This window comes from Narcine bancroftii, chromosome 11 (genome assembly GCF_036971445.1).
Source record: "Narcine bancroftii isolate sNarBan1 chromosome 11, sNarBan1.hap1, whole genome shotgun sequence".
NCBI lineage: Eukaryota > Metazoa > Chordata > Chondrichthyes > Torpediniformes > Narcinidae > Narcine > Narcine bancroftii.
Genome location: NC_091479.1, coordinates 52993874 through 53138052, shown reverse-complemented (window position 1 = coordinate 53138052; position 144179 = coordinate 52993874). Strand labels below are relative to the sequence as shown.

Sequence of the window (144179 nt, the reverse complement as noted above, 5' to 3'; positions counted from 1 at the left end):
GGTTAGTGTATGAGGAACAATTGTCGACTCTTCGACTGTACTAGTTGGAGTACAGAAGGATAAGAGGGACCTCAGCGGCATTTCAAATGCTGGAAGGCCTCGACATAGTACATATGGCAAAGATATTTCCCATGGTAGGAGATTCTAGAACAAGGGACATAATTTCAGGATAAAAGGGTGTCAATTTAAAACAGATGTGGAAACATTTATTTTGTCAGTGGGTCGTGAATCTGTGGAACTGAGGTCATTGGGTGTATTTCAGGCAGAGATTGACAGGTATTTGATTAGTCAAGGAATCAAGGGTTAAGGGGAGAGAGCTGGGCAGTGCGGGCTGAGTGGAAGAATGGTTGAACAGACTCAATGGGCCTACCTGCCCTTGTATCTTGTGATCTATATCCTGCGGAAGACCAAGACAACCCTCCTCTTGTATTCCATTATCAGAAAACAGTCTGCATCATGAGCTTATGTCATGTGAACCCATTTATTATTGAATCCCATGATACAAGTGACCCAATGCAAATTCTGCATTGAGAGGACTACAGCTTCCTCATTTTAAAAATTGTTTTCAAGTAGCACAAATGAGATTTCTAGCTTCTTTTTTTGAAAGGGAAAAATTGCCATCAAATAAAATAGGAGAGAGAAAGCAGATGAATTTCTATACGTGGGATTCAAAATTAAAGGTTGGTGATAAAAATACACTATTGTTGAAACATATGATTAATATATGGAATAAAATAAATGATGAAATTGGTGTAAGTGGATGTACATCACCCAGAATGGCTTTGATTCAAAATCCTCCTATCTTTTTCCAAGGATCATCAATTTCTGGACAGCTGGTTTCGAAAGGGAATTATAAATGTTGAAGATTGTTATGAAAGGGGTCAATTAATGTCATTTGAACAACTGAGAAATAAATATCGTATAACTCATCGCAATCTTTTTTGCTATTTCCAACTAAGAGCATATTTGAAGGATAAGATAGGATCAACCATGTGGTACTGAAATAGAAATTCCTTATAAAGGAATTTACTTCGATGATGTCCTCTTTATTACAAGTAGGAACTTTTAAACGAGGAGTTCATAAGTCGAGACAAAGGTGGGAAGTGGATCTGAATATTTTAATTGATTGGCAAATAAGGGCAGGTCCATATCAGGATCTCAATGTAAGATATAAATTAGTTCAGTATAATTCTTTTTACACCCGTAACGTAGCATATGTCAGAAAGGATTTTATCTGAAAGCTGCACCTGGAGTCAGGTGACTCAGGCAGTTGGATTTAAAAAGCTCAACAGGAAGCTGATTTGGGAATAGAGATCACGTGATCCAGGGGTGTTGTATTAATTCACTTCAACTCAGCATTTTGGATCGATTGACCAGAGTTCCACACTGCAGCAGCAGTGAGGAAGGAATTCACAACTAGTTTTTCTTCTGCAGTTAATTCTTACACCAGAGAAATTGAATAGAAAAAAAAATGAAATCAGAATTATCAGATCAATGTTTGAGGTGTGGTGAAGATGTAGCAACTTTCTTGCATACAACTTAGCTTTGTCTTAATGCAAGATCTTTTTGGGGAGAATTACAAATTTTTTGGAACAAGTTATAGGAGCTGTTTTTCCACAAAATCCAACCTTATTTTTATTAGGAAATATTGAAGGAACAAGGCCCAAATTAAAACTATTAAAGTATCAATTGAAATTTGTTTAATTAATGTTAGCGGTGATGAGGAAATGTATTGCATTTATTGGATATCAGATATAATTTTAGGGATGCCAAGATGACATGCAAAAATTCAAAGTTGTATTCCTTTAGAAAAAATTACTTAAAGCTTGAGAAATATATACTCTATGCTTTTGCAAATTTGGCACCTGAATATTCAAATATTAGGCTTCAATTTGTAAAAATGCCCTTTCAATCCCTCTAGACATGCGAGATTCTCCTCTAAGTTGTAAATTTTTTATTTAGATGTGTTAGATTTCCTCGCCACCACGAACTCTGGTGAAGCGGAGGACCAACACAGGGGACCAGAAAACAGGAAGACCACACACCATCAACATCTGAGAAGCAGAGGATTCATTCCACGGGGCAGTGACCATGGAAGCAGAACAGTGAGGGGTCCTGCATCTGTAGGACCAACATATCTGTCAGGCTGTTGGTAATTTGAGGAGAGAAACCCACGCAGGCTATGGGCTTCTGGAGAAAGCAGTCAAGGAACTCACACTAGGCTGTGGATTGCTAGAGACGGTTTCAAAACCAGCTAAAAGGGTATCAGGTATCAGACTTGGGATACGAGTTGGTGCTAAATGGTTCCTAATTGTGTCAGAGGTTCAAAACTGGAGCTCGCATTGCCAATGACTTGGATGGTCTGTGACCATTGAAAGAGAATCCACAGACCCTCAGTGACTTGGCCCAGGGCTTGGGATAGTGGGGTGGGGGGGGGGGGGTGGGGAGAGAGAGAGCACGACTATCTTTTGCTTCTTTCTCTCACTGCAAAAGGCATGTCAGGCAATTTCTACCAATGGTGAATGTCTGCCTTAAAGCAGGAAAAAAACAATTTTGTGTGATATGACACTTTTAAATTACATGACAGTAAATTGTCTCCTGAAATAGAGATAGAGGTTCAAGTTTCAAACTATTACAAACTCCACTCACCAGAGCTACCTGGATTATACCTCTTCCCATTTTTTTTTTGCAAGGACACCATTGATTTTATCACAACTCTTCTGCTGCATCTGTCCTGTGACAGATTATATATTTTACATTGTATATAGATATGTTTTTGAAAGAGATGGATTGGAGGAGTCGTGGAGATTACAAACAAACACAAACACTTCACAAAACAGCTTATATAAATTGCAAGAGCTTTGCTGAGAGTGAGTCATGAGGGCGCCGAGAGCCTTTGCAAAGGCAAAACAAGGAGACTGCTTTGCTATAATTTCAAAATTAGGTATAAATGGATTATTGTTTTTAAAGCAACAGATGAATGGACTCAGAAGTTTGGGTCAGGTGCAGTCATCCGGCTGGTTCCAGTTTGCTGCTCTAAGGTCATGTGTTTTTGCAAGCAGAGAGGAGAGGCCAAATAGGCTTTTTTTCTAAAAGAGAGAGAGAGATGGCAAGCTGACATCTTGTTGAAACCCCATTTTGAAGACGGGTTGTGAGGTCTCAGTTCAGCCTGTTGAAAAACCTTGTTGTCCATACAAGAGGAAATGGCTGGCTAGAAATGGTGTTTCACCTGAAATAAGGGAGAAAAAGGAACTCAATGGTGACCTGCAGAAGAGATTATCATTTGGAAAACTCTGATGGGGCTAGTTTCTTTGGCAAGACCCCAAAGTGAATGATCACAGGGAATCAGATTTTGTGTGTCCAATGAGCAAGAAATCCCTCTCTGAAACCAATAGGCGCCTTCCTGGAGCGTAAACGTTTACTTTTAAGCACCAGAGCTTGGTGAAAATTCATAAATGTTGAATCTGTGCACAGTATAAGAATTGATAGACACCGGTGAACTTGGAGTTGTGTCAAAGAACTTTATACATATTAAATACACCTGCACTTAGAATTGGAAGGGAGCAATGTAAGGCTGTTAAGTTAATAGTGATAAGTTAAAGTTTGAATCTGTTTTTTTGTTTAAAGAAATTTAAAAATGTTTGTTTAAATAACCATTTGTCTTGATGATTTACTATTGCTGCTATGTTTTGGGGTCCTCTGGGCCGGTAACAGTCCCAGGATGAGGTCTTCTACTCCAGGACACCCAAAATGTCTTATTTCTTCAATAAATGCAGATTCCCCCATACTGTCTTTGATAAAGCCTAAACCCTTATCTGCAATTCTTTTTCTGCCCTTCCCCCACCTGTTCTCTGGCAGAACAAGGACAGAATCCCTCAGGTTTCTCACTTACCACCCATCAGCTGCCACATCTGACACGTTATCCTTGAATACTTCCAACTTCAGCACCATCCTCTAACCTGTTACATCTAACCCGCTCCACTCATATCCTCTTTTCACAGGGGCACGTCTTTCTGTGACTCCCTTGATGGCACTTCCCTCTCCACCCATCACCACCTCATGTAGTCCCCATTGGAACTGCAGAAATTGCCAAACTTGTCCCTACATCTCCTCTCACCTCCATCCAAGTCCACAATCAGACCTTCGAGGTGAGGCAGTGTTTCACATGCATCCCATCCTACCTAATCTACTATATTTGGTAGACTCAGTTGACCTCGATATCAACAAGACCAAATACAGACTGGGTGGCCATTTTGCTAAACACCTGTGCTCTGTGGATCGAAACTTGAGCTTCCTGTGGCCTAACATATCAATTCTCGAACCCTTCCAGCAACATGTCTGTTGGCCCCATCCTTCGCCAGGGTGAGGGCAAACAAACTTATAGAAAACACATTATATTCCTCCTGGGCAGCGTTAAACTCTATAGGATGAACACGAATGTTTCTAATTTTAAGCAACCACTCACCTCTGTCTGATTTCACTGTTTCCATCTCTTGATCTACTGCCCATTTGAATATATTTACTCCTTTAAGGTAGAAGAGTTGACAGTGGTGTTTTCCCCATAGAGCTTAACTTTGAACAAGTGGCAAAATTAAGTGGCAGTTGTTGCAAAATGAATGGGGTTATTGTTCAAAATCTGCCTGTGGTCAAAAGTATTCTTGGACTGAATAGACATCTGGGCCAAATGGCTATTTAAGGACAATCTGTACATGATTGTACATCCTAAAGTACAATGACTACTTCTATCCACTAAAGATTGTTAAAGAGCAAGAATAGACAATACAATCACATAAAATTCCCATCCATAGAGCACACCTCCTTATTGGTCAGGAAGTGCCTACACTTCCAAAGGAGACTGAGGAGGTCAAGGCCAACAGCTCTATTCCTGAGATTTTACAGGAGTGCAGTTGAGACTCCTGTCTGGCTGCATCATTCGATGGTCTAGTAGCTGGCAAGCATCAGACAGGAATGATGCAAAGAGTTGTGAGTATCACTGGGGTCTCCCTTTCTCCTGTAGGTGACATTTACTGGGAGTCTTGTTCAAATAGGGCTCAAGGAATTGTAAAAAGACCATTTCCATCCAATGCACAGCATATTTAACCAGGTCCTTCATCAAAATCAGGACTGCCAGGCTGGGTAATAGTTTCTTCCCACAGGCAGTGAGATGGATGAAAAGTATCCTGTAAGTACAATAATCATCCAAAATATTTATATACGTAGCAGCTACTTCGATAGAGCTACTAAAGCAATACACACACACACACACCAGGTTAGTCAACACAAGATTGCTTTATTCAGACTTTACAGGCTTATTTTATTTACAGCGTGTCCCGGGCTCCATGGGACATCATTATGTATTTGCTGCCGATCCACGGGACCGCAGGTTTATATTAAGCCCTGTGAGTGTCCCGCACCTTCTGTCAGGAGAATCCACAGATCAACGTGTCGTTCCTCGGCATGCAGCACCACGCGAGGATGGTCAATTAAATGGATGCCTGTTTGTCTTATGATTTCACATGCCCGCCAAAGAACCGTGCCCACTCAGCCCATTACACAGCTGCTACCCGCCCCCCAAGAACCATTACCAGAAACTAAAGCACCTGCTGCATGCACCTTAGGTGGACGCCCTCGCCGTCTGTGCAGGGGACACTGAATGGGTGAAGTGGGATCTACATGGGCAGGGTTGAGTCTGTCCACATGAAACAGCTACAATGTCCCCCAATGTCCATAGTATACACAACCCCATCCTTCTTCACCACACGACAATGGCCCTCATATGGTCGTAACGGCATTCGTGGGACCAGTCTGCACACAAAAACAAAATCAGTGTCCAGGAGTGATGGGGGTACATTCTGTTTAGAGGTTCCATGCCAGTGGGTAGGAAAAGGTGATCACAACACCACGTCGAAGCTGCTGAAGAACGTTCAGATCAGAGTTCGTTGTGAAATGAATGTCCCAAGAAACTGTAAGGACCGTACCATAAACCAACTCTTCGGACAATGCAGACATGTCTTCCTTTGGAGCCGGGCGCACTCCAATAGAACCCATGGCAACTCATTGACCTAATTTAGACCGGTGAATCGGGCCTTCAGTTGCCGGTGGAAACGTTCCACAAGACCGTTGGACTGTGGGTGAATTGTGTTCTGCGGACTGAAGTAATTGTGGGTCGGGAAACCAAATCTAGCCATCCAATTGATGATGAATGTTCTGGCCCTTGTCTCAGTGTCACTGGATGGCAATGGGATGGCCTCTGGCCAGCGCGTGAAACTTTCTATGACTGTTAGAATCTATCTCATGTTTTGAGATACTGGCAATGGTCCGAGCAGGTTCACTTGCACGTGTTACAACAACCTGTGTACCGCCAGGAAAGGTTGAAGAGGTGCCTTAGTGTGGCACTGAATTTTGACAGTCTGGCAGGAGGTACATGTGCAGACACATTGCGCAATGCCTTTTTTCAGACCATGCCATAAATATTTATTTGACATGAGCTTGACAGATGTTCTGATGGACGGATGAGACAAGCTGTGTATCTGGTCAAAAAGGCATTGCCTCCAAGATGGCGGAATCACTGGTCTAGTGTAGCCCAAAGACATGTCACAAAGTAAGGTTGGCAGCCCAGTTGTGCTGCCACCTGCTGTATGTCCAGGTTAGTCATGGCCGTACTGTATGCCTGAACATCGGGGTCCATTGCCTGGACACTGGCTAATTCCGGAATATCAATGTCACCCTGAATATGATATACAGTCAGTCTGATCAGCATATTCGTGACGCCATTGTTTTTACCAGAAATATAGTGCACATCCATGGTAAATTCTGAATTGTATGACAGTGACCCTGCTGTCTTTCCGACCATGGATCCGTTATTTTGATGAAGGCAAAAACGAGTGGCTGGTGGTCTGTGAACACAGTGAAATACTGACCCTCCAAAACAAATCGGAAGTGCCGTGTCGCTTGATACAATGCACTGTATTTCATCTCCAATGGCTATAGATGTCGGCTAAAGAAAGCGAGGGGTTGGCAATGGCCATCGACATACTGCTCAACAGCCACACCCAGGGCCGTACTTGAGGCATCAGAACTAAATGTCAAGGAAGTGTCGGGGTTAGGATGGGGGAGCGTTGCTGCATTGGCTAAAGCGTCTTGAGCATCACAAATTCAACCTCTGTTGTCCAGGGAACGTCCCTGTGCTTTGTGGTGAGGATCAGAAACCGTGGACAAAGAATGTCAGCAGCTGCTGGAATGAACCAGTGATGGAAGTTTCTCCTGCCCAAGAATTTCTGCAGGCCCTGATCCATGGTAGGTGTTGGAAAAGCAGGGACTGCCTTTACCTTGCTGGATAAGGGAAAGACACCGTTGGCTGTGATCTTGTGTCCCAGGAAGCTGATGGTGGATTTGCCAAATTGACATTTGCTAGGGTTGATGGGAAGACCAAATTCCCCCAGCCCTTGGAACAGGCGGAGTAAATGCAGTTGGTGATATCCTGACTGGCTATGAGGACATTATCCAAGTAGATGTCAGGGAACTCTAAATCTCTGCCCAAAGTGCCTATCAGCTGCTGGCAGGTTTGAACGGCATTCTTCAACCCAAGTGGCATCCTATGAAATTCAAAAAGCCTGCGCAGTTTATCAGGTGGAAGAGGACCGAGTCCTGGTGTAATTCGGCAGGCCTGAAGTGTCTCTGTAATGGGACACACCCTGGGCCATTTAGGAGGGATTGAAATTTGGGGAGAGAGTACAGGGAAATTCATTGAGGAGAGCAGCATGTGCATCTTTGTGCAGGGTCTGGACCCCGAGATGGGAAACACTCCCTTTGCTGCAGACCAGTGGGTATGTTTGAAAAGTGGTAACATGAACCAATTTCCTCCACCTCACGTCTACTAGAAAGTCACGGGACCTTAAAAAATCTGCACCCATAATGGGCCGTGTAATGGAAGCCAATACACAATTCCAATGGAATGTCACACCTCCTATCCAAATCGTGACTCGTCGTGTGCCAAAGCAGGGAATTTTCATCCCATTTGCTGTTTGAAGAGCCAGGTGTTGTTATTTATGTGGTTTTTTATTTCAAAATAGGTTGGGTGGGAGCAAACGGACCTCAGCACTCGTGTCTACACGAAACTTGTGCTTACCAGTGTCGTCTTGAAGACACAATGGGCCCGTACTTGTGCCAGATGCCGAGGCCATTAATGGGAGCCGGGTTTTTCATTTCCTACCTTTTTTCTGTAATAGGTACATGCAGGACACATTTATGGGCTTTTATCCCCATTGGCGATGGTAAAAACAGCATTCTCGCCGCCCGTCAGTGTGTTCATCCTTCTTTGACTGAACTGTAGATACAGGAGGCTCATAGGAAATGGGATTTAGATCTGCTGCAAAAACAGTCTGTACGTGAGCAGACTCTTGCATTGGAGTATGATGGAGCCTATCAGCCTCCCGCGCTACATGGAAATCCATGTTAATGATTGGTATTGCGACACGACCTGGGAGTTTGGACAGGAATAGAGTCTCAAAAAGTATACAATGAGAATGACCATCTGCTAATGCAACCATCTCATTCATTAGATCGGATAGATTCCTCTCACCCGAGCCCTCCATATTTAAAAGACGCAAGCTGCGCTCATGTCTAATCAATTCCAGTGTGTCCAGGAGAAATTGGCTAAACCTGGTGTACTGGTTTTCCACCAGGGGATTGGCAACAAATTCTCTTACTTGAGATGCTGTAGCAGCGTCCAATGCACCTACTATGTACCAGAATGTCATGTCCTCTGCCATTATGCCACAACACAAAACTAGGTTTCAGCCTGATTAAGTCATACGCAAGGTTGATGGGTCCAGAAAGGAGGCAAGTGAAGTCCTAACATCGATTGGGAAACAGAGTCAGTGAGAGGTCAGGATGGCTTAGAGTTTAGATAACGTGTTCAGGACTACTTTTTGCAGCAGTATGTGGAGATGCCCACGAGATGGGGTCAGTGTTCGATCTGTGGGAAGGGAATGAAATGGGGCAGGTGGCGGAGGTGAGCGTTAGGGAGAACTTCAGATCCAGTGATCATGGGTCCTTTAGATTTAGCTTAATTATGGAAGGGGATAGGTCGGGTTGAAAGTTGAAGATCTTCGAGTGGGGGTAGGCCAGATTTGAAGAAATGAGAAGAGATTTGCAGAGAGTTGTGTGGGCTGATCTTTTAGTCGAAAATGATCTAGAAGAAAATTGGAGGGTATTTAAAAGTGAGATTTTGAGAGTAAGGGATCTTCATGTTCCAGATCGGCCGAAAGGCAAGACTCCAAGGAAGCCGTAGTTTTCTAGAAAAATTAGGAACGGTTCAGGATAAGAGGGAGGCCCATGCTAAATGTAAGAAACAAAAGATTGATCCTTACTTAGATTGCAGAAAGAACCTCAAAAGGGAAATTAGAAAGGCAAAAAGATGGTATGAGGTGTCAATAGCTAATAAGGTGAACGTGAATCCTGAGGGTTTTTACAGATACATGAACAGTAAAAGGAGGTTGAAGGATAGAGTAGGTCCACTGGAAAATGGTAACAGTGGACGATGTGTATGTGAGGAGCTGTATGAGATGGGGGAGATATTGAACAATTTTTTTTCTCTTCTACATTCAAGAAGGAAAGGGACACTGGACTATGTGAGATAAATGAGATGAATGCTTTAGTTATGGAAAGTTTAAGGATTATTAAAGAGAAGGTTTTGGATCTTCTAGGGTCAATGGAGGTGGATAAGTCTCCTGGTCCTGATGGTACTTTTCTCAGGATGTTAAGGGAGGTCAGGGAGCAAATAGCCGGGGCTCTGATGGTGATTTTACAAAGATCACTAGAGGAGGGTGTGGTGTCGCGGGATTGGAGGGTTGCAAGTGTCAATCTCAGGAGAAAATTAAGTTATGGCTCATTTAAATTTTGTGATCTTTAATGTTAAACGACTTAATAATCCGATTGAAAGGAAGGAAATATTAAAGAAAATGAAGGTTGATCTTGCTTTTTTGCAACAAACTCATATGGCTGAGAAAGAACATATGAAATTGAAAAGAGATTGGGTCGGACATGTTTTTCATCTCCATTTAATTCGAAAGCTCGAGGTGTTGCTACTTTGGTTCATAAGAAGATACCGTTTCAGTTAGAATCATTCTCTGCCACATCATTTTCTCGAAGACAATCAAGATAACTAACCTGTTCATGGAGCACAGTGCCTGGACTCAGATTCACAAACTCATCTGGCAAGGTCAACAAACAGCCATAGACAAGCTCTACCACTCAACATCCAAGATCTGCCCTAACAGCAGTAGGCATGCAAAGGAGAACCATGGCCAAACGTTCGCTCCATGGAGATGCATCACCACCTGCTTTCGATTGTCAATGGAAAAGCTCAAAGAAGCTGTTCGCCTGAAATGCTCAGCGATAATTCAGGTCGTGCCAAGAGGATCAGTGAGAACTCAGACCAATACTGACTCCAACTGAGACCCTCGATCTGTTGTAATAGTGCCTAGAACATCAAAAGATGGAATCCACAAAAGCACAGGCATTTGTCTCTGCAGAGATGCCAATGTTAGGAATTTCATCCTGCCACCTGGTAGTCCAGTCCTCACACGTGAGCAGATTTGTACATTGCCGAGATGGCGGAAGTGGACCTTGCAAGCCACAAGGTGCACGTGCTGGAAATGGGAATCCAAAACAACAAAATCCCCCAGCTTGAATTTCATGTGCCTAGTGACTTTAGGGTGTTGACCCAGCAAGCGAGTCCTTGCCGATAATCCAACATTCTGTTTAACATAAAGCCAGGTAAAATGTTCCTTAACCAGTTTGATTGATGCTCTTCTACCAAGAAGAGATAGATTGTGAAGAGAAAATCTCCTGCCTCATAGCCACCACACAAACGGCCGAGTCCTTCCTGTTGGGGGAAAAACATCACAGACCAACTTTTCACCCGATTCATCCAGTGTCACATCTTGAAGATGGAGACCAGAGTTGATCTGGTTTCACCGGATGAAATCGGGATCAGTGTGCCGTGCATGAGTCATGGCACTGAAATCGATGGTAGTAGTTGTACTACCTGGATAGGGCACCAAACACAGCATTCACTTTTCCTCAGATGTGCTGTGTGTCTGATGAAAATTGTAGGATGAAGTCCAAGTGCTGAATCTCTCTGAGCAAGTAGAGATGTGTGCTTCTACTTGCAGTATGCAGAAGAGGCTGGTGGTCTGTACAAATGGTCAAAGAATGACCTTTCAATAAAAAGCTGAAATATCGAATTGGAAATTGGGATTCATGAGAGAATTGCAAAGAAATTTATTTCAAAATTGTATCTTCTATTTCAAGAGGAATCTCCAAACCCAGACTTGAATTAATCAAAAGAAAGATGGGAATTGGATTTGGGAACTGAAATTGACCCTTTTTGCTTGTCTGACATTTGTTGGGACAGTAATTAATGTTTTCGATAGATTAGTTAATTACAAATTTATTCATCAATTATATTTAATGCTATATCAATTAATTTATTCCTAATTTTTCAAATTCATGTTTTAGATGTGGCACAGAAATTGGTACATTTATACATTGTCTCTGGAGATGTCTCAAGGTGACATCATTTTGGAAAGATGTGGCCAAGTTTTTGGAACAAATTATAATAATGTTTATCATTAACACCTGAGCTTTTAATTTTGGGAAATGTATATGATTTGGAAGCCGAATTTAAGTTCTTAAAAAAAAACATTAATTATTTTTATAAGTTGCATTGGAAATGCCCTGGAGATGTATAGCAATTCCATGGAAATCTGAATCCCATCTTAAAATTGATCGTGGGGAAATGCAAAATTGTATTCCCTTAGCAAAGGTGACTAATAATATTAGAACTGGGTATGTTACATAATTCAAAATATGGAAACCATATTTTAAAATGGGTTTTTTATATCTAATGTATTCACCTCTCCACCCCACCAGCACTTTTCATTAATCTTAATGGTTGAACCTTATCATGTTGGTTTAATTCTAATATTTTATTAATATCCTGCCTTTCCTTTTGGGAGGGAATAGTTATCACAGTAGCTTTGAACCTATATCTGTGTTTTCTTTCATTATACTTTTTTTTCTCTTCTCACTTTTATGCACAGTACAACCAATTATTTTTTTTATTCTATTTTGATCAATGTAAGTATCATTTGGATACTATTATATTGAACTGTATACAAAACTATAAATATATTTTTTTTTAAACTGAAATGTTTCACTGCGAGATAGATAGCTAAGAGTTCTTGCCCAATTGTACGATACTTTGCCTGAGCCGGTGACCGCTTGGCTGAAAAAATAAATGCCAGACGTTCTAATTGCCCACAGACTCGTTGTGCGAACACTGCTCCCCACATCACTGACAGATGCATCTGTGGTAAGAGAGCAAGGCCTTGGGCATTTGATGTACAAGCTTAGTAGCATTTGTAAGAACAGTGTTCACATCATGGAAAGCATACACAGCATCGTCTCCCAAAGTTAATGTCTTTTTGAAGCAGACATCATATCCTTTGAGTCGTTCAGCAAGAGGTAATAGAGATGTTGCGGTATTCACCAGGGAACAACAATAAAATTCCTCGTACCTAAAAACCATCACAACTGGCCAAACGTTCCTAACGGGGGGAGGAAATTTTCAAATTCCATGCACTTTCTATTCATCAGGCAAAATACCATGTTGCATAACTCTTGGTCCCAAAAATACAAGATCAGAAGCACCAGAAACACTTTCCAGGGACTGATCACGATGCCACATTCCTCAAGCCTCGGAAACAATGAGATAAGGTGGCTCTTGTGCTCCTCTTCATCCACACTTACAACCAGAATCTCCTGGATGAACTTAAGTACTAAAAAACCAAGGCCAGTGAGTTCGTAGTCGATTAACCGCTGGAATGTGTGAGCTACATTCCATAGACCGAATGGTATTCTCAGAAACTCAAACATGCCGAACGGGACCATCACTGCTGTCTTTGTGACATCCAAAGACTCAAATGGAATCTAATAGTAAGCATGTACTAGATCTATTTTGACAAATGCATATTTGCCGTGGAGGTTGGCTGAGAAGTCTTGGTAAATTTGAAATATTGTATCAGTCAGGCACAGTGGAGTTGTTCAGGGCACAATTATCACTGCAAGGCTGCCAATCCCTAGTTTTGTTCAGAACCATATACAACCTTGAAGCCCAGCAGCTATCAGATCTGTGGGCTACGCCCAATTCTTGCCATTCCAATTTTGCGATTTTAAGATAATCCGGGGGTTTTACAAGCCTGCGTCTTATGGACCCTGCCTTTCAATGGTGGCTTATTGCATGTCTGCACACCATTATGATGGGGTCACGAGATGAGGAAAACCCTTGAGCAAGGCTTGGAAAGGGCAGGAGCCAGGTTGAAGGCTTATCAGGCAGCAGATGGCATTGGAAGGACAACAAATACAGCTCACTTGCATTCAAGAGCTGTAGTCCACACAACAGCATTTTTTTCCAAATACATCACTGAAAAATGTGACAAGAAATCCACTCCCAAAAAGGAATTTGCCACATTTACAACTGAAAACCCACCCAAAACGATTGTGAAGCTGAAATGAAATGTGAGTGACCTCTGGCCATGTTTGAATAAGAGAATCATTTGTCACTGAAAGAACACATGACATATTAGAAAGTCTATGTTCCTCATGGGTTGGAGGGATAGGCACCACTCCAAAGTGACAGATAGTTTTGGAGTTTTACATAGAGATGTCAAACTAATAACCTACTCTAACAACTGCCAAGAATTTTTCCATTTTTTTCAGTTGCCTTCAATAAACTCTCTCAAATGAGAACAAGATCTCAAGACAAAGGACAGAACCAGGCCACAAGTCCCGTCGAGTCTGCTCCATAAACCGACATGAAACCACTCTGCACTCCTTCCAATTTCCGGACTTTTCCCATATCCCTTAATGCCCTTACTAATGAGATACTTGTCTATTTCTTGTTTGAATACTCCCAGTGATCTGGCTTCCACTGCTGTATGCGGCAGCGGGTCCACAGATCCACAACCCTCTGGCTAAAGAAGTTCTTCCTAATCTCTGTTTTATATGGATAATCTCTAATTTTCTTGTCCTCGATTCACCCACCAAGGGAACCATCTTACCCGCATCCACCCTATCTAAACCTTTCAATATACAAAATGACTCCATGAGAAAACTTCTTTAATTTCCTGTACTCCAATGAATTCTTCACTACCAATTTCACCTGGTCATTAACTTTTATGTTTCCTTGCACAAAGACACCCAAGTCCCTTTTCACATCCAAGGTCTGAATTTTCATCCAATCCAAATTGTATGCTTCCTGTTTATTTCCACTGCCAAAATGTACAACTGTACATTTCTCGGTGTTAAATCTCATCTGCCATCATTTTGCCCAGTTTCCTAATCTGTCTACATCCTTCTGCAACTTTACGGTTTCTACACTTCCTACTCTGTCCCCTATCTTGGTGACCTCCGCAAATTTCACCACAAAACCATTTAAACCACAATCCAAATCATTAATTTCTTTTTCTTTGGAATATATCTATCCTGCATTCCTTTTATTACGGCCACATGCCATTCTAGAATTGATCATTACTGAACCTGAACATGTTTATTGTGGAAAACATCTTCAAATAAATGTTCTGGATTTAATTTTTAAAAGTCTTGTTGTGGCTCCTCTTCATCCCTTCTTTGCAAGTTGAATTCACAAAATTTTCCAAATATTTTTTCAGCAATAATTCTGTGCTACAGAAGATTACTAATCTTTCCTAGAGGTTAAAAGTTGCATTTTGATGTTCTTGTCTCAACTGAACATTGTACAAGGTGAAGGCTGATTAAAATGGATTCAGTAATGATGGCCTTCAAATGTTGCATTATTGCTGTGGCTACGCAGCTTGAATGATAAACTGGTGTTTCTACCGGGAATTAACTCATGGAAATGTTCTAAATACATTCATTGGAGATAGACCTTTGTGAAAAGTTTACTGCCCATCGGCAACAATCCTTGAAAAGAGATGAATCATCACCCAACAAAGCAGCCCAGGAATAGGCAATTTGGTGAACAATGTCTGTGGTGACCATGATATTCATTTAAATTAATCCCATCTGTCAGCACATGGACCATACACATCACCCATTCCCTCTTGTTCATGTACCCAACCAAATGCCTCTTAAATCGTGGTGATTTCACCACTATCCTGGTAGCGTGGGCCAGACGCCCACTGCACTGTGCAAAAACCTTCCTCACTTCTCTCCTTTTCCCCTCTCATGTTCAATATAGACATCATAGTATTTTTACATTTCCTACAGGGGTGGGGAAGAAGACATCGACCTTCTCCAGGACTACAATAATTGGATAAATTTCAACCAGGTCATCTCTCAGCCTCCAAATCTCCAGAGAAAACTATCCACATTGCCACTTTCAAGGAGCTCGCACTTGCACCCCAAGATCCCTCATTGCAACACTACTACAAGTCCTCTCAAAGTGCAAGACACTTGTCCAGATTAAACTCCATCTGCCATTTCTCTGCCCACATTAATAAGTCATCTGGTTTGGAAGGGAAAATATGAGGGGAACTGGGTGGATCAACAGGACAGAGAGAAAAACATGGGGGGGGTGGGCAGGTTACATGAACTTGGAAAATTTCATATTCATACCATCGATTCACAAATTCAATAAGAGATGGTTCCTTTGTATTTGACCTCACCCAGACAATGGAGGAGGCAGAAGACAAAGGTCAGTGTGGGAATGGAATGGAACTTAAAACAGCTTGTGACCATGAGCCAAGTTGGCCATTGTGATCAAAGTGGAGGTGCTCAGCCAATCTGTCATTTACTCTGCATTGGGTTTCCTGCCACAGAGGGCACGGACATGGATGGAGTAGGTGATTTGAAACTTTACCCTGCATGAGAATCCCTGGATGGTGTTAACTGATGTAGATTTGTAGATTGCAGGAGTAAATGCCCGAGGATGGGGAAGATTTAGGAGTCTGTAATTATTTGAAAGATCTTACTGCAAGATTCATCACCAACGAGTTGGAAAGCCGCTTCACACTATTCTCCCTTTCAGAAAGATTTAGTTAATAAACAAAACAATCTTTCAGTACAGCCAGAGGCAAAAGGGCTCTTAATTTAGTCTTACAATCAACAGACTTTGAAGTTACCCACCGTAAATGACTCAAAATTCAATTCGAGATTCACTTCTGGTGGAAGTATAAGAGCCAGTGGCTTGCTAAATCAGATGAGCCTTATTCTGAGTTTCCATTTTGACTTTCACACCATCAAATGCAAGCCCCAGTTTTTTATCCCCAAGTATTTTCTATCCTTACCCACTTTGCAACCACACCTACCTGAAATTGGAACAAACAACAGCTAATTTTTCCATGTATAAATCATATACAAAATAATTTACCCACATTTTCACATCACTGAAGCCACTGAGTGATAACTTGTGCCCATCAGAAAATTGCACCAGCCACTACAGGGTGCTATTTACCTTGGTGTTACTGGTTCTTTTCCAGTGTTACTTGCAGACATAATGACATATTCAACATGTACAATATTTCTTTTCTTACTGACCAGAACTATAAAGCATTGTGTAAAATAGAGGAAAGCTCAAGTCAACTCCTGACTGCAATGTTGCTGTGCACATTTGCTACATTATTGAAGTCTCACAGAGCTTACAAGAGATATTCAAAGTCAAGTAATAACAGAAATAACAGAATATTACAGCACGGTACAAGCCCTTTGGCCCACAATGTGTTGATCTAGATATTTCTAAAAAAAAAAATACGCTGTAGCGGCTACTGCAGAAGATGCTACTAAATAAAGGCAAACAGATACAAAGGTAGTCAACTCAAGACTGGTTTATTGCAGACATACACAGACCTTTTATTCCCTGCCTGTCAATGAGAATATTAGTGAAAACTTTCTGGTCCACAGGACCAGCTGGTTAAAGCTACGAGCCAATAGCGCCCTGTGCCTTTCAGCAGGGGCTTCATCTGATCCACTCACTGTACTTTGGTGCCCAGCACTGTTAGCCCGCGACGTGTCAGGTAAGTCTGTGAACTGATGGTGGTGGTTCGTAATACGCCCGCTACAACCCTGTTTTTCTTTCACACATGTATGCCTGTCTAAGAGTCTCTTAAGTGCTCCATACGTGATATTGTAATGGATAAATATATTTGGAGAATTTGGTAATATTTGGGATTTTGGTAAGATTTAGAGTAGGTTGCATACATACACACATACACATTTTAAAACAGATCTTATTTGAAAGACTAAAGAAATATTGAAGATCTCTGGAGAATGTTATTCACATTCACAAGTAGGTGTTAATCAAACTGATGTCATAAAATGAATGACCATTGTTTGTAAATGGAGCCAGGATGATGACAAGTACCTTTCTGCAGGGTGCTTACAGGAAAGTTATTCCTAGGTTTTGTTTATCTAACAATAGCTGGAGCAGAAGAAAGAACTCCTGTTGTTTCGAATAAGAGGAATAGAACTCTGTAGTAGCTTTGAGATAGAAGTTACCATCTGGAAAACCCTAACGGGGCAAGGTTCATCAGTGAGACATTGAGGTGACTAATGGTGGTTCTTCAGTTGTGGAAATCCTGGAACAACAAATCTCTCTCTAAAAACCCTACAAGAACAATCTTGAGCAGTAAACATTTACCTTTCAAGCACCAAAGCCTTGTGAAATTTATACACGTTCAATTCTGTGCACAGCAGAAGAATTACCTGCACCAGAAAACTTGGAAGGAGAAGTGAGATTGAACTGTGAACCAAAGAACTTTTCTTAAATTTATACACATTACAAACATGTTCACTGAGAATTAGAAGGGGGATAATTTGGGTTAGTTAAGTATAGAGTTAAGTTAAAGTTTAATTCTATTTTCATGATTAAATTTGATTAAAAATAACTTCTGTTTTAAAAACCAATTGTATTGGTGAATGACTATTGTTTCTAGGTTTTGGGATCCTTTGGGCTCATAACAATATCTTCTTGGATAATGACATTGGGCCTGTTTAAAGTAGGAAATGGCTTCTACCAGCAGGAGTTTCTATTTGAGGAAAATATTGATAGGTGGATGGCCACATACGTTTCCTAAAAATTAATACCCTCTCCCTTCCTAAACCACATTCAGCCCCGTGACATCTTTCTGCATTGTCTTACTGGGACCACCAAGGACCTGATCCATTTCCCATCTCTCCTTGCAATGCCAATATGGCAGTTGGCATTAAGAACTGACAAATCACATTTTAATTAAGCAACTAAGATGAAAATCATCCTGACATTCCGCTTAAAAAAAAGAGTCAACAAACCTTCCTAATTACATCACTTCATTTTTATTTTGATTCCCATTGGGCATTAGTAAAAAATGTCCCATCCATTTGCTCACCAAATTATGAGTAAAATCATGATCCCTGTTCATGAAAACCCATAACATTGAATGTTACACAGATAATCTAGGAAGAATTCTGTAATAAAGGTGAATGAAACATAGAAAGAATTTCCCCCTTTAAAACATTGAGATTGTAGCATGCCAAGTGACCGGGTGAGGAAAAAAAGCCAAATCACTGCAACACTTGGACAGTCCCAGATGGCACGGACTCCCCTTCACTACCGAGAAGGAGCACGCGCTTAGCACCATGTATGGGCTTAGGAGCCCTACACTTCTGCGTAGCTGCCAGCCAGCCAGAGAGTGATGCAACAACGTCACTACTGGAAGTCAGGGGTATGTCACCAGAAGTGGCCGGGCCAGCGAGCAGACGTGGGGAATTTAAAACAGTAAAGCCAGTCTTTGTTTTACACTCACCTTGTGTGGACGTCTCTTTATTTGGTAGCGCTGCCGCAGCAGACGCTACAAATCGATAACTTCTTACTTGCTGCAACCAAACAGGCCTGCAAGATACACCAACCTAAATAGAAAACATGACCAGAAATCCCAGAGATCATAAATTCAAAAGGATTGGTGAAATCTTGACTCTGTATTGTTAACACCAAAGTCCCTATATTTTTAAGGCATTCGGACAAGTAACTGAGAAACATTATATTTAAACACATGGTACGTCAGGATCAGAAGGATTGGAGCATTATTGTTCAAGAGACACAACTTTAAAAAGATCACATCTAACTTGACGGAGAATGTGATGCTACAACAGGAACAACGGATGGAATCAGACACATTCTATGAGCATTGGGAAGCAAAGAAAAATGGATTTGTCTTCCATCTCTTCCGAAGCGACCCAATGACCCCGACAGGTCCTCCCCGACCTGCGACCGTAGTGGAGTCCAAAGGATCAATCAGATTCCACAATGGTCGCAAGTCGGGGTTTTTACCCAGTGCGAGGAGCCCTGAAGTCTTAGAGCCTATTTTTAAAATCAAATGATTTGACAAACGAGAACAGAGACACAGGACACGAAAGACCCAAAATGTGCGGATTGACTCAGCGCTTCGGGGTCCATCGGCTGGGGGCAGCCATCTTAATTTCTGTGCGCATGCGCTTGCGCAAAGGGTTCGCTTCGTGGCCCTGTCGGCACATCCAAATCAGCCGCACATGCGCGAACTCACCACGCATGCGCCAACCAGACTTGCCAAGCTCCTGCCCCCGCCCCCTCCCTCCCCAAGTTACCTCGCGGCCTCCCGCCTCGCCCTGTCGGCGCCATCAGGCCTCGCACCGACGCCTCGGCTCCACTCAAACACCTCGCCGGTACCGGCCACTCCTGGGTGGGGCCCAGCGGGCTGCTGGTCGCCCGTTTTCCCTGGACCGCGCGGCTGAGGATGATCCCGGCGCCGTCGCCAACTTCTTCTCTTTAGCGCCCGCGGCGACGCGATGGATCCCGAGCAGACGACGACGACGCCGCCAACGTCCCGCCTCCCCACTGCACGAGCCAATCAGCCCCCGAACCTGCCCATCCATCCAACCCGACTTCAGCGTCCAATCAAATAGCAGCCTCACCGAATCATCCCATTGGCTGGCGCAACTGAAGGAACCAATCAGTGAGCGAGCGAACACACAGGTGCACCCAATCAGCTTCGCAAGACTGAAGACAGGCAGTCGAAGGAGCAGGAGCCCCTTCGGCCCTTCCATTCTCAACTACCCCAACAACAATCAAATCCTTAGATTTCATAAGATCACTTTGTCCTGGCTCCAGGATTCCTGAAGAAATACAAGGGAGACTATTTATTCTCAATCTTTCCTTCAAATTTATTACCGCTTCCAATTTAATGTCTGTTACATTTTTCAAAGTATCTGCATCTCAGTTCGATGGATCTGATCCCTCTATGAATGTGTATAACAGTAAACTCATCACATGTCCATGGATCCCAATTTTAAATGAACCTTCAACAGGGTAGAGAATTCCAAATTCCATTTTCATTGAAGACATTTCTTAAACTCCAAGCAGCTGATCGGTTATTGGGAAATTGTGACACTTAGTGTTCAGCTCCTTTACATTATCCTCTCTTGATCCGTGCTGCTGTGTCGCCTCATAATGTTGTAAGGCCATCTTCCTTTTTTCCAATGAGAAAGAGATCCATATTCAAACTTTCCTTCTATCACCCGGTTAAAACATCCCAGAAACAAATCTGATAATATTTGTGCACTTCTCATTCTTCAGATAAGGAAACTGGACACATGACTCCCGATGTAAGACCATTCGATGTGAAATTGGAGTGTGCGTGCTAATGTGAAGGGTAGAAAGAAGGACACACACTAAAGAAATCAAAATTAAAGACTTCTTTATTACACTGGCAGCTCTACTTCTATTCTCTCCCCGCTGCTGTCGACTGGAGTTGTGTCATATCAGCGCCGGCCTCCAACTAGTCAGTATTCCTGTCTTGTTGATTACTGTTGTGCGGGTTGTCCCCTGGGTCGAAAGTTGTTGGTCCCTGTTGACTCTGCGTGGTCATCAGGTTCGTCAGTCATCTTGTGTACAGGGGGAATCCCAGTTAGCATGATCCCCCACCTCCCCAGAACCAGTGATTGGAGCGCTGTTCGCTGCTTTCGGTCGCCTATATCTGCGTTATGGGGGCTGAGTGGAGACCAATTTGCTAAGGTCCAGATGTGCTGGCTTGAGGTGGTCGATGGTGAAAGTCCCTTCCTCCGCACCAAGATGCAGCAGACTTACCGTAAAGTGTGGAATGAACGATGCACACCCAAGCAGTCAAAGTCGAAGACTGGTTTGTTGAACTGGCAGCTCTGCTTATATACTCTCCCGCTGTTGAGGACAGGTCTTACGAGATGACAGCACCAGGCCTTGGAGTAGTGGGTGTTCCCACCAATGCTCATTGCTTCCCGCCGTGCAGGATGTCACCTGGGACAAAGGTTGTTGGTTCTCGCGGGATCTGCTCAGTCACCACGTTGGTCAGCCATCTTTTGTACTCGTTTGCATCCTGGTTAGTGGGCCGCAACAACCATATATTGTGGAAGAATATGGAGCCCATATTTACAAAGGGTGGGTGTGAATATTTAAATGAAACTCTGACATTCCCTTTCTCCTTAAGGCCTCAGTTTATGAAAAAGAACTTTAAAGTAATCAGCGCTCCTGTTTGGGGGGTCCCTTGTCCTCATTTTTCTTCTTTTTTCTTTTAGCACGGGGATAGAAGGGGGTTGGGGTGGTTTATGGGGGGGGATTTCTTTATTCTTTCTTTTAACTATGACACCTGTATTTATATTTGATTTGTATTATTATTCAGATCCTTTGTGTGAATTTTTTGTGGATTTATAAATATATTTTTTTAAATGATCAGAGGTCATTCCACGGGACCTAAAGTGGCCTAGAGCAACACTGGGGACACCCTCCTGCCCCCCACCACCCCAAATATCAATGTGATCCACTACGATCATTGACAAAATCATCGAGGACCCCTTCATCCGGCCAACAGCATCATCCAGCTATTCCCCTCGGGAAAGAGATCCAGGACTTTCAGAGCCGGTACCACTAGGCCCAGGAACAGCCTCTTCCTCCAGGCAGTGAGAATGTGGAACGATTGATGAGCTGCTCATACAAATACTCCTCCACTCTGCTATTTATTCAACAATATGGAGTTATTTTTCTGGACGTGCTCCACATGTATCATTTGTCTGTTGTGTGAGGGCTTGGTTGTGTGTTTACATGTGTTTACCCCAAGAACGCTGTTTCATCAGGTCGCTCTTGTGCTATCCAAGGGTAATAAATTTGAGCTTGTACTTTGGAGTGGGTGCAGAAGAGATTTCCTGGATCGGAGAAAGTATCTCATGAAGTAAAGTTGACTGAGTAGGGCTTTTCTCATCCCACTACTACCACCCACCCCGCACCACTCAGCAAAATTGACTTTATTCACAAATTATTTCCAAAGAGGAAGGCTGTTCCAAGTCTTTTCTCCTCCTCCTGTTGTATCCAGATATTCCCTTCACTGCACATTGCTGCATACGTCTTTGTTTACCTTCATTGCCACCACTTTGATACCCTGTGGTTACTGCCCCCCTCAGCTGTTGGAGGAGTTCCCCTTGGTCTCAGCCTCTCAATGCCCGGTAATGAGAGAGTTATGATCCATCCCCATAGTGCCTTCGTTTTGGCTGTTCCAAGCCTCCATCCATCCCTCAGCCTGTACTTCTGCAGCCTGGAATGTGCCAGTCGGCAGCGTTCCCTCCCCAACATCTCCGCTTGCTGAAAGACCGACAGGTTTAACATAGAACACGAGAGTACAGTACAAGCACTTCGGCCCTCGATATTATGCCAACCGATGTATTCCAACCAAAATAAAAATAACTAACCCCTTCCTCACTCATAACCCTCCATTCTTCTTTCATCCATGTGACTCAGAGACTCTTAAATGCCCCAAAGGTTTCAGCCTTCACCACCACCCCAGTTCTTGGGCTCGTCCTATGTCCCTGACCTGGTAAGCATACACTGAATCCCCTCCCCTTGTCACCCTCCTGCTGCCCCCACCCCGAGCCAGAGGTGAAGGTGGTTTCTCAGCCAGGGAGCAGATCCGGGAGATGAACCTCATCTGCATCAAATTCAGTTTCCCGCAAATCAAAGCAGGTCCGTGGGCCAACGTGAGTGACCCGATGGTGAACTGGAGCTCCAGGGGTGGACTCCGTCCTCTGGGTCCATCCCCAATACTGTCCCCTGTCACCCACCAGGCGCATCCCCAAATCACCCATCTCCTTCCAGGCCCGTCCCCAAACCCCACCCTCTGCTGAGATCGTCCCCAAACCCCTCCCCCTGCTGATATCGTCCCCAAAACCATGTTAACCACCGGGCCTGTCAATAAAGTCCCTATCCCCCACCAGTCCCGTTCCCAAAGCCTCTGTCCCCCACTGGGCCCGTCCCCAATGCTCCGCCCATTGCTTGGACTGTCCCCAGAGCTTCTGTCTCCCACCAGGGCCTTAAACAAGCCACTGACCCCCAACATGCCCAGCCCGTCCCCGCACCCCCACCCCAATTGGCCTGCAACCAAAGGCCCATCCCCCATCAGGTCTGTCCTCCCACCAGACCCGTTCCCTCACTGGGACCCTCTCCAATCGATCACCCATCACAACTACCCCACCCCAGTTCTTGAACCTCCCCCTTCCCCACCGACAGGCCTTGGAATCTGAGCTGCTCCTGGGACACCCAGACAGTGGAGATGTGGGGAGGGCAGTGGTCTATCTCCTTCCTGGTGGCAGCATTCCATACCTTCACCAAGTTGGGGAATCCCCTGACCCTTGGCACTGGGTCAATTGACCCATCTGAGCCAGTCCTCTCTCTCCCCCCACACTGGAGAATGTGGCCCAGTTCAATTGGCTGCTACAGTACACACTGCCCTTCAGCTCTTGTCCCAGGACGCCTACTCCCACTTGTCCTTCAATGAGCTGTGTGACCACAGACAGGAGCTGCCCCCTCCTCATTACCCTTGGCCCTGTGCGTGAGTGGGTGGGACATGACGAGGGGGTTGTAGGTCATGGAATTGGGGTAAGAAAGTTTGGGTGAAACCTGGGAAAGAGAGCGGTGATCAGCCGGCTGTGATCATCCGGTAAAGATTGTGTCAGGCATTGAAGACGGAATCAATGCAGTCCCCTGCCGGGTCCATCCCCCACCGGATCCATCTCCAAAACTTTCCTCCACCAGGTCGATCCTGAATATTATCCCTCGCCGGGACCATCCCCAATCATATCTGCACTGGGTCCAACCCCAATACCGTCCACCCCCGGATCAGTCCCCAATACCATCCCCCATTGGATCCATTCCCAATTGCATCACCACCGGATCCATACAAAATCCAATCTCCCTCCGAGTCCATCCACCATACCATTCCCAACTCGGTCTGTCACTAATTCATTTGTTCAACAGGTCCTCCCACAAACGCTATTCCCCACTTGTCCCTCCCCAAAGCCCCTGACCCCTGCCAGGTCCATTCCCAAAGCCATTGTCCCTCACTGGCTGGTCCCCAAAGCCCCCGCCTCCCCACAAGACTCGTCCTGAAGCCCAGCCCTCCCCTGGGCCTGTCCCAAAGGCCCATTCCCCATCATGTCTGTCCTCCCACTGCACCGATACTCTCAATTGGCCCATCTCAAATCGATCACGCATCAGAACTGCCTCACCCGTTCCTGAACCTCCCCCTTCCCCCACCGACAGGCCTTGGAACCTCCTAGGACCCCAAGATGGTGGAGATGTGGAGAGGGCAGTGGTCCAATCTCCTTGCCCGTGGCAGCATCCCAGACCTTCACTGAGCTGCTGAGTTCCCTGGCCCTTTGCACCGGGACATCTGTCCCATCTGAGCCAGTCCTCTCTCTCTCCCCACACCCTGGAGACTGTGCCCCTCTACAGCTGGCTGCTACAGTACACACTGCTCTTCACTTCTTGCCTCAGGACTCCTGCTCTCACTTGTCCTTCGACAAGCTATGTGACTACAGCCTGGACCTACCCCCACCTTGTTACACTGGGTCCTGTGGGTAAGTGGGTGGAACATGACAAGGGAGTTGTAGGTGGTGGAATTGGGGTGAGAAAGTTTGGGTGAGAGCCAGGAAAGAGAGTGATGATCATCCAGCCAGTGAGAGGCATTGGGGAGGGGTCAGAACCTCAGGGAAACAAGGGCACTGGATTTGGAAGCAATCACAGCTCATGGAAAGTAGGAGGAAGAACCCTGGGAATCATTGAGAGTGGCAAGGTTAGCGTCGCGGTTAGAACAACGCTGTTAAGGGGCCAGTGAGCCGGGTTCAAATTTGACACTGTCTCTGGGGAGTTGTACATACTTCCTGTGTCTGCGTGCATTTCCACCAGTTGCTCCTGGTCCTTCCACCATTTAAAACGTACCGGGGGTTGTAGGTCATTGGTTTAATTGAGTGGTTGTGGCTCATAGGCTGAAAGGGCCTGTTCCCGGGCTGCATGTGTCAATCTAAAATCTCCATCTAAAATGATAGTCCAGCCTGTCATGAATTTTTTAAAGATTCAATTCAAAAGACTGGTCCAGATAGACAACTCCGAAACAGTCCTTTCAGCCTGTCTTCTCTGATGGCCAAGCTGCTTGCAAACAGTCCATATCCCTCTCAACCTTTTCATTCCACAGACCCATTCAACTCACATTACATTGTCAATCTCACGGCCTGTGGGAAGAAGTTATTTCCCTATCTGACAGCCTGATTTTGTTCCTCCATATCTCCTTCCTGATGGTAGTGGGTCAAAGATGCTGTGTGCTGGATGTCTGCGGGTCTATTTACAGGCCCCATCCCTGGACAATCAGAGGCTCCTTGTCTCGAAGTCCCATCCATGTGACCTCTCACTCAGCTATCCTTCGTCGGTACACAACTACCCCCTCCTTACCTACCTCTACCAGCCCTTAGTATCCCCATGACAGTTCCAGGCACCTGTTATGTCGACCCTTGATGACCTGCGCCAGCTCTAATTTGGACACTGCCTCACCTAAAATATTGGAATAACCAGCGCCTTCTATCCTCGAGAGCCCGAGGGAATCCGCACCCTCAGCAGTGTCCTGTTGGTGCACCATCGAACGCCCTTCATCCCCTTCCACGGGTTCCCTTCTGTTATCAGGCTCCTGTATGGACCCCACCCTGGCAAAACTACCCATATTTTCACTGATCCCTCTGTACTTCAACATTCCGTCCACGGGTCAGCATTGTATTGTGGGACTGGTGGAGAACAAAGCACCAATATCAGGAGACAGGGAGCAGTGTAGAGACCCCCAGATCTGCAAGATGGGGACAGTGCAGAGTGCCCCAGCTCCAGGAGACAGGGAGCAGCACAGAGACCCCCCAGTTCTGGGAGACCGGCTGAGTTGTACACAAGTCTGTAAGTGGCTGGACCAGGAAGTATACAAATCTATGTTCCAGGGTAAACTGGAACAAAAGCGAGGAATGCACTTTGGTAAATCACTCCGCTGTCCTCTTCACAGTCAGATCTGACTACCTGAAGTTGTCGGGGAACTGGCTTGGAGGGGCCAAGGCATGCAACAAGAATTGGTCAGAGCCGATTGTAAAAGTCCACCAGAAACTGGGTCTGTGGGAATGACATTCCCTCTCAGTGATGGGGAAGAACCTGGTCATCAGGTGCAAGGTGCTCTCGGTACTGCTGCGTGTGATGCAGGCGTGGCCCATCCCACACACCTCTGCCCTGGCTATTACCAGAGCAGTTTCCCTCTTCATGTGGGGATCCAAAATGGATGGAGTGGGAAGGAGGTCCATGTATGTCACCAGACTATGGTGTTATGAGCCCAAAGGATCCCAAAACCCAGCAGCAATAAACATTCACCAAGACAAGTCGTTATTTAAAAATAAGTTGTTTTATTTATCTTTTAATATGAAAACAGAATCAAACTTTAACTTATCTCTATTAACTTAACTAACCTTAATCCCCTTCTAATTTAAGCACATGTGTATGATGTGTGTGTAAATTTAAGAAAAATTATTTGGTTCACAGTTCAATCTTACTTCTCATTCTTCCAAGTTCATTAGTTGTAGGCAATTCTGAGACTGTGGACAGAATTGAACATGTATAAAGTTCATCAGGCTTTGCCACTCAAGAAAGTTCCGTAGGGTTTGCAGAGAGAGATTTGTTGTTCCAGGATTTCCACAACTAAGCTACCACCATTAGTCACCACAATGTCTTGCTGATAAAACTTGGCCCATCAGGGTTTTCCAAATGATAACCTCTTTCTTTCAGGCTACCACAGTGTTCCTTCCTGTTGCACTTATTCCGAGAGAAACATCATACAGATAGCACTTCCAGCCATCCGCCACTCTTGAGATTTCTGTTTCCTACAATCTTCTCCTGGCTTGCACTGTTCAACTGCTTTCAGTGCCATGCACACTCTGGCTGAGAGAGCTTGTTTCACCCCTTTCTCTCTCTCTCACTCCAACTGAAACTGCATGTGAATCTCTCACTTGCAAACCACCCCTCCCCCCCCATCCACCTCTTCAGCAAACAACAGAAGTTATCCTTCTTGGTCAAGCTGTTGTCTTAGCTAAACAAAACCCAGGGGTGACTTTTCTGTCAGCACTTTGTAGATATTCAACCTGCCAGCCTGTCTCCAAACCAAAACAATGGTCTATTTATTTCATGACCTCATTTCAATTAGCAGCTACTTGTGAAATGTGCATAGCATTCTCCATAGTTTCTGTGATGTAACTGAATATGAATTCTTCAGTATTTCAAATCAGATATGTTTTAAAATGTGTGTATGTATTTAACCTACTCTAATATTACCAGATTCTCCCAAATATATATTCCATGACAATGGGGTTAAGGGCGTAACCAATGTGGCCTTCATCGTATGAGGTTGCATCAAACTGAGCATGGAAACTAAGTACAAGGGCATCGAGTGCCGCTATGAACCAAGGATCTACCTGTCTCAGGTGTTCTGAAAGATTGGTGCAATGTTCCACTCAGCTGGACTTTGCCACATCACCTTTGTGGAAAAGTTTTCATAGACAAACATTTTTGACCACAAAGCCATCAGGTAGTGGTCAGCACGGTATTCCTGCTGACACAGAGAGACCAGGACTTGATGGATAATGCGGGGTGGTCCTCTGAGCAGAGAATCCAGAGACAGACAACCAGACCTCCCTCTGGTTAAGGAGAGTGAGGCCATCACGGACAAGGAGTGTGGCCTGAAGGACCAGGTCAAGAAATATGAGCTGCAGCTCGATGACCTTACTCTGGTTAGGGAGAATGAGGCTACAGGCAGGTGGTCGCACAGGGGCTCACGGGATGAGGGGCAGTGGGTTACCGTTAGGAGGAGGAAAGGAAGGGGGAAAATTCATGTGCAAGCACCCGAGTCTGTAATCTTCAGAAATCAGTACTCCACCTTGAATACTGAGGAGGGGGATAGTCAGACCATGGTGGGCAGAGGTGTGGTGTCAACCTCTGTAGAGATAAAAGACAAAGGGCAAGAGTTATAGGGTGAGGGTTAGTAGGATAAGGAAAGGGACAAGTTTAAATAATTTGAGGGAGGAAAAGCAGGAAGTCGTAAACAGATGTTGCAGTGAAAATTGTGAGAATAGTAGAAAGGAGGATATTCAGAAGGTAGGATGTAGGAAATCCCTGAGTTGTATTTATTTTAATGTGAGGAGCGTAGTAAGGAAGCTGGATGAGCTAAAGGTGTGGATTGACATGTGGCATTATGATGTTGTGGCCATTAGCGAGACGTGGTTGAAAGAAGGTTGTGACTGGCAGTTGAATGTTCCAGGATTTCACTGCTTGAGATGTGACAGAGTTGGTGGATTAAGAGGGGGAAGTGTGGCATTAAATGTCAGGGAGGACATTACAGCAATGCTGAGGCAAGGTGGACTGGAGGGCTCGTCAAGAGAGGCAGTGTGGGTAGAGCTGAAAAATAAGAAGGGTGAAGTTACTATTATGGGGGTATATTATAAGCCTCCAAATGGAGAAAGGGAGCTAGGAGAGCAAATGTGCAAATAGGTGAGATATGCAAGTGAAATAGGATGGTGTTGGTTGGGGATTTCAATTTTCCAAACATCAATTGGGAAACGCAGTCAGTAAAAGGGCAGGATGGCTCAGCATTGTGTTCAGGATTGCTTTCTGCAGCAATATGTTGAGACGCCAATTAGAGTGGGAGCAGTGTTCGATCTGTTGTTTAGGAATGCAATGAGGCAGGTGATGCAGGTGAGCGTTAGGGAGAATTGCGGATCCAGTGATCATGGGTCCATTAGCTTTAGCTTAATGATGGAAAGGGATAGGTCGGGTCCGAGGTTGAAGGTCTTCAAGTGGGGGAAGGCCAGATTTGGAGAAATGTGGAGGGATTTCCAGAGAGTTGTGTGGGCTGAACTTTTTCCTGGAAAGGATGTAGAGAAAATTTGTGGGGTATTTAGTGGTGAGATTTTGAGAGAACAGGATCTTTATGTTCCAGTCAGGCCAAAGGGGAAGACTAAAGGTTCGAGGGAGCCATAGTCTTCTGGTGAAATTAAGAAGTTGGTACGGGACAAGAGGGAGACCTACACCAAATATAAAAAACATGGGATTGAGGAGATAGGTTAAAAGGGATGTGTCTATAGCTAATAAAGCGAAGGGAATCCTCAGGGTTTTTTCAGATATGTGAACAGTAAAAGGAGGGTTAAACATAGAATAGGTCGACTGGATGATGGGACCAGTGAACTATGTCAGGAACCGTATGAGATGGAGAAATATTGAACAAATTTTTCTCATCTGTATTCACGAGGGAAGCAGACATTGGGCTATACAAGATAAGTTATGAAAAGGATAGGGATTAGTAAAGCAAGAGTTTTGGAGCTTCTGGGGTCAATTAAGGTGGATAAGTCTCCTGGTGCTGATGGGATTTTTCGCCGGAATTTAAGGGAGGTCAGGGAACAAATAGCGGGAGCACTGACAGCGATTTTTCAAAGATCACGGGAGGAGGGTGTGGTGGCGCGGGATTGGTGGGTTGCAAATGTAGTTCTGTTGGTCAAAAAAGACAGTAGGTGTAGGCCAAGTCATTATCGGCCAGTAAGTTTGACTTAGATGATGGGGATGGTTATGGAGGGTATTCTTCGAGATAGTATGTACAAATATCTTGATAGGCAGTGATTGATCAGGGGCACCCAGCACGGGTTAGTGAAGGGAAAATCATGTTTGATGAATCTTGTTGAGTTTTTTGAATAGGTGACAAGAAAACTGGATGAAGGTAGGACGGTTGACGAGATCTATTTAAATTTTAGTAAAGCTTTTGATAACGTACTGCGTGTAAGGTTAGTTAGGAAGGTTCATCACTAGGGATTAATAGATAGTGAGATGAGTTCAGAGTTGGCTGGGAGATAGACAGCAGGGAGTCATGGTGGACAACTATATGTCAGGATGGAAGCCTGTGACTAGCGGTGTGCCTCAGGGATCAGTGTTGGGTCCCCTGTTGTTTAACATTTATATTCATGATTTGGATGATGGTGTGGTTAACTGGGAAAGCAAATATGCAGACGATACGAAAATAGGGGGAGTGGTGGATGGTGAGGAAGATTTTCTTGGATTACAGGATTTGGTTTGTTTTGAAAAGTGAACTGAAAGATGGCAGATGGAATTTAATGTTGACAAGTTAGAGGTGCTACATTCCGGAAAAAATAACCAAAATAGGACCTATGCAGTTCAGGGGAGGGGGTCGAGGAATGCAGAAACAGGGATCTTGGAGTTATGGTACAGAGTTCACTGAAGGTGGATTCCCAGGTAGACAGGGTGGTTAAGAAGACATATGGTCTGCTGGCCTTCATAAATCATAGTGTAGAGTGCAGGAGCTGGGAGGTGATGCTGCAGCTGTTAAAGGCATTGGTAAGGCCAGGTTTGGAGTACTGTAAGCTCACACCAAGACACAAGAGCAACTTGTCCGTGAACAACTCTTTGCAGACGATGCCGCTTTAGTTGCCTATTCAGAGCCAGCTCTTCAGCGCTTGACGTCCTGTTTTGCGGAAACTGCCAAAATGTTTGGCCTGGAAGTCAGCCTGAACAAAACTGATGTCCTCCATCAGCCAACTCCCCACCATGACTACCAGCCACCCCCCCCCCCCACATCTCCATCGGCTACACAAAACTAAAAATGGTCAACTAGTTTACCTATCTCGGCTACACCATTTCATCGGATGCAAGGATAGACAATGAGATAGACAACAGACTCACCAAGGCAAATAGCGCCTTTGGAAGACTACACAAAAGAGTCTGGAAAAACAACCAACTGAAAAACCTCACAAAGATTAGCGTTTACAGAGCTGTTTTCATACCCACACTCCTGTTCGGCTCCGAATCATGGGTCCTCTACCGACATCACTTATGGCTCCTAGAACGCTTCCACCAGCGTTGTCTCTGCTCCATCCTCAACATTCATTGGAGCAACTTCATCTCCAACATCAAAGTACTCGAGATGGCAGAGGCCGGCAGCATCGAATCCACGCTGTTGAAGATCCAATTGTGCTGGGTAGGTCACGTCTCCAGAAAGGAGGACCATTGCCTCCCCAAGATCGTGTTATATGGCGAGCTCTCCACTGGCCACCGAGACAGAGGTGCACCAAAGAAGAGGTACAAGGACGGCCTAAAGAAATCTCTTGGTGCCTGCCACATTAACCACCGCCAGTATGCTGATATCGCCTCAAATCGTGCATCTTTGCGCCTCACAGTTTGGCGGGCAGCATCCTCCTTTGAAGAAGTCCGCAGAGCCCACCTCACTGACAAAAGACAAAGGAGGAAAAACCTAACACCCAACCACAACCAACCAATTTTCACTTGCAACTGCTGCAACCATGTCTGCCTGTCCCACATCGGACTTGTCAGCCGCAAACGAGCCTGCAGCTGACGTGGATATTACCCCTCCATAAATCTTCATCCGTGAAGCCAAGCCAAAGAAAGAGTGCAGGAGCTGGGAGGTGATGCTGCAGCTGTTAAAGGCATTGGTGAGGTCAGGTTTGGAGTACTGTGCTCAGTTCTAGTCTCCGAACTATAGGAAGGATATAGATAAGGTGGAGAGGGTGCAGAGAAAATTTACAAGGATGTTGCCTGGTTTACAGCATCTGGATTACAGGGAGTGATAAAGGAGACTGGGACTTTTTTCATTGGAATGTCGACGACTGAGAGGGGACTTGATGGAGATATTTAAAATTATGAAAGGAATAGATAGACTAGACATAAGCAGACTCATTCCCCTGAGGATAGGGAAGGTTGGAACAAGAGGCCATGAGTTAAGGGTAAGAGGGCAAAACTTTAGGAGAAATATTAGAGGATGCTTCTTCACTCAGAGACTGGTGGCAGAATGGAATGTTCTTCCGAATGAGATAGTTGCAGCAGGGTCCTTTCTGTCATTTAAGAGAAGGTTGGATGTGTACATGGAGGTGAGGGGGTTGGTGGGATTTTGGCGGAGAATGGGAGGATTGAGCTAGTGGAGTTGTTCTAGTGAACCAGTGTGAACTCGAAAGGCTGACATGGCCTGTTTCTGCTCTGTAAATGGTTATATGGTTACATGGTGGCACAGTTTTGCATTTCAATGTCCCATCCCTCGCTACAAAACTCTCTGCTCTCCACGTTAGTGCTGCACATTTTTTCACTGCTGCTATTACTGGACTCAGAAAGTTTGTTTGATATTTATCCAACTTCTGTTTTGTATCTGCTTCATAAAGTTGACCAAGCACAAATATTCTCACGTCATTTTTGGTTTTTTATCTTCATAATTTGTCCTAATAATATACTGAAATCCTTCCAAAATTTTTCCACTTTTACACAGGTCCAAACCAAATGGAAAAAAAAAAGTCTCGATCACCTGATTACATTGAAAACATTTCTCGGAATAATTGGAGATAAGTCCATTTAATTTATATGGAGTAGAGCAGAATTGATGTAGACAATTGTACTTTTATAACTGACATAAATCATATTTGTAACACACTTGAAACAATCTTGACCCTATTTCTTCGTGAATTTGTATATTTCAATCTTCTTTCCAACTTTGTTTCGATTTATATAAATCTTTTTCCACATATTATATTTGATGTCTATAAAATCTCCTTCCCACAAATTTAATATTCTATTTCCTCTGTTCATAGGTAATAACACATTTTTACACACTGGTGCTTTTCTTGAGATCCCTACCTTTTTTCCCTAAACATACATTAATTTCTTGCCACATTCTGATCAGATCTATCTGTCATTTTTTCTAGTGATTTGACTCTCCATTTATTGATAAAATACTTTGCTTCCCCTCCTCCATTGTTGTCGGGTTCGTGTGGGTCCCAAAGGTTAAGTATCAGACCAAAGCGGAGGTACAAAGCACACTTTTATTTCGGGGATGGAAACATGACAACAGGGTCGATATGTTAGGCAAACCTCTATACACAGAGTATGCAGGGAGTAAATATACACTTCTAATTAGGAGGGAGAAACCGAAAGAGCTTGGGGGAAATTATATAAACTTACACATTCAACATTCAGGATCAAGGTGATACTGTGAGCTCCCACCCCTTGACCGATATGGACACGGCTCTTCCTAGCTTTTTTTTAATTTTTTTTATTTTTCACACTATAGATCACATTATTCAAGATATACACATTTCTCCTTTCAAATATATACAGTGTCGTTTTCTCCCCCCCTCCTCCCCTCCCCCCCCACCTCCCCCTCCATCCATTCAAATATCTGAGTCCAAGATACATCAAACCCATCAAACAATGTTGTCACTCAACATTAATGAACAAAAACTTTCACTGAGTCAATTCTTTCCATTCTCTTTTCTTTTTGTCACTTTAGGTGATAGATGTCCCAGTAGGTTTTCTCTATTATATTCCATGTTCGGCTCCCATATTTGTTCAAATAATGTTATATTATTTCTTAAACTATATGTTATTTTTTCTAATGGAATACATTTATTCATTTCTATATACCATTGCTGTATTTTCAAATTATCTTCTAATTTGCAGTTTGACATAATATATTTTTTTGCTACAGCTAGGGCTATCTTAACAAATCATTTTTGTACACCCTCCAAATCAAGTCCAAATTCTTTATTTTTTATGTTACTTAGGAGGAAGATCTCTGGGTTTTTTGGTATATTCCTTTCTGTAATTTTATTTAATATCTGGTTTAGATCTTCCCAAAATTTTTTCACCTTTTCACATGTCCAGATTGGATGAATTGTTGTTCCTATTTCTTTTTTACAATGAAAACATCTGTCAGATACTGTTGGATCCCATTTATTTAACTTTTGAGGAATGATATATAACCTATGTATCCAATTATATTGTATCATACGTAATCTCGTATTTATTGTTTTTCTCATAGTTCCTAAACATAACCTCTCCCATGTTTCCTTTTTTATCTTTATGTTTAGATCTTGTTCCCACTTTTGTTTAGTTTTATCATTTATTTCCTCATTCTCCTTTTCTTGTAATTTGATAAACATGTTTGTTATAAATTTTTAAATTATCATTGTGTCTGTAATCAGATATTCAAAATTGCTTCCTTCTGGTAACTTCAGACTACTTCCCAATTTATCCTTTAAATAGGATTTCAATTAGTAAAATGCCAGCACTGTATGTTGAGTTATATTATATTTATCCTTCATTTGTTCAAAGGATAATAATTTATTCCCCGAAAAACAATTTTCTATTCTTTTAATCCCTTTTTTCTCCCATTCTCTAAAAGACAGGTTATCTACCATAAAAGGGATTAGCTGATTTTGCGTCAGTATTAGTTTTGATAATTGGTAGTTTGTTTTATTTCTTTCTACATGAATCTTCTTCCAAATATTAAGCAAATGGTGCAATACTGGGGAATTCCTATGTTTTACCAATTTTTCATCCCATTTATATAATATATGTTCAGGTATCTTCTCCCCTATTTTGTCTAGCTCTAATCTAGTGCAATCTGGCTTTTCTTTTGTTTGGTAAAAATCTGATAGATATCTTAATTGTGCAGCTCTATAATAATTTTTAAAATTTGGCAGTTGTAAGCCTCCTTGTCTATACCATTCTGTTAATTTATCTAGTGCTATCCTCGGTTTCCCCCCTTTCCATAAAAATTTCCTTATTATTTTCTTTAACTCCTTAAAGAATTTTTCTGTCAAGTGTATTGGCTGTGCCTGAAATAGGTATTGTATCCTTGGGAAAATGTTCATTTTAATACAGTTTATCCTTCCTATTAGTGTTAATGGTAAGTCTTTCCAATGCTCTAAATCTTCCTGTAATTTTTTCATTAGTGGATAATAATTGAGTTTATAAAGATGGCCGAGGTTTTTACTTATTTGTATACCTAGGTATCGTATTGTTTGCATTTGCCATCTAAACGGTGATTCTTTCTTGAATTTTGAGAAATCCGCATTTTCATTGGCATTGCTTCACTTTTATTTGCATTAATCTTGTATCCCGACACTTCTCCATACTCCTTCAATTTCTTATGTAATTCTTTTATTGATGTTTCTGGTTCCGTTGGGTATACTATAACATCATCTGCAAATAAACTGATTTTATATTCCTTGCCTTTTATTTTTATCCCTTTTATTTTATTTTCTGTTCTTATCAGTTCTGCAAGTGGTTCTATAGCTAACGCAAACAATAAGGGCGATAGTGGGCATCCCTGCCTTGTTGATCTGCTTAAGTTAAAATGTTTTGATACATATCCATTTGCTGTCACTCTTGCCAATGGCCCCTTATATAATGCTTTAATCCAATTAATATATTTCTCTGGTAAACTAAAGTTTTGTAGTACCTTGAATAAATAATTCCATTCTACTCTGTCGAAGGCCTTCTCTGCATCTAAAGCAACCGCTACTGTTGGAGTTTTATTTCCTTCTACTGCATGAATTAAGTTAATAAACTTACAAATATTATCTGTTGTTCGTCTTTTTTTTATGAATCCAGTTTGGTCTAAACTTACTATTTTTGGTACATAATCAGCTAATCTGTTTGCTAATAATTTAGTTATTATCTTGTAATCTGTGTTAAGTAGAGATATTGGTCGATATGATGCTGGTGTGAGTGGATCTTTCCCTGTCTTTGGTATTACTGTAATTATTGCTGTTTTGCACGAATCTGGTAAGCTTTGTGTTTTATCAATCTGGTTGATTACTTCCAGGAGGGGAGGAATTAATAAATCTTTAAATGTTTTATAGAATTCTATTGGGAATCCATCCTCTCCTGGTGTCTTATTATTCGGCAGATTTTTTATTGTCTCTTGTATTTCTACTATTTCAAATGGTTCTATTAATTTATTTTGTTCCTCTGTTTGTAATTTCGGTAGTTCACTTTTAGTTAAGAATTCATCTATTTTGCCTTCTTTCCCTTTGTTTTCAGTTTGGTATAATTGTTCGTAGAATTCTCTGAACTTTTCATTAATTTCCGTTGGATTATATGTGATCTGTTTGTCTTATTTCCTTGATGCCAATACCATTCTTTTAGTTTGTTCTGTGTTAAGATGCCACGCTAGAATTTTGTGTGTTTTTTCTCCTAGTTCGTAATATTTCTGCTTTGTCTTCATTATATTTTTCTCCACCTTATATGTTTGAAATGTTTCATATTTTATTTTTTTTATCTTTCAATTCCCTTCTTTTAGTTGTGGTCTTCCTTCATTGCTAATTCTTTCTCTATATCTGTTATTTCCTTTTCCAACTGTTCTGTTTCCTGATTGTAATCCTTCTTCATCTTAGTTACGTAACTTATTATTTGCCCTCTGATGAACGCTTTCATTGCGTCCCATAGTATAAACTTATCCTTCACTGATTCCATATTTATTTCAAAATACATTTTAATTTGTCTTTCTATGAATTCTCTAAACTCCTGTCTTTTAAGTAGCATGGGGTTTAATCTCCATCTATACATTTTTGGAGGGATGTCCTCTAACTCTATTGTCAATATCAAGGGTGAATGGTCCGATAATATTCTAGCTTTATATTCTGTTTTCCTAACTCTATCTTGTATACAAGCTGATAACAGGAATAAATCTATTCTTGAATATGTTTTATGTCTATCCGAATAATATGAATGTTCCTTTTCCTTTGGGTGTTGTTTCCTCCATATATCCAAAAGTTGCATTTCTTGCATCGATTTAATTATAAATTTGGTTACTTTATTCTTTCTGTTAATTTTTTTCCCGGTTTTATCTATGTTTGAATCCAAATTGAGATTGAAATCCCCTTGCGTATCTGCTATCTCAAAAAAATATCCTGCATAAATTTTTGATCTTCTTCATTAGGCAAATATATATTAAGTAAATTCAAAAACTCCGAATATATCTGACATTTTATCATTACATATCTTCCTGCTGGATCTATTATTTCCTCTTCTATTTTAATTGGTACATTTTTACTGATTAATATAGCCACTCCTCTAGCTTTTGAGTTACATGACGCTGCCGTTACATGTCCTATCCAATCTCTCTTTAATTTCTTGTGCTCCACTTCAGTTAAGTGTGTTTCTTGCACAAATGCAATATCAATTTTTTTCTTTTTTCAGTAAATTTAGCAGTTTCTACCTTTTGATTTGGTTATGTATTCCATTAATATTTATAGTCATATAGTTTAATGTAGCCATTTTATACTTTGTTTATCTTTCCTCACCTTTCCTTCTCATCCATTTCTGCTTTCTTTCTTTGAACAGTTTATAAGACAACATTTTTAACACATCAAACATTCCCCTTATTCTCCTACCTAATATTTCTTTAACCCCATTGTCCCCTTCCCTTCCTGAGTTGCCCATTATCCCTTGTCGGGCACCACATCTCCCCTCTCCATTTGGATTTGCAAATTCACTCGCAAGCGTCAACTGATTTTGCAGTGACCGTAATTTCTCCCTACCCAGCCCCCCCCCCCAGAAAAGATTTCAATTTTTATATACAACAAAGGTCACTCTCTAAATTTCCTCTTTACTCCTCTCTTCCCCTTTTTTTCCCTCATTAATTCTTCTCTATACACTATATATTTTATTTTAAATGCAGATACACTTATGTAATATATGTATTATATATGTATAATATAATGCGCTGGATGGGTCACGTCTCCAGAATGGAGGACCATCGCCTTCCCAAGATCGTATTATATGGCGAGCTCTCCACTGGCCACCGTGACAGAGGTGCACCAAAGAAAAGGTACAAGGACTGCCTAAAGAAATCTCTTGGTGCCTGCCACATTGACCACCGCCAGTGGGCTGATAACGCCTCAAACCGTGCATCTTGGCGCCTCACAGTTTGGCGGGCAGCAGCCTCCTTTGAAGAAGACCGCAGAGCCCACCTCACTGACAAAAGGCAAAGGAGGAAAAACCCAACACCCAACCCCAACCAACCAATTTTCCCTTGCAACCGCTGCAATCGTGTCTGCCTGTCCCGCATCGGACTGGTCAGCCACAAACGAGCCTGCAGCTGACGTGGACTTTTTACCCCCTCCATAAATCTTCGTCCGCGAAGCCAAGCCAAAGATTATATATGTATATAGTCCTATACACACGTCTTTTTAGTTCGCAGTCTTTTGTACTCTCGTTACACGTCATCATCTCTCAGTCTATTTTGTAATTGTTCTGCAAATTTTTGTGCTTCCTCTGGATCCGAGAATAGTCTGTTTTGCTGTCCTGGAATAAATATTTTCAATACTGCTGGATGCTTTAGTATAAATTTATACCCTTTCTTCCATAAAATCGCCTTTGCTGTATTGAACTCCTTTCTCTTCTTCAGGAGTTCAAAACTTATATCTGGATAAATAAATTTTTTTTGCCCTTTGTACTCCAGTGGCTTGTTGTCCTCTCTTACTTTCTCCATTGTTTTCTCCAGTACCTTTTCTCTTGCAGTATATCTTAGGAATTTTACTAAAATGGATCTTGGCTTTTGTTGTGGTTGTGGTTTAAAGGCTAATGCTCTATGTGCCCTTTCTATTTCCATTTCTTGGGGTAGTTCTGGACATCCTAAGATCCTGGGGATCCAATCTTTTATAAACTCTCTCATATTCTTGCCTTCTTCATCTTCCTTAAGGCCCACTATCTTTATATTATTTCTTCTGTTATAATTTTCCATTATATCTATTTTCTGAGCTAACAGCTCTTGTGTCTCTTTAACTTTTTTATTAGATTCTTCTAATTTCTTTTTTAAGTCCTCTACCTCCATTTCTACTGCTGCTTCTCGTTCTTCCATCTTGTCCATTCTTTTTCCTATTTCTGATATGGTCATATCTATTTTATTCACTTTCTCTTCTGTACTGTTTATTCTTCTTCTTAAATTACTAAATTCTTGTGCTTGCCATTCTTTAAATGAATCCATGTATTCTTTAATAAGAGAAAATATATCCATTGTCATTGCCTTTCCCTTCTTCTTCCATTTCACTGTGCTCTTCCTCTTCTTCTTCCTCTGGGTTGGCCATCTGTTGTTTCTTTGTTTTCTTTTTCTTCTCTTCTTTCTTGTTTTCGTTGTCTTCTATGTTCTCCTCTTGCTGCTGCTGTTCTGTAGCTGTCATTGCCGGCTGTGGAGAACGACTCCCCTTTCCTGCCATTCTTCTCTAATAGATAAATGGCGGGACACATTTATGGGCTTTTTGCCCCATTGGTGATGGTAAAAACACTATTCTCACTGCCTGTCCGTGCATTCATCCTTCTTTAACTGAACTGCAGATATAGGAGGCTTGTAGGACACAGGAGATGGATCTACTGATCAAAGCAGCTGTTTGTGAGCAGGCACTTGCGTTGGAGAATGATCGAGCCTGTCAGCCTCCCACGCTACATCATGGAGATGGCAGAAATCCATGTTAACGATTGGTATTGCGACACGACCCGGGAGTTTGGACAGGAATAGAGTCTCAAAAAGTAAACAATGAGAATGGCCATCTGCTAATACGAGCATCTCATTCATTAGATCAGATGGATCCCTGTCACTCAGGCCCTCCATATTTAAAAGCTCATGTCTAGTCAATTCCAGGAGAAATAGGCAGAACCTGGTTTAACTGCAGCCGTGGTGGCAGCAGCTGCAGTCGTTGTGTCCATGATCACTGGAGATTCAAGCTTCGGCTGAATCTTGCATTCGGGGCTCACCATTTCTGGTGGCAACTTCAGTACAGCTACTAAAGTCATATACATACCCACGTTAGTCAACACAAGACTGCTTTATTCAAACTTTACAGACTTCTCTTATATTCCACATTACTTGTCAGGGAAGATATTACAGCGGTGCTCAGGCAAGAGACTGGAGGTCTCATCGAGGGAGGCAGTGTGGGCAAAACTAAAAAATAAGAAGGGTTAAGTTACTATTATAGGGGTACATTATAGTCTGGCAAATGGGAAGGGAGAACTAGAAGAGCAAATGTGCAAGGAATTAGCTGACATCTGCAGTAGGAATAGGGTGGTGTTGGTTGGGGATTTCAATTTTCCTAACATTGATTGGGAAACACAGTCAGTGAGAGGGCAGGATGGCTTAGAGTTTGTACAATGTGTTCAGGACTGCTTTTTGCAGCAGTATGTGGAGATGCCCACGACGGGGGGGCAATGTTCGATCTGTGGTTGGGGAATGAAATGGGATGGTTAACTGGGTAAGCAAATATGCAGATGATATGAAAATAGGGGGAGTGGTGGATGGTGAGGAAGGTTTTCTTTGATTACAGGATTTGGTTTGTTTGCAAAAGTGGACTGAAAGATGGCAGAAGGAATTTAATGTCGACAAGTGTGAGGTGCTGCATTCCAGAAAAAATAACCAAAATAAGACATATGCAGTTAAGGGGAGGGCATCGAGGAACGCAGAGGAACAGAGGGATCTTGGAGTTACGGTACAGAGTTCCTTGAAGGTGGATTGCCAGATAGACAGGGTGGTTATGGCAAACTGGCCTTCATATATCATAGCATAAAGTACAGCTGGAAAATGATGCTGCGACTGTTGAAGGCATTGGTGAGGTCAGATTTGGAATATTGTGTTCAGTTCTGGTCTCCAAGTTATAGGAAGGATATAGATAGGTGGAGAGAGTGCAGAGAAGATTTACAAAAATGTTTCTTGGCTTCCAGCATCTAGAATCCAGAGAAAGATAAAGGAGGGCTCATCAAGGGAAGCAGTGTGGTTAAAATGAAAACATAAGGATGAGGGTACTATTATTGGGGTATATGAAAGGCTGCCAAATGAGACATGGTGAGACATCATTAAGAGTTTGCTATCAATCCATGGAACCAGCAGGTTTAAATGAAGCCCTGTGAATGTCCTGCACCTACCTGCAGGAGACACCACAGATCAACGTGCCGTTCCTCAGCATGCAACACCATGCACGTGTGGTCCATTAAATGGATGAGTGCCCAGTGGGCTGTTTTATGGTATTGCGTGACATCGGAGAACTGCGTCACTGACGGTTCACAACGTGGGCTGTGTGCCCGCTTGGCCCTCTACATATATTTATTGAGATTATTCATTTGGTCATTACATGCTGCATATTGTGTCCTTTTGTGCAGGCACCATGGTAGATTTGTCGGGTTGTAGATGTACGACCCAGTGCATCACTCCATGGATTCACAGAACATTACAGCACCGATACAGGCCCTTCAGCTTTTCTAGTCTGTGCCAAACTCTTATTCTGCCTTGTCCCACTGACCAGCATCCAGTCCATCACCCTCCATCTCCCTCGTATCCCTGAACTTGTCCAAACTCTTCATTGCTAACATTGAGCTCACATTTCCTCATGCAGCTGGCAGCTTGTTCCACTCTCCCACCACCTTGTGTGGAGAAGCTCCCCCTCATGTTTCCACTAAACTTTTCCCCTTTCATCCTTGGTCCATGTATTAAGGACTTCTCCAAGAGGCAGAGTCTCAAGAAAACAACCTCTATCCTCAAGGACCCTCACAACCCAGACCAGGCCTTCTTCACACTGTGATCACCAGGAAAACCGGTCCAGGAGCATGAATACGAAAACCCAATGGTACAAACACAGCTTCTCCCCCTCTGCCATCAGATTTTTGAATGGACAAGGAACCACAGTCACTCCCTCACTTACACTTCATTTTGCACAATTGGATTTCTTTTTTAAAAATTTAATTTAGAACAATATTTGCACCTGTATTGTTGCCACAAAATGACAAATTTTCTGACATGTTCATCACAATAATTTTTTTATTCTGAACACTGTGCGTACATCAGAAAACAATCATAGCTCAAAAACAATTTCAAAAGATGAATTAACTATTCCCATGCACCCTCCCCTTTTATGTCTATTTTTCTCAATCCACTCCATGATCGAGACATCTCCACTTAAACCCAACCCACATTTCTTCTCCCATTCAAAGCACTCAGTAATACACCAAGGCAATAAAATAAAAACTCAATGCTGGAAATACTCAGCAGGTCATCTACTGGAAAAATAATCGGAGTTAAAACCTTCAGGTCGATAACCTTTCACTGGGATTCAGAAAGATGATCAAACAAACCTGATTCTCTTTGCTGAGAAAAAGAAGAGGAGAAATAACAAAATGAACATGTGGGATCAAAAGCCCGAGCAGCAGAAATGGCAGTGGTGCTGGATGAGTGGATTTGACTCGTTGATCAACACATCTGTCTGGATGGAGGGGTAAAGGATAAACAAGACGAACATGATGCCATCACTGTGAGGTTCAATATGACAGCTGCAGAAAATCTAAAATGGAATGGTGAAAATACTTGTTTTTGGATCAATGTGACAAAATTTGACCTGACAAAAAAAAACAAAATTGCTTTGCTCTGCCAGAACTCTCGAGATCAAGGGGCACAGTAAAATAGTCCAGAAGTTAACATTATGAAATTGAACAGAGAAGTTATACAAATTGGCAGGAAGAGATAAAACACAGTTACATAATTCCATGAAAGTGGTGTCACAGGAAGACAGGGTTTTAAAGACAGCTTTTGTCACCTTGGCCTTCATTAATTAACATATTGAAAATAAGAGTTGGGAAGTTATGATGAGGTTGGATAAGATGTTGGTGAGGCTGAATTTGGAGTATTGTGTGCAGTTCTGGTCACCTAGCTACAGGAAGGGTATTAGTTAGATTGAAAGAGTGCAGAAAAGATTTACTTAGACACTGCCAGGTCTTCAGGAGTTGAGCTATAGGGAAAGGTTGAACAGGTTGGGACTTTATTCCTTGGAGTGTTGAAAAATGAGTAAAAGATTGCTTAAAGTGGCATATGAATGGGAAAAAAGGCTGAGAAAGACTGCAGTGGACCCAATTGTGAAGGAAAATTTTCCCTGAGAAAAATTGTCATTGGCCCATTTCCTCTGGAGTTATGAAACCACGCACAGAACAAGTCAATGAGGTACCCTTAAAACAGTGGTTTTCAAACTTTTTCTTTCCACTCACCTCCCACTTTAAGTAATCCCTTACTAACAGAGCACTTCTGGCATAAGGATTAAGTAGAATATGATCCGGGGGGTGGGGGTGGGGGTGGGGTGGAGGAGGAGTTTGAAAATCACTGCTCTAGATGAAAAGGTTTCTCCATCTCCATTTTAAGCAGACATCCTTTTATTCTGAGGTTGTGCCCACTGGTCCTAAACTCTCCCACTACTGGCAAAATACTCTCTATCCAGCCCTTTCACTATTCAGCAGATTTCAATGAGGTCCAGCCTCATCTTTCTAAACTCGGGCGAGTACAGGCCCAGAACCATCAAATGCTCCTCAAACATTTTTCCGCTCATCCCCAGGATCATTCTTGTAAACCACCTCTGGGCCATCACATCCTCTCTTAGAAATGGGGCCTAAAATTGCTCACAACACTTACAAGATCAGGACAACCAGAAGGTGGTCACGTGAGGGGAAGCCAGCTGCAGGACTGCCTCGAGTCCCTGGATTGGATCGTGTTCAAGAACTCAGCTGAGGAACTGAATCATTGTACCAGGACCATAGCGAACTTTATCAAAACGACTGTGGACGAGGGTGTCCCCACCAAATTGTTCAGGGAGTTTTCTCAACCAGAGATCCTGGATGAACAACAATATCCAGAAATTGCTGAGAGTCAAATCACAGTTTGGAGATACAGATACACAAGGAGCAATGTGTATCAGATACACAAGAACCATGGAAAGCCATCTCGCAGGTGGTGGAGATTCAGCACGAGAATAGAAACAACAAACGATACCCATCAGCTGTGACAGGGGCCTAAATGACATAAAGTGCTGCAAAAACAAATCTGGTGCAGTGGGAGATGGCAAAGCCTCACTCCTCATGATATGACCACTAGTACAGGGAAGAACCGTCGCAAATCCCCCCTCCCCCTACATCTCTTGATGATCCGCTGCGATCAGTAACCAAAGATGACAACATGGGCTGCCTTCAGGAGAGTGAATCAAAGGAAAGGATCAAGCCTGGATGGAGAACCCAGCAGAGGACTGATAACCTGTGTTGACCAACTGGCCATGGATATCTTCAACATCTCACTCCGACAGGGAGTGGCACCCACCTGTTTCAAACAGGCATGAAACATACCAGTTACAAAGAGTGGGGTAACCTGCCTAAATGATGATTAACGAGTGACACTCACATCCAGTGATGAGGTGGATTAGGGGCTGGTGTTGAAGTACATCAGCTCCTGTCCAAGGGGCGACATGGATCGATTCCAATTTGGTTAATGCAGTACCAGACCTATGGCAGATGCCATCTTCACTGGCTCTGCCAAAACCCTGAAACACCCAGACGACAAAGGTGCATCCATCAGAATGCTCTTTATTGACTAGAGTGTGGCATTCCATACCATCCTCCCATCAAAGCTGATGAGCAAACTCCAAAGTCCTGGGACTCCATAACATACTGTGCAATTGGATCCAGAATTTCTTCACCTCCAGACCCCAATTAGTGTGGATTGGCAAGAACCACTCTTCCAAAATCTCCATTGGCTCCCAAACACCAGAGGGTTGCCTATTTCACCCCTGCTCGACTCGCTTTACATCTACAGCTGCATGGCTTGGTATGACGACACCATCTACAAATTCACTGACGATAGCACAGTCATGAGCTGCATGAGGAGGGCAACGAGTCAGCATTCAGGAGGGAGATTGAAAGCAGGGTTTAATCATGAACCAACAACAACCTCGCACTCAATGCCACCAAAACCAAGGAGCTGTAGGAAGTAAAAGAGATGGACATTGCCTGAACTGGAATGGTTTTGGTTTTGATACACACACACACACGCGCACACACACACACACACACACACACACACACACACACATATATATTTGTGCAGAGTGGAGTTAGAGTGAAGTAAAAAGTGTTGTTATTAATCTTTACCAATGAAAATTATTGTTTGAAGATGCCATTGTCCTGTGAATTATGATGGACCATTTTGTGCGAATATTAATCTTTACAGTTACAATAGTCTATATATATTATCAAGTTATTTTGTGGGTTGGATTCAGGGTCACACACACAATTCTTTGAGATGCCAGAAGGCAAGCCATGTACGGAGATGAAACGTCTGCTCATTCAGCATCTGAAACTGAAAGAGGAAAACCTTCATGATGGTCCTTGAGATACTGGAGTGTTTGCTTTATTAAAAACGGAAGAATTTGTGTCGTCAGGAAAGACTGGTGATCAAATCGAGAGACCATCTGTTGATTATCTGTGTTCTTAAAATTGAAACTAAGTCAATAGAGTGCTGAGAGATGGCAGCTGTTCGAATAAGCGAGTTCTTGATTCAAGTACCTGCACAGACAGGCTGGAGTCCATTGGCTCATGATTCATACTTTTGAAGAGGCTTAACGGAATTTAAAGGCAGAAATGATGGCACGTGTCATGGGATAAGCCATTCTGGAGAAACATTACAAATGAGAGGCAGAAGTTGTTGTCCATGCTGTGGGGAAGAGAGGATTGAAGATACAGTCGTCAGAGAAGGTACAGTTACATCGTCTTCTCCTTTTGCCTGCAGTAACAAGTGGATTTTAAGGAGGAAGACCATTTCTAACCGTCTCTTTGAGATCAAGAGAGCAGCCTCGTTGTGACCATGGAAATGGCCACTTTTGATGAATAAAGCCAAAGTAATCTTGCATTTGCAAAATAACCATTTTTAAATGGTGACTTAGTTCAGCCCTTGACTGGGTTGATGAAATCTTGGTGGAAGAAAATGGCCACTCCACTGTCTCTTTGAAAAGAGAACAGATTCATCATGTGGAACAGATTCTGAAACCTCCCTGCAAGAGAGGAAAATAAACTCTCGCAGAGTAAGTTTCAGAGCAATGTTTCTTCATCCAAGAAATTCAGACGAGTTTGAAAGAGGACTGATGACAAGGTTTCAAAATCCTTCGGTTGCTTTTCCCACAATTTAAAGAAATCGACAGGGTGTCCAATGACGTAAGTCCAGATAAAACCCTTCACCAATTGAGCTCTTCCAGCTCCGTTGGGTTCAACCAGCAAAAGATGAGGGGGTAAAGCCACAGGGTTAGAGAGAGTCAGCAGGTCAAACAGACATAGAGCAAAGAGAAAGAGACATCAAACACATTGTGGGTTTGTCCCTTCATCAAGGAAAGATGAGGAAGAGAAGGTCAGAAATGGGACCATTACATTGTGGGGGTGGAGGGCAGGAGGAAGCCAACACACACAGAGAGGGGACTTGGGTACCTGGGGCAAACAGGCGGTTCCCTCCCCCTGCCCTTCTCCCCCCGGCCCTGCTCCCCCCGGCCCTGCTCCCCCCGGCCCTGCTCCCCCCGGCCCTGCTCCCCCCGGCCCTTCTCTCCCCTGCCCTCCTCCCCCTGCCCTCCGCCCCCTGCCCTTCCTCTGCCCATCCTCCCCTGCCCGTCCCCCCTGCCCTTCTCCCCCTCCCCTCCCCTCACCCTCCTTGCCCAGCCTCCCCCTCGCCCTCCAACTCCCCTTCACCCTCCCACTTACCCCTGCCTGGCCCCGCCCCCTCCCCTCCTTGGCCTGGCCCCGCCCCCTCCCCTCCTTGACCTGCCCCGCCCCCTCCCCTCCCATCCCCCCTCCCTCTCCCTCATCCCCCTCCCCTCCCCGCCCCCTGCACCGACGCCTCGGCTCCACCCAAACACCCCGCCGGTACCGGCCACTCCCGGGTGGGTCCCGGCGGGCTGCGGGTCGCCCGCTTTCCCTGGACCGCGCGGCTGAGGAAGGTCCTGGCGCTGCCGCCAACTTCTTCCCTTTCGGCCCGCGGCGACGCGACAGACCCCGAGCAGACGACACCGCCGCCAACGTCCCGCCTCTTCACAGCAAGAGCCAATCAGCCCGCGAAACCGCCCATCAATCCAACCCGACTTCAGCATCCAATCCAATAGCGGCCTCACTGAATCAACCCATTGCCTCGCGCAACTGAAGCGACCAATCAGCGAGCGAGCGAACACACAGGTGAACCCAATCAGCATCGCAAGACAGAAAACAAAGGCAGTGGAAGGAGCAGGAGACCTTTCGGCCCTTCCACTTACAACTACCCCAACAACTCAATCAAATCCTTGGGAAACACAGGATCACTTTGTCTTTACTCCAGGATTCCACTGATCTCAAGAAATACATTGTACCCCAACTGCAAGGGAGACCATTTATTATCAAACTTTCCTTTATATTTATTACCGCTTCCAATTTAATGGAGGACACAAGTGGTTGTGTCAGCCAGCTGGACCACCTCGGGGAACCTCAGGGAGCAGGCAATCAGGGTGAGAAGGTAACTCGTCCCGCGGGAGGCCGATAGTGACCCTACAATGTCATTGTAGATGTGGCTGAACCTATGTGGTGCTGGCTCGAATGTCTGGCATGGTGCCTTCATGTATGTCTGCATTTTGGTCATCTGGCAGAGTGTGCAGGCCTTGGCCCACTGACAACCTGTTTCTGGAGGCTCAGCAAGACCAACCGATTGACCACCATTTTGACAGTACTGATGGCCGGGTGCGTCAGGTTGTGCACCTCATCATAAAACTGCCATCTCCATGCTGTCGGCACGATGAGGTGGGGTTTGCCATTGGAATGTCGCAGAGGAGCGTCTACTTACCAGGATCGATGTTAACATCCTCCAGCCTGAGCCTGGACACTGCTGTCTTGCTTGCAAAGGATCTCAGGGTCGTCCTGATGTCCCCTGCCGAGGGCTAAGTAGTCTATTCACTGGGACAGGGCCTGGATAGACTTGATTGCGGGGATGGGGCAGTGCGTCACCCATGATGTGTTGAATGTCTGTAGTGAACTCAGACTCATAGGAGAGGAGTCGCTGCTGCTTGGCCGACCACAGGTCCAACACTTTATGGAAGGCAAAAGTTAATGGCTTCTGGTCCATGAAGACACTGAATTGTCTACCTTCCAAAAATACCTTATTTGCCTGACTGTCAGGTACAGCACCAATTGCTCTCAGTCAAAGATGCTGTATTTGAGTTTAGTGGCCAGAGGTGTCTGCTAAAGAAGGACAGGGGCTGCCATTCCCCTTCGATGAATTGCTCCAGTGCACCCCCTACTGCTGTGCTGGAAGCATCTACTGTGAGAGTGGTGGGTGTCTCTGGCCTGGCGTGTACCTCAAGGGTTGTGTTGGCCAGTGCGTCCTTGGCCTTCTGGAACGCCTACAAATCCTCATTGTCCCAGGTAATGTTTTTACCTTTCTCCGCATGATGTGGGCCACGGGGGGCGTGGCAAGATGGCGTAAGGATCAGTCGTGCCTTCCAGTCTTTTCCTGACTCTATCTTATTGTTTTGTCTAGAAATGCCCGTTAAAATTCTTTAAAAGTTTAGATAATTTCAGTGCTCTTAATTTAACTTATGATGGTACAATTGGTGGAAAAGAGCAAAAAAAACGACAACAGATTATCAAAAAACTACATTTTCCAAAAGTTCAAGTTTTGGAGCCTACCTACAGGAAAGACACCGGGGCTCAGCCTGAAATGGATCCCAGGAGAGAGGTACAGCTTTCGGATGTAGAGATCAATGTTACATCGGTAGAGCCCTCTAAAGAGGGTGCCAAACAGCCTTTAGAACAAAGAGTTACTCAGGTTCGCACATGGGCAGTACCATCTGACGGCAATGTTATGAATGAACCACTTGTAGTAACATCAGTTGAAGTACCGGCTGGGGAAAGGCATTTGTCAATTGTAGCGGTGGCACTGCAAACTGCACCTTTTGAGATAAAAGAATCTATACAACTTGATGTATTGGGAGAAATTAACACATTATGGACTGGGCAAAACCCCGGCCAGCGTCCTCCAGTCACTGCTGGAAAGGCTGTGGCTGGGGTTTCCACACGCAGCTATACTACAAGGAAGGCAACCAGAATGAAGGAAGCAACAGAAGACCCTTTGGTTATTCAGAAGAAGCAGGAATCTGTTGAGCCAGAATCTCTTCCAATTGAAAAGATTCTTGTGAATCTTGAATCTAAATTATCTTATACAATGCAGGGATTATCTAAGATTATGACTGAACTTGGTGCTAGGTTTAATACTTTGGTGAAAATACATTCTCAACAGATGGCTGAGTTTGGAGCTTTTCAGCTTGAAGTGAGAGATAAATTTAATTCGTGTGAAGAAGATATAGATGAAATACAGGATTAAGTTCTTGATGTGACCAAAATGGTTGAAGACTTACAAACTCAAAATAAAAATTTGGTGAGAAAGATTGATTATTTGGAAAACCAATCCAGACGGAACAATATAAAGATTATTGGTTTGCTGGAAGGAATGGAGGGACCAGACCCAAGAAAATTTTTTACTGAATGGATTCCGCAGGTGCTGGGTCAAGAACATTTCCTGGAAGGTATAATACTGGAACGTGCTCACAGAGCCTTGCGTAGAAGACCTATTTCAGGTCAAAGTCCAAGACCTGTTTTGGTTCATTGCTTGAATAATTACGACAGAGAAATAATTTTACGAGTGGCTATTAGAAATGCACAACAGAGAAAATCACCCTTGATGATTCAAAATAATCGAGTTTTCTTCTATGCGGATTTGAGTCAAGAAGTTATGTTCCAACGACGGGAATTCAACCCTGCTAAAGAGTTGTTGTGGAAGAAAGGTTACAAGGCAACCTTTAGATATCCAGCTGTTTTGAAGGTTTTTCAAGATGGTTGCCAACCAACGTTCTTTGATTCTCCAAAGGAAGCTATAGCATTTGCTCAAGAGCTGCCAATTACTCGGTTTAAACAGAGACGTAGTCCGCCGCAATCTCTAAGGAGACAAGAGATGGAAGAAAAGAGCCGTGATCCAAGAAGGAATGGTTGTAATGGTGACTCGGTAGTTGGAGCTGATTAAAAGAAGAGTTGTTCTTTTTTTTCTAATTTTTTTTTTAAAAAAGGAATATTAAGTAATGAGGATGTTAGTTTAAGATGAAGTGAGAGTTGGGGGAGAGAACTGGATAGGCACTATTTCCTGAAAGTCATCTGCTACGTGTGAGTTATCTCACACCCATTTTATTTTGGGAGTTACCGCATTGCGCGGTTTAGACGGGAGGGGGTATTTTTAACCTCCTACCTGTTTTTTTTTTCCTTTTTTTGTATTAGTAGATTAAAGAGTGAAGGGTTTTTTTTTGTGTTTATGAAAAAAAGCATAAGAAAGTATTTGATTGTTTAAAAAACTAAAAATTGATGTGTTTTTTTTTGTAAAGTTTATTCAGTAGATAAGGAATATTTGAAATTTAAATGTGAATGGGATGGATAAGTTTTTTGATATATTTTTTCTTTAACTTTAAGGTGAAAGGAGTGGTAATTCTGGTGTATATTATTTTGCTATTTTAGTTATAGAACGAAGGGAATAATGGTGAAAGTTATAAATTGAATTGTACAATTCTTAATGAGGCTTGAATTTTGTTTGTGGTTTATGCTCCATTTGTTGAAGATATAGATTTTTTTGTAGATGTGTTTTTATTATTTGGATATCTGAATTTTAACATAATGATTGGGGATATTTAAATGTGGCATTGGAGCTTTTATTGGATAATTATTCAAGAGTAAATGGGAAAAATGGTGGAAGAGTACTAAAATTGAATTGTACAATGTTTAATGAGGTTTGAATTTTGTTTTAAGATGGTGGTTTATGTGACTAATATGATGATAGATGTGAAGTTAGTTGATATTTGGTGAAGGTTTATCTCTATAGAGAAAGTTTTTTTCATCTTTTTTTTCATGCTACAATTTTTTTTAAGAATTGATTATTGTTTAAGAATTTTTGATAGATAATGTTACTAACTTTACAAATTTTTTATATTAAGTTTGAGTTAAATATATGTTTAATCTTAACTCTGTTTGTTAAATATATGCATTTAAGTTTGATTTAAATATGTTTTTTAAGTCTGATATCTTAGTATTAATTACTTTTCTTTTTGTTAGTATTTTAATCGGTTATGTTTTTGTTTTTTTTTGTAAGTGGGTTTTTCTTTTTCTCACATATATTATTAACTTTATTAATTCTTCACTCTTTATTTTGGGGGGAAGGGGGGGTTGGTCTAATTTGAGTTGGGTTATTAATGTGTAATAATTATTGGGGAGGGTATACTTTATTTAGATTACTGATACTGTATTGTAATTTTATTATTTTGTTCTTAATTTTTTTAATGTAATTCTATATGATATTCATGTTATAAAATCTTAAATAAAATTTTTTAAAAAATAATGTGGGCCACTACTATCGGTGATAAAAATTAATCGTACCAGTGAATTCTTGCAGCCACTTCATTATGTGGGGTTTGGGGAAGCACTTAACAACCTCTACCTTTTCAAGCAGGGTTTAGTTCTGTGCCTGTTCATTTGACCCCCAAGGAAGTCGAACGTTTCCAACCTGAACTGGTACTTAGCAAGGTTTATAAAGTAAGTCCAAATTCCCGCAGCCAGGCACACAGTCACATTAGACGGTCTCTGTTTAGCTTCATTGCCACCACTTTGACATCTTGTGGTTACTGCCACCCTCTGCTGTTGGAGAATATCCTCCTTGGTCTCAGCCCCTCAATGTAACTAAGAACCCCTAAAATGCCCCTAATGTTTTGGCCTTCATCACTACTCCTGGCAAGGCATTCTTGACACCCACAACTCTGGGTAAAAGAAAATACCCCTGATATCTCCCCTAAATCTTCCTCCCTTTGCTTTAGACAGATGTCTTCTAGTGTTTGCTACTCCCATCTGGGTTTCAGGCAAACTGAAGGGCATCTTTCACCGAGTTTCTGGTTTTCCAGCAGTTCTGGATGTCTCTCTCTGTATGCACTGCTCCGTGGACCACCCCGCAGTATCCCATCTAGTCCTAGAGTCTCTGTGTCAGACATTCTCTGCTGACCACTGCCTGATGGCTTTGTGGTCAAATGTGTTTGTCTATGAAACCGTTCCCAGGAAGGTAAAGGGGCAAAGTCCTGCTGACTGGAACATTGTGCAGCACCAGGGCCAGGCCAATCTTTCGCACACCTGAGCCAGGTAGAACCTCAGCACATAGCAGCATTTGGTGCCCTTGCACTTTGGTTCCAAGCACAGCCACACACAATTATGGCCATGCTGGTTACACCCTTGTCCCCATTGATTGACGATGTACACGGTCCTTCTCCAGACTCTATCCATTTTGGACCCCCACATGAATAGGAAATTTGTTTTGGGAATTGACAGGGTGGTGGTGTGGGGATGGGCCAAACCTGGCCCACGTGCAGCAGGACTGAAAGTTCCTTGCACATTGCACCTTATAATCAGGTTTTACCCGAATGACAGAGATGGGCATCTCTGTGGTTCTCCCTGTCTCCTGGACCTGGGGGTCTTTGTACTGCTCCCCATCTCCTTAAGTTGGTGCTTTGTTCACCACCACCCCCACAAGAAATCCAAGACCCCTAGATGGAGGGCAGAGGCGCAGAGAGATCAGTGAGAACACGGGTAGTTTCAAAAGGGTGGGGTCCATCCAGGCGCCTGATAACAGGAGGAACCTGTGTTCGATAGCAGGACATTGCGAGAGAGTGGATTCCTCGAACTCTTGAGGGGAGAAGGTGCTGGTCGATCCATCGGTTTAGGTGGGCAGGGTATAGACATGGCAGCTGACTGGAATTGTCAGTCGGTTACTGAGACCTGGGAAAGGAGGGGAAAGAGGGTGCAGTAGTGTTCTGAGAGTGCTGAGGGAGAGGCAACATGGGTGCCACCTCAAGGCAACGGTCCCCTCATTGTTTGCAGGGATGGGCTCTGTAAATAGACTCATAGATATCCAGCACAGAGCATCTTTGTCCCCCTGCCATCAGGAAGGAGATATGGAGGAATAAAAGCAGAGCAGCCAGGGAGGGAAATAGCTTCTTCCCACAGGCCGTGCGATTGACAAGGCAACATGAGCTGGATGGCAGCTAAGAATGAAAAGGGTGAGAGGAATATCGACTGATTACAACAGCTCAGCTAGCAGGGGAGAGGGGCTGAAGGGACTGTTTCTGTTTTGTCTATCTGGACCAGCCTTTTGAGTTCAAGCGTTAAAAAATGCAATCATTTTTAAATTTAATATCAACGGTACAGAAGGAATCAAGAGACAAGATGTCTGTCCAGCAGCAAGCGTCGAAGGCACTTCCTGAAACGGAGGCTCTGAAACCACAGGGAGGTTCTGGACGGAAAGAGGCCCAGCTTCTTCTGGAAGGAGGAGAGGAGAGGCAGGGGAAATGCGGGGGAAGGGAAGGGGAGGGGAGGGGCTAGGGATGCCGTCCACCGTTCATCTCCCCTTTCCTCTACCCCGTTCCCCTCCCCTTACCACTGCCCGTTCCCCTCCCACATCCCCTCCCCCTTCCCTTCCCCAGTTCCCGTCCCCCGCTCGCCTCCCCATTCCCCTCCCTCTTCCCTTCCTCCTACTCCTAACCCTAACCTCTAACAAAATCCTAAACCTAACCTTAACACTACCGATACCCCCTACCACCACTCCACGTCCCCTAACTCTACCCCCACCCCGTCCACTAACCCTAACTTTATCCCTACGCCTATGCCGCCACTTAACACCAACCCTAATGCTACCCACCATCCCCTAACCCCAAACCTCACTCCTCCTCTACCCCCCTGCTCCTACCCCCTTCCCCTATACCTAACACAAGCCCACTTCCCCGAAATATACACCTAACCATAAACCAAGATAAAGCCCTACCCCATGTCTCCTAACACTAACCCTAATGCTACCTCTACACTGCTCGTAACCCTACCCCTAACTCTACCCAACTTCCCCAACCCTAAACTAAACCCTACCCCTATCCCTTACAACCTACCCCCTTCCCCTAACCCTACCTCCTACCACTTCCCCATACCCGCACCCCCTACAACTACCCCCTTCCCCTAACCCTACCTCCTACCCCTTCCCCATACCCACATCCCCTACAACTACCCCCTACCCTATCCCTTACAACCTACCCACTTCCCCTAACCCTACCTCCTACCCCTTCCCCATCCCCACACCCCCTACCACTACCCCCTACCCTACCCCTTACCACAACCCCTACCCTTACCCCCTTCCACTACCCCTTTTTTCCTACCCCCTTCCCCTCCCCCTCCTTCCCCTAGGTTAGGGGTAGGAAGGGGAAAGGGAAGGGGGAGGGGAAGGGGAGGAGGAGAAGGGGAGGGGAAGGGGGAGGGTTAGGGGATGGGAAGGGGGAGGGGAAGGGGAAGGGGTAAGGGGAAGGGAAGGGGAGAGGGGAAGGGGGAGGTGAAGGGAGGAGGGCTGGGGTTAGGGCATAGGTGTGAGGGCAGGGGAAGGGGAAGGTGAGCGGGAGGGGGTTGGGATGGAGGAGGGGTAGAGGAGAAGAGGGGAAGTGGGTGAAGGGACATGGAAAAGGCAGGGAATGGGGTTTGCAGGGCCAGAGGGAGAAGAAGGGGAGGGATTCAGGCCATCATGATATTCTCCGTCCTCTGTTCAGCTGGGATGCGAGGTCCTTCTGGACTCATGTCTTGTCTCTGAGATCGCTCCTTCTCCTGGGAAGAGAAATACGAGTGATAGAGATACTGTCTCTGAGGCCTGATCACAATGACTTTTGAGGGTCCCAACGCTTCCCCCATTATCCCCCCTACCCCTGAACACTGGAGCCTTTCCCCTTCCTCTGCTCTACGTTAGGAAGTGTGTTTTGGCAAAAACCACGATCTCTCTCTGCAGGGCTCAGAGCAAAGTGTCTCCATCAGGCAACACCCTGGTTCTCCACGATATGGCAGCAAGATGCTAGACAATCATGGATGGATCAGTCGAGACCGTTCAGCTGATCCATCTGAACCTACCCCACAACAATGTTACCCTCCCCTCCCTCACACCAGTACCCTCCATTTTTCTTTAATTCTTGTCCATATTAAAATCCTTTTCATGCCTTTTTTGGACCAGCCTCCGCTACTACCCCGGCAATGCACTCCAGCCACCCACAACATTCTGTGTGAATAAAATGTACCCCTCACGTCTTGCCTAAATTTCCCTCAGCTCACCTTATTTAGACGTCCTCTGCTTTTCTCGCCCCAGGAATGCACACAATATTCCAAGTGTGGTCTGACTAGAATTTTATACATCTGCAACGTTACCTCTCGGTGTTTGAACTCAATCCCCTGACTCCTGAAGGCCAGCACACAATACACCATCTTAAACTCCCTCTCAATTTGCACAGCAACCTTGAGTGATTTATGGAGCAGGATCTAAATATTTCTCTGTCCTGCACACTGTTCATAATCATGCCATTAACCAAGTGCTCTGCCCACACATTCTTGTAATCCGCATTCAATAAAGATATTGGTATATATGAAACTACTTTTAATGGGTCTCAAACCTTCTTTGGAATAACTGTTATTCGTGCCCTTGAAAATGACTCTGGAAATAAACCTGGACCAGTTGCTTATTTAAGTACATCTGATTGACAGGATTGAACTCCATCTGTCACTTCTCTGCAAACTGGATGACCTATGATAACCTTCTACACTGTCTCCAACATCTCTACCTCTGTGTCATCCCCTGACGTACCCACCCTTCCACTCCCATCATCATTCATAAAAATCACAAAGAGCAGGGGTCCTAGAGCAGATCCCTTTGGAGCGCCACTAGTCATTGTTTCATCTACTACTACCCTCTGTTTTCTGCAGACAAGCCAATTCTGAATCCACACAGCCAAGGCTCCATGGATCCCATGCCTCCAGACATTCTGAATGAGGCCACCGTGGGGACCTTGTCAAGCACCTTACTAAAATCCTCGTGCAGCACATACAGACCTTGACCTTCATCTATTTCCTTTGACATCTCCTCGAAAAACTCAATTTGACTCATGAAGCAGGACCTGCTCCTCACAAAACTATCCATGAGTTTGCCCAGCATGTTTGGGCATTGCCCTCAGCCCCAACATCTGCAGACTTACTGGCCAGTCCCTCCCTTACCCCTTCCCAGAGCTTCCGCATCCATTAGAACATCAAGCATTGCTCTCTGAGATTTGTACCTGGCACTTTAGGAAAGTTTTCTGGCTGTTCATTCCATCTAAGCCCCCCACAATCTTATTTAGAATAAGTTATTAAGCTGTGGAAGGGGCAAGTTGGGAGAGGGAGGAGGAGAGAGAGCTGGTGGGGGAGGGGTGAGAGCTGGTGGGGAGGGGACAAGGCCGTGTTGGGGAGAGGGATCAGGACCGTGTTGAGGTGGTGAACGGGCAGACACGGGTGGATCTACCTGCCGAAATTAAGGAGCAATAAGAAGGCCATCTCGGGATCTACCAGCATCTTCATGGGCTTGATGTCTCAATGGAAAACCCCCTGAGGATGGAAGTAGGCCATGTTCTGCTACAGCTGGTACATGAACATCTGGCAACACAACGATATAACATGACCCACTCTGCCTCCACACTGGCCGGGTCTGGATCCTGAGGGTAAGGGGATGTGGGTGAAGGGCCCCTCCCTGCCAATCAACATCCATCCTCATCATCCTCGCCACCCTTCTCCCCTCACTACCCTTTCTCTCCTCACCAATACCCATTGAGACCCTCATGCACCCTTCATCGATATCCAGTCCCCAGCGAGACTCAGCCAGTAAACTCCTTTATATCCTCCAACCCCACCATCCAAGCTTTCCCCAGTGGACAACCTGACCACCCAGACCCACAACCACCTTGATGTAGATCATGGGAATGGGCTGCTTGGCCTTGTTGAAGTGCTGGGCCATGCAGTGAACCGTCTCAGGAACATAGTCCAGACCCAGATTCAAATAAACCTCCTCTTTCTCTTGGACACAATACAAACATGTCAGCTGGGTTTACCCTCCAACACCCAGTGCCTCTCCCAACTGGAGTGCCAGTCCCTCCTGCTCTCTGTAGGCCTGATGCCCCCACTGCTCAACACAACATGGCATGAATCCAAGGGCTCAGCGAGCAGAGCGTCAACAGGCCGTAGTGGACCCGTCCGCTGCCCCATCATTCGGCGTCTGGTGAGACTGCACAAAATGTGCAGCTCTGACCGCCCTCCCTCTTGAGCCAAGGATTCACCGGGAGAGAAAAACCAGTGACGTTTCGAGATGAGAAATGTTTGCAGCCGGGTGTTGGCTGGGGTCGAATATGTGGAGGCTGAGTTGTTGGGACGATTCAGAGCAGGCGTTGATTTGGAAGGGCACCAAAAGGTTCTGGGGAAGTGAGTTATGGGGGAAAATACATTCGTAAAATGAATTGGGGAAACAGACTGGAGGGGCTGAGTGGCCGAATTTGGCGACCTTGTCTTGTGGTCTTGGCTGCTGCTGTCTGGAGTTGAAATGGCAAGAGGTCATGAGTTAATATGTGAGGAGCAGGGCAGCCAGCGTCAAGGATTCGGCACTGGTCAGAGGGGCAGGATGGAGGGAACAGAGAGGCTGCAGCGAGACAGATCGATTGAAGGAATGGGGAAGGTAGCAGCAAATGAGGATCTTACCTTGACTACAGAGGAGTAGAAGTTGAGAAGAGGGACGATGATGGTGTGATCCAACTTTCACACGATCTGCAGTTTGCGGTTCTATGGCGAGAGAGGAACATCAGCAAGGCTGGGCGATGGGTCGGGGCCCTGAGGGGCGACTTGTCCAAGTTGAGGGGGGAGGCGGGGAGGAGATTCGTCAAGAGGTCAGAGGTGGGGAACTCCAAGGGAGGCCGAAGTGGGGGACTTTTCGAGAGTCAGTGGGGGGGACTTTTCGTGTCGCTGGAGTGGGGACTCGTCAGGGGGTTCAATGAAGTATCATTTCAGTTTTTATGATTGTTTTCCCAGCTTCTACTAAACAATTAATTTGCAGAAAATCTCTGATATTTGCCAGGTGTGTGTGTGTGTGTGTGTGTGTGTGTGTGTGTGTGTGTGTGTGTGTGTGTGTGTGTGTGTGTGTGTGTGTGTGTGTGTGTGGGGTGGGGGGTTGTGTGTGGGAACGGGGGGTGCTGTTGTGGGATTGTGAGACTTTCTCTGTTTCCAAACCCCATGGCTGCTTTGGTCTCTGTCAGATGCTCCTCTTTCCACCCACCCTTCAAAAATGTGTTTGGGTGTTTGTCAATTGGGTGTAATTGTGTGAAACGGGCTCATGTGTCGCAAGGGCCTGTGAACGTGCTGTAGGCCTAAAGTTAAATATCAGGGTGTTCCATTTCCACACAACTGCTCCTCCCCCTCACCTTGAATCTCTTGTCCTGCAAGATCTTCTTGATGGCAATCAGCTCTCCGGAGTCCACCAGCCTTGCCTGGTCCACCACACCGAATGATCCATTGTCGATGATTTTATCATCTGTGCAGGACACCACCTTGGGGACGTTGGGTCCATGACCCGGTGTGGCCACCTCTGTTGTGACCTTATTGCCATGTCCTCTGGGGCAGAAGCAGCAGCATTTACACACCCAGAGAGTACACAACAGGTCATTTATCCCAACCCAGCTTTGCTGTCCAAGTTAGTCTCTACCCCTCCCTCTAACTCCCTTCCAAGGGTCACCTAAATGTCAGAATTTATCCTCTGGTGGTTCGTTCCAGCCTCTCAGTAGAAATATTGCCACCCCAGGTCCCTCTTTGATCACTCTCCTCAGACTGAGGCCAGTTCCGCAGCCGTTCACTTTATCTACAACCCTCCCTCCATGAGAGGATCGGGACATCCTTGACCTTCAGCACGTCCCTGGGAGATGAACCACTCTGAACCCTACCACGGGTTTAGCAGAAGCCCTCCACATTCCCAGAAGCTCAGCAACACCGTGATCTTCCATGATGCAAGCGAGACCTCGTCGCCTGAGGGAGCAGGTGGTGCGGAGAGAGCCCCATGCTTCACCGTTCAACTCTGCTGGGTCCGCCGCAGCAGAAACACTTTCTAGCACCTTGATCCAGGTCCACTGGGGGAAAGAATCCTATCCCGGTTGGGGGAGTGTGGGGGTGGAAGGGATCTTGTAACCCGGGGGGGGGGGGCGGGTGGAGGAGCGGTCCTGTCTCTCAGTGGAGAGATCCCATTCCAGGTGGAGGGGGAGCTCTGTCCCATTTCTGTTGAAAGGTCTACCTTCCATCCCCCTCGCAACGTCTCTTCTCCCTCAGACACCTCACACTCTCCCCTGCCCCGATTCCTCTACCACGCTCTCATCCCCCACCCAACACCACCCCCATGGTTTCCCCAGTGCCTTCCGTCCCCTCGCACCCCATCCCCCCCAGCTCAACCCTATGTCCCCTACCTCTGATCCAATCTCCCTTGACATTAGCCTGTGGTGCTACCCCGTTCCTTTGTTCTCCCCTCCACTCCTACAGGCCCCATCCCTGTATCCCCTCACATGCCATTGTTCTCCCCTCCCCAGTCCCCTCCAGCTGCCTCATAAAGTGCCCTGCACTCAGGATGGGGAGAGGGGAAATTAAATGCAGCCTCCATTCTCTCCGCCCACACTGGGTGAAGGATGGTACCAGATCTGTCCCAGTAGGGGAGCCTGTAACAGGCTCTTTATCTCACCCATGGGCGCAGGGTGCTTCCAAACACAACCCTGTTGATCAGAGGGTCCCTGGGATGAGACAGCGTCCTACTCCGACACGTGGGCCAGAATCCCCTTCCAGGAGAGGCATCTTTCTCGTGTTGCTGTGCCATGGCACGACTCAGCTATGGCTGCCCCATGCAGTGACATCATCACCCCCTCTGTGTCATCATCTCCCCCCTCTGTGACACCTCCCCTCTCTGTGACACCACTAGTGTAATGGGCAGGGACATCCAACCATTTAAATCCTCCTCAATTTCCCCAAGCAAGGGGAGAATAATTCAGCTGGTCTAAATTACTCGTTGTTATCTATTCTAACTCCTAGATATTTGATTCCATTTTGCCGCCACATTTGTTGACTATTTTCTTGACATTGGCTCTAATCCCCCTTCCTAAGTGACATGATTTTGCACATATCCCAAAAGAACTTATACCCAAAGATCTCCCCATAGTCCTCCAGGGTGGAGCACAACTTGGGCAATGAGTGTGTCGGGTCTGTCAGATATATCAGAACAACTTCTGCAAATAAATTGATTTCATGGTCTTCCTGGCCTGTTCTGAAACCTTTAATGCCTGAATCCTGGCAAATGGCCTCAGCTAATCGCTCCATGGCCAGTACAAACTCACTCACTTCGGGTTTGGGGGGGGGGGGAGTCTGACCTTGATCGGCATGCCTGTTGGCTACCTCTGTCCCTCTCATCTCGACATCAGTGGCTCAGGTTGGGGGTGTCTGTACTGCCTCCTGCAGTGCACAGCAGCACTGCTGGACCACCTTTATCTCCTTATTTTCCTGGGCCCTCTCCAAATCTTTCCTTTCTATGATCTCACATTGGTTTCTCAGGAGAAACACTGGCAGCCAAAAGGCACCCCTGATTCCCCTTAGATTTTGGGAACCCCGACTTCTTGAAGTGGGACAACACGTGGTGACCTATTTTCTCAAGATGTGGATCCAGGAGCTTGGACCAGTCTACCAGTTTGCCGTGGTCCGCCAGCATGCTTGCCAAGCTCCCCAACCCTGCACTCTCATCAGTCCACCCGCAGATCTTGTTCTCCCTGCCTGCACTATAGTTCCTGTCCTGATTCAAAAGCATCTCCACTGCAGCTGTGTTCAGTCGGAACTCGAAGGACCCTGCTCACTGCACCAATTATTATGTGTGTGAAACTGATTCGAGGGGTCCCAAGGGTGGCGAATTTGAACACAGTTGTCTTTTATTGACACATGTAGTGAAGTCGCACGAGGAGTAAAAGACACACACAGACACAAACTCGCCGGATTAATCGATACACTTCAACCACTCATGGATAGAAGACTTGACAAACAACTTGTCACATACGATACCTTGAACAGGTCATTCATTCAGTCATTGATCTTGGATGCCTGTGGGTGGTAGGGGATATGCAGGTGGCCCCAAATACTTGGCATCACCACCCATTGCTGGTCGGACGTTATCCGATAGGGTATTCCACATATGGAGCACGCTTAAATGGTGCTTGGTCGGCCCGCTGGCAAGATATCCAAGTATGTGCTGACCATCGTGAGAACATATCACTTTTTATTTTGGCAGGGGAGAGGCCTGATATGGTCAATTTATCAGACTTGGCCAGCTCCCGAACCCCAGCGAATGTGGCCCTTGGTTTTAATTGCTGACAAATAGGGCATTTGGCCATCACAGTTCTTGCAACATCATGAGACCCCCAGATCCTCTGTCCATCATAGTGCCCCCATATGCCCACATTTATGATGCACCAATGCTGCCAAGGCTCCAGGGTCTCTCTGCTTGGGGAAAAAAGTGGCAGAGCATATTTGAGCAGCTCAGTCCACAGTGGCATTGCGTCAGCTTCAGCGGTTTTCCTGGAGGTGTGTCCATCCACGTGGTGGACCCTGACTATTCTTTTGTTGTTCCACCTCTCAGAAGATCTGCCAGTGCTGTTGTCCTCAGAGCAGGCAGCCATGGATCTGCCTCCCTGTCTCCTGACACCGACCCATCCACACTGACGTGCTGTTTGGCACAGCCCAGAAATCCAGTTGCACTGATCGGAAAAGAGGCTCCTGGGCCCGCCTGGTTGTCCCTTTTCAGATCAGTGCCACAGCTGCCAGCTTGGACAGTTGGCTCTCCCCTCCTCCTCACCCTCTTGTGTCAGTACTTTATCTGTGGTGGGCTTGAGCGCTCCCACTTTACACCGTTGTTTTTCGCACCTCCACCAGCCGGAGCCGTCAGTAAACCAAGCTTTTTCCTGCTGTCCTGCATCGAGGGTGTTGAACGGTTTGCCCCAGGCCATGGTGCCAAGCTCTTCTCGGGGTCATTCAAGTGGGAGGCTGTCACTTTCGGACAGGACATGATCTGTTCTTGCAAGTGGCTCAGCCCTTCGGGCCCGGCCTCTGTGCGGTCTGCCATGTACCACTTCATCGGTCCGCTGTGAGTGGCATCCGCAGATTTAACCCATCACATGTTGGGGAGGTGTGGCTGGAGTGTGACTGTCTCTGCTGCCATCTGGTTCTCTGTGGTGAGCAGGCGAGCATCTGACACTCAGATGGGGAGTCGCGGGAGGCAGCTTCCAGGAGGGAATTGAACAAGAAGCTGTGTGGGACTCGGCGACCTTGCCTCTTTTGCTCGAGGCTCCACTAGACCATTGTCTTCATTGCAGGGACAAGTCATTCAAAGGGTCTTCCAGTTTTGAGGGGTTGGGGGGTGCTTGTGGTCAGTGGCAGTGGTGTTCAACAGCGTGTTTTACCATTTAAGAAGCCATTTGTTGTTCATGTCATCAATGAAGCAGAGAGTTTTTTTTTTTCTGGGCAACATTATACAGTAGATGGAGGGACAGATGTGAGATGTGGAATATGTTGGCACCAGGAACCCAAAAGACCCACAAAACTTTGTGCCTCAACTTGTTGGTGGGCACCGCAATGAGGATTTTGCTTTGAGCAACCATTGATATTTCTCTGCTGCCTGGATTCTCAGGAAAAGGACTGTTGGACTAGGACCCTGGACGTTTTCCAGGTGGTGCCTCCCTGGTGCCAGTGTCTGGGGTGTTGCTGCTGGTGTCCAAGACATCCTAAAGTGGGCCAGAGGTTGTGGTACATGGAGATACCAATGACATACGGAGGAAGAGGGAAGAGTTCCTGAAAAGTGGGTCCAGGGCGTTTGGTGAGAGCTGAAAAGAAATAGCATGAGGGGAGTCATGTTGGGATGACTGTCTGGGCCATGCAACAGTGAGAGCAGGAACAGAATGAGGTGGAGGATGAAGGCGTGGCCTGAAGGTGCGGGTTAAGAGCTCCATGAGGGCATCCTATTTGCCTTGCTCGGGAGGCTGATGTCGGAAGTCGATGAGCCTTGCTGCCATGTCCTGATGAGCAAGAACATCATGGAGGAGTAATGGATGTCATCAGTGGTGATCTCTTGGAGGTGGAACTGGTCCTTGGCCTGTTTGAACCCCACGTGGGGCTGCGACATCCAGAACATTGACAGCTTCAACCAAACCATCTGAAGAGCCGCCTGGACCGTGATCTTCACGTCCAACTGAAGGGCTGGGTCCTGCTGAGGTCACCACTGTAGCAGACACTTCTGTTGAAGAGAGAAGTGGGAGGGGGTAGGATATTGGGGATGGGGGTGGAGGGTGGTTTCTTTATTCTTTCTTTTATAGATGCCACACATTAGATGAGCATTATTATTAATTGTGTGAATTTGTTGTGGTTTTAAGTTTATAAATATTTTTTTTAAATGATCGGCAGGACCACGAGTGGCAGATAGGATCATGGGGACTCTCTCCCCCCAACCCACCCACCCCAAATATCAATGGGATAAACCGGGTTCATTGTCAACGTCGTCGAGGATCCCTTCCACCTGCCCACAGCATTTGGCAGCTCTTCTCATCAGGAAAGAGGTCGAGGAATATCGGAGCAAGTAGCACCAGGCCCAGAAACAGATTCTTCCTGCAAGCAGTGAGAATGGAGAATGATGGATGACCGACTCAGACAAAGACTCCATGACTCTGCTATTCATTCAACAGAATTTATTTCTTTTTTGGGAGGGACTGCACGTGTATCATTTGTCTCTCTGTGCGTAGGTCCGGTTGTGTGTTTGCAGAGGTTTCCACCATGAACACAGTTTCCTCGGGTTAAATTTGAACGGGTACAGAGGAGCTTTCCTGGATTGGACAGTGTATCTCATGAAACAAAGTTGACTGAGTTCGGGCTTTTCTCTTTTTCACCCCAAAATTAACTTTATTCTAAAATTATTGACCAAGAGGACAACTGTTCCATGTCTTTTCTCATCCTCGTGTTGCATGCCTGTATTCCCTTCACTGCACATGTTCTCTGTTTAGCATCATTCCACCCCTTTGACACCTTGTGGTTACTCCCTGCACTCTGTGGTTGAAGGGGTTCCCCTTAGTCTCCGCCCCTCAAGACCCGGAGGATTAGAGTCCTTCCCCACAGCGCCCTCGTGTTGGCTGCGCCAAGCCTCAGTGCATCTCTCAGCAAACTGGAATAGACCGGTGGGCAGCGTTCCCACACCCACATCTCCATGTGCTAAAAGACCAGCAGGTTAACGTTGAACAGTTATGCCCTTCGGACCTCGATGTTGTGCTGACCTATCAATTCCAAGCAAAATAAAAACTAGACCCTTCCTCCTTCATAACCCTCCATTCTTGCAATGGAGGGAGTGCAGAGGGGATTCACCAGGCTGATACCTGGAATGGCAGGAATGACTTATGAGGAAAGATTGCGCAAATTGGGATTGTACTCGCTGGAGTTTAGAAGATTGAGAGGGGAATCTCATAGAGACATATAAAATTCTGGCAGGACTGGACAGAATGGATGCAGAAGGGATATTTCCAATTATGGGAAAATCCAGAACCTGGGGTCATGGTTTGAGGATAATAGGCAAACCATTTAGGACCGAGATGAGGAGGAATTTCTTTACCCAGAGGGTGGTGAATCTGTGGAATTAATTGCCACAGAGGGCAGTAGAGGAAGGTTCATTAAATATATTTAAGAGGGAATTAGATATATTTCTTCAGTATAAGGGTATTAAAGGTTATGGAGAGAAGGCGGGGACGGGGTACTGAACTTTAAGATCAGCCATGATCTCATTGAATGGCGGAGCAGGCTCGAAGGGTCGAATGACCTACTCCTGCTCCTATCTTCTATGTTTCCTTCATTCATGTGTCCAAGAAGCCTTTAAATGCTGCAAATATTTTAGCCTTCATCACCACTCCTGGCAAGGCATTCCTGGCACCCACAACTCTGTGTAAAAATAAGTACCCCTTATATTGCCGCTAAACCTTCCTCCCTTTGCTTTGGGCTTCTAGTGTTTGCTTCTCTTATCTGGGTTTCAGGCAGACTAAAGGGCATCTTTCACTGAGATTCTGGTCTTCCAGCAGTTCTGGATATCTGTCTCTGGATGCTCTGCTCAGGGGACCACCCCGCAGTATCTCATCAAGTCCTAGTCTCTGTGTCAGCAGGAATTCCATGCTGACCACTGCCTGATGGCCCTGTGGTCAATAGTGTTTGTCTATGCAACCATTCCCATGAAGGTGATGGGGCAAAGTCCTGCTGACTAGGACATTGTGTGGCATCAGGGCCAGACCAATCTTTCGCAACACCTGAGCCAGGTAGAACCTCAGCACATAGCGGCTTTTGGTGCCCTTGCACTTTGTTTCCAAGCACAGCCATACACAATAGCCATGCTGGTTAGGGTTATGCCCCCATTGATTGACGACGTACATGGTCCTCCAGACTCTATCCATTTTGGACCCCCACATGAATAGGAAGTGTGGTTTGGGAATTGACAGGGTGGAGGTGTGGGGATGGGCCACACCTGCCTCACGTGCAGCAGTACCAAGAGCTCCTTGCACCTGATGACCAGGTTCTACCGGATTGACAGAGTTGGGCATCTCTGTGGTTCTCCCTGTCTACTGGAACTGGGGGTCTCCTTACTGCTCCCCATCTCCTTGAGTTGGTACTTTGTTCTTCACCATCACCACAAGACAACCAAGACCCCTGGATGGAGGGCAGAGGCGCAGAGAGATCAGAGAGAATACGGGTAGTTTTAACAGGGTGGGGTCCATCCTGATGCCTGATAACAGGATGAAACCAACGGGGAAGGAGGATGCAGGGCATTTGATAGCAGGTGGGACAGGGTGTAGACATGGCAGCTGACCGGAATTGTCAGGGGGATACTGAGACCTGGGAGAGGAGGGGAAGGACGGTGCAGTTGTGTTCTGACGAGAGAGTGCTGAGGGAGAGGCAACATGGGTGGAACCTCAAGGAAAGGGACCCCTGAATTTTTTGCAGGGATGGGCTCTGTAAATAGACTCACAGATATCCAGCAAAGAGCATTTATGTCCCCCTGCCATCAGGAAGGAGATATGGAGGAATAAAAGGAGAGAAGCCAGGGAGGGAAATAGCTTCTTCCCACAGGCCGTGAGATTGACAAGGCAACATGAGCTGGATGGGAGATAAGAATGAAAAGGTGGAGAGGAATATGGACTGATTACAACAGCACAGCCAGCAGGAGAGTGGGGCCGAAGGGCCTGTTTCTGTGGTCTATCTGGACCAGCCTTTTGAGTTCAAGCTTCAAAAGACCAAACCATTTTTAAATTTAATATCAACGGTATAGAATGAATCAAGAGACAAGATGTATGTCCAGCGGCAAGCGTCGAAGTCACTTCCTGAAAGGGAGGCTCTGAAACCACTGGGAGGTTCTGGCCGGAATGAGTCCCGGCTTCCTCTGGAAGGAGGAGAGGAGGCAAGGATAATGTGGGGGTAGGGGTGGGGAGGGGAGGGGGTAGGGATGCCTTCCTCCATTCAACTCCCATTTCCTCTACACCGTACCCCTCCTCATTCCGCTGCCCATTCCCCTCCCCATCACCTCCCCATTTCCCGTGCCCTGCTCGCCTCCCCCGCTCCCCTCCCCAACCTAACCCTAACCCCTAACAAACCCTAACCTTAACGTTAACACTACCGATACCCTTAAACACTACACCACGTCCCCAAACATAACTCTTATTTCCACCCTGTCCCCTAACCCTATCCTTACGCTGTCCCCTAAACCCAACCCTAATCCTACCCACCTTCCCCAAACCCCAACTCACACCCCACCCCTACCTCCTACTCTTACCCCCTTCCCCTAAACCTAACACAAGCCCACTTCCCCGAACTCTAAACCTAACCCTAAACCTCGACCTAACCCGAGCCCACATCTCCTAACCCTAAACCTAACTGTTCCTCTACCCGTCCATGACCCTTATCTTAATTCTACCCACCTTCCCCAAACTTAAACTAAACCCTACCCCTATCCTCTACACCTACACCCTTCCCCTAACCCTAACCCATACCCGCACCCCCTACCACTACCCCATTACCTACCCCTACCCTCTCACTACCCCCTTTCTCCTACCCCCTTCCCCTATCCCTCCTTCCCCTGTTAGGGGTTGGAAGGGAAGGGGAGGGGAAGGGAAGGAGGGAAAAGGTAGGAGGCGAAGTGGAGGGGGAAAGGAGAGTGGAAGGGGAGGCGAAGGGAGGAGGGCTGAGTTTTGGGCATAGGTGTGAAGGTAGGTGAAGGGGAAGGTGAGCGGGAGGGGGTTGTAATGGAGGAGAGGTAGGGGAGTAATGGGAGGGGGACGTGCGTGAAGGAATATGGAAGAGGTGGGGAATGGAGTTGGCAGGGCCAGAGGGAGAAGGGGAGGGGTTCAGGCCATCATGATGTTGTCCGTCCTCTGTTCAGCTGGGATGCAATGTTCTTCTGGACTCGTGTCTTGTCTCTGAGATCACTCCTTCTCCTGGGAAGAGAAATACGAGTGATAGAGATACTGTCTCCGTGGCCTGATCACGATGTCTTTGGAGGGCCCCAACTCTTCCCCCATCACCCCTCTCCCTACCCCTGCACACTAGGGCCTTTCCCTTCCTCTACTTTACCTGAGGAAGTGTGTTATGGAGAAAACCACAATCTATATCTTCAGACCTCAGAGTACTGTGTCTCCATCAGTCAACTCCCTGGTTCATCATGACATGGCAGCAAGATGCTGGACAAATCATGGATGGATCAGTCGAGTCCCGTCAGCTGACCCATCTGAACCTACCCCACAACAATATTATTCTTCCCTCCCTCTCACCAGTACCTTCTGTTTTTCTTTTATTCCTGTCCCTATATTAAAATCTTTTTCATGCCTTGTTTGGACCAGCCTCCACTACTACCCCTGGCAATGCATTCCAGCCACCCACTACATTCTGTGTGAATAAAATGTACCCCTCACATCTTGTCTAAAGTTCCCTCATCTCAGCTTATTTAGACGTCCACTGGTATTCTCGCCCCAGGAATGCACACAATATTCCAAGTGTGGTCTGACTAGAATTTTATATATCTGCAACGTTACCTCTCGGTTCTTGAACTCAATCCCCTGACTCCTGAAGGCCAGCACACAATACACCATCTTAAACTCCTTCTCAATTTGCACAGCAACCTTGAGTGATTTATGGAGCAGGATCTAAATATTTCTCTGTCCTGCACACTGTTCATAATCCTGTCACTAACCAAGTGCTCTGCTCTCACGTTCTTGTAATCCGCATTCAATAAAGATATTGGTCTATATGAAGCTAATTCTAATGGGTCTCCAACCTTCTTTGGAATAACTTTTATTCGTGCCCTTGAAAATGACTCTGGAAATAAACCTGTACCAGTAGCTTGTTTAAGTACATCTGTATTTACAGGATTCAACTCCATCTGTCACTTCTCTGCAAACTGGATGCCCCATGACAACCTTCTACACTGTCTACAATATTTCTACCTCTGTGTCATCCCCTGACGTACCCACCCTTCCACTCCAATCATCATTCATAAAAATCACAAAGAGCAGGGGTCCCAGAGCAGATCCCTTTGGTGCGCCACTAGTCATTGTTCCATCTACTACGACCCTCTGTTTACTGCAGACAAGCCAATTCTGAATCCACACAGCCAAGGCTCCATGGATCCCATGCCTCCCGACATTCTGAATGAAGCCACCGTGATGACCTTGTCAAGCACCTTACTAAAATCCACGTGCAGCACATACAGACCTTGACCTTCATCTATTTCATTTGACACCTCCTCGAAATACTCAATTTGACTCGTGATGCAGGACCTGCTCCTCACAAAACTATCCATGAGTTTCCCCAGCATGTTTGTGCATTGCCCTCGGCCCCAGCATCTGCAGACTTCCTGGCCAGTCCCTCCCTTACCCCTTCCCAGAGCTTCCGCATCCATTACAACATTAAGCATTGCTGCCCAGTACTGCCCAGTACAGACCTTTGTAAACGTTCTCCACAACCAACTAACCCTTACCCGTACCACACCCATAACTATGGGTGGATTAAATATCCAATTAATTTCTTTCTAAAATAATACATCAGGAATTTGATGTTGATTCCAATTTTGAATGACTTTTCATAATTCTCGTTCAGCTCCTTTAAAGTTAGATCCATTATCAGAACATAATTCTTTTACTTGACCACGTCTAGGAATAAAACGCCAAAGAATATTAATAAAAGAGTCTGTTTCAAGCAATGACGCTGCTTCAATATGAATTGCTCTCATAGTCAAACAAGTGAAAATAACTCCATATCGTTTTTCAACACTTCGTCCTCACTTTACTTGCAAAGGACCAAAATAATCAACTTCCACGGATGTAAATGAGAATTCATCAGGTGAAACTCTGTCCTGTGGTAAATCTGCCATTTGTTGTTGTCCAGGTTTTCATTCTCTCTGTCAGTCACAAAGAGATGAAACCTCATGATTTCATTATTAATATATTTAAGCACTGATGTTCTATCAGTCCAAAACACAGGATCTGCTAACTCCATCTGTAATTCTCTTCTTAACATAGCGTCCATTTTGCTCGCCATAATAGCAGCAGTCAATTCCATTCAAGGTCTTGTGACTGACTTTAATGGAGCCACTCTGGCTTTTCCCATTACAAATCCACCATCTACTCGCACTTGGTTATTTCACAGGACTCAGTAACTGACAGGATCAAAACTACCTTCACTTAGATCAGAAAAATGGTGTAACTGAGCAAATGTGGCTACTCCAAAGTCTGTTGACGTCAAAACTTCCAAGTATTTGAAGACGCTCAATCTAATTTTTCCAATCTTGTGCAATGGATTCTGGATTAGTTTCATCCCATCCAAATGTTCTTCTGCACAAAACTGGTATTTGGCCGGGCTGATCATTAGGCTGAATTCGGCCAGTCGGGAGAAGAGGGTGTGCAGGTGAGACTTGTGTTGTGCCCAGTCTCTGCTGGCGACAAGAATGTCATCCAGATAAATGAACACGAAATTAAAATCCCTGCGCACCGTATCCATGAGGTGCCTTATGTCTGGGCGGTGTTCTTGAGCCTGAAAGGCATGCATAAAAATTCGAACAAGCCGAAGGGGGTGATGATGGCCGTTTTGGGGATGTCCTCTGGGTGCAATGGGATTTGATGGTACACGCACACCAGATCGACCTTGGAGAATACTCTCACACCATGCAGATTGGCCATAAAGTCCTGAATGTGAGGGATGGGGCAACGGTCAGGTACTGTCGTGTCATTAAGCCGTCGATAATCTCGCAGGGGCACCAGCCATCGGAGGCTTTTGGGACCAGGTGAAGCGGCGAGGCCCAAGGACTGTCGGAGGGACGAATGATCCCCAGTTCCTGCAGATGCGAGAACTCCTCTTTCGCTATCTGGAGCTTATCTGGTGGGTTTAACAGTAATGTACGATAAACTGTATCAGACACTGTGACATCAGGTTCACAGTTGGGAGAATATTTAACAGTGATATACAGTAGACTTTGGCAGATACTGTGACACCAAGTTTTCAGTAGTGAGAAGGTTTAACAGTAATGCATGATAAGCTGTGGTAGATACTGTGACATCAAGTTCACAGTAGTGAGAAGGTTTAACAGTAATGCATGATAAGCTGTGGTAGATACCGTGATACCAGGTACACAGTTGGAAGAAGGTTTTACGGTGATGTAATATTAACTGTGGCAGATAAAGTGACACCAGGTTCACATTGGGGCGAAGTTTATGGTGATGTACGGAAGACTGACACAGATATGGTAACACCGCATTCACAACGAGGGGAAAGAATATCAGTGATGTGCAATAAACTGTGGAATATACTGTGACTCCAAGTTTACAGTGGGGAGGTTGAACTGTGATGTACGATAAATGGTGGCAAAAACAGTGATGAATGGGTTAACTTGGGGAGAATGTTTAACGGTGATGTACAGTCGACGACTTTGGCAGATACTGTGACACTGTGTTCACAGTACTGAGAAGGTTTAACAGATATGTATGGTAGAATAAGGCAGATTCTGTGACTCCAGGTTTACAGTGGTGAGAAGGTTTAAAAATGATGTACAATAAACTGTGGCAGATACTGATACTTCGTTCACAGTGGGGAGGAGGTTAATGGTGATGTACAGGAGACTACGTAGATACGTTGATACTGGGCTCAGAGTGGGAAAAAAAGCTTTATTGGCGATGTATGGGAAACTGAGACAGTTACTGTGACACCGGGTTCATAGTGGGGAAAATGTTTGACAGAGCTGTACGATAACCTTTGGCGAATAAAGTGACACCAGCTTCATATTGGGGAGAATTTTTAATGATGATGTACACTAAACTGTGGTAGATACAGTAACACCAGGCTCACATTGACGAGAAGGTTTACTGGTGATGTACGGTAAACTGGCAGGCTCTGTAACACCGAGTTCACAGTAGTGAGAAGATATAATAGTGATGTACGATAAACTGTGGCAGATACAGTAAAACCGGTCTCACAATGGGGAGAAGGTTTAATGGTGATGTGTGGTAAACTTAGGCTGATACTTAAACACCAATTTAACAGGGTGAGAAGGTTTAACGTTGATGAACGGTAGATTGAGGCAGAAACTGAGCGTCAGCATTCACAGTAATGTGGTTTAACAGTGTTATAAACTGTGTCAGATACTGTGACAAGATGGTGCAGAGGATAGACGTGTGGTTCCACCCTTCCCCAGTTAGACTATTAAATGCTCAATTTTAAAAGTTGTAAAAGTGATTAAAAATACTGTTTATAGACTTTGGAATAGTGGAGGATCAAAATGGCTGCAAATGTGAAAAAATCGAAAACTCAGTTACAGAAGAAATTACCTTACAAAAGTGTTGAAGAATTGAGGCCGAGTTCAAGTTGAAGCAACAGAATTGTCGACTGGAGTCCCCAAGCCTCAGAGGACTCCTGCCCGGCAAAGTATTTCGTCGGCGCCAGCTTAGTGATGAGTTCAGCGGTTTTGACTCGTGCACTCGTAAACACAGGCGTGAGGGCGGGCCAGCTGAGCGAGGACAGGCCCGTGAGCCTGCAGCATTGCCTGGTGGTCAGGAGAGGTACAGTGTAGCATCAGAAGACGCACCTGCGCAGTCGGTGGCCCTACCGGGCATGCGTGGTGCGTCGAGGGTCCACAAACCTTTGGAGAAGGTGTGGGCTGTGGGGGAGCCTGAGCGATGGTGAACTGACGAGGTCGGCACACTGTTGTCGGGTGTCCAGACCCGCAGCAGCACCGGAAGAGGACCTATTGCTATGGAGGAAGAGGATGCTCAACTTCATTAGAACTTGAAGAACTGGGGACTGCGGCAAAAGAAGGTCAGCCTCAAAGGGAGGTGATCGATCCTGGACTGGATTCTGAGTTTCCAATTCTGGAAGGGATTGCTCAACTCATGGAAGATATATCAAATATATCAATGCAGATGACTAATCAGATGACTCAAGGATTTTCGAAATGAAAACTAAAATGAACACTGTGTGTGAAGAAATAACTTTGATGAAGCAAGATATTAATGTAGTTAAGAGCGATGTTACGAGATGGACACCATCAGTGGATACTGTGCAAGAACATTTTAAAAAGATTGAGGAGGCTTTCTTGATTGCAAGAGTCAAGTGGAGCGTAATAGAGAAAAAAATGGAAATAGTGGAAGATCCTTTTGTAGATTGGGGTATTCAGAAGAAGGAATTATTGAAGAAGTTTGACTCATTAGAAAACCAAAGTCGTAGAAATAATGTTAAGATAGTAGGTCTTCCGGAAGATATGGAAGGTTCGGATCCAGTGAAGGTTTTGAAGAAATGGATCCCAGAAGTGTAGGGCAGGGAATTCTTTCCAGAAGGACTGGAATTAAATCGAGCGAACAGAGCATTAAGGAAGAAACCATTTCCGGGCCAATTACCACGAGCAGTTTTGATTCGCTGTTTTAAATATCAAGACAGAGAGATGATCCTCCGATTGGTGGTGCAGAAAGCACGGCAAAATCAGGCTCCACTGATGGTTCAAAATAATAGGGTTTTTTTTTTAATGCAGATCTGAGTCAAGAAATTATCAGAAGAGTCTGAGAATTTAATTCAGCCTAAGAAGTATTGTGGCGAAAGGGATATAAATTTGCTTTTCGTTATGCGGCAGCATTGAAAGATTTTTATGGGAATTTTCAATCTCAGTTTTTTGAGAATGACCACGATGCTTTAATATTTGCTAATTCATTGCCAGATGTACGAGGAAATGGGCGATCGTCACCATTGTCACCGAAGGGAAGGGTCAATGGGAATGGAAATGGGAAGATTGGAAAATATGGAAAGAATGGGAAAAAAGTTGAATTGACGCAAAGTCTTCTCGATATTGAAGATCCGGAACTATCATTGGGACTGGAATCACTGGGTTGAATGTTTTTGTTTCAGGACTTTGTGAAAGTCTGACTGGGGGTGGGTGACACTGAGTCCTTTAGTCACCTGCCACTTGTGGACTTTACCACACCCAGATTTTTAGGGGGCTACTACTTTTGAGTAGCTTGTTTTGGGATTGATTTTTCTCTTTTTTTTGGAATTTTTAAAATAGGTGGGATTCAAATACAATGAGACTTAGAAGGGGAGTATTATTTTATAGTAGGATTCACATTTGTGAGAAGGTTTTACAGTGATATAATATGAACTGTGTCAGATACTGTGACACCAGGTTCACAGAGGGAGAAGGTTTAACAGTGATGAACTGTGTCAGATACTGTGACACCAGGTTCACAGTGAGGAGAAGGATTAACAGTGATGAACTGTGTCAGATACTGTGACACCAGGTTCACAGTGGGGAGGAGGTTTAATGGTGATATACGGGAGACTGAGGCTGAACTGTGCCACCAGGTTCACAGTTGGAGAAGGTTCAACAATAAGGTAGGGCAGACTGAGACAGTTACTGTGACACTGGGTTCCCAGAAGTGAGAAAGTTGAAATGTAATGTCCGATAAACTGTATCAGATACAGTGACACCCATTCACAGATGTGTAAAGGTTTAACGATGATGTATGGTAGACTGATAAGAGATACTGAGACAATGGGTTCACAACATTAACACAGTTTAACAGTCATGTACAATAAACTGTGTGAGATACTGCGACACCAGGTTCAGAGTGGGGAGATGTTTTAACGGTAAAGTACAGTAGACGTTGGCATATACTGTGACGCTGAGTTCAGGGCAGTAAGAAGGCTTAATGGTGATGTGTGTTAAACTGAGGCAGATACTTTAACACCAGGTTCACAGGTTCATAATGTTTATGAACGGTAGACTGAGGCAGAAAATGTGAGATGGATTCCACAGTACTAAGAAGGTTTAACAGTGATTTACTTTAAACTGTGTCAGATACTGTGACATCATGTTGATATTGGGGAGAACGTTTAACAGTGATGTATGGTAAATTGAGATGGATACCGTGACACCGTGTGAACAGTGGGGAAGAGGTTTATCAGTGATGTACTATAGACTGAGATCAATCCTGTGACAACAAGTTCACAGTAGTGAGAAGGTTTAACGGTGATGTACAGTAGACTGAGGCAGATACTGTGACACCAGGTTCACGTTGGGGGGAAGGTTTAACGGTGATATACTGTAAATTGAGATATATACCGTGACTGCAGGTTCACAGTGGGGAGAAGGTTTAACGGTGATGGACGGTAGACTAAGGCAGATTCCATTACACCAGGTTCACAGGGGGGGGGAGAAGGTTTAACAGTGATAAACTGTAAATTGGGATATACACCGTGACACCAGGTTCACAGTGGGGAGAAGGTTTAATGGTTATGGACGGTAGACTGAGGAAGATTCTATTACACCAGATTCACAGGGGGGACAAAGTTAAACGTTGATGTACGATAGACTGAGGCAGAAACTTTGAGACAGGATTTACATTCGTGAGAAGGTTTAACATTGATGTACGATTAACAGTGTCAGATACTTTGACATCAGGTTCATATTGGGGTGGCAGGCAAAGTGACACCAGATTCACAGTGGAGAGAGGTTTAATGCTGATGTATGGATGATTGAGATCGTTACTGTGACATTGGCTTCACAGCAGTGAGAAGGTTTAACAGTAATGTACGATAAACTGTGTCAGGTACTGTGACACCAGGTTCACAGTGGGGAGAATGTTTAATGAGATGTATGATAAACTGTGGCAGATTCTGTGACAACAAGTTCACAGTGCGGAGAACGTTTAATGGTGATGTACAGTAGACTGGGACAGATATACTGATGCTGGATTCACTGTAGTGAGAAGGTTTAACAGTGATGTACAATAAACTCTGACCTATACTGTGACATCAGGTTCATATTGGGGAGAAGGTTCAACAGTGATGTACGGTAGAGGGAGGCAGATACTGTGACACCAGGCTCATTGTATTGTTCATTTATCTAATTTATATGCTCCATTTTTTTGTGGCAACTTCCAAACATTCCATAAACTTCAATTCTAATCAGATTTTGTTCATTTAAATAGGTCACCACTAAAAGCCCAAATTGTTTGGTCTCTTAAGTACGCTGCACAAAATTAAATTCTTTACCTGGGTTTGGTTCAACGGCATTTCAGTCTGCTTCATTATTTTTTCAGCCCCTCGTTTTGTGCTTTCTGCTTTGCCCAGCCGATTCGCCAAATGGGCATCCAACTCTGTCTTCTCAGCTTGACGCAACATCTCCTCTTTAAACTTAAGCAAACCAAGAAGACTAAAGTTAAAATTTTCACATTGGCATTTTCAAACACAAAAATGATGCTGTGAGTTGCAATTTCACATCAAAATCCCACTTGCTAAACTTGCAAACAACTGAATTGCATCCAACAGCTGGAAAATTGCAAGAGAACTGCTTGGTTAAAGCAAAAATTCCACCCAGTCACCCCAAGTTAACAACAGAGAGCAACCTGAAAGTTAAATACAAAGATCTGTATCAGGAATATTAATGGGCTTTTTAAAAAAAATCATTTCCACTATTGAAAGAAAACTCCTCAGGGAACATCAGGCTCTTGTTGAACAATTTCTGTTGTATTCCTCAAAATGGTTTGAATCTTGATTTCAAGCAGAGTCATTTGGTTAAATTGTTGGTCCAGAACAAACCCTGCCCACATACTCCCTTAAATACCTGCAAAGTCGTGGCTCAGCTCTGCTCCATGCTAAAGCTATAAAGCTTTTCTGAAGAGATAACGGACTTCAGATGCTGGGACGTTGAGTCACAAAAACACTCATGCTTCCCTGAACAACACACCTCTATCTGAAAACCAACAAGAACCTTCCCGAGTGGTAAATATCAACAAGACATAATATCATGTAACCGTTGTGTTTGTGTCATTGGAGAATTCCCTTTCCATTCAATCAGAATTAGAGTTTTGGGTGCCGTATTTGAGAAAAGATGTGCTGGTGTTGGAGAAGCTCAGAGATGATTTACTGGAATGATATCAGGAATGAAAGGGTTAGTGTATGAGGAACAATTGTCGACTCTTCGACTGTACTAGTTGGAGTACAGAAGGATAAGGGGGACCTCAGATGCTTTTCAAATAATGGAAGGCCTGGACAGAGTACATATGGCAAAGATGTTTCCGATGGTAGGGGATTCTAGGACAGGAGAGCATAATTTCAGGATAAAAGGGTGTCAATTTAAAACAAATGTGGAAAAATTGATTTTGTCAATGGGTCGTGAAACCCACGTGAGGTCATTGTGTGTATTTAAGGCAGAGATTAACAGGTATTTGATACGTCAAGGAATTAAGGGTAATGGGGAGAGAGCTGGGCAGTGGGGCTGAGTGGAAGAATGGTGGAACAGACTCGACGGGCCTACTTCTTCTCCTATATCTTGTGATCTATATCCTGCTGGAGACCTAGACAACCCTCCTCTTGTATTCCATTCTTAGAAAACATTCTGCATCGTGGTTTTATGTCACATGAATCCATTTCCGATTGAATCCCATGTTACAAGTAACCCAATGCAAATTCTGCATTGAGAGGACTGCAGCTTCCTCATTTTAAAAATTGTTATGGAGCAGCTCAAATGAGATTTCTTGCTTCTTTTTTTGAAAGGGTTAAAATAGAATCAAATAAAATAGGAGAGGGAAAATCAGAAGAATTTATGTACGTGGGAATCAAAATTAATGGTTGGTGATAAAGATACACAATTGTTGAAACATTTGATTAATATATGGAATAAAATAAATGATGAAATTGGTGTAAGTGGATGTACATCACCCAGAATGGCTTTGATTCAAATTCCTCGTATCTTTTTCTAAAGATCATCAATTTCTGGATAGCTGGTTTCGTAAGGGGATAATAAATGTTGAAGATTGTTATGAAAGGGGTCAATTAATGTCATTTGAGCAACTGAGAAATAAATATCGTATAACTCATAACAATCTTTTTGCTATTTCCAACTAAGAGCATATTTGAAGGATAAGTTAGGACCAACCATGTTGTACTGAAATAGAACTCCCTATAAGAGGAATTGTTAAAAAAAATTATTTGATGATGTCCTTTTTATTACAAGTAGGAACTTTTAAATGAGGAGTTCATAAGTTGAGACAAAGGTGGGAAATGGATCTGAATAATTTAATTGATTGGCAAATATGGGCAGATCCATATAAGGATCTCAATGCAAGACATAAACTAGTTCAGTATAATTGTTTTTACATCAGTCATGTAGCAGATATCAGCAAGGATTTTATCTGAAAGCTGCACCTGGAGTCAGGTGACTCAGGCTATTGGATTTGAAAACCTCCTCAGGAAGCTGATTTGGCAATAGAAACATAGAAGATAGGAGCAGGAGTAGGTCATTCGACCCTTCGAGCATGCTCCGCCATTCAACGAGATCATGGCTGATCTCAAAGTTCAGTACCCCGTCCCCGCCTTCTCTCCGTAACCTTTAATACCCTTATACTGAAGAAATAGATCTAATTCCCTCTTAAATATATTTAATGAACCTGCCTCTACTGCCCTCTGTGGCAATGAATTCCACAGATTCACCACCCTCTGGGTAAAGAAATTCCTCCTCATCTCGGTCCTAAATGGTTTGCCTATTATCCTCAAACCATGGCCCCGGGTTCTGGATTTTCCCATCCTTGGAAACATCCCATCTGCATCTATTCTGTCCAGTCCTGCCAGAATTTTATATGTCTCTATGAGATCCCCTCTCAATCTTCTAAACTCCAGCGAGTACAATCCCAATTTGCGCAATCTTTCCTCATAAGTCATTCCTGCCATTCCAGGTATCAGCCTGGTGAATCACCTCTGCACTCCCTCCATTGCAAGACATCCTTCCTTAGATAAGGTGACCAAAACTGCACACAATACTCCAGGTGTAGTCTCACCAAGGCCCTGTACAGCTGTAGTAAGGTATCCTTGTTCCTAGACTCAAACCCTCTTGATATGAAAGCCACATACCATTTGCCTTTTTAACCACCTGCTGTACCTGCATGCTCCTCTTCAGAGACTGGTGTACAAGTACCCCTAGGTCTCTCTGCACTTCCCCATCTCTTAATCTATTGCCATTCAAATAGTAATCTGTCCTCCGGATTGTATTACCAAAGTGGATAACCTCACATTTATCCAGATTGTAATTCATTTGCCATGTATCTGCCCAGTCCCTCAATTTATCCAAATCACACTGGAGCTTCCTGCCCCCCTCTTCTGTGCACACAACCCCCCTAGCTTAGTGTCATCTGCAAATTTGGAGATATTACATCCAATCCCCTCATCCAGATCATTAATGTAAATTGTGAATAGCTGGGGTCCCAGTACAGATCCCTGTGGCACCCCACTGGTCACCGCCTGCCACTCACAAAATGAGCCATTTATCCCAACTCTCTGTCTTCTACCTGCCAGCCAGTTCTCAATCCACATCAATACTTTTCCCCCAATCCCATGAGCCTTGATTTTGGAAGCCAGTCGTTGATGCGGGACCTTATCAAAGGCATTTTGGAAGTCCAGGTACACCACATCCACTGGCTCTCCCCCATCTATTTTACCTGTCATCATCTCAAAGAATTCCAATAGATTTGTCAAGCACGATTTACCTTTTGTAAATCCATGTTGACTCTGTCCGATCCCTTCTCTGCTAGTCATATGCTCCGCTATTACATCCTTAATAATGGATTCCATCATTTTGGCCACTACTGATGTAAGGCTCACCAGCCTATAATTCCCTGCTTTTTCTCTACCCCCCTTTTTAAATAGTGGGGTAACATTAGCTACCCTCCAATCCATGGGTACTGATCCTGAGTCTATCGAGTTCTGGAAAATAATTCTTAAAGCATCTGCTATCTGAATGGCCACTTCCTTGTGTACCCTACGATGTAGATTATCAGGTCCTTGGGATTTATCTGCCTTCAATCCCATCAATTTCCCCAAGACCATGTCCTTAGAGATACTGATTTCTTTCAGTTCCTCCCTTGCATTAGTCTCTATGTTTCCCAACATCCTTGGGAGGTTATTTGTATCCTCTCTTGTGAAAACAGAATGAAAGTAAGAATTTAATTGGTCTGCCATTTCCTTACACCCCATTATATATTCCCCTGATTCTGACTGCAAGGGACCTACTCTGGATTTCACCAATCTTTTCCTCTTGACATATTTATAAAAGCTTTTGCAGTCGGTTTTTATATTTGCCGCAAGCTTACTTTGGTAATTTATTTTTGCTCTCTTGATCACGAGATCCAGGGGAGTTGTATTAATTCACTTCAATGCAGCATTTTGGATCTATTGACCAAAGTTCCACACTGCAGCAGTGAGGAAGGAATTCACAACTAGTTTTTCTTCTACAGTTACTTCTTACACCAGTGAAATTGAATAGAATAAAATCAGAATTATCACATCAATGTTTTAGGTGTGGTGAAGATATCGCAACTTTCTTGCATTCAACTTATCTTTGTCCTAATGCAAGATCTTTTTGGGGAGAATTACAATATTTATGGAACAAGTTATAGGAGATGTTTTTCCACAGAATCTGACCTTATTTTTATTAAGAAATATGGAAGGAACAAGGACCAAATTAAATCTATTAATATATCAATTGAAATTTGTTAAATTAACGTTAGCGGTGATGAGGACATGTATTGAACTTACTTGGAAATCCCATATATTTTTAGGGATGCCAAGATGACATGCAAAAATTCAAAGTTGTATTCCTTTGGAAAAAATTACATATAGCTTGAGAAATATATACTCTATGCTTTTGCAAATTTGGCACCTGAATATTCAAATATCAGGCTTCAATTTGTAATAATGCCCTTTCCATCCCTCTCGACATGTGAGATTCTCCTCTTAGTTAATTTTTTTTTAATTTAGATTTGTTAGATTTCTTCGCCACTGTGAACTCTGGGGAAGCAGACGACTAGTGCAGGGCACCAGAAAACAGAAAGACCACACCCCACCAACATCTCAGAAGCAGAGGATTCAATCCACGGGTCAGTGACCAAGGAAGCAGACCAGTGGGGGGTTCTGTAGCTGAAAGACCCACATAGGTGGCAGGCTGATGGTGACTTGAGGAGAGGAACCCACGCAGGCTGTGGGCTTCTGGACAAAGCAGTCAAGGAACTCACACCAGGCTGTGGATTGCTAGAGACTGGGTCAAAACTAGCTAAAAGGGTGTCAGGTATCAGACCTGGGATACGAGTGAGTGCTAAATGGTTCCTAATTATGTCAGAGGTTCAAAACTGGAGCATACATCTGTGAGCATTAAAAGAGAATCCACAGACCCTCAGTGACTTGACCCAGGGTTTGGGGTGGTGGGGGTGGGGGGGAGCACTCAGTCCTTCTCTGACTGCAAGAAGCATTTCAGGAAATTTCTGCCAGAGGTAAGTCTGTCTGCCTTATAGCAAGAAAAAAGCAATTTTGTGTGACATGACACTTTTTAATTACATGACAGTAAATTGTCTCCTGAAATAGAGAGAGGTTCAAGTTTCAAACTATTACAAACTCCACTCAACAGCTTATACCTCTTCCCACTTTTTGTTTTTGCAAGGACACCATCGATTTTATCACAGCTCCTCTGCTGCATCTGTCCTGTGACAGATTATATATTTTACATTGTATATAGAGATGTTTTTGAAAGAGATGGATTGGAGGAGTCGTTTAGGTCACAAACAAACACATACACTGCACAAAACAGCTCTTATTTAAAATACAAGAGCTTTGTTGAGAGTGAGTCATTCAGGCGCCGAGAGTCTTTACAAAGACAAAACAAGGAGACTGTTTTGCTAAAGAATTTCAAAAGCAGGTGTAAATGGATTATTGTTTTAAAGCAACAGATTAATGGACTCAGAAGTTTGAGTCCAGTGCAGTCATCTGGCTGATACCAGTTTGCTATTCTAAGAAGGTCATGTGGTTTTGCAAGCAGAGAAGAGAGACCAAATAGGCTTTTTCTAAAAGAGAGAGAGAGAGAGAGAGAGAGAGAGAGAGAGAGAGAGAGAGAGAGAGAGAGAGAGAGAGAGAGAGAGAGATGGCAAGCCAGCATCTTGTTTTTAAGACGGGTCGTGAGTTCTCAGTTCAGCCTGTTGAAAAACAGGAAATGGCTGGCTAGAAATGATGTTTCACCTGAAATAAGGGAAACAAAAGGAAATCAATGGTGACCTGCAGAAGAGGTTATCATTTGGAAAACCCTTATGGGTCAAGGTTCTTTGGCAAGACACCAAAGTGGCTGATCAGAGGGAATCAGTTTATGTGTGTCCAATGAGCAGGAAATCCCTCTCTGAAACCAACAAGAGCTTTCCTGGAGGGTAAACATTTACTTTTAAGCACCAGAGCTTATCATTCATATTCAAATTCATAAATGTTGAATTCTATGCACAGTATAAGAATTGATAGACACCGGTGAACTTAGAGTTGTGTCAAAGAACTTTATGCACATTAAATACACCTGCACTTCGAATTAGAAGGGGGTAATGGAAGGCTGTTAACAGTGATAAGTTAAAGTTTGATCCTGTTTTTTTTAAAAAGAAAATTAAAAACAATGTTTGTTTAAGTATGAATGGTGTTATTGCTTAAAATCTGCCTGCGATGGAAAGTATTCTTGGACTGAATAGACATCTGGGCCAAATGGCTATTTAAAGACAATCTGTACATGATTGTACATCCTAAAGTACAATGACTACTTCTATCCACTAAAGATTGTTAAAGAGCAAGAATAGACAATACAATCACATAAAATTCCCATCCATACAGCACATGTATTAATACACAGAACGATCACACCTCCTTATCAGTCAGGAAGGGCCTACACTTCCCAAGGAGCCTGAGAAAGTCAAGGCTAATGGCTCTCAAACTGAGATTTTACAGGAGCGCAGTTGAGTCTCGACCTTTGGATGGTCTAGTTGCTGTATAGCATCAGACAGCAATGATGCAGAGTAGTGAGGATCACTGGGGTCTCCCTTTTTCTGTAGATGACATTTACTGGGAGTGTTGTTCAAATTGGGCTCAAGGAATAGTACAAAGACCATTTTGATCTAGTGAACAGCATCTTTAACCACGTCCATCATCAAAATCAGGACTTACATGCTGGGGAATAGCTTCTTCCCACAGGCTGTGAGATGGATGAAAAGTATCCTGTAAGGGTGATCATCCTCCCAAATATTTATATATGTAGCGTCTACTTCGATAGAGCAACTAAAGCAACACACACACACACACATACCAGGTTAGTCAACACAAAACTGCTTTATTCGGTCTTTACAGGCTTCTTCTATTTACACCGTGTCCCGGGCTCCATGGGTCAAGGTGGGACATCATTTGTGAGTTTGCTGCAGATCCACGGGACCACAGGTTTAAATTAAGCCCTGTGAGTGTCCTGCACCTTCCGGCAGGGGAAATCACAGATCAACGTGCCATTCCTTGACACGCAGGACCACGTGCATGCGGTCAATTAAATGGATGAGTTCCCAGCTGTCTGCCTTATGATTTCATGTGCCCGCCAAAGAACCTGGCTCTCTCGGCCCGCTACATAGCTGATACACACCCCACCCCCCACCAGAACCGTCGCCAGAAAGTAAAACACCAGTTGCATGCACCTTAGGTGGACACCCTCATCTTCTCGGCTGGGGGCAATGAAAGGGTGAAGCGGGATCCAAATGGGCAGAGGTTTTGTCTGTCCCAACTAAACAGCTGCGAATGTCCCCCAATGTCCAAAGTATATTCAAAACCATCCTTCTTCACCACGTGGAAAACGCCCTCATACGGTCGTTGTAACAGCACTCCTAGGTCCTGTCTGCGCACAAAAACAAAATCAGTATCCAGGAGTGGTGGGGTACATTCTGTTAAGGGGATCCAAGCCAGTGGGTAGGAAAAGCTTTGCTGATCGCGATACCATGTCGAAGCTGTGGAAGGAAGTTCAGATCAGAGTTGGTTGTGAAATGAATGTCCCATGAAACTGTAAGGACCGTACCATAAACCATCTCTGTGGACAATGCAGACATATCTTACTTTGGAGCTGTGCGCACTCCCAAAAGAATGCATGGCAACTCATCAACCTAATTGGGACCAGTGAGTTGGGCCTTAAAAGTGGACTTCAGTTGCTGGTGGGAACGTGGGTGAATTGTGTTCCGCGGATTGAATTAATGTGGGAAAACCAAATCTAGCCATCCAGTTGATGATGAATGCTCTGGCCCTTGTCTCAGTGTCACTGGATGGCAACGGGACGGCCTCTGGCCAGCACGTGAAATGTTCTACAACTGTTAGAATGTATCTCATGTTTTGAGATTCTGGCAATGGTCCAAGCAGGTCTACATGCACGTGTTCCAACTGTCTGCATACCGTCGGGAAATGTTGAAGAGGTGCCTTAGTGTGGCACTGAATTTTGGCAGTCTGGCAGGAGGTACATGTGCAAACACATTGCACGACGCCTTTTCTCAGTCCATACTATACATATTTATTTGACATGCGCTTGACAAATGTTCTGATGGACGGATGAGATCAGCTGTGTATCTGGTCAATAAGGTGTTTCCTCCAAGATGCAGGAAACATTGGTCTAATGTAGCCCAAAGACATGTCACAAAGTAAGGTTGGCCACCCAGTTGTGCTGCCCTCTGCTGTATGTCCAGGTTAGTAATGGCCAGACTGTATGCCTGAACATCTGGGTCCATTGCCTGGATACTGGCTAATTCAGAAATATCAATGTCACCCTGAATATGATATATAGTCAGTCTGGACAGCATATTCGTGAAGCCGTTGTTTTTACCAGATGTTATCCAAGTAGATGTAAGGGAACTCTAAATCTCTGCCCAATGTGTCTATAACCCGCTGGCAGGTTTGAACACCATTCTTCAACTCAAGTGGCATCCTAAGACATTCAAAAAGCCCAGAAGGGGTAATAATCACCGTTTTAGGAATGTCTTCCTTATGGATGGGATCTGATGGTATCTCATGATAAGATCAACCATGGAGAAAGCACAGAAATTGTGCAGATGGGAGGCAAAATCTTCCATATGAGGGACGTTAAGACAGTGGGTCTTATCCTGAGATATGGTCTGCTGGGATTCAGAAATCATATCATAGACCAGAGTATAGCTGGAAAGTGATGCTGCAACTGTTTAAGGCATTGGTGAGGCCAGGTTTGGAGAATTGTTTTCAGTTCTGGTCTCCAAATATAGGAAGGAAATAGATAAGGTGGAGAGGGTGCAGAAAATATTTACAAAAATGATACATGGCTTACAACATCTAGAGGACAGAGAAAGATTAAGGAGACAGCGACTTTATTCATTGGAACGTAGATGGATGAAGGGGGTTATGATAGAGGTATTCAAAATTATGAAAGGAATAGATAGACTAGACGTGAGTAGACTCTTTCCCCTGAGGGCAGGGGTGGTTGGAACAAGAGGGCATGAGTTCAAGGTAAGGGTGCAAAACTTTAGGAGGAATTTTAGAAGATGTTTCTTCACTCAGAGAGTGGTGGCAGAATGGAATCATCTTCCAGAAGAGATCATTGCGGCAGGGTCCTTGCTGTCATTTAAGAGAAGGTTGGATGTGTACATGGATATGAGGGGGTTGGAGGGATATGGCCAGAGTGTTGGAGGTGAAAACTAGTGGAGTTGTTCATGTGAACTGAAACAGACTCGAAGGGCCAATATGACCCGTTTCCATGCTGGAAACGGTCATATGGTTATATGTGCTGGGCTCCACAGGACAAGATGGAACATCATTAAGAGTTTGCTGCCGGCAGGTTTGAATTAAGCCCGATGAGTATTCTGCGCTTTCCGGCAGGAGACTCCAAAATTCAAAAAGATGAATTAACTATTTCCATGACCCTCCATTTTTACGTCTATTTTTCTAAATCCACTCCATATTCTAGACATCTTTACTTAACCCAACCCACATTTCTTCTCCCATTCAAAGTACTCAACAATATACCAAGGCAGTAAAATAAAAACTCAATGCTGGAAATACTCAGCGGATCATCTACTGGAAAAGTAATTGGAGCTAAAACCTTCAGGTCGATAACCTTTCACTGGGATTCAGAAAGAATATCAAATTAACCTGATTCTCTTTGCTGAGAAAAAAGAAGAGGAGAAATAACAAATTCAATATGTGGGATGAAATGCCCGAGCAGCAGAAATGGCAGTGGTGCTGGATGAGTGGAGTCGACTCGCTGATCAGCACATCTGTCTGGATGGAGGGGTAAAGGATAAACAAGACAAACATGATGCCGTCACTGTGAGGTACAATATGACAGCTGCAGAGAATCTGAAATGAAGGAATGGTGAAAATACTTGTTTTTGGATCAATGTGACAAAATTTGACCTGACAAAAGAAAACAAAATTGCTTTGCTCTGCCAGAACTCTCTAGATCAAGGGGCACAATAAAATAGTCCAGAAGTCAACATTATGAAATTGAACAGAGAAGTGATAGAAATTGGCAAGAGATAAAACACAGTTACATAATTCCATGAAAGTGGTGTCACAGGACGACAGGGATCTAAAGACAGCTTTTGTCATCTTGGTCTTCATTAATTAACATATTGAAATTAGGAGTTGGGAAGTTATGGTGAGGTTGTAAAAGATGTTGGTGAGGGAAAAATTAGAGTATTGTGTGCAGTTCTGGTCACCTAGCTACAGGAAGGGTATTAGTAAGATTGAAAGAGTGCAGAGAAGATTTACTAGGAAGCTGCCAGATCTTCAGGAGTTGAGCTACAAGGAAAGGTTGAACATGTTGGGACTTTATTCCTTGGAGTGTCGAAAAATGAGTAAGAGATTGCTTAAAGTGGAATATGAATGGGAAAAAAGGCTGAGAAAGACTGCCGTTGACCCAATTGTGAAGGAAAAATTTTGCTTGAGAAAAATTGTCATTGGTCCATTTCCTCTAGAGTTATGAAACCACACACAGAATAAGTCAATGACGTACAATTAAAACAGTGGTTTTCAAACTTTTTCTTTCCAATCACATTCCACCTTAAGTAATTCCTTACTACAGAGCTCTTCTGGCACAAGGATTAAGTGGAATATGATCCAGGGGGTGGGGGTGTGGAGGAGGAGTTTGAAAATCACTGCTCGAGATGAAAATGATTCTCCATCTCCGTCTTAAGCAGACATCCTTTTATTCTGAGATTGTGCCCACTGGTCCTACACTCTCCCAGTACTGGCAAAATTCACTCTATCCAGCCCTTTCACTATTCATCAGATTTCAATGAGGTCCTGCCTCATCCTTCTAAACTCGGGCGAGTACTGGCCCAGAACCATCAAATTATTCCTCTCATCCCCAGGGTCATTCTTTTAAACCATCTCTGGACCATCACATCCTCTCTTAGAAATGGGGCCTAAAATTGCTCACAACACTTACGAGATCAGGACAACCAAAAGGTGGTCACGTGAGGGAAGACAGCTGCAGGGCTGCCTAGAGTTCATGGATTGGATGGTGTTCAAGGAGTCAGCTGAGGGGAGGTTGGGAGGGGGGGGTCGTGGAAAGATGGCATCGGAAAATGACGTGAGAAGACACCTCTCCCTGACTGAACTATTCAATACTCGAACTGTAGTGAATTATTTGACTTTATCAATGTTTTGAACATTAATTTACTACTGTAGGATTCTGGAAATGAAGAAAGGAAAACAGCAGTGTTGGGCACTGACAGTTGCCCTAATAATCAAAAAGACAAAGACTAAGGGGAGCGATAGGCTTTATTACACACAAGACTGCAGGCCCGCGTGCAAGCTAGGTAAGTGAAGGGATGGAAGACGTTGCTCGACCTTTATGGCCTGGGTCACTGGGGAGGAGTCCAGGGAGGAGTCTCGGAGAGGATGTCATCAGGAGGGTGGCCAGCCCATGCCGATACTGGTCAGTCAATACAATACCATTTCATTACCAGCAACTTAGAAAAAAACCTAGGTTTTCAACCTGTAAAAAGTGCAGAAGAAGCAAGGCCGACCTTCCAGAAGGAAACTCAGGAGCAGTTAGAGATAGATCCAAATCCTCAATGTGGAACCCAAGAGAAGCTGGAAGAAACGTCTGCATCCTCTGCGCCTCCAGAGACGCAAGATATCGCCAAGATCTTTGGCCTGGGGGTGGGCCAGGAGAGTGAGCGTGGAATCCGACCCAAGCCTGGCTTGACTAAGGAGACCAGGGGGGTGGGTGCCCGAATGTGCGCGCGTGTTCGCGGGAAGGCGAATGACTGTATGCAGCGGCCCATCTGAAGATGCTCATCTGGTGCTACTGAGCTTCTCAGCATGGATGGATGTTCTCACATGCAGGAAATCCACAGTAGGGCAGCCAGGTATGAGGTGGAGGAGGACAACTCAGAAATTCGAGAAGAAGAAGAGCACGAATGACTATTTGCTGCAGTTGGACTTACTGAAGGAAGGCCTTAGGCTTTAACAACATCTCCATCTCCAATGAAAGCTGTTGTTTAACCACAGACACCTTCCCCAGTCTTTAAGGCCCCTGCAACAGGGATGGAAGTCAACTTCATGTCTACAGAACTGATCCAACCAAATGAAAAGATGATGTCTTCTATGACCTAATATTTTGAAACTTTAAATGATCAATTTGCTGCTATAAAGGAAATAATGGCTGGTATGTGTGAATAAATTACATTTATTCAAGTTGATATTAATAAGAGTTTAACAGCAGTGGACACTAGACAAGATCAATTTAAGAAGATCGAAGACATTTTTATTGACTGTAAGGACTGTGGGGACCATTATGCGGAGAGCATAGATCATATTGAGGAGTTGTTTACAGGCTAGGATGTCCAGAAGAGAGATTTGTTAAAAAACATTGATTCGTTAGAAAATCAAAGTTGTCGAATTAATATTAAGATAGTTGGTCTGCCGGAAGATATTGATGGTTCAGATCCTGTAAAATTATTTCTGGAAATGGATTCCAGAGATGTTGGGAGTCGAGACCTTTTAGATAGGGCTCATAGGGTGTGAAGGAGAAAATCTTTTCCGGGTCAAATGCCAAGAGCGGTTCTTTTAAGATGTTTGCGATATCAGGATAGAGAAATGATTTTGCGGCTTGCGGTTCAGAAAGCTCGCCTTGATCAAAGCCCAATGATGGTTTAAGGCAATAGGGTTTTATTTTATCCTGATTTAAGTCAGGAGATTATTAAGTGATGGAAAGATTTTAATCTGGTCAAAGCAGTGCTGTGGAAGAAAGGGTATAAGTTTACTTTTCGGTGTCCGACGATATTTAAGGTGAATTATGGGCCAGATCAGTCTCAATGTTTTGAGAGTCCTTATGGTGCATTATCTTTTGCAAATTCCTTCCCAGATTTGAAGGAATTGATGGGGAAAATGCCCAAGGTTAAAATTGGGAACAGAACATGGAAACGAATTGGAATCAGAATTGGTGAGTGATGTTGAAGATGAAGCTGAAGCTCAATGTGGGTGTTATCACTGGGATGACTGATGGGTTTTAATGTTCAGTTGGGGGGGTGGTGATTGACTCTGCTACTTCTAAAGTCATCTGTCAAATGTGGTATTAACTGCAGCTGGTCCACAGAGGGGGGTCCGACTTTTGTACTTGTAGATTTTTACATTTTTTACACGGGTTTCTTATTGTTTGAAAGGGGGGGGGTTTAGGTTTTTTAAAATATGTAATTGCTCTGTGAAGTGCCAATCTCAAGAGGAAATTAAGTTATGGCTCATTTAAATTTTGTGACCTTCAAAGTTAAAGGACTTAATAATCCGATGAAAAGGAAGGGAATATTGGCATATATAAAGAAAATGAAGGTTGATGTTGCCTTTTTGCAAGAAACTCATTTGTCTGAGAAAGAACATATGAAATTGATGAGAGATTGTGTAGGACATGTTTTTCATCTCCATTTAATTCGAAAGCTCGAGGTGAGTTGCTACTTTGGTTCATAAGAAGATACCGTTTCAGTTGGAATCATTCTCTGTCACATTGGGTCGAGAGCTGTTGGTGAATTGTAAAATTTTTGCTGAAGCATGGACTTTGATGAATGTTTATCCACCCAATGAAAATGACGAAGATGCTATTTCTGAAACTTTTTTGAATCTGGGTCAAGCTAATGAAAATATTTTGGTTGGTGGGGATTTTAATTGTGTGTTGGATAAATTTCTAAAAACTGTACAAAGAACCAAAATGGCTAAATGGATGTTAGACTCAATGAAAGATTTGAATTTGGTGGAAATGTGGAGTAAGTTAATTCTGACAGAAAAATACTTTTCTTTTTATTCACCCAGACATGATCCTTTTTTGAGAATCGACTTTTGCTTAACATCAGCACAATTACAGGGTAAATTTATACATGCAGAGTATATGAGTAGGATTTTATCGGATCATTCCTCATTGTTAAGTAGAAGTACACAATCCTTTTTCCAGACATCTAAAATCCGGAAAGCTCCAAACATCAGCAAGTGGGAGAGAGATGGCAGCGCGAGTCAGGCAGGTGAGGAGTGGAGCAAAAATATCAGTGTGACTGGAATGGAGTGGGGGTGGATACAGCAGCATAATTTGGGTGGGCTTAAATCTGGCTTTCCAAAATCCAAAAAAATCTGAAATTCAGAACACAGTGACCTCCCCCCCCCCCACAAAGGAATCTGGATAAAGGATTGTGCACCTGCACATGTTCTGGTTTGCATAATGTAGACACCCCTTACCGGTGAAGGTTTAATGGGATGTTATTGAAGCAACCAAAGTTTCTAAGTTAAATCAAAGACCATATTCAATCTTATTTGTCAATTAATACATATTCAGTACAAAGTAAATTTGTTCTGTGGGATGCTTCAAAAGCTTATTTAAGAGGTCTGATAATCAATTATTCTGCAAGAATTAAGACGCAGCATTTGGCAGAGAGGCAAAATTTGGAGAAGGAAATAACAATTTGAGAGAAGGAATTCCAACGAAATTCGACTGTGGATAAAAAGACTTTTTTGATTCAGTTGAAACTGTTATAATATAATGCAAACATATAAATATGAAAAATTAATACAATGATCTAAATAGAATTACTATGAGTAAGGGGAAAGAGCGCATAAAGTTTTGCTTGGCAATTAAAGACTGAACAGGCATCAAGGACAATAAATGCGATAAGAAATAATATAAGAGTTACTTTTAAACCTCAGGAAATGAATGATGAATTTCACTCATTTTACCAGAATTTATATCCTTTTGATGTAAATCAGGATGAGGAACGTGTTGAGTTTTTTTTAGGTAGTTTGGAGTTATCGGTTTTGGACGATAAAGATAGGACAGAATTGGAAGTTCCTTTCAGTGATTTAGAAATTGAAGAAGTGATATTGAATATCACCTGGAGAAGATGGGTTTACAGGAGGGTTTTATAAAGAATTTTATGAAGTCTTGTCTCCTGTTTTGATGGATGTTCTTAAACAAGCTACAGAAGAGCAAAAGCATTTCCAGAATCCTTTTCTAGAGCTAGACTTAGTTATTGCAAAAAAGGAAGAGCCCCATTGAAAATTGCCTCATATCGACCAATATCGTTATTAAATGTAGTTTATAAGATAGTAGCTAAGGTATTGGCTAATAGACTTGTGAAGTATTTATCATGTTTAATACATGTTGATCAAGCAGGTTTTATTAAGAATAGATTTTCTTCTGAAAATATTGTTAGACTGTTGACGTTGATTCATGTGTCAAGACATTGTTTGAATCAATCAATGATAGTGGCATTAGATGCAGAAAAAGCCTTTGATCGAGTTGAAAGGTACTTTTTATTTAAATACTTGAAAGATTTAAGTTTGGACCTTTTTTGCCTGGTTGGGTTAAAGACTTGTATAAAAATCCCTTGGTGAGGATGGTGACAAATGGACAAATTTCAGATACGTTTAATTTAACACGCTCCACTTGGCAAGGTTGTCCTTTGTCACCATTGGTGATAGAACCGCTAGCCCAAGCTATAAAGACAAAATGATAAAATTAGTGGGATTAAAATAAAGGAAGAGAATATAAGGTTCCTTTGTACCAATATATTTAACAAATCCTCAGTAATCGTTATGACATCTGCAAACCTGTTTGGTACAATATGGAGAAATGTCTGGTTATAAGGTTAATCGGGATAAGAGGAAGATATTACCAATTACAGAGGAAGATTATCCTGCTTGTAAACAGATTACACAGCTTAGATGAAAAATGAAACTTAAATATTTAGAGGTAATGGTTGATGTGGATTATCAACATTTGTGTAAGTTGAACTATGTTTCTCTATTGATAAAATTAAAGCTGATTTAATCAAATGGAAAAACCTTCCTTTGACATGAATGGCACATGTGAATTGTATTAAAAATAATAATTTTCCTTATATTCAATACCTTTTTCAATCAATTCCATCTTCGCTTCCAAACATATTTTTAAAGAGTTATGCAGCAATCAGAATATTTTTATAGAAAGGTACATTGGCTAGAGTATTGTTGCAAAACTTAACATGGCAATATGCATTAGGGACGACAATGGCCTCATTTTCAGAATTATTCATTAAATTATTAGTTAATTATCAGTTAAAATTTATTAATAGGATGTTCAATGTTAATCAACCTCCACACTGGGCTAAAATGTTATTATCACAGATTTCACATTTTATTATACATCAGTGTATATTTAGATGGACTCCTCGTCTTTTGCATTATAATAATGTGCCAGTATTATGACATTTATGTGATACTTGGTATAAAAGAAATCTGGCAATAGGAACTGGAGATAAGGTTTCATTACAAATTCCATCATATCAGGATAAATACATCTCCTTCTCGATGAATAATCTCAGTGTTTAAAGATTTGCCAGATGAAAGGTGTTCAAGTGTTAGCAGATTGTTTTGAAGATGGGATATTTTTTTCCTATGTTAGGCTTCAGGAAAAAATTGAGGTACTGTTAAATTCTTTGCTTGCATATTTTCAAGTACATGCTCCAGTAGTGAAGAGTTTTGGGCGGGAATTGAACATGCCTAAGTTAACTAAATTTAAAAATTTAATTGTAAATAGGGCAGAAAGGGATTTATTTCAGAAATGTATTCTTTGTTGCAAGAAAAAATAGCTAAACTGGATTTAGATAAATCGAAGCCTAAATGGGAGAAAGATTTATCCTTAGAATTATCCCAAGAAGGATGGACTACTCTGTGTGAAGATAGTGTGACTAAATTTGGTGAACTACAATTTTCTACATCAGTTGTATTAAATGCCGGAAAAGTTAAAAAGATATGGATTTAGTCATTAGGATTTATGTTTTAATTGTGGGACTCAAATTGGTACTTTTTTTTTTCAATTCTGTCTGGTTGTGTGATAAAGTAAGTCTTTTAGGATAAAAATTAAAGAGTTTAAGACGGAATTATTGGAGACTACTTTAATGTTAGATCCACTGCTTTTTAAAATGGGGTATATTACAACTTTATCAATGGATTTAAGAAAGGATAAATCTCTAATTGAATTTATTGGGATTACTTGGAAAAATTATGTGGATTTAAATATGAATAGTTGGCAAAATGAAAGCTTGTATTTATTTGGAAAAGATAACAAATTACGTGATTTTTTAAATGTGAAGATTGGTCTAAAATTTACAGTCTTTTGCCTCTCTTCCTTCTTAAAGAGTGGAGTAACATTTACAATTTTCCAGTCCAGACTGGGCAGACAAGGATAGATGGACTTTAAACATGAACATGGTGAGTAATTAGTGAAGCTATTCATTCAGATATACTCCTCACAACGAGGTAATTCCAAAACACCCAAGTTATAGGGTTCCACATGAGAGGCGAGGCCAATAGCCGCAGAGATCAAGACAAAGCTGAATCATACACACCATTACTACCAAGATTTACATTAGTGACATATCAGAGTCAATGTGATACTTCAAGATTAGTTACAGCACACTAACAGACCCTTTAGGCCCACAAACCTGTGCCTCCCAATTCACCTTCAACACGCTCATACTTTTTGAACAGTGGGAAAAATCTGGACCCCCCTCCCCCACCCCAGGGAAAACCTACAAACACACATGGAGAACATAAAAACTCCTCACAGAGAGAGTAGGATTTGAACACCATCCCTATCACTGGCAGCGCAACAGAGTTGCGATTCTGCCATCCACTGTTGAACCATGTTGGACAGGAAGAAACTCAAATCAAGGAAGTCAATAAATGGAGAGCATCAATATTTCATGAGTTGGTACGGATTAGTCCAGATTTTGAGAAAAGTTGGATGGACAGTACTTTGCAACAACATAATAACAGTCAGTACAAAAGAAGCCACAGCGAGCTTGCATGGGAGCCAGGAAGGGAAAGTAGCCACTTCATTGAAATGGAAGCAAGAGAATAGGCTCAGGAGCCAGAACCCAAGTGAGAGAAATTCTGGTTCATGAGCAAGTCACGAAAACCCAATGATGCCTTCCAAAGTTCATTCCAAAGGCATTCATCTCAATTTATTTCTCCAGTTTGGGTATTTTAGATCATTACCATTCCGCAGTATTCTTCAACATGTGTTGTTAAGAGGTGTAACAATGCAGCTCGCAGTATTTGACCAGCAGATATAAGGGATCCACCCTTCCACCTCTCCTTCATAGTGTCCATTTAAGACAAACATTTTTCTCTCAATTTGCCCATAATTTGCAAAGAAATGATGATGAGATCACGAGATGAAGCAATAGAACTTCTTTCATCTTTTGATTTGATTGTCTAAACAAGTTTTTTTTTTAAATACAGACCTGTGAGGGTCTGGGATGCATTGCTCGGGTGGAGGTGGGGGCTGGTACAATGAGGACATTCAAAAGACTAAGATACATGGATGGAAATATAATAGAGAGTAATGAGTGTGAGGTAGGGAAGGGTTAGATTTGTAACGGCACTGATATACCATCGTTTACAAACAATTAAAGAGTACCCTCACTCGTTTCCTCCAGAAGACAATGCAGTCGACCTTCTTTATCCTCCTCAGACACAACATTGCATTCTTCAACTCCCCAAACATCACCCAGCCAAACCCCTTTGACCTTCTCCTTAGCTCAGTACCACACGGTGATCCTGACCCTCTCTCTCAACTCCTCCTGCGTCTGAGATCCATCACCCATATACTGACGCTTAACGCACCTGCGCACGTGGGCTATTCCTCCAGTGCGACGATCCAATGACATCATCAGCGGCAACTGGCACCGTTCCCAAAGCAGGCAGATACATCACCGTGACAGCCCCCTCCCCCCACCTCCATCCTCCGCTCCATGCAAGGAGGTGACTGAATGGAACTGTCCCCAGGGTAACGGTCTGGATGGTTGACAGTTCAGGCTGATCTCGTATGATACTGCAAGACAGGAGATGCAGGGGTACGAACGGTCCTCTGGCGCGCTGGTCCTCTGGCGCGCTGGTCCTCTGGCGCGCTGGTCCTCTGGCGCGCTGGCCCTCTGGCGCGCTGGTCCTCTGGCGCGCTGGTCCTCTGGCGCGCTGGCCCTCTGGCGCGCTGGCCCTCTGGCGCGCTGGCCCTCTGGCGCGCTGGCCCTCTGGCGCGCTGGCCCTCTGGCGCGCTGGCCCTCTGGCGCGCTGGCCCTCTGGCGCGCTGGCCCTCTGGCGCGCTGGCCCTCTGGCGCGCTGGCCCTCTGGCGCGCTGGCCCTCTGGCGCGCTGGCCCTCTGGCGCGCTGGCCCTCTGGCGCGCTGGCCCTCTGGCCCTGATGCAGAACATGGACATTCAAAATACACTGGCATCAACCTGTTGATGGAAACAGTGTTACCTTTTCCATTCCTGTCAATCTCAAAACACTATGGATGGTGCCATAAGACCTGGAAAGGACCAATCGTAAATGGGCTAAAGTGGTTTACGAACAACATCATGCCAAAGAAACACACGAGTACAGTGTTGTCAATCATTTGGCACATCCACTGGAGATGATGCTGCCACATAGGAGAACATCAGAGTAATCTCATTTTTCGAAGAAAATCAAGATAACTGACCTGTTCATGAGCACTGTGTCTGGACTCAGATTCACAAACTCACCTGGCAAGGTCAGCATACAGTCATAGACTAGCTCTACCACTAAACATCCATGATCTTCCCTAAGAGCTGTAGTCACACAAAGGAGAACCATGGGCAAACGTTCGCTCCATGTCGATGATTTGCCACCTGCTGTCAATGGTGCTTTCGATCGTCAAGGAAAATGCTCAAAGAAGCTGTTGGCCCTGAAATGCTTAGCCATAATTCAGGTAGTGCCCAAAGGATCAGTGAGAGCTCGGACCAATGCTGACTCGAACTGAGACCCTCGATCTGTTGTAATAGTGCCCAGAACACCAAATGATGGAATCCAATGATCCACAAAAGTCCCATCAATTGTCTCTGCAGAGATGCCGATGATAGGAATTTCATCCTTCCACCTGGTAGTCCTGTCCTCACACGTGAGCAGAAAAGTACATTGCCGAGATGGCAGAAGTGGACCTTTCAAGCCACAAGGTGCATATGCTGGAAATGGGAATCCAAAACAACAAAATCCCCCAGCTTGAATTTCATGTGCCTGGAGACTTTAGGGCATTGACCCAGCAAACAAGTCCTTGCCCATAATCCAACATTCTGTTTTAAATGAACCCAGGTAAGATGTTCCTTAACCAGTTTGATTGATGCTGTTCCGCCAGGAATAGATAGATTGTGAAGGGAAAATCTCCTGCCTCATAGCTGCCCACACAAATAGCCTAGTCCTTCCTGTTGGGGGAAAAAAAGTCAGACCAACATTTCAGCCGATTCATCCAGGGTCACATCTTGAAGATGGAGACCAGAGTTGATCTGGTTACACCGGATGAAATCGGGATCAGTGCACCGTACATGAGCCATGGCATTGAAATTGATGTCAGTAGTTGTATGTAATGTCGCACCTGGATTGGGCACCAATTCGCTTTCTCTCAGATGTCACGTGTGTCCGATGAAAATTGAAGGATGAAGTGCAAGTGCTGAATCTCCCTTGGCAAGTAGAGATACAGTATGCATAAGAGGCTGGTGGTCTGTACAAATGGTCAAAGGATGACCTTCCAATAAAAAAGCTGAAATATTGGATTAGAAATTGGGATTCATGAGGGAATTACAAAGAAACATTTCCAAATTGTATCTTCTCCTTCAAGAGGAATCTCCAAATCCAGACTTGAATAAATCAAAAGAAAGATGGGAATTGGATTTGGGAACTGAAATTGACCCTTTTTGCTGGTCTGACATTTGTTGGGACAGTACTTAATGTTTTTGATAGATTAGGTAATAATAACTTATTCATCAATTATATTTAATGGCACATCTATTAATTTATTCCTAATTTTTCAAATTCATGTTTTAGATCTGAATCCCATCTTAAAATTGATTGTGGGGAAATGCAAAATTGTATTTCCTTAGCAAAGGTGACTTATAATATTAGAACTGGATATGATACCTACTTCAAAATATGGAAACCATATTTAGATATGGGTTTAGATATCTAATGTATTCACTTCTCCACCCCACCACCACTTTTCTTTCATCTTAATGGTTGAACCTTATCATGTTGGTTTAATTCTACTATTTTATTAATATCCTGCCTTTCCTTTTGGGAGGGAATAGTAATCACAGGAGCTTTGCACCTAGGTCTGTATTTTTTTCTTTTATACTTTTTTTCTCTTCTCACTTTTATGTGCAGTACAACATTTATTTTATTATTCTATTTTGATCATTGAACGTATCATTTGGATACGATTCTATTATTATATTGAACTGTATACAAAACTATAAATATATATTTTTTAAAACAGAAATGTTTCACTGCGAGATAGATAGCTAAGAGTTCTTGCCCAAATGTACTATACTTTGCCTGAACCGGTGACCGCTTGGCTGAAAAAAAACATCAAAGGTTCCAATTGCCCACAGACTAGCTGTTCGAACACTGCTCCCACAGCACTGACAGATGCATCTGTTGTAAGAGACTAAGGCCTTAGGCATTTGATGTACAAGCTTAGTGACATTTACAAGAAAAGTGTTCACATCATGGAAAGCATACACAAAGTTAAGGTCTTTTTGAAGCAGACATCAGATCCTTTGAGTCGTTCAGCAAGAGGTAATAGAGATGCTGTGGCATTCACCAGGGAACAGCGATAAAAATTCCTCATACCTAAAAACCATCACAATTGGCCAACCTTAATGGGGAGATGAAATTCTCAAAATTCACACACTTCTCATTCATCAGCCAAAATACCATGTTCCATAACTCTACGTCCCAAAAATACAAGAACAGCAGCTCCAGAAACACTTTCCTGGGATTGATCACGATGCCACATTCCTCAAGCCTCGGAAACAATGAGATAAGGTGGCTCTTGTGCTTCTCTTCATCCACACTTACAACCAGAATCTCCTCGATCAACACAAGCACCAAAAAAAACACAAGGCCAGTGAGTTCGTGGTCCATGAACCACTGGAATGTCTGAGCTGCATTCCATAGACCGAATGGTATTCTCAGAAACTCAAACATGCCGAACGGGACCATCACTGCTGTCTTCGTGACATCCGAAGAGTCAAATGGAATCTAATAGTAAGCATGTACTAGATCTATTTTAGCAAATGCATATTTGTCGTGGAGGTTGGCTGAGAAGTCTTGTCAATTTGGAATATTGTATCAGTCAGACACGGTGGAATTGTTCAGGGAACGATCATCTCTACAAGGCCGCCAATCCCTAGTATTTTTCAGAACCATATGCAACCGTGAAGCCCAGCAGCTGTCAGATCTGTGGACGACACCCAACTCTTGCCAATCCAATCTTGCGATTTTAAGATAATCTGGGGGAATTACGACCTGCGTCTCAGACCCTGCCTTTATATGGTGGCTTATTGCATGTCTGTACACCGTTACGATGGGGTCACGAGGCGAGGAAAACACTTGCGCAAGGCTTAGAAAGGGCAGGAATCAGGTTGAAGGCTTGTCAGGCAGCAGATGGCATTGGAAGGACAACAAATGCAGCTCAGTTGCATTCAAGACCTGCAGTCCACACAACAACGTTTTTTCAAATACATCACGGAAAAATGTGACAAGAAATCCACTCCCAAAATGGAATTTTCCACATTTACAACTGAAAAACCACCCAAAAAGATTGTAAGACAGAAATGAAGCACGAGTAACCTGTGGCCATGTTTGAAAAAGAGAATAATTTGTAGCTGAAAGAACACATGACAAATTAGAAAAACTATGTTCCTCAGGGATTGGAGGGACCAGCACTGATCCAAAGTGACAGATAATTTTGGAGTTTTACATAGAGATGGCAAACAAATAACCTACTCCAACAATTGCCTCAAATTGTTTCCATTTTTCTCAGTTGCCTTCGATAATCTCTCTCAAATGAGAACAAGATCCCAAGACAAAAGAACAGAACCAGGCCACCAGGCCCATTGAATCTGCTCCGTAAATACACACTGAGCTACTCTACACTCCTTCCAATTTCCAGCCTTTTCCGCATATCCCTTCATGCCCTCACTAACGAGATATTTGTCTATTTCTTGTTTAAACACTCCCAGTGATCTGGCATCCACTGCTGTATGAGGCAATAAGTTCCACAGCTCCATGACACTCTGGCGAAAGAAGTTCCTCCCAATCTCTGTTTTGGATGGATAACCTCTAATTTTCTTGTCCTCAACTCACCCACCAAGGGAAACATCTTACCCGCATCCACCCTATCTAAACCTTTCAAAATACAAAATGTCTCCATGAGCTTTCTTTTTTAATTTCCGATACCCCAATGAATACAATCCAAGAGCTGTCAAACACTCCTCGTACATTATATTTTGTATTCTGGGAATCATCCTCATCATTCTCCTCTGAACCCTGTCCAACAACATCACATCCTTTCTCAGATAGGGGGCCCAAAACTGCACCCAGTACTCAAAAGGAGGCTCACCAGTGCCCCATAGAGCCTCATTAACATCTCTTTTCCCTTGTACACTATTCATCTTGAAATGAATGCCAACATAGCATTCGCTTTCTTCATTACCAATTTCACCTGGTCATTAACTTTTAGTTTTCCTTGCACAAGGACACCCAGGTCCCTTTGCACATCCAAGGTCTGAATTTTCATCCCATCCAAATAGTATGCTTCCTGTTTATTTCCACTGCCAAAATGTACAACTGTACATTTCTCGGTGTTAAATCTCATCTGCCATCATTTTGCCCAGTTTCCTAATCTGTCAATATCCTTCTGCAACTTTACGGTTTCTACACTTCCTACTCTGTCCCCTATCTTGGTGACCTCCGCAAATTTGGCCACAAAATCATTTAAACCACAATTCAAATCATTAATTTATTTTTCCTTGGAATATATCTATCCTGCATTCCTTATATTACTGCCACATGCCAATCCAGAATCGATCATGACTGAACCTGAACATGTTTATTGTGATAAACATCTTCTAATAAATGTTCTGGGTTTAATTTTTTAAAATGTTGTTGTGGCTCCTCTTCATCAACTGTTTGGAAGCTGAATTCACAAAATTTTCCAAATATTTTTTCAGCAATAATTCTGTGGTACAGAGGATTACTCATCTTTCCTTGAGGTTAAAAGTTGCATTTTGATTTTCTTGTCTCAACTGAACATTGTACAAGGTGAAGGCTGATTAAAATGGATCCAGTAATGATGGCCTTTAACTTTGCATTATTGCTGTGGCTACACAGCTTGAATGATAAACTGCTGTTTCTACAGGGAATTAACTCATGGAAATTTTCTAAATACATTCATTGGAGATAGACCTTTGTGAAAAGTTTATTGCCCATTGGCAACAATCCTTGAAAAGAGATGAATCATCACCCAACAGAGCATAATCCAATCTGTCAGCACATGGTCCATACACATCACCCATTATTCCCTCTTGTTCATGTGCCCAACCAAATGCCTCTTAAATCGTGGTGATTTCACCACTATCCTGGCAACGTGGGCCAGACCCCCACCGCACTGTGCAAAAACCTGCCTCACTTCTCTCCTTTTCCCCTCTCAGTTCAATATAGGCATCGTAGTATTTTAACATCTCCCACAGGGGAGGGGGAAGAATAAATCTATCTTCTCCAGGACTACAATAATTGGATAAATTTCAACCAGGTCATCACTCAGCTTCCAATGTTCCAGAGAAAACTATCCAAATTTGTCCAACCTCTCCCCAGAACCAATGCTCTATCCCAAGCAACCCCCTGATAAACTCTTTTTGTCATGCAGCAACTAGAAATGCAGAAAACACTTGAAATGTGGTCTAACCACATTTATGCTTCATGCCCTGCTCAATGAAAAATACTTTCTTTAACACCCTACACTTTTGTTGCCACTTTCAAGGAGCTCGCGCTTGCACCCCAAGATCCCTCATTGCAACACTACTACAACTCTTCTCAAAGTGCAAGACACTTGTCCAGATTAAACTCCATCTACCATTTCTCTGCCCACATTTATAAGTCATCTGGTTTGGAAGGGGAAAATATGAGGGGAACTGAGTGGATCAACAGGACAGAGAGAAAACCTGGGGGAGTGTGGGCTGGTTACATGAACTTGGACAATTCCATATTCATACCATCGATTCACAAATTCAATAAGAGATGGTTCCTTTGTATTTGACCTCACCCAGACAATGGAGGAGGCAGAAGACAAAGGTCAGTGTGGGAATGGAATGGAACTTAAAACACCTTGTGACCATGAGCCAAGATGGCCACTGTGATCCAAGTGGAGGCGCTCAGCCAATCTGTCATTTACTCTGGATTGGGTTTCTTGCCACAGAGGGCACGGACATGGTTGGAGGAGGTGAATTTGAAACTTACCCTTCATGAGAATCCCTGGATGGTGGTAACTGATGTAGATTGCAGGAGAAAATGCCCGAGGACTGGGAGGAATTAGGAGTTGTTATTAGTTGAAAGATCATCACCAACAAGTACGAAAGTAGCTTCAGTCTATTCTCCCTCTCAGAAAGATTTAGTTGATAAACAAAACAATCTTTCAGCACAGTCAGGGGCAAAAGGGCTCTTAATTTAGTCTTACAATCAACAGACTTTGAAGTTACCCACCGTAAATGACTCAAAATTCAATTCTAGATTCACTTCTGGTGGAAGTATAAGAGCCAGTGGCTTGCTAAATCAGATGAGCCTTATTCTGAGTTTCCATTTTGACTTTCACACCATCAAATGCAAGCCCCAGTTTTTTATCCCCAAGTATTTTCTATCCTTACCCACTTTGCAACCACACCTACCTGAAATTGGAACAAACAACAGCTAATTTTAACATGTATAAATCATATACAAAATAATTTACCCACATTTTCACATCACTGTCGCCACCGAGTGATAACCTGTGCCCGTCAGGAAACTGCACCAGCCACGAAAGGGTGCTATTTACCTTGATGTGACTGACTCTTTTCCAGTGTTAATTTTAGACATAATGACATATTCAACATGCACAATATTTCTTTTCTTACTGACGAGAACTAGAAAGCATTGTGTAAAAAAGAGAAAAGCCCGTCAACCAGGAGATACAAACTCCTGACTGCAATGTTGCTGTGCACATTTGCTACATTATTGAAGTCTCACAGTACTTACAACAGATATTCAAAGTCAAGCAATAACAGAAATAACAGAATATTACGGCACGGTACAAGCCCTTTGACCCACGATGTGTTGATCTTGATATTTCTAACAAAAAAATAATACCCTGTAGCGGCTACTGCGGTAGATGCTACTAAATAAAGGCAAACACATACAAAGGTAGTCAACTCAAGACTGGTTTATTGCAGACATACACAGACCTTTTATTCCCTGCCTGTCAATGAGAATATTAGTGAACACCTTCCGGTCCACAGGACCAGCAGGTTAAAGCTACGAGCCATTAGTGCCCCATGGCTTTAGGCAGGGGCTTCATCTGATCCACTCACTGTACTTTGGTACCCAGCACTGTTAGCCCGCGACGTGTCAGGTAAGTCTGTGAACTGATGGTGGTGGTTTGTAATACTGCGCTGTGTATCCGCTACAACCCTGTTTTTCTTTCACCCATATATGACTGTCTAAGAGTCTCTTAAATTCTCCTTACGTGATATTGTAATGGATAAATATATTTGGAGAATTTGGTAATATTTGGTATTTTGGTAAGATTTAGAGTAGGTTACATACATACACACACATACATTTTAAAACATCTTATTTGAAAGACTGAAGAAATATTGAAGATCTCTGGAGAATGTTCTGCACATTCACAAGTGTTAATCAAACTGATGTCATAAAATGAATGACCATTGTTTGGAAATGGAGCCAGGCTGGCTACAAGTACCTTTCTGCAGGCTGCTTACAGGAAAGTCACTCCTAGGGTTTGTTTATCTAACACTAGGTTAAGCAGAAGAAAGAACTCCTGTTGTTTGGAATAAGAGGAATGGAACTCTGTAGTAGCTTGCAGAAATAAGTTACCATCTGGAAAACCCTAACGGGGCAAAGTTCATCAGTGAGACATTGAGGTGACTAATGGTGGTACCTCAGTTGTGGAAATCCTAGAACAACACATCTCTCTCTAAAAACCCTACAAGAACTATCCTGAGCGGTAAACATTTACCTTTCGAGCACCAAATCCTGGTGAAATTTATACACATTCCATTCTGTGCACAGCGGAATTGCCTGCATCCAGAGAACTTGGAAGAAAGAGAAGTAAGATTGAACTGTGAACCAAATCACTTTTCTTAAATTTAAACACATTACAAATATGTGCACTTAGAATTAAAAAGGGGTTAATTTGGGTTTGTTAATTATAGAGTTAGGTTAAATTTTAATTCTAATTTAATGATTAAATTTGATTAAAAATAACTTCTGTTTTAAAAACCACTTGTCTTGGTGAATGTCTCTTGCTGCTGGGTTTTGGGATCCTTTGGGCTCTTAACAATATCTGCTTGGATAATGACATTGGGCCTGTTCAAAGTAGGAAATGGCTTCTACCAGCAGGAATTTCTATTTGATAAAAAAATATTGATAGGTGGCTGGCCACATACTTTTCCTAAAAATTAATACCCTCTCCCTCCCTAAACCACATTCAGCCCTGTGACATCTTTCTCCGTTGCATTACTGGGACCACCAAGGACCTGACCCATTTCCCATCTCTCCTTGTAATGCCAATAATGGCAGCTGCCATTAAGAACTGACAAATCACATTTTAATTCAGCAAGCAAGATGAAAATCATCCTGACATACTGCTTAAAAAGAAGGGTCAACAAACCTTCCTAATTTTGTCACTTCAATTTTATTTTGCTTCCCATGGGGCATGAGCAAAAACTGTCCTATCAATTGGCTCACCAAATTATGAGTAAAATCATGATTCCTGTTCATGAAAACCCATAATTTTCAATGTTACACAGATAAACTAGGAAGAATTCTGTAATAAAAGTTAATAAAACATTGAAAGAATTTCTCCCTTATCAACGCTGAGATTGTAGCGCACCAGGCAACTGGGCAAGCAAAAAAGGCCAAATCACTGCAACACTTGGACAGTCCAAGATGAGAAGGAGCCTGGGCCTTGCACCATGTGCGGGCTGAGATGCCCTTCACTTCCGCGTAGCGGCCAGCCAGCTGGAGAGTGATGCTGGAAGTCAGGGGTACGTCACCAGAAGTGGGTGGGCCAGTGAGCACACGTGGGGAATTTAAACCAGTCTTTGTTTTACACTCACCTTGGGTGGATGTCTCTTTATTTGGTCGCACTGCCGCAGCGGATGCTACAAATGGATAACTTCTTACTTGCTGCAACCAAACAGGTCTGCAAGATACACCAACCTAAATAGAAAACAAGACCAGAAATCTCAGAGATCATAAATTCAAAAGGATTGGTGAAATCTTTACTCTGTATTTTTAACACCAAAGTCCCTATATTTTTAAGGCATTCGATCAAGTAACTGAGAAACATTACATTTTAAACACATGGTACGTCAGGATCAGAAGGATTGGAGCATTATTGTTCAGGTGACACAACTTTAAAAAATAACATCTAGCTTTATGAAGAATGTGATACTACAACAGGAAAAACGGATGGAATCAGACATTCTATGAGCATTGGGAAGCAAAAAATGGATTGGTTTTCCATCCCTTCCTCAGCGACCCAATGACCCCGACAGGTCCTCCCCGACCTGCGACCATAGTGTAGTCCAAAGGATCAATCAGACCCCACAATGGTCGCAAGTCGGCGTTTTTCCCCCGTGCGAGGAGCCCTGAAGTCTTGTAGGAGTTTATAAACAGTTATTATTTTAATTAAAGGAGTTTAGTCCAAAGGTCCCACAATGGTCGAGTAGGGGGGGAGGGTGGGACCACGATGGTCGCAAGTCGGGGTTTTGCCCCCGTGCGAGGAGCCCTGAAGTCTTAGAGCCTATTTTTAAAATCAAATGATTTGACAAACGAGAACAGTCACAGGATTGACTTTGTGACTCAGGGTCCATTAGCTGGGGGCAGCCATCTTAATTTCTGTGCGCATGCGCCAGTGGTCAGTTGCCACTTGCGAAAGGGTTCGCTTCGTCGCCCTCAATCGGCACATGCGTATCTGCAACATATGCGCGAACTCACCACGCATGCGCAAACCAGACCTGCCAATCACCTGCCCCGGCCCCTTCCCGCTGCAAGTAACCCCGCGGCCTCCAGCCTCGCCCTGTCGGCGGCATCAAACCTCGTATCGACGCCTCGGCTCCACCCAAACACCCCGCCGGTACCGGCCGCTCCCGGGTGGGGCCCGGTGGGCTGCGGGTCCCCCGCTTTCCCTGGACCGCGCGGCTGTGGAAGGATCCGGCGCCTCCGCCAACTTACTCCCATTCGCGCCAGAGGCGACACGACGGACCCCGAGCAGACGACGCTGCTGCAAATGTCCCGCCTCCTCACAGCAAGAGCCAATCAACCCGCGAACCCGCCCATCAATCCAACCCGACTTCAGCGTCCAATCAAATAGCGGCCTCACCGAATCAACCCGTTGCCTCGCGTAAATGAAGCAACCAATCAGCGAGCGAGCGAGCGAATACACAGGTGAACTCAATCAGCATCAGAAGACAAATCAAGCAGTCGAAGGATCAGAAGACCCTTCGGCCCTTCCACTTTTTACTAATCCAACAACAATCAAATCCTTGGGAAACACAGGATCACTTTGTCCTGGCTCCAGGATTCCTCTGATCTCAAGAAATACATTGTACCCCAACTGCAAGGGAGACTATTTATTCTCAATCTTTCCTTCATATTTATTACCGCATCCAATTTAATGTTTGCTACTTTTTTCAAAGTATCTACATCTAAGTTCAATGCATATGATCCCTCTATGAGTGGGTACGGCAATAAACTCATCACAAGTCCACGGATCCCAATTTCAAATGCACCTTCAAAAGCGGAGAGAATTCCAAGGATATTACATTTTCATTGAAGACATTTCTTAAAGTCTAAGCAGCTGATCGGTTATTGGGAAATTGTGACACGGTGTTCGGCTCCTTTGCATTATCCTCTCTCGATCCGTGCTGCTGTGTCCTCTCATAATGTTGTAAGGTCATCTCCCTTTTTACCAACGACCAAGAGATCCACATTCAAACTTTCCTTCTATCACCTGCTTAAAACACCCCAGAAACAAATCTGACGATCTTTGTGCACTTCTCATGCTTCAGGTAAGGAAACTGTACACGTGACTCCCGATGTAAGATGAGCAAGACCATTCGATGTGAAATTTGAGCATGCGAGCTACTGTGATGGGTGGAAAGGCGGACACACGCCCAAAAATTCAAAGTCAAAGACTCCTTTATTACACTCGCAGCTCTGCTTCTATTCTCTCCCTGCTGCTGTTGACTGGAGTGATGTCACATCCATGCCGGCCTCCAATTGTTCGGTGTTCCCTTCTTTGTTGATTCCTGCCGTGTGCGTTGTCCCCTGGTATGAAAGTTGTTGGTCCCCGTGGACTCTGAACAGTTGCCACATTCGTCGGCCATCTTGTGTACAGGGTGGCATCCCAGTTAGCATGATGCCCCACCTCCCTAGAACCAGCGCTGTTCGCTGCTTTCGGTCGCCTATATCTGGGTCGTGGGGGCTGAATATGCTAATGTCCAGATGTGCTGGTTTGAGGTGGTCAATGGTGAAAGTCTCTTCCTTTGCACCGATATCCAGCACACTCACCATGATGTGTGGAATGAATGATACACACCCGTGAAGTCGAAGTCGAAGACTGGTTCGTTGAACTGGCAGCTCTGCTTATATACTCTCCCGCTACTGATGACAGGTCTTTCGAGACGGCAAAGCCAGCCTCGGATTGGTGGGTGTTCTCGCCATTGCTCATTGCTTCCCACTGTGCGGGATGTCACCTGGGACGAAGATGATTGGTTGCCGCAGGATCTGTGTAGTCACCGCGTTCGTCATGCATCTTGTGTACTGGCTTTCGTCCTGGTGAGCAGGCCGCCTCAACCATATATTGTGGAAGAATATGGACCCCATATTTACAAAGGTGGCTCTAACATTCCCTTTCTCCTTAAGGCCTCAGTTTTTGAAAAGGAACGTTAAAGTAATTGGTTCTCCTGTTGGGGGACCCTTGTCCTCATTTTTCTTCTTTTTCTTTTAGCAAGGGGATGGAGGGGAGATGGGGTGGTTTAATGGGGGGGGATTTTTTTATTCTTTCTTTTAACTATGACAAGTGTATTTATATTTTATTTGTGTTATTATTAATTGTGTGAATTCTTTGTGGATTTTATTTACAAATAATATTTTTTAAAAATGATCAGAGGTCAATCCACAGGACGTAAAGTGGGCTAGAGCAACACTGGGGACACCCTCCTGCTCCCCACCACCCCAAATATCAATGTGATCCACTATGATCATTGACAAAATCATCGAGGCCCCCTTCACACGGCCAACAGCATCATCCAGCTAATCCCGTCGGGAAAGAGATCCAGGACTTTCAGAGCCAGTACCACTAGGCCCAGGAACAGCCTCTTCCTCCAGGCAGGGAGAACATGGAACGATTGATGAGCTGCTCATACAAATACTCCTCGACTCTGCTATTTATTCAACAATATCGAGTAATTTTTCTGGACGTGCTGCACATGTATCATTTGTCTGTTGTGTGAGGGCTTGGTTGTGTGTTTGCATATGTTTACCCGAGAACTCTGTTTTATCAGGTCGTACTTGTGCTATCCAAGGGTAATAAATTTGATCTTGTACTCTGGAGCGGGTGCAGAATAGATTTTCTGGATCGGAGAATGTATCTCATGAAGCAAAGTTGACTGAGTAGGGCTTTTCTCTTCCCCTCCCCCCAACCCCGCAAAATTGACTTTATTTACAAATTATTTCCAAAGAGGAAGACCATTCCAAGTCTTTTCTCCTCCTCCTGTTGTATCCAGATATTCCCTTCACTGCACATTGCTGTATACGTCTCTGTTTACCTTCATTGCCACCACTTTGATACCGTGTGGTTACTGCCCCCCTCTGCTGTTGGAGGAGTTCCCCTTGGTCTCAGCCTCTCAGTGCACGGTTATGGAAGGATTATGATCCATCCCCATAGTGCCTTCGTGCTGGCTACGCCAAGCCTCCGTGCATCCCTCAGCATGTACCCCTGCAGCCTGGAATGTGCCAGTCGGCAGCGGTCCCTCCCCGACATATCCGCTTGCTGAAAGACTGACAGGACACGTTTAACATAGAACATGAGAGCACAGTACAAGCACTTCAGCCCGCGATGTTGTGCCGACCGATGTATTCATACCAAAATAAAAATAACTAACCCCTTCCTCCCTCAAAACCCTCCATTTTTCTTTCATCCACGTGACTCAGAGCCTCTTAAATGCCCCTAAGGTTTCAGCCTTCACCACCACCCCAGTTCTAGGGCTCGTCCCATGTCCATGACCTGGTACACATACACTGAATTCCCTCCCCTTGTCACCCTCCTGCTCCCCCCACCCCGAGCCAGTAGTGAAGGTGGTTTCTGTCCCAACAGGTGTTGTGGACCTCAACCAGGGAGCAGATCAGGGAGATGAACCCAAACTGCAACGAATTCAGCTTCCCGCAGATCAAAGCACATCCGTGGGCCAAGGTGAGTGACCCGAGGTGAACCAGAGCTCCAGGGGTGGTTTTGTCCTCTGGGTCCTTCCCTAATACTGTCCCCTGTCAGCCACCTGGCCCTTCCCCAAAGCCCTCATCTCCCACCAGTCCTGTCCCCAAACCCCTCCCCCTGCTGAGATCATCCCCAAAATACTGTCAGGCCTGTCAACAAAGCCCCTATTCCCCACTGGGCACATCCCCAATGCTCCACCCATTGCTTGGACCGTCTCCAGAGCTCCTGTCTCCCACCAGGGCTTTCAACAAGCCCCTGTCCCACAACATGCCCAGCCGAAAGTCCCTGTCCCTGTCCCCCACACCAATTCGCCTGTATCCAAAGGCACAACATCAGGTCTGTCCTCCCACCAGACCAGTTCCATCACTGGGACCCTCTCCAATCGATTACCCATCACAACTACCCCCACCAAAGTTCTTTAAACTTCCCCTTCCCCCACCCACAGGCCTTGGTATCTGAGCTGTTCCTAGGACCCCTAGACAGTGAAGATGTGGGAAGGGCAGTGCCTCATACCTTCACAAAGCTGGGGAATCCCCTGACCCTTGGCACACAGATATCTATCCCATCTGAGCCAGTCCTCTCTCTCTCTCTCTCTCTCCCCCCACCATCCTGGAGAATGTGGCCCAGTTCAGCTAGCTGCTACAGTACACACTGCCCTTCACCTCTTCCCCAGGACTCCTGCTCCCACTTGTCCTTCAACGAGCTGTGTGCCCACAGCCAGGAGCTTCCCCCTCCTAGTTACCCTTGGCCCTGTGGGTGAATGGGTGGGACATGACAAGGGTTTGTAGGTGGTGGAATTGGGGTAAGAAAGTTTGGGTGAGACCTGGGAAAGAGAACGGTGATCATCCGGCCGGTGTGAGGCATTGAAGATGGAGTCAATGGGCAGTCCCCTGCCGGGTCCATCCCCCAGCATTTCTATCTCCAAAACTGACCCCGCCAGGTCCATCCTCAATATCATCCCCTTCCGGGTCCATCCACAATCCCGTCCTCTGCTGGGTCCAACCCCAAAACCGTCCCCCGCTGAATCTGTCCCCAATACCGTCCCCCGCCGGGTCCATCCCCAATTCTGTGCACGCCGGGTCCATCCAAAATCCCGTCTCCCTCCGAGTCCATCCCCAATCTCACCTCCCGCTGGGTCCATCCCCAATCTTGTCCCCCACTGGGTCCAACCCCAATACCGTCCCCCACCTGATCCATCCCAATACCATCCCCAACCGGATCCATTCCCAAACGCATCCCCGCCGGGTCCATCAACATCCCATCTCCTGCTGAGTCCATCCCCAATGCCATTCCCAACTTGGTCTGTCACTAATTCTTTTGCCCGACAGGTCCTCCCACAAACCCACTGGTCTCTCCCCAAAGCCCCTGACCCCCACTAGGTCTATTTCCAAAGCCATTGTCCCCCACCGGCTGGTCCCCAAAACTCCAGCCTCCCCACGGGATCTGTCCTGAAGCCCCAGCCCTCATGTCTGTCATGTCTGTCCTCCCACTGGACCGATCCTCTCGATCACCATTCAGAACTACCCCACCCCAATTCCCGAACCTCCCCCTTCCCCCACTGACAGGCCTTGGAACCTGAGCTGCTCCTGGGACCCCCAGATGGTGGAGATGTGGGGAGGGCAGTGGTCCAGTCTCCTTGCCAGTGGCAGTGTCACAGACCTTCACCGAGCTGGGGAATTCCCTGACCCTTGGCACTGGGACATCTGTCCCATCTGAGCCAGTTCTCTCTCTCCCCCCACCCTGGAGGCTGTGACCCTGTGTAGCTGGCTGCTAAAGTACACACTGCCCTTCACCTCTTGCCCCAGGACTCCTGCTCTCACTTGTCCTTTGACAAGCTTTGTGACTACAGGCTGGACCTGCCCCCACCTTGCTACCCTTGGCCCTGTGGGCGAGTGGGTGGGCCATGACGAGGGGGTTGTAGGTGATGGAATTGGGTAAGAAAATTTGGGTGAGAGCCAGAAGAGACTGGTGATCATCTGGCCAGGGAGAGGCATTAGGGACAGAGTCACTGGGCTGGGGTCAGAGTCTCAGGGAAACAAGGGCACTGGAATTGGAAGCAATCACAGCTAATGGAAAGAAGGAGGAAGAACCATGGGAATCATTGAGAGTGGCGAGGTTAGTGCTGCGGTTAGAAAAACGCTGATAAGGGGCCAGCGAGCCGGGTTCAAATTTGACACTGTCTCTGGGGAGTTGTACATTCTTCCTGTGTCTGCGTGCATTTCCACCAGTTGCTCCTGGTCCTTCCCCAATTTAAAACGTACCGGGGGTTGTAGGTCATTGGTGTAATTGAGTGGTTGTGGCTCAGAGGCTGAAAGGGCCTGTTCCCGGGCTGCATGTGTCAATCTAAAATCTCCATCTAAAATGATAGTCCTGCCTGTCATGAATTATTTAAGGATTCAACTCAAAAGTGTGGTCCAGATTGACAACTCCGAAACCATCCTTTTGGCCCTTCTTTTCTGATGGCCAAGCTGCTTGCAAACAGTCCATATCCCTCTCATCCTTTACATTCCACGGACCCATTCAACTCACATTGCATTGTCAATCTCACGGCCTGTTGGAAGAAGTTATTTCCCTGTCTGGCAGCCTGATTTTGTTCCTCCATATCTCCTTCCTGATGGTAGTGGGTCAAAGATGCTGTGTGCTGGATGTCTGCGGGTCTATTTACAGGCCCCATCCCTGGACAATCAGAGGCCCCTTGTCTCGAAGTCCCATCCATGTGGCCTCTCACTCATCAATCCCTCGTCGGTACACAACTGCCCCTTCCTTACCTACCTCTACCAGCCCTTAGTATCCTCATGACAGTTCCAGGCACCTGATATGTCGACCCTTGATCACCTAAACCATTGGAATAACCAGCGCCTTCTCCCCTCGAGAGCCCGAGGGAATCTGCACCCTCAGCAGTGTCCTGCTTGTGCACCATCGAATGCCCTCCATCCCCTTCCACTGGTTCCCTGCTGTTATCAGGCTCCTGGATGGACCCCACCCTGGCAAAACTACCCATATTTTCACTGATCCCTCTGTACCTCTACATTCCGTCCAGGGGTCAGGGTTGTGCTGTGGGACTGGTGGAGAATAAAACAACAATATCAGGAGACAGGGAGCAGTGTAGAGACCCCCAGATCTGCAAGATGGGGACAGTGCAGAGACCCCCAGCTCCAGGAGACAGGGAGCAGCACAGAGACCCCCCAGTTCTGGGAGACCGGCTGAGTTGTACACAAGTCTGGAAGTGGCTGGACCAGGAAGTATACAAATCTATGTTTCAGGGTAAACTGGAACAAAAGCGAGGAATGCACTTTGATAAATTAGTCCGCTGTCCTCTTCACAGTCAGATCTGACTACCTGAAGGTGTCGGGGAACTGGCTTGAAGAGGCCGAGGCATGCAACAAAAAAATGGTCAGAGCCGATTGTAAAAGTCCACCAGAAACTGGGTCTGTGGGAATGACATTCCCTCTCAGTGATGGGGAAGAACCTGGTCATCAGGTGCAAGGTGCTCTCGGTACTGCTGCGTGTGATGCAGGCGTGGCCCATCCCACACACCTCTGCCCTGGCTATTACCAGAGCAGTTTCCCTCTTCATGTGGGGATCCAAAATGGATGGAGTGGGAAGGAGGTCCATGTACGTTGCCAGACTATGGTGTTATGAGCCTAAAGGACCCCAAAACCCAGCAGCAATAGACATTCACAGGACGAGTAGTTATATAAAGATAAGTTGTTTTTAATTATCTTTAAACATGAAAACAGAATCAAACTTTAACTTATCTCTATTAACTTAACTAACCTTAATCCCCTTCTAAGTCTAAGTGCACGTGTATGATGTGTGTGTAAATTTAAGAAAAGTTATTTGGTTCACAGTTCAATCTCACTTCTCATTCTTCTAAGTTCATTGGTTGTAGGCAATTCTAATACTGTGCATGGAATTGAACATGTATAAAGTTCATCAGGCTTTGCAACTCAGGAAAGTTCTGTAGGGTTTGCAGAGAGAGATTTGTTGTTCCAGGATCTTCACAACTGAGCTACCACCATTAGTCAGCTCAATGTGTCGCTGATAAAACTTGGCCCATCAGGGTTCTCCAGATGATAACTTCTTTCTTTCAGGCTAGCACTGTGGTCCTTCCTGTTTCATTTATTCCGAGAGTAACATCAGGCTGCTAGCACTTCCAGCGAGCACCTAGGATTAGGTGGAGGTTAAACATGTGGCTCAAGGGGTGGAGTCAGAGACTGGGTTTCAATTCTTGGACAACTGGGACCTTTTTTGGGGAAGCTGGGACCTATACCATAATGATGGGTGACATCTTAATCTCAGAGGGACCAGACTCCTGGTGGGAGCATTTGCTAGGGCTGTCAGGAGGGGTTTAAACTGATATGGTTAGGAACAGGGTTTCAGGTTAGGCAGGACAGTAGGGTCAGGGTTAGTAGGATAAGGAAAATAATTTGAGGGAGGAAAAGCAGGAAGTAGTAAACAGATACTGCAATGAAAATTGTGAGAATGGTAGATAGGAGGATATGCAGAAGGTAGGATGTTGGAGATCCCTGAGTTGTATTTATTTTAATGCGAGAATTAATGTGGATTGACATGTGGCATTATGATGTGTGGCCATTAGCAAGACATGATTGAAAGAAGGTTGTGACTGGCAGTTGAATGTTCCACGATTTTGCTGCTTCAGATGTGACAGAGTTGGTGGATTAAGAGGGGGAGGTGGGCATTACATGTCAGGGAGGATATTACAGCAGTGCTGAGGCAAGATAGACTGCAGGGCTCGTCAAGAGAGGCAGTGTGGGTATAGCTGAAAAATAAGAAGGGTGAGGTTATTATTATGGGGTATATTATAAGCCTCTAAATGGGGAAAGGGAACGAGGAGAGCAAATGTGCAAGGAAATAGGTGGGATATGCAGTTGAAATAGGGTGGTGTTGGTTGGGGATTTCAATTTTCCAAATATTGATTGGGAAATGCAGTCAGTAAAAGGGCAGGATGGCTTAGTATTTATGCATTGTGTTCAGGATTGCTTTTTGCAGCAATATGTTGAGACGCCAACTAGAGTGGGAGCAGCGTTCGATCTGTTGTTTGGGAATGTAATGGGACAGGTGACAGAGGAGAGCGTTAGGGAGAACTGTGGATCCAGTGATCATTTTGACATACTCTTAAGAACTTGAAGAGGGAAATTAGAAAGGCAAAAAGAAGGGATGAAGTGTCCATAGCTAATAAGGCGAAGGAGAATCCTCAGGGTTTTTTCAGATATGTGAACAGTTAAAGGAGGGTTCAACACAGAATAGGTCGACTGGATGATGGGACCAGTGAACTATTTCAGGAACCGTATGAGATGGAGAAATATTGAACAATTTTTTCTCGTCTGTATTCACGAGGGAAACGGACATTGGGCAATACAAGATAAGAGAGGCAAAGGGGTTAGTTATGGAAAGGATAAGGTTTAGTAAAGTGAGAGGTTTGCAGTTTCTTGGGTCAATTCAAGTGGATAAGTCTCCTGGTCCTGATGGGATTTTTCCCAGGACTTTAAGGGAGGTCAGGGAACAAATAGCGGGGGCACTGACAGCGATTTTTCAAAGATCACTGGAGGAGGGTGTGGTGCCGCGGGATTGGAGGGTTACAAATGTAGCTCTGTTGTTCAAATAAGGCAGTAGGTGGAGTCCAAGTAATTATCGGCCAGTAAGTTTGACTTCCGAGTGGGGAAGATTATGGATGGTATACTTCGAGATAGTATGTACAAATATCTGGATAGGCAGGGATAGATCAGGGGCACCCAGCATGGGTTTGTGAAAGGAAAGTCATGTTTGATGAATCTTGTTGATTTTTTTTGAAGAGTTGACAAGAAAAGTGGATGAAGGTCGGGTGGTTGATGAGATCTATTTGAATTTTAGTAAGGCTTTTGATAAGGTTCTGCATGTAAGGTTATTTAGGAAGGTTCAGTCATTAGGGATTAATAGATAGTGGGATGGGTTCAGAAGTGGCTGGGAGATAGACAGCAGAGAGTCATGGTGGACAACTATATGTCATGTTGGAAGCCTGTGACAAGTGGAGTGCCTCAGGGATCGATGCTGGGTCCCTTGTTGTTTATCATTAATATTAATGATTTAGAGGAGGGTGTGGTTAACTAGGTAAGCAAATATGCAGACGATATGAAAATAGGGGTCGTGGTGGACAGTGAGGTAGATTTTCTTGGAATAAAGGATTTGGTTTGTTTGGAAAAGATGGCAGATGGAATTTAATTTTGACAAGTGTGAGGTGCTGCATTCCGGAAAAAAAAATACAAATAGAACATATGCAGTTAAGGGGAGGGGGTAGAGGAATGAAGAGGAACAGAGGGATCTTGGAGTTATGGTACAGAGTTCACTGAAGGTGGGTTCCCAGGTAGACAGGGTGGTTAAGAAGGCATATGACATGCTGGCCTTCATAAATCATAGCATAGGCTAGAGTGCAGCTGTTTAAGGCATTGGTGAGGCCATGTTTGGAGAATTGTGTTCCGTTCTGGTCTCCAAATTATAGGAAGAATATAGATAAGGTGGAGAAGGTGCAGAGATTTATAAGAATGTTGCCTGGCTTACAGCATCTGGATTACAGGGAGAGATTAAGGAGACTGGGACTTTATTGATTGGGACGTAGACGAATGAGAGGGGACAATATAGCTATTTAAAATTATGAAAGGAATAGATAGACGAGACATGGACAGACACTTTCCCGTGAGGGAAGGGAAGGTTGGAACAAGAGGCCATGAGTTAATGGTAAGGAGGCAAAACTTCTGGAGAAATTTTAGAGGATGCTTCTTCACTCAGAGAGTGGAGGCAGAATGGAATGATCTTCCGAATGAGATAGTTGCGGCAGGATCCCTTCTGTCATTTAAGAGAAGGTTGGATGTGTAAATGGAGGTGAGGGGGTTGGAGGGATATTGGCGGAAATCGGGAGAATTGAGCTAATGGAGTTGTTCTAGTGAACCGGTGCGGTCTCAAAAGGCCGACATGGCCTGTTTCTGCTCTGTAAATGGTTATATGGTTACATGGTGACACAGTTTTCATTTCAATGTCCCATCTCTCGTTACACAACTCTCTGCTCTCCACGTCCATGCTGCACATTTCTTCACTGCTGTTATGGCTGGACTCAGAAAATGTTTTTGATATTTATTCAACTTCAGTTTTGTATCTGCTTCATATCTCTGACCAAGCACAAATATTCTCACATCCTTTTGTATTTTAATCTTCATAATTTGTCCTAATAATAGACTGAAATCCTTCCACTTTTACACAGGTCCAAACCGAATGGAAAGAAAAGTCTCAATCACCTGATTACATTGAAAACATTTCTCGGAATAATTGGAGATAAGTCCATTTAATTTATATGTAGTATAGCAGAATTGATGTGGAGTTTTTTATTTTTATATCTGGCATTAATCATACTTGTAACACTCTTGACACAATCCTGACCCTATTTCTTCTTGAATTTGTATATTTCAATCTTCACACCACTCTGAACAGCTTCTTTCTGAAATCGTCACATCCAAGCCCGACTCCCATCTTTCTCCTGACCTCTGCTACCCTGGTTTTGCATTTTCTCTCTGGAGAGCATCGTACATTTCATTGATAACTTTGGGTGTATTTCCCATCCAACTCTTTGTTCCATTTCACTAATTTTATGTGGAGTCAATGTTGGTCCCTATCTTTCTCTTAAGAACGATCTAAGCGGGAGAAAACAGAAGAAGGTCCCACTTGCCTCTCCGTATTTGTGTTTAATTGTTTGAAGAATTTCTTCCATGTAGCGTCTTCAAAATATCTTATACTCTGTCATAACATAAATTTAATATTCTATTTCCTCTGTTCATAGGCAATAACACATTTTGACATACTTTGCTTCCCCTCCTCCATTGTTGTCACATTCGTGTGGGTCCCACAGATTAAGAACCAGACCAAAGCGGAGGTACAAAGCACACATTTATTTCGGGGATGGAAACAGGACAACAAGGTTGATATGTTAGGCAAGCCTCTACAATTCTAATTAGGAGGGAGAAACCGACAGAGACGGGGAAATTACATGAACATACACATTCAACATTCAGGATCAAGGTGATAAAAGGTGAGGAGGAATGCAGTGGTCATTGGGGACTCCATTGTCAGAGGTACAGACAAGAGATTCTGTGAGCCAGATAGGTATACCCGCATGGCGTGCTGCCTCCCTGGTGCAAGGGTACGGGAATATCTCAAATCGGGTCCAGAGTATTCTGAAAGGAGACTGAGCAGCCTGATGTCTTGGTACATGCCTCATTGGGTACCAATGACATAGATAAAAAGAGGGAGGAGGTACTAAAAAAGGATTACAGCGAGCTGGGACAGAAGTTAAGAAAAAGGACCGCCAGGGTGGTGATCTCTGGATTGCTACCTGTGCCAAGTGCAACTGAGGACAAAAATGGAAGGTTAAGACAAATGAATGTGTGGCTGAGGGGCTGGTGTAAAAGACAGGGTTTTGGCTTCTTGGATCATTGGGATCTCTTTTGGGGAAGTCATGACCTTTACAAGAACGATGGGTTACACCTAGACCCAAAATGGGTCAATATATTGGCAGCTAGGTTTGGTACAGCTGTCGGATGCGGTTTAAACTAATTTGGCAGGGGGATGGGAACCTGTATGATAGGGCAAAGGACAGGAAAGATAAAATAGGAAAAGTTAGGTTGGGCAGCGAAAGTAAAAAAATCAGAAAGAGCAGGGAAGGTAAAAAAAGCACATTTGCAGGCTTTATATCTTAATGCAAGCATTCGGAACAAGGTAGATGAATTGGCTGTGGACATTGAGACAAACAAATACGATTTGATTGGGATTACAGAAACATGGCTGCAAGGTGGGCAAGCCTGGAAACTTAACATCCCGGGGTATACGATATTTAGGAGGGATCGGCAAGAAAGAAAAGGGGGTGGGGTAGCACTGATGGTGAGAGAAGGGACCGACACGATTGACAGAAAGGATATTAACTAGGAAGATATCGAATCTATATGGGTAGAACTGAGGAATAGCAAGGGGCGGAAAACGTTAGTGGGGGTGGTATATAGGCCTCCAAATAGTAATGTAGAGGTGAGGGAAGGCATAAAAAGAGAAATTAGATAAGGGAACAGCTGTCGGAGACTTTAATTTACATATTGATTGGACTAGCCAAATTTGTAAAAATACTGAGGAGGAGGAGTTCCTTGAATGTTTACGGGACGGTTATCTAGACCAATATGTCGAGGAACCAGCTCGGGAGCAGGCCATTTTAGGCTGGGTATTATGCAATGAAAAGGGGCTAATCAGCAATCTTGTTGTACGAGGTCCTTTGGGTAGGAGCGATCACAATATGATCGAATTCACACTCGACATGGAGAGTGAAGAAATTAAAACCGAGACTAAGGTCCTGAACTTAAATAAAGGGAATTATGATGGTATGTGATGGGAGTTGAGTAAGATTGATTGGGTGGTGTTTATGGGGGGGGGGGGGGTTGACGGTGGATAGACAATGGAAAGCATTCACAGATCTAATGGAAGAATTGCAGAAATCGTTTATACCAGTTTGGCATAAAAATAAACCAAAAAAGGTGACTCAACCGTGTATAACAAGGGATATTAGAGACAGCATTAGGTCCAAAGAGAGAGAATATCAATTGGCGAAAAAAGTACCAAATCCGAAGACTGGGAACAGTTCAAGATGCAGCAAAGGAGGAGAAAGGGATTAATCAAGAGGGTAAAAATAAATTACGAGAGTAAGCTTGCGGCAAATATAAAAACCAACTGCAAAAGCTTTTATAGATATGTCAAGAGGAAAAGATTGGTGAAATCCAGAGTAGGTCCTGTTAGAAATAGAAGTACCTTTAAAGAAATTGCTCGAGACAAATATTGAGAACAAAGAACATTTATTACAACAACAATGCAAAGTTGGGTGCTTCCCCTTACCCTGGGAATACACACATACACTGGGGCTCACCCAACTTTTATACAGTAAATTTCAGTATCAGAATACCCTCCCCCTTACATTCTTCTGCCCCCTGGATGGGTTTGGCAGAGGCAATCCTTCCTGCCTACGTGCAGTTTCAGTATACTTGGAGGACCAGGGGGTATCCTGTCGGTGTCTTCTTATGCCATTATTCCCATTGTCTTTATTCACATCCTAGCCCTTGTCCCCGTTCACACCTTCCCGACTCTCAGGGCTACAGTCCCTTCATCTGCAGGGTTCGTTAATCTTGTCTAGGGTTTACTAGTTAAATATGCATACTTGAAAAATCTGTTGTATGGCTTACTAATTATATATGTATAACTTGCTAATACTGTCTAAGGTCTTCTAATTATTTATGCAAGCCTTGCTAATTCTATCTGGGGCTTGGCGACCCTTATCTCGTTCAGACTAACTCTACTTCTATTATCAATTGTCTGTCCTTCTCTCCTTCATTCAGTGAACTTGCTGGTGTAGGAGATTCTTATCTTACTCAGACAGTGTCAGCTTCCTGCCTTCTAATATCCATGTCTCATGTTGTTTGCACTGGCTTCATTCATTTACTTATGTATCAATTTTATTTTCTTCATTTCTTCATGTTCATAGTGCAATGTCAGTTTTTATCATCTCTCACAATCCTCACTTTTCTTTTAGATCAGTAATACTGATCTCACGCAATGATCAGTGTTACTGACCTCAGTGTTACTGGTCTCTCACAATCCTCCGTTTTCTTTTAGATCAGTATTACTGATGCGGTAAAGTGGAACTTGTCGGTTTTCCCAGCTGGTCAATAAACGGATAGCAGTTTCCATGTCCTCAGAAAGATGTTGGGAATTGTACATCCTTTGGGTGTAAGTGTTCTGACGAAAGGGTTGATGAGTTAAACGATGTGTACCAGTTTGTATGTAGGGAAGCAGTAAGATGGTGAGAGTAATGAGTCCAGCTGTTAAAAGGGTTGCGAGTATCAGGTTCCAGTAACCGGTGAAAAGTCCAGTCCATCCCGCAGAGACCGAGGTTGCAAAGTCTGTCCCTGGGCATGGGAAGTTTTTTGACGTCCTGAAGAAGTGTTCTTAACCGCCTGCCCGTTGTGAGTAGTGTCTTTAAGGAGTCTTTCACAAGTGCTGCGTTCAGCAGCGAAGCTGTAATCGAGAGGCAGGCGGTGTTGTTGAAGTGTGTCTGGTAAACGTTGTTTATCTTCAGCCCGTAACCTCAGGGCCATTGTGTTGTGTTGGATGATAATGCCCAAGGCTGCATGGAGTCTGATTAGATGTTTCAGATGGCAAGGAGCGTTAGCGATCTGTAGCCGCTGTTGCCTTTTATAACTGGAACTTCCCTTAACGATGCAGTAGTAAGGATTGTAAATGCCGGCGGAACCCAAAGGATGTTTGAGAAAAGACCAGTCTGGGGAGGATTGTGCATTACGATTAGAGATGTATGTAACAGTCTGAGTAGAATTGAAGTTGTGAGTCGAAGCCTGTCTGTGTACATTAGCAAAAGTCTTCTCTCTCTCTCTCTGACAGGTGCATTGGTTACTGACATTCAGTGTGTCTGTGTCATAACGCTTTAGAACTCATACCTTTAATATCTATGTGGGAAGTTAAGTGATGGTCTCTACAGCTGTTCTGGTCCCCTGGTCCGTATTGGAATCACTTATTAAAACATATCTTACTATGGCTAAAAACTAAATCTACACCTTGTCTAAACTCTAAAGGAAAAAAATTGTGACCTCTGCTGCCCCTATTCCAGGAGGACTTAATACATTGTGAGTAATTAAGTGATGTCCCAGAAATGGAGAAGCAACAATTAAACAATACAATAAAGAATAAAAACAACATTACGGCACTTTCTCACGGCGTAGTGTAAGTTTCAGGTCAGAAGGATGAGGCACTGCACGCCAGGTGGAGGGTTGAGTTTGACTGTCTTGATCCTGTGGTTCGGTAGCTGGTTTAATCCATTGGATGTGGGTCCAGCCTTTTTCTCTTGTTCGCACGGCAGCGTCTGAAATCAAAAGTGCACAGTAGGGACCATCCCAGGCAGGTTTCATTTGGTTATCTTGCCATGCTTTGACATAAACCCAATCACCAGGTTTAATAGAATGGATAGGAAATTCCAGGGGTGGAGTTTGGGCTAATAATCCCTTCTGTTTCAGGTCATGTATAGAAGTAGAAAGATCCTGTAGAAATTTTGAAATGTATTGATCATTAGCCTCAGGGATAGGGGTATCAGTGTGGAATCCCATAAATGGAAGTCCAAACATCATTTCGTATGGTGAGACTGCAAGGTCTTTACGAGGGGCTGTGCGAATTCTAAGCAGGGCTAATGGTAAAGATTTAATCCAGGAGAGGCCAGTCTCTTCATGAAGTCGAGTAAGTTGATTTTTCAAAGTTTGATTCATTCTTTCAACTCGACCTGAACTTTGGGGATGCCATGGGGTATGTAGTTGCCAGTCTATTCCCAGTTTCTTGCAGACACCCTGGAGAACCTGAGAGGTAAAATGTGTTCCTCGGTCTGAATCAATGGTTTGAATCAGACCATATCTTGGAATCACAGATTCAATAAGTATTCCGATTACAGTGATAGCTCGATCATTCGGGGTGGGGAAAGCTTCAACCCATCGTGTAAAATGATCACCCATGACTAGAAGGTATTTGTAAATACCAATTTTAGGAAGTTCTGTAAAATCAACTTGTATGCGTTGAAACGGGCGAACTGCTATGTCGCGACCGCCAGGCAGTACAGGGCGCATAGATTTCTTATTGATTCTCTGACAGATCGGACAGCTGTGAGTAGTAAGTTTAGCTATTGTATATATACCGGAGCAGTGTAAGGATCGTTGAAAGGCATCAACAAGCCCCTGAGTTCCCCAATGTGTCTGTTGGTGTAGCTGATCTACCACTTGGCGGGCTAATGCTTTGTTAAGGACTTGACGTCCATCTGCCGTCCACCACAACCTGTCGGCTGTTTGGCGAAATTCCTGATCTTTCATTGAGACCTCCTCTTCCCGTGAAAAGATGGGGTTTTTTTTAATCTCTAGTGGTGTGGGCAGTAATAGGTGGATGTGAATAGTTTCCGCAAGTGCTGCCTGTTTGGCAGCTGCATCAGCCTGTCTGTTGCCCTGAGCTTCAGGACTGTCACCACTTTGATATCCTCGGACATGTACTACGGCTATTTCAGTCGGGAGCGTCAGAGCATCTAGGGATTGGACAATTAAGTGTTCATGGGCTAACTTCTGTCCTTTACCAGTTATCATTCCCCGTTCTTTCCAGATCTTCCCAAAGGTGTGGACTACACCAAAAGCATACTTAGAGTCAGTGTAGATAGTCTCTATTTTGTTCTCTAAGCCGTGGAGTGCTCTACATAGGGTGTATAATTCACAGGATTGCGCTGACCAATGACCAGGGAGGCGACCGGCTTCAATCACTAGTCCTTGCTTCCCATCCATTACACTGTACCCACTATAGCGAGTTCCTGCAAAGCATCGTGAAGTGCCGTCAATAAACCACCTTTCTCCTTCTTTTAAAGGGACATCAGTTAGATCTTCCCTAATTTTGGTTTGTAGATCTATGACTTCTAAGAACTCATGTTCTAATTCATTTGTGGAATTGTCCAAATTTGGAGCAACGAGGAACGCTGCTGGGTTAAGGGTTTTAGTCGTGAGCAAGGTCAAATCATCCCTATCCATTAGGATAGTTTCATATTTTAAAATTCTAGGGTCCGTGAGCCATCTCCCAGCACGTTGTAAGAGAATATTGCGGACTGTGTGAGGGGTGTGAACTATCATAGGGGCGCCGAAAGTAATTTTCCGTCCTTCATCAACTAAAACAGCAGTGGCTGCGATGGCTTGTACACATTCTGGCCAGCCACGACAAATGGGGTCTAAAATCTTTGATAGAAAAGCCACTGGTTGTCTATAGCCTGCCCTGTCCTGGGTTAGTACTCCGGTGGCTACACCTCCTTTGGCATTAGTATATAAATCAAAAGGCTTATTTAAGTCGGGTAGTGCCAAGACTGGGGCACACGTAAGGCTATGTTTAACGAAGTCAAAATCTTTAATCTCATCGTCTGTCCAGACTAGAGCTTTGGTTTCTATAATCGTGAGTTTATCGTAAAGAAATTTGACAAGGCTAGAATAATTTTCCATCCAGATTCTACAGAATCCCACTAAGCCAAGGAATTTCCTAAGTTCCTTGGCATTTTTGGGAGGGGGAATCTGCAGAATACCACGTATCCTCTCTGAACTTATTTTCCTAGTTCCCTGACTTACCAGATGACCTAAGTATTTAACTTCTGATTGAACAAATTGTAATTTGGATTCGCTCACCCTGAGACCTTTTTTTTCTAAAAAATTTAAAAGTGCAACAGTAAATTCTTTAGCCAATTCGTATGTTCTTCCAATAATTAACAAGTCGTCTACGTATTGTATTAGCTGACAATTGTCTCTCCGAGGAGCATCATCTAGTATCTGTTCCAGGACCTGACCGAATAAATTTGGAGATTCTGTAAAGCCCTGAGGAAGAACAGTCCATCGGTACTGATTTTTACGTCCAGTAAAAGGGTTTTCCCATTCAAAGGCAAACATGTCTCTGCTTTCTGTTGCTAACGGACAGGTCCAGAAAGCATCTTTGAGGTCAATCACACTAAACCATTTACTATGGGGATCGATTTTACTCATGATCGTATAGGGATTAGGTACAACAGGGTGACGGGTGAGAACGATTTTGTTCAACTCCCTTAAGTCCTGTACTAATCGATAGGTACCGTCTGGTTTCTGGACAGGTAAAATCGGGGTATTAAAGGGTGACATACGAGGTTCGAGTATACCATCCTTAAGCAGCTGGTCAATTACGGGCTGCAGACCTTTGCGGCCAGCCATAGGAATTGGGTACTGTTTTCTTCTAATTGTTTGTTGCGAGTCTTTTAAAGTAACTTGGAGGGGAGGAATGTCTAAAACTCCTCTATTGCCTTTTTCTGCCCATACTCTTGGATTGATAAGTTCTCGATCTTCCTCGCTTAAAATATAAAATTGAACCCTGATGCCTGATTCTAGTGGTCTGGTACCGATAGCCAATTGGTCCTGTAAGTCTTGTCCTAATAAGCATACTCCAGCCTGGGAAAGTAGTAGAAGATCCTCTACTATTACCTTATTTCCCATTTAGATTCTGACCTCTCTTAATACAGGGACTGTGAAGTCTCTTCCTCCCACCCCCGAAACTATCATTGTCCCTTCTATTTTAACCCCCTTTGGTTGGTGTAAAATACTAGATCGGGCTGCTCCAGAATCAACTAAAAATATCATGTTGTCACTGTGGGGTCCTATGCATAAATTAACTAATGGTTCTCCGTGCAGCCCCACAGTGTGTATTGACTGAGAACCGTGACCCCCCTATTCATAATCTGCTTCCATCAGGGCATAGGATCGTGTGTCCCTGGCTCGCAGTGGGCAATCCTTTTTAAAGTGTCCTTCCTTTTTACAATGGAAACAGACAAATGTTCCCGTTTCCCCAATCTCTACCTGGGTTTCTAAGGTGCCCCGGGAAGGGTCTTCGTCCCCGGAATCCTCCTCTACTCCTCCATCCACTGGGGTCCGCACTTCCCCACCCGTGGCTTCCCTCACCGCATACAGGAGCTGGCACACAGTCCCTATCCTTTTTATGTCGCTCATCTACTACCTCTCTGACTGCTTGGATTAATGTTTTTGCCTTCCCTATTTGCTTATCTTCAGACCTCTGGACAAATGCTTTCTGTGCAATATGTAGTAGCTGGGTAATTCCTTGCTCATGCCAATTTTCTGTTTTTTGTAATTTTCTTCTAATGTCTGGGGCTGAGTTGGTAACAAAACCAGTTTGTACCAATTGTTGCCCTGCTGGGGATTCTATGTCGAGACCCCCATATTGCTGTATTGCCGTGCGCAATCTATTCAGAAATGCGGAGGGGGTCTCGTCAGGACCTTGGGAAACCTCAGAGGCTTTCTTGAAATTCTGTCCCTTTGGGACAGATTCCTTGATTCCTCTTATCAAATTAACCCTGTACTCTTCCATCAATACCCGACCGTAATTGGTATTGTTATCCCAATTAGGTCTTGCCAAGGGGAATTTAGTTTCTCCTGGTACCGCATCTAGTCCCCCTTGGTGATCCCTATCCCAGACTTTAATCCCTGCCTGGCGGATCATTCCACGCTCATCCAAAGTAAACAGGGTCCTAAAGATAGATGTTAACTCCTCCCAAGTATATAGATTTGGTCCAAAAAATTGGTCTAACTGTTCGGCACATCCCTGGGAATCTTCTATCAGGGAGGTGAGTTCTTTCTTAAAGTTACGCACTTCAGTACTGGTCAGGGGCACATTTACGAAACCGAGACCCTCTCCTACGGGAACTTCCCGCAGGGTTCGCATCCAGTTGGTTTCTGGCTTATTAGGTCTGGGTTCCTGCCCCCTGGGAGATGGATTGGGGGGCTCTGCCCTTTCTTCCTGAAGAGTCTCACACTGTTCTGAATTAAAGTTTCCTCTCTCTCCTGTCAACGGGGGTGGTAATCGAGTGCTTTGTGAGCGAGTCATCATACCACTCCTGCTCTCTTCTCTCTTCCCTAGTGGTGGGGGAGGTGGGGAAGGTGCAGAAGGGTAGGTTATAGGAGGGGGAGGAAAGATAGGAGCCGGCATAGGAGGAACATAAGGTGGAGGGAGGGAATGTAGCACATCCCATCCTTGTGGTTCAGGGACAAAAGGTTCCTCATCTCTCTTGTCCCTGTACTCTTTTTCTTTCAAAATCAATTGATCACACGATCCCCTAAGCCAGCAGGCTGCATATTCCTTGCTCTCTAGGTTCTCTCCCTGGTTTTGATAGAGCCAGATGTTCAAAGCTTGACACATCCAGTCATCCTCGGATCCGAGTTTTGGCCAGTACACGGAGCTCCCTTTTATCGGGTATTTAACCCAGTCCCTACAACAATACCTGACCATGGTCAGTTTGTCCTTTCCACGGGTCCTTCCCGTGCCCCAGTCAGATAACATCAACCCAAGCGGGCTGTGTGTAGTTATCTGATCCTCACATCCTTGCTACCCATATTTCCCATACTGATAGGCAAGTAAAATTCCTCTTACCGGGTTCCAGTAGCAAGGCTCTAGCGCGCTTCCTTAACGTTCTTCCATTGTTTGTTCTCAATGCCTCTTCTTGGATATCACTCGCTTCTTCCACTGACTAGCCACCCGTCGTCCGTGAGTCCAGCTGAATCAGCTGGGATGCACCTACTCTCGTCGTCGGGCACTCTGTCAGTGGAGGGAGTGTGATCCCGGACAAGACCCCATTTGTTAGAAATAGAAGTACCTTTAAAGAAATTGCTCGAGACAAATATTGAGAACAAAGAACATTTATTACAACAACAATGCAAAGTTGGGTGCTTCCCCTTACCCTGGGAATACACACATACACTGGGGCTCACCCAACTTTTATACAGTAAATTTCAGTATCAGAATACCCTCCCCCTTACATTCTTCTGCCCCCTGGATGGGTTTGGCAGAGGCAATCCTTCCTGCCTACGTGCAGTTTCAGTAGACTTGGAGGACCAGGGGGTATCCTGTCGGTGTCTTCTTATGCCATTATTCCCATTGTCCTTATTCACATCCTAGCCCTCGTCCCGATTCACACCTTCCCGACTCTCAGGGCTTCAGTCCCTTCATCTGCAGGGTTCGTTAATCTTGTCTAGGGTTTACTAGTTAAATATGCATACTTGAAAAATCTGTTGTATGGCTTACTAATTATAGATGTATAACTTGCTAATACTGTCTAAGGTCTTCTAATTATTTATGCAAGCCTTGCTAATTCTATCTGGGGCTTGGCGACCCTTATCTCGTTCAGACTAACTCTACTTCTATTCTCAGTTGTCTGTCCTTCTCTCCTTCATTCAGTGAACTTGCTGGTGTAGGAGATTCTTATCTTGCTCAGACAGTGTCAGCTTCCTGCCTTCTAATATCTATGTCTCATGTTGTTTGCACTGGCTTCATTCATTTACTTATGTATCAATTTTATTTTCTTCATTTCTTCATGTTCATATTGCAATGTCAGTTTTTCTCATCTCTCACAGTCCCTTGTAGTCAGAATCAGGGGAATATATAATGGGGAATAAGGAAATGGCAGACCAATTAAATTCTTACTTTAGTTCTGTTTTCACAAGAGAGGATACAAATAACCTCCCAAGGATGTTGGGAAACATAGAGACTAATGTAAGGGAGGAGGTGAAAGAAATCAGTATCTCTAAGGACATGGTCTTGGGGAAATTGAAGGGATTGAACGCCGATAAATCCCAAGGGATTTACATCCTAGTGTACTTAAGGAAGTGGACATTCTGAATTATTTTCCAGAACTCAATAGACTCAGGATCAGTGCCCATGGATTGGAGGGTAGCTAATGTTACCCCACTATTTAAAAAGGGGGGTAGAGAAAAAGCAGGGAATTATAGGCTGGTGAGGCTTACATCAGTAGTGGGCAAAATGATGGAATCCATTATTAAGGATGTAATAGCAGAGCCTATGACTAGCAGAGAAGGGATCGGACAGAGTCAACATGGATTTACAAAAGGAAAATCGTGCTTGACAAATCTATTGGAATTCTTTGAGATGGTGACAGGTAATATAGATGGGGGAGAGCCAGTGGATGTGGTGTACCTGGACTTCCAAAAGGCCTTCGATAAGGCCCCACATAAATGTCTGGCATGCAAAATCAAGGCTCATGGGATTAGGGGCAAGGTATTGATGTGGATTGAGAACTGGCTGGCAGATAGAAGACAGAGAGTTGGGATAAATGGCTCATTTTCTGAGTGGCAGGCGGTGACCAGTGGGTTGACACAGGGATCTGTATTGGGACCCCAACTGTTCACAATTTACTTTAATGATCTAGATGAGGGGATTGGATGTAATATCTCCAAATTTGCAGACGACTCTAAGCTAGTGTGCACTGAAGATCGGGTCAGGAAGCTCCAGTGTGATTTGGATAAATTGGGGGACTGGGCAGATACATGGCAAATGCACTACAATGTGGATAAATGTGAGGTTATCCACTTTGGTAATACAAACCGGAGGGCAGATTACTATTTGAATGGCAATAGATTGGGAGATGGGGAAGTGCAGAGAGACCTAGGGGGTTCTTGAGCACCAGTCACTGAAGGTGAGCATGCAGGTACAGCAGGCGGTTAAAAAGGCAAATGGTATGTTGGCCTTCATATCAAGAGGGTTTGAGTATAGGAATAAGGATACCTTACTGCAGCTGTACAGAGCCTTGGTGAGACCCCACCTGAAATATTGTGTGCAGTTTTGGTCACCTTATCTGTGGAAGAATGTTCTTGCAATGGAGGGAGTGCAAAAGTGATTCACGAGGCTGATACCTGGAATGGCAGGAATAACTTATGAGGAAAGATTGCGCAATTTGGGATTGTACTCGCTGGAGTTTAGAAGATTGAGAGGGGATCTCATAGAGACATATAAAATTCTGGCAGGACTGGACAGAATGGATGCGGAAGGGATGTTTCAAATGGTGGGGGAGTCCAGAACCCGGGGCCATGGTTCGAGGATAATAGGCAAACCATTTATGACTGAGATGAGGAGGAATTTATTTACCAAGAGGGTGGTGAATCTGTGGAATTCATTGCCACAGAGGGCAGTAGAGGCAGGTTCATTGAATATATTTAAGAGGGATTTAGATATATTTCTTCAGTATAAGGGAATTAGGGGTTACGGAGAGAAGGCGGGGACGGGGTACTGCACTTTAAGATCAGCCATGATCTCATTGAATGGCGGAGCATGCTCGAAGGGCCAAATGACCTCCCCCTTCTCCTATCTTCTATGTATCTATGTAAGCTATATGGGGAAAACACCACTGTCAAGTCTTCTGCCTTAAAGGAGTAATTATATTCAAATGGGCAGTAGATCAAGAGATGGAAACAGTGGAATCAGACAGAGGTGAGTGGCTGCTTAAATTAGAAACATTCGTGTTCATGCTATAGAGTTTAAGGCTGCCCAGGAGGAATATAATGTGTTTTCTTTAAGATTGTTTGCCCTCACCCTGGCGAAGGATGGGGCCAACAGACATGTTGCTGGAAGGGTTCTAGAATTGATATGGTAGGTCACAGGAAGCTCAAGAGCGCATGTGTTTAGCAAAATGGCCACCCAGTCTGTATTTGGTCTTGCTGATATTGAGGTCAACTGAGTCGACCAAATGTATTAGATTAGGTTGGATGGAGTGCACGTGAAGCTCTGCCTCACCTGGAAGGCCTGATTGGATGGAGGTGAGAGGAGATGTAGGGACAAGTTTGGCAATTTCTGCAGTTCCAATGGGGAGTGCATCAGGTGGTGGTAGGTGGAGAGGGAAGTGCCGTCGAGGGAGTCACAGAAAGACGTGCACCTATGAAAAAAAGATATGAGTGGAGCGGGTTAGATGTAGCAGGTTAGAGGATGGTGCTGAAGTTCGAAGTGTCCAAGGATAACGTGTCAGATGTGGCAGCTGATGGGTGGTAAGTGAGAAATCTGCGGGATTCTGTCCGTGTTCTGCCGGAAAGGAGGTGGGGTAAAGGCAAAAAGATAATTGGAGATATGGGTGCAGGCTTTATCAATGACTGTATGGGGGAATCGGCAATTATTGAAGAAATAAGACATTTTGGGTATCCTGGTCTGAGGACCTAAACTTGGGATTGTTACAGGCCCAGAGGACCCCAAAACCTAGCAGCAATAGAAAATCACCAAGACAAATGGATACTTCAACAAATGTCTTTTTAATTTCCTTGAAACAAAAAAAAACAGGATCAAACTTTAAACTATCACTATTAATTTAACTGCCTAACATTAACCCTTTCTAATTCTAAGCACAGGTGTATGTAAAGTGTATAAAGTTCTTTGACACTCCTACAAGTTCACCGGTATCTATCAATTCTTATACTGTGCACAGAATTCAACATTTATGACTTTTGACCAAGCTCTGGTGCTTAAAAGTAAATGTTTACCCTCCAGGAATGCTCTTGTTGGTTTCAGAGAGGGATTTCTTGCTCATTGGACACACAAAAACTGATTCCCTCTGATCAGCCACTTTGGTGTCTTGCCAAAGAAACTTTCACCATCAGAGTTTTCCAAATGATAACCTCTTCTGCAGGTCACCATTGAGTTCCTTTTGTTTCCCTTATTTCAGGTGAAACACCATTTCTAGCCAGCCATTTCCTCTTGTATGTAGAACAAGGTTTTTCAACAGGCTGAACTGAGAACTCACAACCCGTCTTCAAAATGGGGTTTCAACAAGATGCCAGCTTGCCATCTCTCACTCTCTCTCTTTTAGCAAAAAGCCTATTTGGTGTCTCCTCTCTGCTTGAAAAAGCACATGACCTTCTTAGAACAGTAAACTTCTGAGTCCAATAATATGTTGTTTTAAAAACAATATTCCATTTTGCACCTGCTTTTGAAATTATTTAGCAAAACAATCTTTGCAAAGGCTCTCGGCGGATCTGAGCGCCTGCATGACTCACTCTCGGCAAAGGTCTTGCATTTTAAGTAAGAGCTGTTTTGCAAAGTGTTTGTATTTGTTTGTGACCTACACGACTCCTACAATCTATCCTTCAAAAACATATCTACATACAATATAAAATATAGATAATCTGTCATAGGACAGATGCAGCAGAGGAGTTGTGATAAAATCAATGGTGTCCTTGCAAAAAAATAAGTGGGAAGAGGTATAATCCAGGTAGCTCTGGTGAGTGGAGTTTATAATAGTTTGAACTTGAACCTCTCTCACTATTTCAGGAGGCAATTTACTGTCATGTATTTAAAATGTGTCATATCACACAAAGTTGCTTTTTTCTTGCTGAAAGACAGACAGATTCTCCATTGGCAGAAATTGCCTGAAATGCCTCTTGCAGCCAGAGAAGGAAGGAAATGAGAGTCACTCTCCCCCACCCCCACCATTCCGAATCCTGGGCCAAGTCACTGAGGGTCTGTGGATTCTCTTTCAATGCTCACAGACCAATCCAAGCCATTGGTTATGCGAGCTCCAGTTTTGAACCTCTGACACGATTAGGAACCCTTCAGCACCCACTCATATCCCAGGTCTGACACCCTTTTAGCCAGTCTTCAACCAGTCTCTAGGAATCCACGGACTGGTGTGAGTTCCTTGACTGCTTTATGCAGAAGCCCACAGCCTGCGTGGGTTCCTCTCCTCAAGTCACCAACAGCCTGTCACCTGTGTGGTTCCTTCAGCTGCAGAACCCCTCACTGGTCTGCTTCCATTGTCACTGACCTGTGGATTGAATCCTCTGCTTCTAAGATGTTGATGGGGTTTGGTCTTCTTGTTTTCTGGTGCCCTGCCCTAGTCCTTCGCTTCCCTAGAGTTCGCGGTGCCGAGGAAATTTAACACATCTAAATTAAAATTTTACAACTTAGAGGAGAATCTCCCATGTCTAGAGGGATGGAAAGGGCATTATTACAAATTGAAGCCTAATATTTGAATATTCATGTGCCAAATTTGGAAAAGCATAGAGTATATATTTCTCAAGCTATATGTAATTTTTTCCAAAAGAATACAACTTTGAATGTTTGCATGTCATCTTGGCATCCCTAAAAATATATCTGATTTCCAAGTAATGCAATACATTTCCTCATCACCACTAAGGCTAATTTAACTAATTTCAATTGATATATTAATAGTTTTAATTTGGGCCTTGTTCATTCAATATTTCCTAATAAAAATAATGTTTGATTTTGCGGAAAAACATCTGCTGTAGCTTGTTCCAAAAAATTTATAATTCTCCCTAAAAAGATCTTACATTAGGGCAAAGATAAGTTTAATGCAAGAAAGTTGCCACATCTTCACCACACCTAAAACATTAATCTGATAATTCTGATTTTATTCTAATCAATTTCTCTAGTGTAAGAAGTAACTGTAGAAGAAAAACGAGTTGTGAATTCCTTCCTCACTGCTGTAGTGTGGAACTCTGGTCAATAGTTCCAGACTGCTGAGTTGAAGTGAATTAATACATCTCCCCTTGATCAAGTGATCTCTATTGCCAAATCAGCTTCCTACAGTGCTTTTCATATCCAACTGCCTGAGTCACCTGATTCCAGGTGTAGCTTTCAGATAAAATCCTTGCTGACATCTGCTCCATGACTGATGTAAAAACAATTATATTGAACTAATTTATATCATACATTACTACAACATTAAAATCCATTTCCCACATTTGTCTAGACTTATGAACTCCTCATTTAAAAGTTCCTACTAGTAATAAAGAATACATTATCGAAGTAAACATTTTAACAATTCCTCTTTATAAGGAATTTCTATTTCAGTACAACATGGTTGGTCCTAACTTATCCTTCAAATATGTCCTTAGTTGGAAAGAGCAAAAAAGATTGTGATGAGTTATACGATATTTATTTCTCAGTTGCTCAAATGACATTATTTTACCCCTTTCATCACAATCTTCAACATTTATAATTCCCTTACGAAACCAGCTATTCAGAAATTGATGATCCTTTGAAAAAGAGACAAAGATTTGTATATCCACTTACACCAATTTCATCATTTATTTGATTCCATATATTAATCAAATGTTTCAACAATGGTTTATCTTTATCTCCAACCATTAATTTCAATTCCCACTTGGATATAGATTCTTCTGGTTTTCCTCTCTCCTATTTTATTTGATTCAATTTTAACACAAGGCAATTTTTTCCCTTTCAAAAAAAGAAGGAAGAAATCTCATTTGAGCTGCTCGATACTAATTTTTAAAATGAGGAAGCTGTAGTCCTGTCAATGTAGAATTTGCATTAAGACAAACGCAGCTGTCTTTAGCTACCTTATTGAATTGGCTAAAATGGCATAACATGAGAATAAATGTCCCGGAGGAGTGTGGGTCATTTGTAACATGGGATTCGATCGGAAATGGTTTCACATGACATAAACTCATGACGCAGACTGTTTTATAAGAATGGAATACAAGAGGAAGGTTGTCTAGGTCTCCAGCAGGATATAGGTCACAAGATATAGGAGCAGAAGTAGGCCCTTCGAGTCTGTTCCACTATTCTTCCACTCAGCCCCACTGCCCATCTCTCTCCCCATAACCCTTGATTTCTTAACTAATCAAATACCTGTCAATCTCTGTATTAAATAAACCCAATTACCTCAGTTCCACGGATTCATGACCCACTGACAAAATAATTTTTTCCTCATTTCTTTTAAATTGACACCCTTTTATCCTGAAATTATGCTCTCCTGTCCTAGAATCCCCTACCATGGGAAACATCTTTGCCATATGTACAATGTCCAGGCCTTCCAGCATTTGAAATGCCTCTGAGGTCCCCCTTACCCTTCTGTACTCCAACTAGTATAGTCGAAGAGTCGACAATTGTTCCTCATACACTAACCCTTTCATTCCTGATATCATTCCAGTAAATCATCTTTGACCTTCTCTAACACCAGCACATCTTTTCTCAAATATGGCACCTAAAACTCTAAACCTGATTGAATGGAAAGGGAATTCTCCAATGACACAAACACAACAGTTAAATGATATTATGTCGTGTTGAAATTTACAAAAAATTATTAAAGAGTCAAATAATAACTTGCAAAAGATGCCGGGGCCCAATTATGGACAATTATCACAACCTAAAGAATTCGGGTTGTTCTGAAGCTTGGTGCTGTGTTACGAGACCAGAGGATCCCAAAACCCAGCAGCAATAGATATTCACCAAGACAAACGGTTGCTTAAATAAAAGTTGATTTAAATTATCTTTCAACATGAAAACAGAATTACACTTTAACTTATCACTATTTTACTAAATTACTTTGCCTAACTTAGCCCACTTCTAATTCTAAGTGCACGTGTGTGTAATGTGTGTGTAAGTTCAGAAAAGTTCTTTGGTTCACAGTCCAATCTCACTTCTCATTCCTCCAAGTCCACTGTATGCAGGCCATTCTTATACAGAATTGAACATATAAAAAGTTCACCAGACTTTGGTGCTCGAAAGGTGAATGATTACCACTCGGGAAGGTTCTTGTTGGTTTTCAGAGAGAGGTGTGTTATTCAGGGAAGCATTAGTGTTTATTTGTGCTCAACGAACCAGCATCTGAAAACCATTATATCATCAGAAAAGCTCTGATAGCTTTAGCATGGAGCAGAGCTGATCCAGGACTTTGCAGGTATTTAAGGGAGTGTGTGGGCAGGGTTTGTTCTGGACCAACCAATCTCACCAAATGATACTGCTTGAAATCAAGATTCAAACCATTTTGAGGAATACAACAGGAATTGTTCAACAAGAGCCTGGTGTTCCCTGAGGAGTTTTCTTTCAATAGTGGAAATGATTTTTTTTTAAAGTCCATTAATCTTCCTGATGCAGATCTTTGTATTTAACTTTCAGGTTGCTATCTGTTGTTAACTTGGAGGCCTTTAATGGGGTGATGGGGTGGAATCTTTGCTTTAACCAAGCAGTTCTCTTGCAATTTTCCAGCTGTAGGATGCGGTGCAGTTGCTTGCAAGTTTAGCAAGTGGGATGATGATGTGAAACTGCAAGTCACAGCGTCATTTTTGTGTTTGAAAAAGCAAATGTGAAAATATTAACTTTAGTCTCCTTGGTTTGCTTAAGTTTAAAGAGGAGACGTTGGGTCAAGCTGAGAAGACAGAGTTGGATGCCCATTTGGCGAATCTGCTGGGCAAAGCAGAAAGTACAAAACAAGGGACTGAAAAAATAATGAAGCAGAATGAAGTGCCGTTGAAACCAAACCCAAGTAAAATTTAATTTTGTGCAGCGTACTTTAGAGACCAAACGATTTGGGGTTTTAGTGGTGACCTATTTAAATGAACAAAATCTGATTAGAATTGAAGTTCATGGAATGTTTAGAAGTTGCCACAAAAAAAATGAAGCATCTAAATTAGATGTTGTAATTAAGATAAATGAACAATACAATGAGCCTGATGTCACAGCATCTGCCTCACTTCCATACATCACCATTAAACCTTCTCCCCAATATGAACTTGATGACTGTAGAGCTTATTGAAAGAATCAAAGACTTGTTGATCCAAACCAAGGCTTTTATTAGCAAAAGACAGGAGCTCTTCACAGGTGGCCGACCAGTCCGGAATGATCCGACCTGGCTAGGGACACAACCCTTTAAGGCCCAGAGAGTAGGCGTGGCTAAGCTCTCAGCCAATCGCTGTAAGTGCAGTCTAGATACTGTAACTATATACACTATGTATATTGGTGATAGATCTGTACCATCACAATGTCAAAGTATATGCCAGAATTTATTGTACATCACTGTTAAACCTTCTCACTCCAGTGAATCTGGTGTCAGCATTATCTGTCTAAGTCTAAGTTAACCGTTCAACATTCTTCCCACTCTGAACCTGGGGTTACAGTATCTAACAGAGTTTATCGTGCAACACTGATAAACCTTATTAACCCTGTGAACCTGGGGTCACAGTATATTCCACAATTTATCGTACATCACTGCTAAACCTGCTCCCCACCATGAACCTGGGGTTACAGTATATTTTACAGTTTAGCGTACATCACTGATAAACCTTTTCCCCATTGTGAATTTGGTGTCACAGTATCTGCCTCAATTTTCCGTGCATCACCATTAAATCTCTCCCCAATGTGAACCTGATGTCACTTTATCTGCCACATTTTATTTTACATCACCGTTAAACCTTCTTCTTACTGTGAAACTTCTGTCACTTTATCTGCCACAGTTTAATTTTTTATCACCGTTAAACCTTATATCCATAGTAAACCTGCTTTCACAGTACCTGCCACAGTTTATTGTACATAACTTTTAAACCTTCTCACTACTGAAAACCTGTAGTAACAGTATCTGACTCAGTCTACCGTACATCATCATTAAACCTTATACCCACTGTGCACCTGACGACACAGTATCTGACACAGTTTATCGGACATTACTATTCAACATTCTCACTGCTGTGAACCCAGTGTCACAGTATCTGTCTCAGTCTACCGTACATCATCGTTAAACCCTCTACAACTCTGAACCTGGTGTCACTGTATCTGCCTCAGTCTACAGTACATCACCATTAAACCTTATCCCCACTGTGCATCTGGTGTCACATTAACTCCCTCAACATACCGTACATCACCGTTAAATCTGATCCCCATGTTAACCTGGTGTCACAGTATCTGACACAGTTCATAGTATATCACTGTTAAACCTTCTCACAAATGTGAATCCTACTATAAAATAATGCTCCCTTTCTAAGTCTCGAATCCCCACCTATTTTAAAAATTCCAAAAAAAAGAGAAAAATCAATCTCAAAACAAGCTACTCAAAAGTAGTAGCCCCCTAAAAATCTGGGTGTGGTGAAGTCCACAAGTGGCAGGTGACTAAAGGACTCAGTGTCACCCACCCCCAGTCAGACTTTCACAAAGTACTGAAACAAAAACATTCAACCCACTGATTCCAGTCCCACTGATTGTTCCGGATCTTCAATATCGAGAAGACTTTGCGTCAATTCAACTTTTTTCCCATTCTTTCCATATTTTCCAATCTTCCCATTTCCATTCCCATTGACCCTTCCCTTCAGTGACAATGGTGACGATCGCCCATTTCCTCGAACATCTGACAATGAATATTAAAGGATCATGGTCATTCTCAAAAAACTGAGATTGAAAATTCCCCAAAAAATCTTTCAATACTGCCGCATAACGAAAAGCAAATTTATTTCCCTTTCGCCACAATACTTCTTAGACTGAATTAAATTCTCGGTCTCTTCTGATAACTTCTTGACTCAGATCTGCATTTAAAAAAAACCCTATTATTTTGAACCATCAGTGGAGCCTGATTTTGCCGTGTTTTCTGCACCACCAATCGGAGGATCATCTCTCTGTCTTGATATTTAAAACAGTGAATCAAAACTGCTTGTGGTAATTGGCCTAGAAACGGTTTTTTCCTTAACGCTCTGTTCGCTCGATCTAATTCCAGTCCATCTGGAACGAATTACATGCCCTACACTTCTGGGATCCATTTCTTCAAAACCTTCACCGGATCCAAACCTTGCATATCTTCCGGAAGACCTACTATCTTAACATTATTTCTACGACTTTGGTTTTCTAATGAGTCAAACTTCTTCAATAATTCCTTCTTCTGAATCCCCCAATCTACAAAAGGATCTTCCACTATTTCCATTTTTTCTCTATTACGCTCTACTTGACTCTTGCATTCAAGAAAGCCTCCTCAATCTTTTTAAAATGATCTTGCACAGTATCCACTGATCATGTCCATCTCGTAACATCACTCTTAACTACATTAATATCTTGCTTCATGAAAGTTATTTCTTCAAACACAGTGTTCGTTTGAGTTTTCATTTCCGAAAATCCTTGAGTCATCTGATGAGTCATCTGCATTGATATATTTGACATATCTTCCATGAGCTGAGCAATCCCTTCCAGAATTGGAAACACAGAATCCAGTCCAGGATCCATCACCTCCCTTTGAGGCCGACCGTCTTTTGCCTCAGTCCCCAGTTCTTCAAATTCTAATGAAGTTGAGCATCTTCTTCCTCCATAGCAATAGGTCCTCTTCCGGTGCTGCTGCAGGTCTGGACACCCGACAACAGTGTGCGACCTCGTCAGTTCACTGTCGCTCAGGCTCCCTCACAGCCCACACCTTCTCCAAAGGTTTGTGGACCCTCGACGCACTGTGCATGCCCGGTAGGGCCACCGACTGCGCAGGTGCATCTTCTGATGCTACACTGTACCTCTCCTGACCACCAGGCAATACTGCAGGCTCACGGGCCTGTCCTCGCTCAGCTGGCCCACCCTCACTCCTGTGTTCATGAGCTCACGAGTCGAAACCGCTGAACTAATTGCTGAGCTGGCACCATCTTGCGATAGCGCAAATGGTGCTGACAAAATACTTAGCCGGGCAGGAATCCTCTGAGGCTTGGGGACTCCAGTCAATGACTCCGTTGCTTCAACTTGAACTTGGCCTCAATTCTTCAACACTTTTGTAAGGTAATTTCTTCTGTAACTGAGTTTTCACTTTTTTTCACATTTGCAGCTATTTCGATCCTCCACTATTCAAAAGTCTATTAACAGTATTTTTAATCACTTTTACAACTTTGAAAATTGAGCATTTAATAATCTAACTGGGGAAGGGTGGAACCACACGTCTACCCTCTGCGCCATCTTGTCACAGTATCTGACACAGTTTATAGTAAATCACTGTTAAACCTTCACATTCCTCTGAATCCTGTCTCTCAGTTTCTGCCTCCGTCTACCTTTAATCAACATTAAATATTCTCCCCCTGTTAACTTGGTGTTAAAGTATCAGCCTAAGTTTACCACACATCACCATTAAACCTTCTCCCAAGTGTGAGACCGTTTTTACTGTATCTGCCATAGTTTATCGTAAATCACTATTATACCTTCTCACTACTGTGAACTTGGTGTTACAGAGTCTGCCAAAGTCTACTGTACATCATCAGTAAACCTTCTCCCCAATTTGAGCCTGGTGTTATTGTATCTGCCACAATTTATTGTACATCACCGTTAAACATTCTCCCCAATGTGAAGCTGGTGTCACTGTATTCACCAAAGATTATCGTATAGCTCTGTTAAACATTTTCCCCACTATGAACCTGGTGTCACAGTAACTGTCTCAGTTTCCCATACATCACCAATAAAGCTTTTTTTTCCTACTTTGAGCCCAGTATCAACGTATCTACGTAGTCTCCCGTATATCACCATTAACCTCCTCCCCATTGTGAACCAGATTTCACAGTATCTGCCACAGTTTATTGTACATCATTTTAAAACCTTCTCACTACAGTAAACCCGGAGTCACAGAATCTGCCTTGTTCTCCAATACATCTCTGTTAAACCTTCTCAGTACTGTGAACACGGTGTCACAGTATCTGTCAAAGACGACTGTACATCACCGTTAAACATTCTCCCCTCGTTGACCCATTTTTCACTGTTTTTCCCACCGTTTATCATACACCAGAGTTCAACCTTCTCCCCACTGTAAACTTGGAGTCACAGTATATTCCACAGTTTATTGTACATCACTGATATACCTTCTCCTCATTGTGAATGCAGTGTTACTGTATCTGCGTCAGTCTTCTGTACATCACCATAAACTCCCCAATGTGAACTTGGTGTCACTTTATCTGCCACAGTTAATATTACATCACCATAAAACTTTGTTCCAACTGTGTACCTGGTATCACGGTATCTACCACAGCTTATCATGCACTACTGTTAAACCTTCTCACTACTGTGAACTTGATGTCATAGTAACTGCCAAAGTCTACCATATATCACTGTTAAATATTCTCCCCATTGTGAACCTCGTGTCACAGTATCTGACACAGTTTATTGTACATTACTGTTAAACCTGCCGGATAAGCTCCAGATAGCGAAAGAGGAGTTCTCGCATCTGCAGGAACTGGGGCCTCGCCGCTCCACCTGGTCCAGAGCCTCTGGTGGCTGGCGCCCCTGCAGAGATTATCGATGGCTTAATGACACGTCAGTACCTGACCGTTACCCCATCCCTCTCATTCAGGATTTTACGGCCAATCTGCATGGCGCGAGGTTATTCTCCAAGGTCAATCTGGTGCGCGTGTATCATCAAATCCCATTGTAGCCTGAAGACATCCCTAACACGGCCATCATCACCCCCTTCGGCTTGTTCGAATTTCTATGCATGCCTTTCGAGCTCAAAAACATCACCCAGACCTTCCAGCACCTCATGAATACAGTGCACAGGGATTTGAATTTCATGTTCATTTATCTGGATGACATTCTTGTCGCCAGCAGAGACTGGGCACAAATCAAGTCTCACCTGCACACCCTCTTCTCCCGACTGGCCGAATCTCGCCAAACAATCAACCTGGCCAAATGCCAGTTCCGGAAAGAGTCCATGCAGTTTCTGGCCCACATCATCATGGCCGAAGGAGCTACACCAGCTGCTATGAAGGTCACTGCAATCAGAGATTTTCCATGCCCGGACAACCTCAAGGGGCTACAAGAGTTTGCAGGTATGGTCAACTTCTATCACCGATTCATTCCAGGAGCTGCACACATCATGCAGCCACTCTTCGCCAAGGACAAGATACTCGCCTGGACTCCAGTGTCCAACAGGGCATTCAAAGCCACGAAAGTTGCCCTCATGAAGGCTACCCTGCACCTCCACCCACGCACCGACCTTCCTATGGTGCTCTCCATCAATGCCTCTGCCAATACCATTGGTGCTGTCTCGGAGCAGCAGGTTAATGGACAGTGGAAACCACTGGAATTCTTTAGCCAACTTCTTCATCCACCAGACAGCAAGTATAGTGCTTTCAACTGAGTTGCTACGCATGTACTTTGCTGTGCCTCATTTTCACTATTTCTTGGAGGGGAGGCCTTTCACAATTTATACCGACCACAAACCCCTCACTCAGGCTCTCGCTATAGCTAGAGATCCCTGGTCAGCCCTCTTACACCGTCACCTGTCCTTTGTATCGGAGTTCACCACTCACATTCAGCACAAGGTAGGGAAAGACAATGTGGTCACTGAAGCACTGTCCCAACCGGCCATTTGCTCGCTGATACCCAGCCTAGACTACGACCAGCTTGTCCCGGATCAGAAGTCCGACGAGGAGATGCATCCAATGGTTCCCCAGCAGTGGCGCAGGCAAATCTTCACCATATCCACGACCTTTTCCACCCTTCCATCAGGTCCAAGGTTCATATGGTGGCAGAACACTTCATCTGGCACGGGCTTCGAAAGCAGATTGTGGACTGGGCCAGAACCTGCACCCATTGCCAGCTTTCCAAGGTACACAGCCACACCAGAATGCTCATGCAGGATTTTGAACACGTCCGAGAACGTTTCAGCCACATACATGTGGACATTGCAAGCCCCTTACCCATTTCCTGAAGTAACTGTTACCTTTTCACAGTGGTAGACTGCACCATTCGTTGGCCTGAGGTGATCTTGATGCCAGATGCCTCCACGGACTCCTACTCCCAAGCAATTTTGACCGGTTGGGTTACCTGGTTCGGCATCCCGGTCCACCTCACCAGCGAATGTGGCACGCAGTTCACCTCTGCACTCTGGGCACAGCTCACCAACAGACTGGGAATTGGGCTTCATCACACAATGGCCTATCACCCACTTGCCAATGGACTGGTCGAACGATTGCATCGCCACCTTAAGTCGGCACTTATGGCCTGCCTCACCGGCCCCAACTCGGTGGATGAGCTGCCTTGGGTACTCCTGGGAATCCGCTCGACCCCCAAAGAAGACCTGTAGATGTAATCTGCTGATCTGGTCTATGGTAAACCACTAGCCCTGCCTGGTGAGTTTATCAATGCACCTCACAACCTGCAACAGTCACCGCACAGTTTACTTCCTCGCCTCCGGGCCCAGTTGGAATCCTTCACACCCCCATCACCGCCCAGACTTGGCACACAGGCCTCTTACATCCTCAGTGAGCTGTATTCCGCAGAGGATGTTTTTATCAGATGAGGCCCTTCCACAGCACTCCTTCAAAGATCACATGAAGGGTCGTACAGAGTCATCCAGCATTCGGGATCCACCCTCACACCAGACATCAGTGGTAAGAGGGAACTGTTTATTGTGAACAGATTAAAGACAGCACACCTCGACCCCAACGAGCCAGTGGTCACGGCTCAACCCAAGAAGCGAGGCCGCCCGGCAAAAAAGGCCATTGGCGCCAGTTCTGGGGGGGCTGTGTGGCGGCAAGCCATGAGGCAGGCGATCCAGCCCCTCATGTCACGCACGTGGCGGGGCAGCCAGCCAAAATGGCACTGTCGGGGGTTTCTCCCTGACCTCGGCACCAGACTCAGAAGCCCGCTACCTGCGGCCCACGTGACCCCCCAGCGACGTCAGGGCCTCCGGTGTGCTTCTCAGCCAGGTCCGGGATGGGAGCATAAGACCAGCCAGGCAGACCTGAATAAAGGAGTTTTTGCTCACTGAATTCAACCCGTCTGGTTGTGAGGTCATTCAGTAACAGAGTAGCCGCTGCTACAGTAGTATCTTAGTTTCTTTTCCTTTCTTTTCTTTTTTTATATGTTATCAACATATATTTGTAAACACTGTAACATTGTGATTTGATATTAATTGTTATAATATTTGATTTAAAGGAGGTTGGTCCAAAAAAGGCATAAAAAAGATTTTAATATGGGGACAGGAATAAAAGAAAAACAGAGGGTACTGGTGTGAGGGAGGGAAGGGTAATATTGTTGTGGGGTTGGTTCAGATGGGTCAGCTGAAGGGACTCGACCGATCCATCCATGATTTGTCCAGCACCTTGCTGCCATGTAGTGGTGAACCAGGGTGTTGCCTGATAGGGACACGGTGCTCTGAGCTCTGCACAGATAGATTGTGCTTTTCTCGAAAACACACTTCCTCAGGTAAAGCAGAGGAAGTGGAAAGCCCTAGTGTGAAGGGGTAGGGAGGGGGGTGATGGGGAAGAGTTGGGACCCTCCAAAATCATTATGATCAGGCCTCGGAGACAGCATCTCTATCACTCGTATTTCTCTTCCCAGGAGGAGTGATCTCAGAGACAAGACACGAGTCCAGAAAAACCTCGCATTCCAGCTGAACAGAGGACGGACAACATCATGATGCCTGAATCTCTCCCCTTCTTTTCCCTCTGGCCCTGCCAACCCCATTCCCTGCATCTTCCATGTCCCTTTACCCACGCCCCCTTTCTCCCCTATACCTCCTCCATCCCAAACCCCTTCCCTCACACCTATGCCCTAACCCAAGCCCTCCTCCCTTCACCTCCCCTTCCCCTTCCCCCTTTCCTTCCTACCCTAACCTAGGGGAAGGAGTGGTAGGGGAAGGGGGTAGGAGAAAGAGGGTAATGGAAGTGGGGTGAGTAAGGGGTAGGCTTGGGGGTGTGGGTATGGGATAGGGATAAGTGGTATGGTTTGGGGAAGGGGATTGGTGTAGGGGATAGGGGTAGGGTTTAGGCTTGGGTTGGGTGAGAGTAAGGGTTTGGGCCGGGATAGAGGTAACATCATGGTTAGGGTTAGGAGACATGGGCTAGAATTAGTTCTAGGTTTAGGGTTAGGTTTAGAGTTTGGGGAAGTGGGTTTGTATTAGGTTTAGGGGAAGGGGGTAGGAGTAGGAGGTAGAGGAGGGGTGAGTGTTTGGGTTAGAGGAAGGTGGGTAGTATTAGGGTTGGGGTTAGGGCATGGCGTAGGGGTAAAGATAGAGTTAGGGGACGTGATAGGGGTAGAGTTAGGGGATGTGGAGTAGTGATAGGGGGTATCGGTAGTGTTAAGGTTAGGGTTTGTTAGGGGTTAGAGTTAGGAGTAGGGGAATGGAAAGGGGGAGGGGAACCGGGAGGCGAGCGGGGGAAGGAAATGGGGAGGGTAATGGGCAGGGGTATGGGGAGGGGAATGTAATGGAAGATTTAAACCGTGTTTTTTTTTACTTTTGCAACCTTTGCTTCTGCAAGGCTGAGAACCTGCTTTTTTTTTACAATCAGCAGACTTAAGCCAAATTCCACCGAGGGGCCAAAGATGCAGTTATCTGACAAAAGGACATCTGTGTACCAAGAACATTTAATCTTCCTGCTTGTTTTGGTCACAGACTGTCAGAGGCCTAGCCTTGATGCAAAATAACCATTGTATTCAAAGTGATAAGCTGAAAATTATGTTATTTATTAGAAGCCTAACATGCTAGCTTGCTTGCTTATCTTTCTTACTGTGCTGGGAATAAATGCTTAGTTAAGCAGTTTTTGGGTAATATAAGCCATGATCCCATCCCACTGCTGAAGTTTGAGACTCTCCGAGAGGTGGCAACATCTTTCAGCAAGAAGAACTTCTGGAGTCCAGCTAACGTCCCGGTTGAGGGAGGTGGAGAAGTTGCTACCGGCACCCCGACAACCTATTACAAGTGTGCAGTCATTGCCTTGCTTCGGCACTTGGGACCAGTCCAGGCGTTGATAAGTATAATTGGGAAGGGCTTGCATAATTTAGTTTGAAATCAGCTTTTGAATTTGTAATAAACATTTGTTTAAACTGAACTGCTCTCGGTGTGGGTGTCTATTTTCTTTCGGTAGCTCGAACACTGTGACCAATCTAAAATGAACAAAGTGAGAGGTACAAGTTTACCCAGGACAGGGAATGGGGTGGAGGAAAGGGGAGGTGAATGGAGGAAGGTATCTCTACCCCCTCCCTTCCCCACCCCTTCCCCTACATTATCCCTGCTTCTCCTCTCCTCCTTCTAGCAGAAGTCGGGCCTCATTCCGGCCAGAACCTCCCTGTGGTTTCAGAGCCTCCGTTTCAGGAAGTGCCTTTGATGCTCGCTGCTGGACAGACATCTTGTCTATTGATTCATTCTGTACCGTTATTATTAAATTAAAAAATGTTTGAGTTTTTTTAAGCTTGAACTCAAAAGGCTGGTTCAGATAGACAACACAGAAACAGGCCCTTTGGCCCCTCTCTCCTGCTAGCTGAGCAGTTGTAATCAGCCCATATTCCTCTCCCCCTTTTCATTCTTTGCTCCCAGCCAGCTCATGTTGCCTTGTCAATCTCATGGCCTGTGGGAAGAAGCTGCCTGGCTGTCCTGCTTTTATTCCTCCATATCTCCTTCCTGATGGCAGGGGGACAAAGAGGCTCTGTGCTGGATATCTATTTACAAATCCCATCCCTCCAAACAATCAGGGGTCCCTTGCCTTGAGGTTCCACCAATGTTGCCTATCCCTCAGCACTCTCTCGTCAGAACACTACTGCACCCTCCTTCCCCTCCTCTCCCAAGTCTCAGTATCCCGCTGACAA

At 44.1% G+C, this 144179-nt stretch overlaps 2 long non-coding RNA genes across 3 annotated transcripts; both read right to left on the bottom strand.

Moving 5' to 3' along the window:
* Positions 1 to 54251: 54251 nt before the first annotated feature.
* LOC138745402 (uncharacterized) lies at positions 54252 to 58602 on the bottom strand. Its single transcript, XR_011346241.1, has 3 exons — positions 58372 to 58602; positions 57656 to 57736; positions 54252 to 54721 (listed from the first exon to the last, which is right to left on the bottom strand). It is a non-coding gene; the product is annotated as an uncharacterized lncRNA (long non-coding RNA).
* Positions 58603 to 66831: 8229 nt separating this feature from the next.
* Positions 66832 to 105168, bottom strand: LOC138745401 (uncharacterized). 2 transcript variants are annotated; one of them, XR_011346239.1, is made up of 5 exons: positions 105042 to 105168; positions 104059 to 104161; positions 83035 to 83231; positions 75560 to 75700; positions 66832 to 67470 (listed from the first exon to the last, which is right to left on the bottom strand). It is a non-coding gene; the product is annotated as an uncharacterized lncRNA (long non-coding RNA). The 2 variants fall into 2 exon arrangements; XR_011346240.1 differs by lacking the exon at positions 66832 to 67470 and adding an exon at positions 70015 to 70402.
* Positions 105169 to 144179: the final 39011 nt, after the last annotated feature.